Source organism: Equus przewalskii, chromosome 6 (genome assembly GCF_037783145.1).
Source record: "Equus przewalskii isolate Varuska chromosome 6, EquPr2, whole genome shotgun sequence".
NCBI classification, from domain to species: domain Eukaryota; kingdom Metazoa; phylum Chordata; class Mammalia; order Perissodactyla; family Equidae; genus Equus; species Equus przewalskii.
Genome location: NC_091836.1, coordinates 95,574,609 through 95,718,787, shown reverse-complemented (window position 1 = coordinate 95,718,787; position 144,179 = coordinate 95,574,609). Strand labels below are relative to the sequence as shown.

At 39.8% G+C, this 144,179-nt stretch overlaps 2 long non-coding RNA genes across 5 annotated transcripts; one reads left to right on the top strand and one right to left on the bottom strand.

Moving 5' to 3' along the window:
* Positions 1-42,591: 42,591 nt before the first annotated feature.
* Positions 42,592-55,146, bottom strand: LOC139084027 (uncharacterized). The gene is made up of 3 exons (XR_011541313.1): positions 55,083-55,146; positions 43,606-43,693; positions 42,592-42,759 (listed from the first exon to the last, which is right to left on the bottom strand). It is a non-coding gene; the product is annotated as an uncharacterized lncRNA (long non-coding RNA).
* Positions 55,147-59,089: 3,943 nt separating this feature from the next.
* On the top strand, positions 59,090-129,996 carry LOC139084028 (uncharacterized). 4 transcript variants are annotated; one of them, XR_011541315.1, is made up of 3 exons: positions 59,090-59,319; positions 59,504-59,688; positions 111,690-112,879. It is a non-coding gene; the product is annotated as an uncharacterized lncRNA (long non-coding RNA). The 4 variants fall into 4 exon arrangements; XR_011541314.1 differs by lacking the exon at positions 111,690-112,879 and adding an exon at positions 128,654-129,996 and having other exon boundaries at positions 59,112-59,319; XR_011541317.1 differs by lacking the exon at positions 111,690-112,879 and adding an exon at positions 65,341-65,453 and having other exon boundaries at positions 59,112-59,319.
* Positions 129,997-144,179: the final 14,183 nt, after the last annotated feature.

The following is a 144,179-nucleotide window of genomic DNA, read 5'->3' as shown; positions in this document are numbered from 1 at the left end:
GGATTGGGTAAGTGCATGCACCTGTCTAAGGGCAGACACTTGGGAAAAGCCAGGATTTGAATCCAGATCTGTTTGGCTCTGAAGCTGAGCTCTTTACAGCAGAACTTAAGAAATGCTTTAGGAAAAAGTTAGCATTTCAGTTCCATATTAGCTTTCTCTCATCCACATACAGAGATGAACATATGGAGAAATCAGAATCTGAGACTAGGCTGCACCCATGACTGGCATTCACACACATCTGAGCATGGCTGTTGCATTCATGGGTTTGGATCAATTTGTTTCTTCAAATTTGATTTTGAGCACTCATCATATACTCCAACACTGTGCTAGATCCTAGAAAAGAAGTATTGAGCAAAACATGAGTTGTACCGTTCATTTTGCATAGCAAGAAAGGGTTTGAGGCGGTAGAAGTTTGCTGGAGTCTGAGGGGAGGGGAGGGACGGACCAGACAGCAAGGCATCTGATTTTTAACCAGAGCCCTCTACTCATGCTTTAGCTCTAAACAGAGTTGGAGTTTTCCCTGGGGACTGTGGGATTCTGAATTAAAGCAAAGCTTCCTCAACACCTCTAGTGACAGATTTCAACACAGAACGTGAGTGAAGAGCATTTTCCCTCTTCATCATGGAACACAGCGAGCTTCTATCTAGTAATAATTTGGGGGAGACTTTTGAAAGTATATCACTTTGGGTATATTAGTAGTTGTCTCCTTGACATGGCCTCTTCCCCTGTCTGATCATGGCCACCAGAGAGACCACAGAGAGGGCCCCCGAAGCTCCATTTGTCCTCACTGATACCACTAGGATGGATGATCTCTGTGCAGACATCCACTTGGCCTCCCCCTCACCTCACACAGCTCTCAGCACAAATAGGTTTTCCCTTACTCTCTCATTTAAAAGCTTGTCCTTACCTCCGTCACACTGCATTCCTGTCCTCTGCCTTATTTTTCTCCGTTGCATTCCTCATCACCTTGTATGTTGTGTATCTATTTGCCTACCTATCTATTACGTATCTCCTGCCCTGTGAGTTCCACGAGAGCAGGAATTCATCTTGTTTTATTTACTGCTAGTCAGTGACTTGAACAGAAAACATCATTGAGGTGGTGTTTAACAAATATTTGTTGAATGAATTAATGATCCCAGAGTCATGGGGGAACAGACACTGGCAGAAATGTAAGAATCAAGGTACTTTAAGAATCATGGTATAGTGGTTAGTGGACCATGAGTGTCTCTTCTGACGCCTTTAGAAATGATGATGGGAGGCTTGAAAAGGTGTCGGAGGTCCCCCACCCAGTAGGTGAGGAATGGCCTGGCGAGATTTCAGCTATCAGCGTTAACGTGACTGCGTTTGTGTTATATCTTGGTGAGGCCTGGAGAAGCTTCAGTGTTATTTTAAGCGGTCCCTAGGACTACTCTGCACCAGGGACCAATGATACCTCTTAAACTAGGGTCAATTGATGAGTGTTTGGGAACAGGGCAGTGCCACATGACATGGGGCTGAGTCTGAGTTCTCCAGGTGTCATTGACTACATGAAGACCTTGAATATTCAAAGTACTATGATTTAACTCTCGATTTGTATTTTGCATTAATTAAATGCAAAATACCAGTTTAACTGCATAGAAAAATCTATTTTAGAATCCCAGAGATGCTTTCATGCTCCACAAATTTGTCCTGGGTGTTGCTTGTCACCCTGACTGAGAATCTGGCCCGTCATCATCCACCTTTCCTTCCATCTAGTGGACACCGTCCCCTCCGCCTCAGGTCACCTCTGCAATCCTGATACTGCACATAGATCCTTATCTTAATGCCCCACGGCACAGATAAGGCAAAGCTGTAGTTTAATAAGGTTCTGTATTAACAGAAGGAAAATTCCTTATTTTTTCACTGTTCTATCATAAATCAGGTTTCCTTAATATTGACGAGAACATTATGAAATAAATAGATATACTTATTTTTCACAGAGGAAAACTGAAGTTACCAGAATTTGTGTGAATGATCACTTACAATTGCTGCAAGATGTGGTTATTCCCAGGAGCTACAGAACAAGACTTTCCCACGTCACAGAAGCAGCTATCTGCCTTGAATAGCCGTGAAAATGTTCCATTAATGCACAGGGTTACTCTCCATCATGATTTCATGCCCACTCGTGATACCTCTTCTCAGGGTGATTTACACTGGAAAAGTCAAATTCCTTCCAGGCAAATTCTGCCCTTGTGATGCCCTTGTATAAAGGCCACTAATAATACAACTCATTATAATACTATAGTCCAAATCAGTCTAGAGCTCAAGATGCACATTAATTAGCCTTGAATACTATGTTTTGGACATCAGACAAGGTCTCATTTAGCCTAACCTGACCCAGTTCCTTTCTAGAGTTTCTCCTCTTCCACTGTCTCTTCTTCCATATTTTCACCCCATGCACAGATCCTGAAGAACTACTTCTCACTAACACTGAACAATATTTCCTCATTTGCTTCTGTGTCTTTAACTTTTAATTTCTTTTGTATATCTCATTAAACAGGGGAATGTGTTCACTGCAGAAAATTCAGAAGATACAAATGAATAAACTAAACATACAAACAACCTCACAGCCAATGACCACTGCCAAAGACACAGTTGCTCTTTCTGTTTGTGTCTATTTATATACATGTTTTAAAGTGTTTGTGTCGCAATATTGTTGTACATTCCATGGTGTGGCATCACTCATACACGTATAACAGAATGTTTAATAACTTCACAGAATTTCCATGAATACGTAGGACACAAATTATTTAATCAATCAACCACAGTAAGGTATTTAGATTGTTTCCAACAATTCACTATTATTTGAGAGCTATCATGAAAATTCTTTTAGCCATATATTTTTGTGCTACCATGACTATTTTTTTAATGAATTTCTTGGAAATTGTTGGACTAACTTATATAGAAAATTCAAAAAATTATAATAAATAATACCAAATTGACTTCCAGAAAGAGAGCCAGTGCATGCCAACCAGCAATGTACATGATTAGCTGGCTATTAACCCCACACCTGCGCCAACACCAGCTATTGCTCGTCCTTCTTCTCTGCCTCTTCCTCTCCCTCCTTGTTCTGTGATATTTGAGTTGAAAGATTTAACACGATTTTTCATTTTTCAGCTTGCATTTCTTTTCTAGTAAGTTTTAACATTTAAAAAAATACATGTTAGTCATTTGCGCTTCTTTTGTTACTTATTTGGCTACATCTTTCATCTAGTTTTTAATTGAGGTGTTTCTCTTTTTTTTTTATTACTGAACTCTCCTCTCCATCAGGTCCAAGATGGAAAAGTTTTTGTTTCAGTTCTGGAACATGAAATATAATAAAAGATCAATTTTATGAAAAAGGATTTTCTCCAATTTAATGTTCTGAAATGTGTTTTTCTGCCTTCATATTTGCTGAAATCCTCTGCCCACCCGGGGTGCTCTCTTCTGGTGCTCCCCACCTGAATCTTACCGATCCCTGGACAGCTAGATGCAGTGCTGATCAAGGTGACTCCCTGGGCCCTGGAGCACTTGCTGCTTACTCTGCGCTGGCAAACTCATCAAGAAGCAGCTCGCTTTCCTGAATGGGCCTCATGACAAATTGCTTAGTCTATTTTTCTTTTCATTTGGTTTCTTTAGCTAGATTACAACCTCTTTGAGAACAGGAATCATAGCCCTGTACTCAAAGAACTTGGGTCCAATTTGACCATAGAGTAAAATAAAGCTATTGGGTGAGATGAGATAACTAATAGCTGTTGAGTCCCTTCCCTCTGACAGACACTGATTTTCACTTTTAAAATACTTCATAGCAATCATATAAGATGTTTTATGATTATTTTCCCCATTTTTCTAAAATGGAAATCATGGTTTAGAAAGGTCAAATACCTTGCCCAGGATCACACAGCTGGTCTGTGGTGGGGAGAGGTATCACGCCATTTCACTTGAGTGCCTGTAGTTTCAGGTCGCTGCCTTCTCATGCTCAGCACTGGGCTGCCATCAACTGGGCAGCTAAGTGCACGCTTGGCAATTGGATTTGTTGTTTATCTAGAACAGCAAACTACTGTGAGATCAAGTGTTCTGTCCATTTCTGGCTCATTCTGACTCTAAGATAACATTCTGTCTCTTATTTCAATGAATAATGCTGGTGTGCACACAGAGGACTTCAAAGTTGTAATTCAGAGGAGCCTTATCTCCTCTTTAGAGGCCGCAGAAAATTGCTGGCCATGTCAGCTTACTTCTGAGACTAGAAATTACGTTACCATTTTCTATAAAAATATTGAGACAAGCACAGATACCAAACCAAAAGAGGTTGTTAAGTCCCATTTTCTAAAATTGCAGAAAAGAGAGTGAATTTTCTCCCCTTGCATGCCACATTGTCTATTTTTTTTTAATTTTTTGCTGTGTTCTCTTTTACTTTTTTAGTGTCATTTTAGCTCAGAGAAACTGGTTATCTTTCACAATAGATTTTCTCTGGTGGCAGAATGCTCTGCTCACCAGGTGTCGATGAGTCGGTCGTTATCATCATTACAGAAATAAAAAAGGAACAGTGCAATGAAATAGTGTGTAATAGGCTGGGTGGTTTGGAAGCAGAATTTTGAATGCTGCCTCAGCACCAGGTCGTGAGTTCTGGAAAGTGGGATAATATCAATCATCCTCTGCATCTCAGGATTGATCTTATTTCTTTATAGCACTTGAGTAGTTCATTATTTATACACATGTATAATACACATACACATGTAATAGAGGTTTCCTTACAGAGACGGAACATTTTATTTATATACACACATCTAATATAAAATTATTTTCATGAATGTGATTTATGTACATAAAATATATATGAATTTTATGCATAATAATTTTATATGTTTATGTATGAAGCATATTTTTTATGTATTTTTGAATATTTTATTTATATATACATCCAATATAAAATTATTTTATGTATGTGTATGTACATAAAATACACTATATATGTATTTTTATGCATAATTATTTTATGTATTTATGTTCTAAGTATATATTTATGTATTATTTACATTTTTATGTACAATAAATTATTATTTAAGTATGCATTTTACGTATTTAATTTTCTTTATTTTAAAACTTTCTATCCCTTTAGATAGACATAGATGGATAGAGACAGCTGCAGGAAGTGTTCTGAGCATCCTCCTGGACCACCGGACTAAGGGTTGTTCGAGTTCTGGGCTGCGGCAGATGTAGTTGGCATTTGCAGCTGCAGGTCCTGGCACTGCAGAGGTTTGCTGCACGTGTGGATAAATGAGCGAGTACACACGAGTGCACTGACTCCTTCTCTGCTTCAGCCTCTCCATTAATCAGCTACAAAGCTTTGGTCTTTCCGTCTCCTTTTTGAGTTTTCTCTGTCCACCTTCAGCACCAGGCAGCATCTCTCTTCTCAGTGGAGAAGTTCTTTCAACTTCACCATGCTTCAGGCCCTTCCTCACATAACACGAAAAGTTGTCTATCTAAACAAGCAAATATCTATCAAGTACTCCCCTTCTAAACTCCTCGAATCAGTCTCAAAGCTCCACAGAACATCTGCACCGCCCGTCCTCCGCTCCGGGGCAGGAAGCCTTGTCAGGGTCTGGCTTTTCCCTACCTCACCACTGGGAGCCCCTCTGCTTGGTCCAGAATTTGCCATACTCATATCTCACTAGATTTTCTACCACAAAAGGTCCAACAGTCAAATAAGTGTGAGAAAGACTGGATTAAACTGGTCTCTATGTTGGAGGACCTCTCAGAGCATTTACCATTCAAATTCACATCGTAAATCTGGTCCGCGGCATGCCCCGTTTTCCGAATTAGTCAGATGTTTGAATACCCTTCCCCCACCCTCTCTCTTTCATTTTGAGCAGGACCCGGCGAAGGCCCTGGGATGCTCGGAGAAAGGCTACTTTAGCCGTATTCACGTCCCTGCCTCGATCTTTGCTCTTCCATTCAGCCTTGAATATTCTCTCTACATTCTGCCTTTCCATCTACGTAGATAAATTTTATGCTCATTTGAGAGGTTAAAAAAATGTTATATTTTAAGTTTATGTTGCCATCAAAATACTCAAGCTACGTATTCAGCCAGGCCTAGCAAAAGTGGACTCTGTTATCCATTTGAGAATTTCCATTGGGAAGGAATAGGTTCTGGTGAAAGAGGAGGGGGTTAGTAAAAGACAAAACCGGAAAGTGCAACATCATAAGGACGAAAGGATAAACGTCTCAGTGAGTGGAATCTGGTGACGAAGTTTGATGACTCTAAATTATACAGAGAAGCGGGTCATACAGAGATCGAGAAAGGTGAGAGGTCATCAGCTACCGCATTAGAATGAAGAAGGTAGGACCCTAATTGGAGGGAACCAACAGAGTAGGGGTACAGGGCAGTGTGCAAGAGGACACTCACCACATGGTTTCAGAAACTGAGAAGGGACTGGCAGAGAAACAGGGTGCAGCTCACGGAGCACAGCGTCAGATAAGGCATTCTTGCCTCTGAGTGAGGATAGAGAAGTATGGCGCATATTTGAAAACAGAGCAGGGGAGCCTAGGATGGAGAGGCTGACAATTCTGGAAAGAAGGGATATAATTGCGGGTGAAATAAGCCACAAGAGGCAGGAGAAGAGGCTCAAAAGCAAAGGAGTAAATGAATCTGAAAATCTCATGCAGTGCTGGAGGAAATGAAAACTGATACAATGTTTCTGGAAGTAAATTTGGTGGTAGGTATTGACTTAAATGTGCTCAGATATTATGATCCAGCAATTCCATTTACAAACAATATGCCTATAGAAAGAAGTGGGGATGTGTGCTCAGATTTATGGCCATCTGTCATTGCAACAAAACTCAGAGTAGTGAAAATTGGAACTAATCCAGATTCTAAAACATGTGTATAATTAATTAAGTTATGTCATGCATTTCATGGAATGTGGTACTTTCAACATAGTTTAACGGCCTGGGAAAATTCTTGAATATTAAGTGAAACAAATGCTATTCAAAAACTATATATACAGCAGGATTGGAGCTATGATAAACACATACACACACAGAGAAGTAGAAGGGAAAAAGTTTATAGCAGTTATCTCTGGATTGTGTGATTATAGATGAGAAGCACATTGCTTTGGTCAGTGTCCTGTATGTAAAATTTCTCCATGAAAAAAAAGTTCCTTTTATACTCGGAAAAAAAATATGAGAAACATAGCCTTTAGTTTCAGTTCTGTCACTTTTTACATCTGAAGTTATTCAATCTTTCTTATACACAGGGAGCGCATTCAGTTGTTCACAGTCTTTGATATTATCTTTCCAGAGTTCAAATTCCAATGTCCCAGCTTAGCAATTTGTGATTTTAAAGTCACACCTTGGCTCCCTCACCTGTAAAAGAGGGTTAATAAGAGTGCCCATTTTGTAGGAGAATTAAGGGAGTTCAATAGGGTAATGAATATATAGTACAGTGGTGGGCACAAAATAAATCCTCAACATTCAATATTAATATGAGTGACTTTAACCAGGGGCATCTACCTCAATATGTTGTGAGAATTAAATGAACTAATGTATTTTAAACCATCTCTATCAGGGTTTGGCACACTGAGGACCCTCGAGAAGTACTCATTTCCCTCGACTCCCCTTTCCTTCCATTTTCCCCCGTTCCAGAGGGGCAAGCTCTGTGGACGGCGCGCAGGACGCAGGTGCACAGGGGGCTGCCACCATTGGACCACTGTTTGTTCACTGAGGCATCCCCCGCTCCTTTTTCCCCAAGGCCTCAGGAAACCACATGACCCTGTTTGTCACAGACACAGGCTTTCTGCTGTCCCTGCCCTCTGCAGGGTGACCGGCTGCTTCTTCCGAATGCTGTTCCGTGGACAGTTTTCACTTGTGAGGCTGCTGGCCCAGAACTGCCTACATTCGGTTGGAGAGGACGTGGAGCAGAAGCCACACCAGCATTCCCTACTCCACTCCTGGCCAACCCGGTGAGAAGTGGCTCAGCCCTGGGAGGGGAGGCCGAGGGGGCACCGGGGCCCTCATGGGCACGTGGACTCCCGAGAGCACAGCTGCTCTTCTCCTGCCTTTGCCTCTTGCATCTGGGCCTCCCAGGTGACAGGAAAGGAATGGCTTTACCTCCTCCAAGGAGAGGAGAGAGAGACCAGAGTAGTGCAGACCACTGTGCAGAGCGGCTTCTCTACCCCCTTCCTCTGGGATCTAAGGACATGTTCGGGGTGGGCTAGACACTGTGTGGGTTAATGGGAACCTCGTGCATCTAACGGACCCATTTCTCAGTGTTCCCCAGAGTAAAGCACGGTCCAGAGAAGCATTGTGGACCTCCTGTGCCATTTAGTCACTCCTCAACAACGTGATGCCCAGGGAGTTGTTTCATCTCTCTGGGCCTTGGTTTTTCCAATTTTAAGTTGAGAATAACAATGATCATGACATAAACTTGCAGGACGACGTGAGATAATGTGCAAACGCCATCGTGTTCAATACCTAGAGGGTTATCAGAAAAAAAAAAGCAGCCTCTCTCTTTTTCTTTCTGGGCTGTGCTCTGGGCTGGGGTGGGGACGGTGGTGGGGCTGGAGGTGGGGACGGGGTATTCCAGGGCTCTTGGGCTTTGCATTTGAAGCTGAAAAGTTCTGAGATCATCAATCCTGGAAAAGAATCCAGTCTCCAGACTGTTGGGAGGCAAACCAGGCAGCACCAGCATCCCGTGGGGTCTGCTGGGGGCTATTCCTTGGTTCATACTGTTGGTTGGGAATCAATGGGCCTGGGCTCCCAACCCAGTTCTTTCTCTCCCTCTCAGTGTGCCTTTGGGTAAGCACACACCTCAGTCATTTATTCCTGTCTCCAGAGAGGCGAACGCTCATTCCATTTTACTTGTCTGATCAGGGCTAGATTTCAAACCCTTTGTCTGATTTTAAATCCCAATACAGTCCAATTACACTTTTTTTTTTTCTTTTTGCTGAGGAAGATTCACCCTGAGCTAACATCCACTACCAATTCTCCTCTTTTTGTACGTGAGCCACTGCCACAGCATGGCCACTGACAGGTGAGTGGTGTAGGTCCACGCCTGGGAACCAAACCCAAGCTGCAGAAGTGGAGCACACTGAACTTGACCACTAGGCCACCAGGGCTGACCCCACTACAGATATTCTGAAGCACAGCATCCTTTTAAATCATTTTGAGGTTGAATATTTATCTGCTCAAGTCTATCGTTGAACTAGCTCTGCCAACACTAATATCCTCCTCACCATTGCTTAAAAATGGAGCCAGTTTCTACAGAATTTGTTTAAAATAAGATGATGCTACAAGTTTGGAAATCACGTAGAATCTCTGAGATTGAGTTACTCGCTGTTCGAGACCTTCTCTTTAGCCTGCACGTGTTTTACGGCACAGCCTGGAGAAGAGGTTGGATTCAGGGAAACAACGTGGGCCGCACAAGGAGGGGAAAGGGCTCGTTGGGGTCAGTCTGCTTTAGGGCCAGGTGAAAATGGGAATGCTCACCTTCTCCACCCTCTTGCATCCTCTCCTTCTACTCCCCTCCCCTTCTCGTTCATATAGAAGGGCTCATTCTTCTACAGAGTCTTTTCCCTTTTTCTGTAAAGTCATGGAAGAGAAATTTGGAGTCACAGGACCTGGCCTTAAAGCCCATATCTGCCACTTACTGAATATTCGTCAAATCAGGAAAGGCGCTTTGTCTTTGGTCTTCAGTATTTTCATCTACAAAATGAGGATAGTGTCATCCACCCCTGAGTGGCACGGTACAGCTTACGTCAGACCCAGAGTGTACATGCCAGACCATGAGAAACGTCTGCATCTTCAGTTAGCGTAGCTCTTCCTTGTCCTAAGTGATCCCAGCAATCTGGACCTCATCCTCAGGACCTGTGCCCTTGATCTCCTGGAGAATCGCAAACAGCCTTGGGGCGAGAGATAATTTATTGCATGTCTTTGGTTTTTAGCAAAGTTGAAGCTTCCAGCTTTTCCTGCTTTATTGCGGGTCTCCGGAAAGCAGGTGTACCCATCACCGTACCACGCAGGAGGCGCACTGACTCGGGAAGGCTGCCTTGTGCACGACGCCTCACTGCTCGTCCACCGAGCTCATTTAGTCTGAGGAAATTAATGTGGTCGTTGGGTGTGAGAAAAGCAAACCATGATGGATTGGGATTTTCTTTTTCATCGATGACAGCTTAAAAATTTTGAGGGGCAAAGAGCAGGAATGTGTAATATAGGAAAAAAGGCAGCTGTGATACCGTAACGTGGAGATGCAGCCACACGAACACATGGGAGATATTAAAGTCCTCATAAAAATAAATAGGATTTTAATTTTATACCATTTTTAGGTTAAAAAATAGTATACACTTAATAAAAAACGTAATAAAAGCAAAAAAGAAAGAATTCCATGGATACGTCATCCATAATCCCACAACCCAAGGACAGCTTCTGTTTACATTGTAGAGCATTTTCTTCAAATAATAAAGGATTTTTATAAACACGCAAGGGTAATTTGAGCTCAGCATTTAAACACACAGAACAAGCTCCTTGCAGTAACTCATTTTCGTATGTTTTGCTCTCAATGTCTTTTATGAGTTCCCACACAGCCCATTTGGTCTCAGAACAAAGCGGGTGCATCGAGGAAAGAAGCTCTCTGGCAGGCTCCCCGTGCTGGCTCAGAGTGGAGCAAAGGATGCCCGACACACAGCACAGCACTCAGGCCACCCTTGAAAGGTCTTTATGACTTATTTCTGCTTCCATGTTTCCCCTGTCTTTTGAAGTAGCAGCTCAAAGACTCCCCTAATGGGAAAAGCCTGAGAAAACAAGCCTGGGCAGCCGCACCACATTCTAGAAGCCGCCCAGCTATTGCCAGATGGAGGACAGCACGGGCAACCAGCGTCTCTTGCTTCGAGTCATAGAATCCACTCATGTGTATCTGTTGCCTTCATTCAAACTGATTCATCTCAAATGGCTGGAGAACTGGGGGTGAGAGCAGGATGAAGGGAAGGGGCTAGAAGAAGTCTACGCATTGCTTTGGTCGCCTCCACGCTTGTATAGTTCAGGAAAGGCAAACAATTGCTGCTTACTTTCCTACTGCGGTATCAGAACAAATTCAGTGAGAGACAGAAACTGTTTGGCGTGCTGACTTTTAAGATGTTTTATTGCCCCTATAACATTAGAATCTGAAAAGTCTTCCCATCCAAACCTAATTCCAAAAGAGAGGCATTTATAATGAGTTTAAAACCTCGAAGTCAGTAACTTCTTCTGTCTCCTCTCCCAAGTTCAAATTCACTCCCACACATAAGGGGATTACCCATCTGCGGGGTAGGAGAGCTGGAGGAACGAGGGTGAGGAAAGACAGTCTATGGTGGGAACCAGTGCCCAGGAAGGGCTAACCTCATGCTTTAATTTTCCAAAGATTCCCTGCTAGACTTGGCATCCCCTTGCTAACTCTTAAAAATTTTGAAATTGTAAACTTTGTCTCTAGTACACTTACTGCCTTATTCTTCCTTAGATGTAGACTGAAGTGCCGCTATCTGGAGTGTGGCGGCATGTTTGTTCAGCAGACACGTTCTAAACGGTGGGGAGGGTAAAGGAAAGCCTCCACTTGTGTGTCTGACCAATAAATCCATTTTCCTTCTAGAGTCTGGCAGAGACGGAAAAGTTATTTCCAAGTCCACTTCAGTAATTAGACCCACGTGTACTTACTACTCTGCTTCAACAAATTCAAGGAGGCTATCCAAGGACAGTTGTAAGAAAACAGTAACGAGCATCGTGTCTAAAGTGTGGGATGTGCTAAAGCTTAGGTTGAGGATGTCAGTAAAAGGTCAGCACTCGGAGATTAAAGGACAGTCCGCGATGCTATGGGGAGCAGGGTGAGTTGAGCCAGTGCTTCAGGATTCCGTCTGGGTACAGCAGAGGGCTGTTGGAGTCCTGCCTTATGGGGTTTCACCAGGGAAGCTGCCATGAACAGAAAGATCTGAACAAGGACGGATAAAGACAAGGACTTCCTCCTTTCCACAATTGTGGAAGAGGGGGTTTCCTGGAGATTCACCGCACACAAGCCCAGCTGGTAACAGTCTGGTCATTATGAAAGTCTCGTCAAGGTCTCTTGTCTCCAAGGCAGCGTAGAGCCAGGATCGGAGCTGTCCTCCATCTGGATGCTTTGGCAGGATTCTAACGGGCAGCTCAGGTGCCCCGCACCCAGTCAACATTGCCTTCCAGACCTCCTGTGCCTTGTCTGGCTCCTGGGAACGAGACGCTCTTTTGTACCCCACATCTAAATTGAGGCCTAATTTCAATTCTCAGCACCAAATAATAACTGGACAAGACTAAAGCCCGGCGTTGCCAATCCCACTCGTTTCTAAAGTGGGGGGTCTTCCTCACTAGGGGACTGTCTGACAGCTAGCTGCTTTTCTCCCTCAGAGCAACCTGCAACGTCGATTATCACCTGCTTTCCCTGGAAGACAGATGCTGGAGGAGAATTCCCAGTTTAATTTGCCTCACATCTTATGTCCAGGTGGCTTTGTGTCCTGTTTCAGGATTGTGTTTAGAAGCAGAACACCTTCTGTATTAGTCTAGGCTCTCCAGAGAAAGAGAATCAATGAGGCTTTATGTAAATATTCATTATAGGGAACTGGCTGTTGTGGTTATGGAGGCTGAGAAGTCCTAAGATGTGCAGCAAGCTGGAGACCCAGAGTTGTGATGGTGTAGCTCCAGTCCGAGTCCAAAACCTCAGGACCCGGAGAGCCTGTGGTGTAAGGTCCAGGCTGAGTCTGAGTCCAAGGAGGAGAGAACAAATGCCCCTGCTCTAAGGCAGTCAGGTAAGGAGGGTGAATTCTCCCCTAGGCCTTTTCTTCCATTCAGGCTTTCAGCAGATTGGATGAGGCCTGTCCACGCTGGGGAGGGCGGTGTGCTTTACTCAGTCTACCAACTTCAGTCTTAATCTCCTCCAGAAACTCCCTCACACACACGCCCAGAGTGACTGCTAATCAAGTGTCCCAGCACCCCAGGGGCCAGTCACGTTGATACATGCAATTACCCATCACGCACTTCCTCTTTTATCCCAGAGGCGGAAAAGCATCCTTTCCACTACCATAATCACTAACTCCAGGACCATTAGCATGAATATGATGCTCCAGGAGCAAACTTTCAATGCTCAGCCTTGGAGAACAAGTAGTTTAAGGAGAAGGGGTGCTTTTGTTACTGTTTTACTGTTTCTGGTCTCCATTTCTTCCAGACCCACCTGCCTGTCTTATCAGACTCTTTCCTCACACATCCTACAGCCTCCACCCCTGCCTCGTCCACCACACAGGTTTGTCATCCTGTCTCCAGGTTCCACTCCTGTTGGAGCAGTCTGGGTTCCCACCTCATTGTTTGCTGAAGACAAATTCCCTAATACATTATAATAGCTACAGCAACAGCTGTCTTCTCTTGTGTACCTCCTGTGGGCTGTGTTTTAGAGATATTCGCCCTCTGGATCCTCACAAGGACCCCGTGAGTGATGACTCCTGTTTTGCGGATATTGTTACTGAGATGCAAAAGGATGACAAACTTGCTCAAGCTCTTAAATGGTAATGCCCCAATTTAAGCACACATGTGTCTGACGCCAATGTCTGTGCACATCATTGTTACGCACAGTGTTTCCTGCCCCCTACCCCTCCAAAATGTTTCACAAAAGTCTGAGTAGCTGGCTCAAATGGAAATTTTCATTACTGATTCAGTCTGGTGGCTCCACATAGATCCAGACTCAGTGATCTTTTCCAAGCACTGGCGTCAACAGAAGGATTGAAAATCCTTGGTGACTTCTCTGTGAGCGGCTAAGGGGCTGCATTCTGCGGCATCCACTCACCAGGCAATACTCATCATCAGAAACGGTCAGACACACTGAAGGTCACGATTGAAAACACAGTTATTTTAAGAGACGGCATTGTTCTCAAAAGCCACAGTAGGACCATTGCAGAATGATTTTCACTCAGATCTATATTCAGAGATGAATTCTTCTTTCAGCTCAAATGACGCAGGTTTGTTAGTTGGGGTGTGAGTAGGAGGTGAAGAGATAAAAGGGGGGGGCAACTCCTCATTCTTACCGGGATATCTCTGGCTCACCTTTTGATGGCTGCTTATTTCCTCTGCACTTGGCAAACTCTTTCAAATTCCTTGCTTCAGCCTGGCATCTTGATTTCATTGAATTTGTCCTAGGAATATTTCTCATTAAGAGCAAACCTTTAAGGAAAATTGAAAAATGTAAGACATCTGCATGGTGAAATGTTTTGGCAAAGAGATGCAAGATTGGTCTGGGTCCTGTTTTCCTCTAGATGTGTGGTGGGGAACATGTTCAAATCACCTCCTTTCTCCTCGGATGTTGCTTTGCGCTCACTTTCTCCACTCCCTTAACTAACCACACTGAAGAGCTGAAGATGTGGGGCACCAAGGTATGGGGGAAGCCACAAGCTACAGGAATGATGGAGGATACACTGTGGGAGGCAGCGTCACTGGTCTTAATCCTCTACTTCTCCGTAAGAACACTGTTTATTCACCTTCCTGCCCTCTGGGCAGCTTACCTGCCCAGCCCCTGCCTTGAGGCTTGCTCATGAGACGTCTTCAGTCAACTGGTTTTCAGCAGATATGCCATGAGCACCTGTGCCACCACCATGAGAAGAACGCACCGTGATAGTTCATGGTCCCAAAAGAAAGAGAGGAACGTAGAGCAGACCTGACATGAACCCTCCACCTGGATTCAGGTCCAGCCTGATCCAGCCTTAGGCAAGCTCCTTGCGCAAAGCAGTGTGAGACCCATAGCACCTTTCCACACCTTCTTTCAGGAAACAAATCCTCACTTTTGTAAGACACTGAGTTTGGGGGTGGTTTGTTAACATCACATTTTTGTGAACATAGCTGACGGGTGCATGAATCAGATTGGAAATGAGAAAATCCTATTAGAAATGAGCTCATGACAGAGTTAGACTCCACACTGCCAAGGTTCCACCAGTGTCATTGAGTCCCCATAGTGTACGGCAGCTTCACACACTCTCTCGATTTTCCACCCTCACGTGAGCTGGGTATTGCTCCACTCGGTTTACGATGGTTCAGGGAGAGTAAATGACTTTCTTACGCCTCCGTGGTTAGTCAGTTAGAGAGCCACACCTGAATCTGAGATTTTCTTTTTTAAAGATTGGCACCTGAGCTAACAATTGTTGCCGATCTTCTAGTTTTCTTCTGCTTTTTCTCCCCGAATCCCCCCAGTACATAGTTGTATATTTTAGTTGTGGGTCCTTCTAGTTGTGGCCTGACGAGCAGTGCCATGTCCGCCTCCAGGATCCGAACCAGTGAAACTCTGGGCCACCGAAGCGGAGGCACGAACTTAACCACTCGGCCACGGGGCTGGCCCCCTGAGATTTTCTATTAGATTTGCTTTTGCTTTGTATAAATTTATTCCTTTTTCACCTTAGTCCTTCTAAAGGTGCATATTTCTAAACTAGGATTGAGAAAAATAGTAACAGTACTTTAACGCTGACTGAATTTAGTGGTTTGCAGCATATTAACATACTTCTGTATTTTTTTTTCCCAGTGCCCACATTCACACTTGTGGATAAGGATGGTCGGGTTACTCCGGCCACTTTACGGATTGGGAGGCTGACTCACCAAGATGGCCTTAATGTTCCCCTTTGACCTGACTAAGCTTCAGACAGGTTTCTTCCTGACTTTAGGCCCCTGACCTCCCCTTTTTAAGATCATTTACTTTGGAAAACTTGGAATTTGTTAAGTTCTCTCTCTGCTCCTTTGAGATGTAAATTTTCTCCTCTCCATCATGGGAGAGGCTCAGCCTCAGGCCCTAGAGACTGTTAGTGGTCTCAGAGGATTGCTTTCTTTAATACTATAGAAAATGCCCGCAAGCCTGTCATTTGAAGCAGTAACGTGAACTCTAAGATATTTTTAACTAAAAGTGTGTTGTTTGAAGCCAGCCTGTGGCTTCCTCTTTCTCATTAAGTTCCCTGCAGCTCCCGCAGCTCAGTCACAGGGTGAGAAATCCTCCCTTTCTCCACGGGATGGCAGTATAGGTTAATGGTAAACCTCTCCACACACGGCCCTTCAAAACCCCACAGTGGGTTGGTTCAGAACTGGCGCTCAGCTCTCCTTTCCTCCACGTGCCCACAGCCTCCTGCACCCCAGCTCCAAACGTTTCTCACTCCCCTTTTCTGTATCTAACAAAGGCGGCCCCTTCAGTCCAGAAAGGCCATTTATGAATGAAGATCCATACAACACACCAGCTTCCTTACAAAAGACCCCCAGACACAGGAGGTCACAGTCCAGCTGCCCACAAAGCCACATGTTACTGAGCCTTAGTTTGGGCCACTGAATAGTTGTTCATAAATAGTAGCGGTCAGTTACACATTGTCAGCAACCTGACCTAATCGTTGTTGATCAATGAAGTCATTGAAGTGTAATAGCCTCATTGGCAGGAGACGGGCTCAGGTCCAGGCTGGAAGGAAATAGCCTTCGTGAGCAGTCAGACAGTAATTATTTCATCAGAGCAGCGCAGCCGCCAACAGATCCAGTATTGAGAAGTGACTACGAAACCATGTTTGAGACATCTTTGCTCTTCCCCAGAAAGAAGGAAGAAAGGAGGCAAATCAGCTCTTTCGGAAATCGGGAAAATTGGGTACTGCTTGCAGACTTTAGAGAAGAGGCAGGGAACAAGGACATTCCTCGAACAAAGACTTAGAATAGCATTCCCGCTTCAGAAAGGGAGAAGTTTTCAAAAGGCTACCTTTTCTTCTTATCTCTTTAAATGGTAAGAAGATCTAGGGTACACGCAGGTCACGTATTGCATCCTCCTGGGGAAAACAGCTGCCCCATGCACCGGAAGTTTCTTCAATTCTTACAGCAATAACTCATTCAAAGTTGGCCATTAACCAAGAAAAAGGTATGATAGAACTAGAAATTGGTCCTTCTTAAATCTTTTTTGTACTGTTCCCTGTGGTAGAGGCATCTGTTCTAGTATTCTCTTTCGTTTAGTCTTTTTTTTAAAAAATGATATTATAAATTATTTCAAAGCCAATGCAATCTCTCGCTCTTCTTCATCTTGCACAGCGCTCAGCTCAGGTTTATGACAGGCCATCATCTCTGAAGATGCATTGGTTCACTCTTTGCTTAACGAACATAGCGTGAAAACAAATCACTGGGGATCTTCACCTAAGTAAGAAATAGGGAGCTAACACTTGCAGGTCTAAGACTTTGTCAAGGCCCCGGTACACACCAATGCCACACAATGACTGCCCAGACTTCTTCAAAATCTTAAAACAAAATTCTCTGAAAGAATCTCCTAAGATTTCCAACGAAGGACCTAGAGATGGATAAAAACCAGGGTAATGTTTAATGTTAACTTTAGCCTTTCTTTCAGGAAATGTAGGACAATTATTATGACATTATATGACAGAAGCAATTTTCCTAATATTGCTTTCCAAATCTCAGATGTGTGTGTTTGTAGGCCTGAGGAAAATGATGTATTTTTGAATGCAACTGGAGAGGTTTAACAAAGAAAGCCTTTCCTGGTCCCTATGGGGGAAAATCAGCGTTAGACTGTTAGCACACATCTAAAAGTTCAATGAACTTCAGGTTGTTGCTATGCCAACCAGCAGAAGACCTGTCCAGATATGAATTGATCACACAAATAAAATCTCCCCAAAGATGACGCTTGTTTGGCTTAAGGGCATGGTCTTTGTAACAACCCTTGAAAAATCATGGCTGTGTCGGTTTGGAGGATTTATTTGGACCACTATCCAAATTTCCTCAGTGTATTATAAAATATTTTATTTTTTTATAGGAAATTGAGCTGTTGCTTCCAGGGGGGGAAATACTTTTCTTTTTCCTTTTCCTTTTCCTTTCCCAAGTGTAAAAGTAGCGAACACAGAGGAGTTACATTGAGTTTCTGATTATGAGAAAGAAAGCGTGGCTAGAAGGAGAGCAGTAAATCTGGGGAGATGTTTTGGATTCCATTCTCACCTGGTAACGTGAAGTCGGCAATTTCTCTTCATTTCTTAATGCTTCACCTGCCACACCTGCCTCAGGAAGCATCCGTGAGCATCCGTGAGAACTTGGTGTAAAAAGCCCCCAATCAGTGTCTTTTGAAGGATTTCTTTGTAGGGTTTGCTTTGAGGTTTTGTGTGCTCCATATCCACAGGGCAAACTAATTTGAGATTGAATGAGTAGGTGACTTGGGTAACATGGTCGTTGACACTAACTTCTAAGGGGTTGGAGGAGAAAACACAAAGATGCTATCATATTTTTTTCCATGTAGATCCCATTATAGTCCCCTTGGAAACTTAATTAGGTTTTTTGGTGTCGTTTTCTTTTGTTAGACCCCTCTTCAGGCATCTAAGGGACGTCTTATGTAAAGAATGCAAAAGAGAGGACAAAACATTTTGGGAATTGTAATAACCATATTATATGCGTATTCTGAATACATACTTTAATATATATGCCTATTAACACAAACCCATGAAAGAGCCACTAAGCATTCATTTTGTCTATTTTGTATAATACGACCTTGATCCACTCATATTATTTTTACCTCAGTTCTGCATCCCTACATTCGTTCAGAAATTGACTTTTTAACTTTTATCTCCCATTGCTAACCCTATATTTAGGGTTGAATCCACACACACAAATTTGGATTCTCCAATGTTGATCCTTGGTGATATCTGCAATACTCGCTTTGGTAAGAAGTGTTAGTTTTTACCTCTGGATCATCCCACTTATTCCTAACTTCTGGATTTACGCTTTACATTAGCTAGTTTCACCTTTGGCTTCTTTGAGACAGCCTTGGATTCCCCACTCATGGGACCCAACAAAGTATGGAGTGGGTATTATTAATAGTAATGACTTTACATTAGGGTTTCCCTACAGTTCAGATTTTAAAGAACAGATCCTTGACAATGGTAGAGGGGCTGTAATGTAAATTCCTGGAGAAAGAATACTGGCTATCTGAAACACACTTCAATGAAATTCACATTCAGTATATGAAAATAAGAAAATGGCAATCCAAAATGGAACATGTACTTCTTCGTGGGTTTCTTTATTCTGAAAATATCCTTTACTTTGCTGGTATGTTGGTAGCAAAGGAACACCTGCCTTCAATATGACTGGTTTGTTGATCCTTGGTCATCAAAGTGGGTCATATCTCCAACAATGAAACCATGGGACTACTCCTTTTTGGTTCCTATCCCAAGAGAAGTAAAACAATTCTCCACAGTCCAAAGTGGATTGATTCTAGATTTACACCCCTAAGTAAGCCCAGAACTCAGAGATATAGAACTTTCCACCTTCCTCATAATGGTTTAGACTCAAGAACTCATTTGGAAAGAGAAAAAGAAGTATATGCATTATATAAACATTCACATGCTTACATATTCCCATAGGCAGCTGGATAAAAGCTGTGACTTACAAAATCTGCAAGTTGATGACAGTTCTTAAATTGCTCTCTCTCTCTCTCTGCTCTATGGTAAACCAGCATTGGGCTACTGAAGAAGAGAAATCTTGAGTTCAAAGATATGGTTTAAAAGTGTTCCCAAATAAATATTTGTAATTGTTTGGGATGCGTTTTCTATTGTATATCAATATGATCTATTTCCTAGTTGTGGAAGGGGTTGGTGGGAAGCGCAGTGGCAGCATCCAGGCAGTGGTGATCTTGGGGCAGTACTCCTGGAAGTGCTGAAGAACTGGGCTGTGCAGAAGACGCTCCTCATGCAGGATTGATGTTTTATACCATTTGCCAAGTCTCATAGGCGAGTACTGTGAAATAAAAGTTGCAGTCAAGTGTTATCCTCAAAAGAAAAATGCTCACTCTTCTATTCATAGTTCTACCCACTTCCACCCAATGGAAAATAGCAGTGAGGTGCAAAAGAGGCACTTTGTAGGAAATAGTATTTGAGGCTGGGATGAAACAACTGGAGAGAGAAGTCTGAATGATGAGCAGAAACTTCTGAGAAGTTGTATAGCTGGTGACCATTAGTGGGGAGCAAAAGGGACCATAGTCATATTCATGACTGCTTTGATTTTCCAACTGCTCTGTGATGGCTTAGGGGTTCTGCCGAGCTGGTTCCAGTATCTTCTGTGGAAATTTGTAGGGAGCGAAGAGAAAGGTGAGCTGTCATTCCCCAATGTTTATTTTAATCAGAGCAGCTTTATTTTTGTTTGTTTATATATTGGGATTCTGTGAAGGATCTCACTTGAAGAATTAGGTCTACTTAAAAAGACAGGAGAATTATCAACAATAAAAACCCGTTACCAATTGGGGAGCTCTGAAAGAATATTTACGTCTTGGTTTTAAGTCAGTGAAAGAATGAAAGGCGAGCCTCCATGCCTTTACCCCGATATCAGTCATTCACAAAGTATAGCCCCTCACTCAACAGTAGCAGTATCTCTTGGGAACTTGTTATAAGTTCAGATTCTTAGACTCTACACAGACCTACCTGAAGAAGAAACTCTGAGCTTGGGACCCAGAAATCTGCATTTTAACAGGCTCGAAGTAGCTTGGGATGCACAGTCAAGTTTGAGAACAATTGTCATAGAGCCTGATTAAGTTTATCAAGTAAAAGAAATGAGGTAAAATGAATAGCAAGAAGCTATCAGCGCAGTTTCTAAGGAAAACCTCTTCCATGAATGCAAATCAGTGCCGTCCAGCCCCAACCTTCATGGAGAGGGTTGGTCTTCAGTTTCAGGGAAAGGAAAATGCCTCCAGTGCTTCTATTTCTGAAGCCCCATAAATATCAGTCAGAATAAAGCATTACCCTTCCAACTTAAAACCATTGAATATCCTCTTGACAACCCAACCTTAGCCCAAGAGTGTTTATTTAAAAATAAGTAGAGTTGTGTAGTAGTCAATAAAAAATCACCAAGAGATTCTAATTTCTACTGAACGGATGAAGTCTTGTATTTTACGGATTCACTTTTTAAAAAACCTGTTGTTTATAAATTCCATCTCATCACACCTTAGAACAGTGCTGGAGGAAGCTGCAGTCAGAGGGAATGAATGAGTGCGAGGATGTCCACCGCCCTCCCGGAACCAGCACGTCTGCAGCGGGAGTTGCTCTTGATGAAATGATGACGCCTCCATGTGAGATTGTGCCAAGAGATAGTCAGACTCCACTGGAGTTGCATTTGGACTTTTCCTCAATCCTGAACCCGGCCCTTCTCAATATTCGAGTCAATGATGTCACACCACTAGATGGCTCCAGAGTGTCTATCCTGCATATGAAAGGCCAGGGATTTGAAAATCGGAGTGTTCTCTGTGCGCCATCCCGCCATCTTCCTCCGCTCCTGACGCCCACTCGACCAAAAGTGATGTCTCATTTTCTCTCCTCCGTCTTCCAAGAGTAGCCTGGTGATGGTGTCTCCACGGGAAAAAATAAATGTCTCAGACCAGGAAGGCACTTATCTTCTCCACATTCCAAACTTTAAAACCCAGGCAGATGAAATGTGTATACTCAGAGTATGAAGCAACATTCTGTCTTTAAATTTTATAGCATTTCATAACTTAAGTGGCTGGGTATTAGGGAATGTAACAGCACAAAAATAGATCAAAGCTTGAAAATATTATCAAAGCTTGACTGGGGAAGCTGAAAGGTAAGTTGGTGAGCACGATCTTTACCTGATTTACCTTTTATATCCTTTCTAGGGGTGTTGGTTAGTGCAGAAACTCAAGTTGTGTGTTTTTTCTGAGTTTTAAAAGCTATTGTAGTTATTTTCTTTTTGGTTTGTGATATGAACTCAGTTTCTTAGGCTCAGCTTTCTCTTCAAAATTGATCCGACTTGATGGCAGACTCTAAAGTGGGCAGTCATGTTTACCAAATTCTCCTAGTGTGATAATGAATTGTTGCTGGGGTGCACATTTGAACCAAGAGAAAAGCGACCACAAACAGAAATTACCCATCCAGAGGCCTCAGAGAGAATTTGAACCTAGAGACAGAGGGCCCGAGTTCAGAAGGAAGAGGCTGGAGGGCTGAAAATCACTCTATATCAGAGTGGGAGGTCCTTAGGCAAACCAAAGCCGTGAGTAATTTGAAGTCATGGGGGTGCTGAATCCATGAATAAGCAGAGGAAGTCAGTCGACAGAGGAGAATGGAACAGGCATGAAGAAAACATCAGACAAGAGAGAAAATGCAGACTCAGAAAGATATACAGTGTAGCTCTCTGAAACATTTCCAGTTCCCATGAACACTGCTTATATGTATTTGCTTCTATCAAATTCCACATGTGGTTCTGAGTATGTTCAACCACTCTTTTCCTTGCCTTTTTACATTTTCCTTGATCTAACTGGCAAAGATCCCTGAGCAGGTCCTTTGTTCTCTAAAAACAAAAATCTAGAAGACATCTTTTATCATAAGTCAACTCAACAAACTAAATTCCTGATAGTTGTGTTTATAAAGTAAAGGGAATTTCTGGTTTAAAAAAAGCCCTACAACTTGCTGAGAAGTATATTTGTCAAGTTTTCCTCGCCCCTTGATGTTAAATTGGTACAACTAACTTGGTAAGCAGAAGTCAGAGACCACGCTAAGTCAGTCCCCAGGCTTGTAGCCAGAAAACACGCCCCCTTCCCAATGGCTGTCCACAGTTATGGTACAAAAGAACAGACTGGAAAGAAGACCCTGTCTCTGAGTCCTTGTCCCCAGTGGATTTTTGGTTCTTTGTCACCACCATCTCTTGAAGGGATGACAGTGTTGGTCTCTGACCTGGATTCTTTCTTTGTTATTCTCTATCCTCCCATAAGAGTAAAGTTTTTAAAGTGTAAATCTGATTTTTTTCACCCCTTGACTTAAGTCACCTTGCCCACAAGAGAAAATAAAACAAAACAAAACAAATAAATAACCAGGCTTCACCTGGCCTTCAGGGTCCTCGGCGTAGACCCTGCTCACCTCTCTGACCTCGTCTTAGGCCCTCCCCTCATTTCTGGGCTCCAGACACTCTGGCCTTTCAGATTCCAGGACAAACCACTTTCTTTCCAGCCACAGGGCCTTTGGATATTTTTCTCCTTCTTCCCGAAACTTTCCATTCACTTTTCCACTTTTCCGTGTTAACTCTTTCCCCCTTCATCTTTCGCCTCAAATGCTACTTCCTTAGGGAAGGAATTCATGAGCCCACACAAGAGAAAGCTCTCTTTTCTAGTGCATTGTTTGTCTCCTGCATAAGTTACCTCAGTTTGAAGCATTTATTTATTCACCTGAGTGCTGTCACCTATTCCCCGTCCAGACAGCAAATTTTATGATAACAGCAACTTTTTAATGTTTTTGCTCACAATTGTATGCCTAGTTGCGGGAAGTTCAGTATATCCCAGTTGAAGGGAGGAAGGAATCTGTGAATGCCTGAAAACAAGTCCTGAGTCCTGGAGCCTATTCCATAGAGAGTTTTTTATTGTTCTGCTTGATGCTTCCGTTTCCTTTATCTCTGATACATATTTATTCTTTTTTTGTGAATGCAAGCCTATTTAGCATTGTATGGTTCTTGGAAAACTTATATTTTGGAAGCAAATGTAAAAAACATTGACTTTGCAGAGTGTTTTATTATAATCAACAATCTCAGAGACACATCCATTTGTGTGAATTTAAATGCATGTCTACTTGAAGGATGGAATGAGCAGAAATGCATGACAAGAATAGAATTGAAGGGTGTAGTCAGAAGTGTTGGGAATTCTAGGCTGTTCTAAGGTTTTAGGGGCCCCTTGGTCCTCATTAAGGTGAATTTAAACACTCATTTCTGCTATACTGGGGATATCTTTGGTATTTTCCCAATAACTACCCCAATAACATTGGACTGCTAGAAGGACTTCAAAAAGTTCGAGAAGCAGGAGGGGCATTACCTGCAATTTATAAGAATTGTAAAAATGTTTTCACGACTTTTCCTTCTGGATGTGAAAAAATTCCAATAAACATGTTCAAAGATAGCTTTTTTAAAATTTTAGGAAAAGAGTATGAACAGAGAGAGGAATCCTCTTTGTTGTCATTGAACTGTTTATCCTGAATTGAATTCATAGAAAATTCACCCAAGAAAGTACTCCAAATTTGCTGTTTTCCATGTCGTTTTCCCTTTATTCCATTTTGATCTATTAAGACTCTTTTATAAAAATCATCAGTTAAAAATATAGGCCTGTAGATAGTTACTTCCCCACCGTCCTCAATATTCAAATTTTTTCAAAGAATTCTCCCTCTATTCCATTCTCGAATGTGCGCCTCGGCATGTCCTCTCCTGAAAACTCAGTACCTTTTCTGAGCTTATCAGCATTGCTGTGTGTCTACAGGTGTTCGTGGATGTCTCCTTGTCTTTTGAGAAATTCTTCTCCTTTAGTCAGTTGGGCAAGTCAGGCCTTCACTATCCGCTCTCCCTTCGGCACTTTTGGAATTTGTAATACTCGATTAGACTAGATGAATTCATGTGAAGCTGCCAGTGTTTGACCATTTATCATACAAAACTGGCAATTTCATGTGGCTCAGCATAAAACAATACTAGCTAACATTTATTGAGTAATTACTATATTTCAAGTATTATATAAATTCTGTGTATCCATTATTTTATTTAAATTTCTCATTTTACTAGCTAAGAAATTAAATCTCAGAGAAGCTGGAATGAATTCACTGTAGTCAAATCACTATTACACAGCAAAGTTGGGGTTTAAGCCCAGATCCACCCGACTCCAACGTCCAAGCGGGGAAGCGAGACACTGGCTTTTAGGGCTGATTTCTGATTTCTTTATGTTTTTCTAACAATTTTTAGAATATCATTGTGGGATACTCCTTTTCAAGGGAAGCTATTATTAATTCTGATAAAAGTGATAATTGCGGACAAACATCCCCATGATTCATTTAGATAAAGCCAAATACAATGTGCTTTCAAGGAGATACACTTGACAAATATCCAGATGTTTCCAAACAGCTGACCAGTAAATTGCATTTTTCACTTTTCTTTGTAAATGGCTTGTCATTTTGTATGTGCACCTAAAGCAATTTATTTTTCTTAGAAACACGGTGACCTTCAGCCTCTGGAAACAGGGTTTAACCCCTAATCACTGAAAACGCTTTGGCTTCCCCCAGTTGGCACTGAAGGAGAACATAAATGTCCGAGAAAAACAACCATTCATGCCTATCCCTGTCCTTCACTAACCATCCTAGAAATAAATCTAGGCTTTCTGTCTGCTGGAAGGTTTTTAGAAGTCTTTAAAAGTCATTTTTAATTACTGAGAATGGGTCTATAGGTGACTTCAATATTTTTTAACGAGGAACCTGTAAGTTCAAAACCCAAATCAAATGTGCTCTGTGAGCTTTAGACTATGGGATTGTGCAGCCATCTGGCCCCCAGGCTATCTCTGCATAGAAGACATTAATAACATTTTTAATTAAGTAATAGATAAGTCTGTTTCAAGTGCCTCAGCATCCATTCTCAGCATTGCCTGCAGATCTGTTGATCCTAAATAATATTTTCAAGCTGTGGTAAGGTTATTGGTGTTCTGAAGCAATCTGGAAATACTAAGTTCTTATGCCAGGAAATGGGTCAAACTGTAATCTCTTCATGTTACTGTTTTGATTTCAGAAATAGCTCTGCCCTTCAGACACCGGGAGCCAGGATCCTTTACCCAGCTCACGGGTTTGATTACAGCTGCCATTCTTCGTTTCAATGAAAACTTTATTAAATATCTACTTTTAATTAACCTCTCTGGCACTGGAAATTCTCCCCAATCTCAATCTATTTTTAGTCTCTCAGAACAGTTTCACTTTTCTCCTTAAATAGTCATCCTATAATATTGCATCCTCTAGTAATTATTACAAACAGCACCATACTTGCTCAGCCAAGACAGACTAGACAGCACGCGCTTGAGAGACAGAAAGAGTTATGTCTGCACCTTAGCTCTGCGGCACGGGGCTATGTGAGGCTGGGCAAGTTGGGCTCTGTTTCCTGATGTCCCTCTTGGTGATACAGAGACCTCATGGGCTTGTTAGGGGGATCTCACTGCACAGGACACATCACTCTGTCTCCTGATGTCCCTCTTGGTGACATGGAGAAGTCATGGGCCTGTTAGGGGGATCTCACTGCACAGGACACATCACTCTGTCTCCTGATGTCCTCCTTGGTGACATGGAGAAGCCATGGGCTTGTTAGGATGACCTCATTTCATAGGCAACATTAAGTACCCTCAGTGCCCGGAACACAGTTGTTGGCTTTCCTTTCAGTTCAGTGCACACATACATCTCATAAAGAAATAGTTGAGCAAATTCTTTTGTTCCATTCCGTTATTCTCTTGTTTATTTTCTTCCCATTGGAAGAAGCTGGTATTTTTTATGTCGCTGATAAATTGCTTCATTTTAGAATTGTGCAAGGTCCAGTTGGCCCTTTTCCATTTTTTTTTTATGATGCAGACATGCTTCTTTCTCAGATCATTCTTATAAGAGTGGGCCAAGCATGTGCATTTACTCAATAAGTATCTCTATCATTTGGCTATCTGACAGCATTTCTGGCTTTCTCTTTGTCTTCTCTTCATGATGCTGGTGGGGACAAAGGGCCCAGAATCCAGAGATGTGCTAGGACCACAGACATCTGAAAAAGGAGAATTAACTCTCTTGACAAAGCAGAAAAATTAACCAACAATCCTTTACTCACCTGTTTTGTTCTTTTAATCAATGGCACAATAAAGTCTCTAGCCTATTCCAGTCTTGATATACTCATGTCCACACCCATGGTTTTCACTGAAAATAGAATGTTGGGACACAAGAGAGAAACCCAAACAGCTTTTGATGCTTTGGAGGAAAAGGTCACTCTCAGTTGCAGAAAGAAGACCGGTACATGTAGGAAATGTCCCACATTGTTGATATTTCAGCTTGGCCTTGAAACCTTATCTTAAAACAGCTTACAAGCAGTTTAGAAGTAGTGATCAGGTTGAAGGATTAGCTGGGAGGATACCCCAGCTAGATGAGTTATCTTGGAGTTATGTTTCAGAGCAAGCCCATCCTATTTTATTTATATGATGGGCCACTGCCCAACTAGCTATAGGCTACTTGCTGCAGTTAGAAAGAGAATGCGAGAGTAGGTAAATCTGGCATAATACAAAATTCATATATGTTAATTAGTGCACCCTTAACTCTTGACATGAGCTGTCCTCCAGCCACATATGGCAAATATTGTGAGTCTGCAACTGAGCTATTCTGATCAAGCAGACTTGTCATTATAGTGGGCTAATTAATGACCTAAATGTCAGTGTACATCTCTGTAAACAGGAAAGGCCTTAGAAAGTCTCGTCCCCTTGCTTGTAGTCTTGATCTTGTGTTCCCTTGGAACTGCTTATTTGCAGGTTGGGCAGTAGACGCTAGAAAACAACCTCGTAATGAGTCAGAGTGTTCCTCATCAGTCTCCCAGCCTGCACCGGTATTTGCAGTTTATCTCAATTTAGAAAGTGTGTTTATCTGGGCTCACTTGTGGGAATCTATGGATATTATGCGTGATCGAGTTTGGGCTTATTGAGCCATGATTTGGCGTTGTGTAGGTTTTGAAGAGCATCACATGTGGAAAGAGCAGAGTAAGCAAATAAAAATCTATCAAAACAGAGGCCATGTTTGAGGGGAGAGCAGAAGGTAACGCTGGAAGGAAGTTTAGTGAGATCCTAGACGCTCTTGAATGCCAACCCACACTTCATGACTGGTCAATAAGGAGTCCCGGGAAGTAAATGCATCTGGAGTACCGTGGTGTTACCGAGGAGACCGGAGCTGTGCTCTAGAAAAATAAGCTAGAACTGTGGCATGGAGGGGCAACCACAGCAGCAAGCAGCTCATGAGGGTACAAGCAAGTTCATAATCAAATGAGAGGTTCCCAGGTCGTCCTCTGGACTCGTTTTATATTGATAGCACACAATTAAATGAAATTTAAGGCTTTGTAACAAAATTTTATTCTACTAAATAGCTGTCAGATATCTGCATTTATTTACAACGTCAAACTATTTATACACATACTTTACAAGAGCCACTCATTAAGTCTACAAGCTGAGGCTTATTTTGATGGCTGTTTCCATGGTGTAGGGCTTCTTGTTTTTTTTTTTTTTTATCTTACAGCTTCAGTTCTCTTAGGCAGGTTTAAATTTGTTTTCGAAATAGATGATTTGTAGGTTCTTCTTCAAATGATTTAATCAGTAAACTAAAATTGACAATTTTAAATGTGGTAATTGGTGATTTAATGATGGGTTTTCAAACAACCAACTCTTTTATTCAATAGCAGGAGTACATGAAAGGTGTTATGGTCACTCCCACTCCGTGAACCCATGATCTAGGATTTCCAACATAGAAACATTCAAGTACATTTCCGGGAGGGTCGATCAGGTTGTACGTTCGCCAGTGTATGCTGTGGGTCACAGATCTGATTCAAAACAGAGCGTAAGCCAGAAGGTTGATTGATGGATTAAACAGTGGTTTGAAATACCCGGGTTCCAAAGCTGCTTTTTAGATGGATTTGTTGATTAGAAGCTCATTAAAGAAGATTGTTGTGTTTCTCCCCCTCTTTCCCTTTTTCTATCTCTGTATTCATTAGGCCTAGAACAATGCTGGACAGGCAGCAGGCACTCATTAAATAAAGGCATGCTTGAAAAAGGACCCCTCGTATTTTGTGATTGTTAGGATGTGGAAGGGGTTCCTGCTTCAAGAAGGAGCTCTGTGCAGCAGGTCTTCAGTGTCCCTCAGATGCCATTACTCGATTCCAACCCTCCTGTTAATTTAGGAGAGAAGAGAGCGGGCTTGTATTAATGAATTTAAAATCCAGCTCTGGCATTTTAGCTGTGAGATCATGGGCAAGTTGTTTCCCTTCTCTGATCTTCATTTCCTTTCATCCTTAAAATGTGGATGGTAACATGTCAGGGCTGAGATTAGCATCAAATGAAAGGAACATCTATAAAGTACCTAGTTTAGTGTCCTGAATATAAAGGTACCCAACAGATAATTCTGTCTTAGTAAAACAACACTTAAGACTGAAATATAAGGGTCCCTGATTCTATATCTTTGTTCTATTTCTATCCATACATAAATTCACACCTGAAGCATGGGATCAATTAGTCTTCCTGAGGCAATGAATGCTGGAGATGTGCCACAGAGGTTTGACATTGTCATAGATGTCCAAGTCTATCAACACCTTAAAAATGACAAAAAGCACAATGTACCAGATCTCCTCACATACACTGTATTTTAGTTATTTTGTTATACCTAAAACTATATAAATAGCTTGGTATCTCTAATAGCTTATCAAATGTTTATTTGTCTCTCTGAATGTTTAACGAATTGTCTTCAGCATCCTTCTAGGTAGCCTTAGATCAGAAGCATCTTGAGCAGCACAGTTGGAAGAGAGCAGTTCCCCTCAGATTACATCACCGTTTGAAGGGCGCTGCCTGACTAATTATGCCTGGGGGGTTGAAGTAGTACTGTTGCCACATGTAGATAAAAATATTAATAGGACCTCAGAGCACATCCTCATCCTTGACGAGCTTTAGGGTGAGGGCTGCCGTAAACTGGGGCAGCCTGGTAACGGTCCACACTGCAGCCCTTTTGTAAGCTGGGGAACCACTGCAAGATTGCTTCCAGTCACAACTGGAGGCATTTTTCTAATCTGATCTCTGTACCATTTGTCCATGGACATAATGCCATGCACTGTCTTTCACAGATTATAAACCATATTAAAGCAATGCCATAAACCATTCTCAGAAATAAATATCCAATGTCAGATGGCTCTGTAGAAGCAGGGGTGAGCACGCTCATATTTTTGACGCTGTTAGCACATTTGTCGAATACTCAAAAGCAGACCTTTGGAAGATATAGCCTGGAATTTCGGGTTGCGTGTTTTACCACATCGAATTGAGTGAGTCAATAGGAATCACACTTACAACTGAGACTTTATATAAGAATAATGGAAGAAACACTCACTGTGCCAATATTAGATACCAAACATAGCATTAAGCACCCTTATGAATTAGCTTGGTTAATTTTCATAAAAATCCTATGAAGTGCATTCAATTTTTCTCCTGGTTTTCGATGTGAAGGCAGGGGTTCAAAAACGTTAATTGGGTAACTTGTAAAAGACACATCTCAACCGAGGTCATTTGAATTCCAAAGCCCACCGCATAATCCAACAGTATAACTTCTGATTTCCACGAAGGCTTGACAGAGTACACCTAGGCATCATGTAAACTTCCCAACTCTGGGTCCCTCTCCCACAGAGAAGGCTGTGATGGTCACGGATTTCTGTATGAAGTCCTGTTATACCTCCCCAGCCTGTGGTTCCAATTGTCTCTGAGCAGTCACTCACTGGCTGGGGTGGCTGAGACCATTCCCAGAGCATCCTGCAGCCCCAGAGAGCTGTAGCGGAAGGACTCCTCCCCAGCTGCCAAAAGGCAGTTAATTATCTCTAAACCAGCCCACTCAAGTTCAACTCTGGTGTGAAAGCAATGAATGACAAAGGAGTTTATCTACAGCTCCTCTGTGGAACTTGAGGAGACTTTGCCATTAGACAGAACAGAGAAAGCCCACTGGCATCCCTGATTAAAAGTGATTTCTGCTTTAATTGAAATGCTGGCTAGGAACAGCTGCCAGGTGAGTTGGGTGACTGTGGGTGGGCGGAGACTAGGAAAGTCTCCACAGCTGAGACCAGGTCCATTTCTGTTTATTTCTTTCTTTATTTCTCCTTGGGGGAAGGGGGAAGGGCAAGTGCACATTGCAGAGAAGTTTAGTGAACCAATGAAAATGTCACAAAAACACTGCAGAATTGGACTGTGTGGGAGACAAACATGAGTTCAGACTCTGGGAGAGGCTTAGGATTCAGTTTGCAGGTAGGCAAACGGAAATTCTTCACAAACTTCAAAGAAGCAGATGAAGGATATCAGGTAGAAAAATCTTTAAAAAAAATCTCTGGGATCATTAATCAAAAGGGAAGTTGAGTTACACACTTTCTTTTCATTATTTTGTTTTGGTTAGAAAATGACATATATTAATTCTTGTCCGGTGGGACTGGACACCTGCAAGTCGTTAGTTCCACTTTCTTTAGCTCAAACAGGTAATAGAAAGTTAGACCTACAAATGCTCGCAGAAGTCATCTCATCTGACCCTCCCATTTTACAGAAGAGGAAACCGAGGCTCCCAGAGGAAGTCAGAGATGTGTCCATTTGTATCAGTCCTCCGTGAAACAAGGAGGAACAGATATTAAATAGACTGAGCCAATTGAGACGACTTGTTCTAGTCGCCATGGTGACTGGTGTGCGCCCTGGTCTTCCTGCTCTCCTTCAATTAATTCATCATGTGGGAATTACGCCATCTCATTTTCCCATAATTTCATCGTTTCTCCAGTCAAAGAGAGGAAAAGTGACCACTCTGGATAAGTTGTGTTTGTTTTTTGTTTTCTCTCATACATATTTGGATTTTGTAACCCTTCTTTTACTGCCTAATTTTCCCAGACTTGTGACCCATTATTTCATTGCTTTTGATGAAGTAGAAACAGTGGAAGAATAAGCATTAAGTTGGAATCTGAATTATAACTATAGTTAATAGCTGGCATTTGTTGAGGGTTTACCATGTGCTTGGCATTGTACCAAGTATATTATATAAATTAAATTTTTAAATCCTCATAGCAACTCTATAATGTATGTGCAATTGTTCTTTCCATTTTTTAGTTAAGGAACCCAAGGCACAGAGAGGTTTGGTAACTTGGCCGTGCACACAAAGCCATTTATTTGTTAATGGTAGTTCAATTTGTGCAGTCTGGCTGCAAAGATTGCATTTTTAACAAGTCTGCTCTACTGTTTCTCCAGTGTGAACTCATTTTGCCGAAGGGGAAACTGATGTAAGAAATTAAGTCACTTGGCAAGGCCACAGAGGCAGGAAGTAGTGGGGCAGAGATATGAAGGTGGGTCTGCCTCTTACCGAGATGTGGATCGTCATCAGCTACTAAGAGCCTGGGCTGTCTCAGAGCAGACACCCCAGCAGCCATGAGGTGGGGCCTCACAGGCAGGTTGTTCTGTGGAGGGAGCTTCTTCAGGTGAAGGTGTAGCTCTCGCTTTGGAGGGCCAGTCCCAGGCCTGGTCAGTGTGCCACCACAGCATCGTGACAGGCTTGGAAAGGCAACCAATCTCATGAGACACAAACAGGCTCCAATTGAGTCCTGGTTTACTTAGTGTAGGAAATAAGGTTGGGCATTTGCACCACCTTCACCTCAAGGGAAGACCTGCAGCTCCCTGAGTTCACAGCCTTGTTAGTCCCCTTGTCCATACAGGGGGAGCATGGCTGCCACCGTTAAGATCCAAGAAGCAGCGGGTCCTTTGACTCAGAGAAACTGCTCCTTAATTTCCCAGCAATCTTTTAGATCTCCATTTCCGTGGGCCCAAGGCCTGCATGCCCGAGGCAGCTGCCCAATCCAGATGTGGCTCCACACAGCACACAAGGCAGACCCAACAGTCCGCATTTATCTTAACTGTAGTTTCCAAGGAAACAGGACGGTGAGAAGACACGCTGAGTTCCCCATTCTGGATCTGCCAAGGCCCAGTGCTGAGCCTCTACACACAGTTCGGCACGCCAAAGTCCTGCTCAGCACAGCACTGACACCCGGCAGGCATTCAGGACACGACGTGAAGAATGAAGGGATGTGTGAATGAATGGATGTGCCAATGAATATCACCAACCTCTTGATTATCATCTCACAGTAACTAAACTCAAGGAACTGATTTACAAATCAATCAATATATAGTAGTGGATGTTGCCGGCAGATGACTCAGCTCTCGGTAACTGCGCAGGATATTCTTGTTTGTTATGTATTTTAATCAAGAAGACCAAATTCCAGATCAGAAGGTCTCTGGGTGACCAGGAAACTAGAGCAAACATTAACAAAAGAATATACTCGTAATGGATCCTTCCTACCGCTTTGCCTTTTCAAAGTCTAGTGAATTTCCTTTTACATTTCTATCTATGTGGCCATTACTGGTCAGTAAAATATATCCTTTCCATGAACAGTATTGGAGTGTTGTTGGCAATTTCTTACTCTTTAAATCTCTTATTTTATTTATAAAAAGTTAGTTGCTATTCATTAGCTCAGACAATCATTACTGAATTTCTTTGGTATGCCAGACACTCCGCTAGACCCTGGGAATACAGTGATTAACACGACCACTCAGGGCCCATGCCATCATGGCGCTTACTGTCTAATGGGGGCAGCACACATTAAGCAAATATTTATACAATGATATATAAAATTATGAAGGTTTAAGTGCTGTGAGAGAGGTTAGTGGATACACAAGAGCATGCAAGAGGAGAATTTGGATTTGTGAGTAGTCAAGAAAGGGTGCCTGAGGGGGTGCTACATTACCAGATGCTGGAATGGGAAGTAGCAGCCACTAACGAATTCAGTGGGGAAAGCATTCCAGGCTTAGGGAATAGGATATATAACAGTCTCGTGGCAGGAGAGAAAATACGGTGCAATTGCTAAAAGTCTGTCGTAATGTGACATCCTAATTTATGTGCACTGCTTCTAAGATAATAATACATGTTACGTGTAAAATTTCAATAATTCACTTCACAATTTTTTTTCACATTGAGAACATACCATGTATCCAGCCCTGTGCTAACTGCTAAGAACACAATGATCAAGACAGACAGGCTCATTTCTTAAAATTTAATGGAAAATCAAACAAACATGACAATGGTAACTACTGAGGACCACAGAAGCATAAAGAAAAGGCATGTGATCCGGACTGAGGGGAGTTGGGTAAGTCTTGGAGGAAGTGACATCTCAACTGAGATGTGAGGGTGACTCCAACCCTGGGCGTCAGGGAGGCTCCTCAGACGCTTTCTTAGACAGACCCCCACTCTTGGGAACAAGACTCTTGCAAATCATATTTTAGGTAGACTTTTGATTTATTTCCTCAGTGAATATTTTACAGACAGTTAATTTTATGAATGTAATACTGATATTTGATAGCTTTAGGCTTGACTAGGGATATTTTTCTGACTTTGTCCCTTAATTTGTAGCTCATAACTTTTCAACTTATTGATATATATATACACACACACATATATATACATCTATGCATATATATGATAGAGAAACAGATACAGATATACAGAGGGGGACATATTGTCAAAAAGACATTTCAATCCACATAATGTCTTTTTGAAATAGTCATACACTATTTCTCTCTGAAATGGTTAAAATGTCATCTTAGAAATGTTGAGTGACTGCTGGTTAATGGCAGAGTCAAGACTAGAACACTTGGTCTGGTGTTATAAATGCCTTGTCTTGAGAGGAGAAAGAGCAGCCCCCTTGAAAGAATTGCTATTGATTGGGTCTTTTCTTTGAATTGCTTAGAAACTGAAGTTGCTAGCAGAGATGTTATGAAGGATTTGCTGGAATCAACTTTGGTGCGATTTCCTTGGGAGAAATTTTGCAGCATATTTAATCAGGCAACCAAGAAACAACAGCTGCTTGTGTATGAAGCATCAGTAAAGCTGCTAAGATTTATATAATCTTTAGTGTTCAACAGATTGCTAGCATTTATAGGACAGTCAATGTATGCCTATGCTCATATGCAGTCGTATATGCTACCTTTCTCACTGCTTCTGAACAGAGCGGTTTGGAAGAGGGCATGCTTTGGAGAGGGATGGAAATAAGGGAGGACTGAGGACCTGGTGATCGAGTTCCTGGAAATTGGTGACAATAAACTTTGCCCAACAGAAGGTGATGATGGCAGAACCTACTTGAAATGGGAAAAAAATAGTTATTCAGTTTAGCCTATAGACGGGTTGACATCTATCCTTACAGCAGCAGAATCATTTCTCTGACATTGCCCCTTGTGGCAAAATCAGTGTAAAAATATTTGTATGTCCTGGTCTAAGTACAGGAACATCTCTAATTCTAGATCACTATCAGCCACTGCATTAAAAAGCTGATGATTATCAAATGTCATTGCTTCTAATATTCCTTCAAGAGACCCACTAATGAATCCACACAAAGGAACTGTGAGATTTAGACTTGAAGAAACGTGGAACTGGAAAGGATCTTGGCGATTATTCGGGATTTGCTCCACACTTTAAAAAGAAGGTGCTTATGGCCAACAGAGATGAAGCTACTGACAAGAGCATGAAAAATTCAGTGTTCTTGACTCTTGGTCCAGTGCTTTCTCCACCATTTCCCGCTGTCCTAAAGCCAAGTTCCTCAGTCTGGCATTGAGATTCTGAAGGAAATATCGGCTCCTCTTGCACTCTCATCTTGCATTCTGCAGTTTCCCAACGTATGTATCTCCTCCTCAAACGGGCCATTCTCGTACCACCTCGAAGGCCTGGTTTTATACAGCTTCCTTTTCTGTTTATTGATAGCTCCCTGCCTTCCTCACCTTTCATTTCAAGACCCCAATCAAAGCCCACCTACCCTACAATCACGAGGCTGAGTTAAAGATGCTATCTTTTCTATTCCGTGTTTGTAGGGCCGGTAGGGTCCCCGTCACCACGGATCATCGGCGGTTTTACATTGCTTATTAGAGGCAGTCCAGCAGATTGGAAAGAGCTGGGTCTTTGGAGTCAGGCAAGTATAGATTTCAAGAACCAGCTCTATCTTTTGCCCACTGTATATTCTATATATTAGCAAGGACAGGCTTTGCATTTCTGTAGTAGTAAATAAATCGTGAAATTTCAGTTATTTCATGCAAGAAATATTTCTTTTTTACTCACAGTATATCCACTGTGAATTGGGCGACTCTGGAGGGTCAGACAGCTCCTCTAAACAATGACTCGGGGATGCAGGTCGTTTCCATCCTGTAGCTCTGTCATCCTCATATGTGGCTTCCAAGTTTGTTCAGAAGAGAAAAGGAAGGTGTGGAGGTGTCATACAAGCTTGTCCAGAAAGTGGCTCTTTTCATTCCTGCTCACATTTCATTGGCTGGAACTGGTCATATGGCTCTGCCTGGCTTCAAGGCACCTGGGAGCTGCAGTCTTCCTGGGTGCTGGGAAGGAGATGGGAACCGGATGTGGGAGGGCACGCATGGTCTCTAGTACAATAGTCATTTAAATTTGCTCAGATGCCCCTGATTGTTTCTGTCAGAATAAAATGAGATAACACATTGAAAATGCCCTGCGTCTGGCACATAGAAGTTATTGAATAAATGACAATTGATCTAATCTCCTCTGAAAGAGCTTCTGGAGGCCAAGTACATCTCCCCCTTTTGCTTCTCTTTGTGCTGAACATATGCCTGGCTGAATATTACTAACTTTGCAAATTAAAATAGGATAGTCCTCTGGGAATGCCTCCCCTCATGCCATACCTTGACTCGGTCTCATCTTCTTTTCAAATTTCTGTTGCTTCTTCCCGAGACATGATGTATCTGATTTTGAGGTGCTTTACATAATGACTATCGACAACCTTACTTCCAGTGTAAAGTCTCTTCTTAAGATTGTGCACTTAATTATATGTTTTCAGTTTGTCTGTATTGATTCTTATCTGCCTACCTTGGAAACCGTGGTTATACATGAGTTACTCTTCATGTAAGCTTTTGATGATAAGTACCCTAGGGCTGTAATCTAAACAGCAGATCTAGTCTGACTCAGGCATAAAAGTTCAGTGAAATGAGGTTTGTTTCTTAAAGAATACACGAGTATTTCTTTTAATGTGTTATTCCAAATGTTAGGATTCTTAAATGCACCATATAGATAAGTGGTAAATCTATTGTAAACTCAGTGAGGTTCTATAATTATAACCTTGTGCTGCGTATATTTTACCTTATATGCACCTATGTTAAAATTCATTAACTTAACTGAACTAAATTTAAACTAAATACATTCAACAATAAGTTTTGTTCAGTCTGCATGTATCCCTCCATTTACTGACTTCTATTCAATTTAAAGCATATTAATAAAGAGATAGAAGGAAATTTATAATAAAAGGATTAACCAATAACCTTTCCACTCTGATATAACTGTTTTAAAATCATTATTAATATTTTTAGTTTTCTTGTTTTTCTTCTAGTCTCCATTTCTAAGAAGAAATAATTTTACGTTGTGGTCAGAAATGGGCAGTGGCCGACTCATGGAGAACTTGAGGTCAAAGGAAATCAGGAAAACACTGTGCTTATAACTTCTTTCCTCTCTTGCTGTCTTTACCTTTTCCACCTGTGGATCTCACCTCAGCCTTCTTTTGAGAAGCCTTTCAGTTGGGGAAGGACTCGGAAGTGCCCAGGCCCTTCATGGGTTTAGAAGACGGGGATTTGGGGGATGTCTAGCTGCATCCATAGTAAACAGAATCCCTCCCTCCCTTCATTTCCTCTTCTTTCCTCTCCATCCTTTCCTTCCTTTGCTCATGATCTCCTCATCTCTTTCTCCCTTTTCTAAATCACTGTGATCTTTTCATTCCTCCTCAGCATCTGTGCTTCAGACAAGATGAAGCAGCACCAGAGACTCCGACTTCAGGTGTTCTGCCGTTACAGTGTAGATGGACACAGCGGTCCATTTAGAGGTAGTTGCTCCTGGCCACAGAGGGGTATATGTCTCCATTTGGGCCAAAAGATAAGGACATTTTCATAGCTTAGAGAAATTGCTTTGAGACTTTCCAGGAAATAGACTATAAAAGAAGAGACATTAACACAGAAAGTGTAACGAGAGAAACCTTCAGTTATTTCTGCTGAAAACAGAGCTCTTGGGCTCAAATCATATCCGCGATCGCACGGGTGCCTTCAGTTTAGAGAGGCTGAGAGGTGACTGATGGAGCGTGGCTGTAGTCTGGGATCTCTTACCTATGTCAACAAAGTTGTAGTTTACTTCAACATTTTCCTCCATGGGAAGGCTCCAGATTCTTAACAAACAGAGCAGCCCTAAGCACTTACAAAAATTATTTCCAAATATATCCTTAGAAACACCGTTGAGGGCAGGCAAATCTTCTGCCCAGAATTTTCAGGCTCTGACCTTCATAATTGCTTGGACTGATAGGAAGGCTGCCCAACCTTTTGTGTTTCTCTGACTTGAGAGAAGACAGTAAGACTTCTCAAGAAAGGACATACCTACTTATTTCAATACAGCAAATAACTCAAATCACACAGGTCTCCTGATTATGTCCCTCCACAGGCTTCCATCCTGCTAACAAGTGCAGCCTCTTGACCAGATCCTCCAGGTTGCATGTGATCTGGCTCCTGCCGACCTCACTGGCTTTCTGCCACGACGTGGTCCCCTGTCTGTCCACTCTGCTCAGGGTGGTTTTCCAGGTAGGATGACCAAGTGATCCCCGTTTTCCCAGGATTTTCCATTTTAACATCGGAAGACGAACATTCCAGGAATCCTCTCAGTCCTTGGCACACTGGAACTGTTGGTCACTCCGCTCCTGAGAGTTCTGGAACATACCTAGATCCTTCTCTGGGTGTTTGCACTTGTGAATCTCTCTGCCTGGAATGGTGTTTCCCCATGTCTTCACATGGCGTGTGCTCTCACTTGATTTGAACTTTGCTTTCTTCCTACCAGTCTGTCTTGGAGTAGCCTCTCCTGCCATCACTGCTGTCCCCTACGCCTGCCCCTCTCCTGAACCTTTAACATCTGTCGCTCTCTCAGGTAGCACTGTTGATGTTTATTTGTTGCTGGTTTCCTCTATGAGAAAGCAAGTCTATGAGTTCAGGGACTTACTGTGCTTTATCCACCTCTGGCTCCTTGCATCTAGAGGAGCGCTTTGAACTTAGTAGGGGCTCAACAAATATTAGTTAAAAGAATAAAGGAATAAAAATTGAAGAGAAATTTCATTTGTAATTTGGTAACAAAAAAATTACTTTCTGGTACTCAGCTTACTTTCTAAATCCTTTGTTGTAAATTTGGATAAATTATATGATTTGCAACAAAAAGGAAACTAGAAATACTCAACAGAACAATGTCTCCTAAAGAGATGACTGATAGAAACTCTTCACAATTCTAGAGTATAAGGAATTCACAAATTTCCTATGCACAATTATTTTTTTTTCCTCCAAACGATTTGTCATTATGGTAGAATGGGTGACCTTTATTACATGGTATTTCTGAGATTACAAATGGCAAGAGTGAAGCCATATAAGGCATCGATACTGTATCCAAAGTCAGCCTCTCATTCTGAGTCATATTTTGACCAATGAGTAGGGGAAAAAAAAAAAAAAGAAAAGAGAAAAGAAAAAATCCCACGCTGATTGTGTGTAACCCACTGAGTGGAAGGGCCTGGAGGAGAGGGTTAGTGAAAGAAAATTATAAACAGATACTTTTGTTCTGAGTGACTTGGCAAATTTCCTTTAATTGCGAAGCTGGGATCCTGATAAATTGACTTTAAAAACGTGGTAATGGTAGCGATTAATGTCTTCCTCCCCATGGTCCCAGAGCACTTGGTGTGTGCCTTTATCAGAGCACTTAACAATCTGTCTTGAACAAGAGACGCTTATGCGAGGGTCTTCCTCATCCCGCAGACTGTGAGCCCAGAATTCTGATTCCCTGCCGTTGTTCTTCTATGTTTTACTTTGCTATTTTTTGCTATAGCATTTATAATCGGGAGGCAGTAAGGAGTCGATAAGTGTTGGTCAAATTGATATGAGTAACAGGAATCAAGGAGAGAGAACGACATCTGGATCAAAAAGAGAAGCGAGCTTCTTACATGCTCCCCTCATTTTCTTCCTTTCCTCATTTAGAAATAAAATTAAAACAACACAACACAGGAGCTCTTGAGTCTTCTGGGTTCACAGGCCATATTCCAGGGAGTAGCAGAGGAGTCGACTCATTACATAAATGGCTTCGAAAGTCTTCACCTGTTCCCTGGGGTGTGCAATATATTTCCATTTCCCTACATCTTTGTCGATACTCCATCTCAGCGATCTCTTATACTTTTTACTTGTTAGATGTGTACAAAAACTCTGTCTCTCTTTCAATTTAGATGTCTCTCATTATCAGTGAGATTAAGTTTGTTTGTTTTTGAGGAATATTAGCTCGGAGCTAACATCTGCTGCCAATCCTCTTCTATTTTTTATTTTTTTGCTGAGGAAGACTGGCCCTGAGCTAACATCTGTGCCCGTCTTCCTCTACTTTATACATGGGACACCTGCCACAGCATGGCTTGCCAAGCAGTGCCATGTCCGCACCTGGGATCGGAATCGGCGAATCCCGGGCTGCGGAAGCAGAATGTGTAAACTTGACCACTGTGCTACAGAGCCAGCCTTGAGATTAAGTTTTTTCGTATTTATTTCTTTGTCTTCCTTTTCCTATAAACCATATTTTCATATATTTTGCTCTCTGGGAGGCTTGTCTTTTTCCTACTGATTTGAAGGAGCTCTTCATGCTTCCTGGTTATTTATCCAGAATGTTAATGATGTCTATGCTAACCTACTTTTAAAAATCATCTCTGTTCATTTTTGTGAGGACAAACGGGGTAATTTATTTCTTAAACTTTCTGAATTTTGTATCTTTCTTAAGGGAGCCCTTCTGTACTGTAAAATTATAATATATTCTCCTACATTTTTCAAAATATTTATGTAGTTCAGTTTTAGCTCTTTGATCAGTCAGAAATTTAACTTGACACATGTCTGAGTTGCAGTCCTACTTTATTCATTCCCTAATAAATAGCCAATTATCTGCACATAATTTATTTAATAGTTCATCTTTCCTAAGAGATTTGAAATGCCACGGATCTGGCCTATTCCTGTGCTAATAATACTATCTCTCTCTCTCTCTTTTTTTAACTTTGGTAGAAACGTATTGGATATACTTAAATATTTTTCTTCCATTTGAAGTTGAAACAAATTGTCAAATATGAAATTTGCTTTTACATTTTGACTAAAATGCATTAAAATCATCAATTACTTTGGGAAAATTTTACGTCTGTAATAATACATTTTCTTGTTCATGAACTTAGTATGCTATTCAATTTATTTATGATGTTCTGTTTGATAGTTTTCCAAATGTAAGTTTTGAATTTTTTATATTAGGTATGTTCCTAGGGATTTTATTCTATTTTTTGATATTGCAAATAGGATCCCTTTCCGTCCATGACTATATTTTTTAAATTTGGTTAGTTTTGACACATAGAAATATTATTCATTTTTAAGAAACATATATTGTATGTGGATCTGTCCTCCTTACTGAATTCTCTCCTTAGTTCTTACAGATCTCTTTGGTGACTTTCCTGGTTTTATAGGTAGATAAGAATATTCTATGCACATAGCCACAATTTTGGCTCCCCTTTTTTATTATTTATAGCTCATTTCTTTTCCTTGTCCTCCTGCATTGCCTCAGACATCCAGTGCAATACTGAGCAGAAGCAGTGACAACAGCCCAGCTTAACCTGTTCCTGCCTTTAGTAAGAAAGTCTATCTATTCAATAAATATTTATTAAACTCCTGTGTGCCAGAAATTTATTTATTATTAAAGAAAACAATAAAAAATTCCCTGCATTATTGGAGCTTATATTCTCATGGGGGTGATGCACAATACATCACACATGTAAAAATACATAAATTAGGTAAAATGTTGGAAGGTGAAATTACTGTGTATAAAGAAAAGCAACACAGAATCAAGAAGTTGACGAGGACTGGAGGTGTCAGGTAGTAGTGGGGTGCACGGTAAACCTCACTGAGGAAGTCATATTTGAGTAGGGGCCAAGGTGGTAAGAGATCAGCCACGTGGATGTCTGGGGAAAGAGCCTTCCAGACACAGGCAGTGCTAGCATAAGGGCCCCCCCCCCAAGAGCGTGCCCGGTGCATCTGCAGGGCACTAAGCAGGCCAGAGTGGCCGAAGCAGAGTGAGCGACAGGGAGAGGAGAGGGAGATGAGGTTGGGCAGGTCATGGGGGCAGATCACACAAAGCCATGGAGAAAAGGACTCTGGCTGTAACTTTGTGTGAAATGGAGAGTCACTGCAGTGCTTGGAGAGGAAGGTGGTGGTATACGACTTACATGTTAAAAGAATCACTCTGGTTGCTGTTTGAAGATTCAGCGACAGGAATCAAAGATTTCGTGAGATGCGGGAGACCACAGAGGATGTTATTTCAATAATGCAGGCATGAGACAATGCCAGTTCAGGGAATTGTGACGGTGGAAGTATTGAGAAGTGGCCAAAATATGGATATACTTTGAAGGCAGAGGGCACGGATATCCTGCTGGATCAGCAGTGAAATGTGTGAGATGTCAAAGCTGACATCCTTATGTCACTGTTTTTTTTCTCACAACTGGAAGCTTGAGTTTTGATGAACTGAGATAACGCAAGTTTGGAGGTGGGCTAGAAGTTGAGTTTTGCTGTGGTGAATTTGCAATGACCGTGGACAGCCAAATGAAATTGTCAGGGAGGCTGATGGCCACATGGGTCTGGAGTACAGCTGGAGGTGCAAAATTGGGAGTCAGCAGCGTAGACGGTGTTCAGAACGGTGAGTGTGAGTGGGATCTTGACGGAGTGCAGGTAGGAAAGAGAAGTGACCCTGGGAATGAGTCATGGGGCATTCTAATGAGCAAAAGGCACCAAGAGGAAGTGACCAGTGAGGTAGGAAGAAAACCAGCAGAGTCTGGTGTCCTAGAAGCCACATGAAGAAAGTGTGTCAAAGGCCAGGAGGTTCTACCGTGTCAGATACTTTTGGCTTGAAATGTATTGGAAACTTAAAATCCATATTTCGAAAGAAACTTTATCAATTTTTTTTTTCACAGAAACTTCTCATGGCACAGAAACTGCCAGCAGCCAGATGAAGACACCTGCGCCTAACTGCATGTGGAGTCATAGGCAGGCATCTTCTAACTTGGCAGTGCTCCTTCCAGTGACATTTCCAGCACCACCTGGAGGGTCAGGAAAGTCAGTCAGGCTGGCGGCGCCAGAGGTGGGCCGGACCAAATCCCTGCTGGCAAATTCTCATTCGAGAGGTAAGAGAAAATGAAGACCCTGGGCACAAACCCCAGGAGAGCTTCGAGAATTTTTTTGAGGTAACTGCTAATTCACAAATAGGCAAAGTTTTCAAGTTTTGATTTATTTGGATCTGGAATAATTTTTTTTTTTTAAAAAAGGACAATCTCATCCCTTTCCTCCTGTAACCACCCACACAGAATGGAGAGGAGAATTGAGGAAATTAATCTTAAAGATTCAAACCCCTCCCCTCTATCGACATATTTTCCTCCATTATATTGGTATTTCAAATAATCAGATCCCAAAACGGCTTCTGGTTCTGCTCCTTTTCATGACTGGGTACCTTTCCTCATTCTCTCCCTTCCTCCCTTCCTCTCTCCCTCGCTGCCATTCTCTCTCCTTTCTTTCTTTCTTTCTTTCTTTCCTTCTTTCAACAAATAATGATTGAATACATAGACTATTCCAGACCGCTGGGATACATGAGCAAATTTTACAGATGCTTTCCCAGCCCTCATGGAACCTAGTCTGGCCAGGGGATGGGGCATTAAATTAAAACTTATACAAAGTATTATATAATTACAGTAATAATAATGTGTGCTATAAAATATGATACGATATTAGATTAATTTTTAACTAGTTCATAAGGTCAGGAAGAGCTTTCCCAGAGGAAACAATATTTAAATTGAGACCAAAAAGATGAATAGTACATGAGGTAATACCAAATATAGAAGTTTCCCAGAAAATGGAAGTAGCCTATGTGAAGACAAAGGAAATGAACAAACCTCCAATAGGGTCTAGATTTAGATCCACCGTCAACACTGTATCAGAGGGAATGATACTCTTTCTGCAATCTCCTTTTGGAATCCCATTCTAGAAGAAAAGGGCCTGGTATTAAACACCAAAAAAAATTGTCAATGATGTAAATAAATGAACTGAATGTATTTTTATCCCAAAGCTTAGATGACCTGCAAACTAAAAGAGCAAATGATGCTAGATAATGTCCAGAGGGGCATTAATGTGGCTGTATTAATTAACATACTGCTCCAATTTATATTATATAAAACGTGATTATATTCTTTCCAAACATAATTATTTGCATCCCCAGTGTAGAAGTACATTTGTTTGGGTATAAGTTTGCTGTGACAGACTCCAAGTGACAGAAGCTTAAACATGCAGAAGTTTGATTTTCTCTCATCTAACAGTCTAAGTGTACCAGAACTGGGATGGTGGCTACTGTTCCTACAGCAGGAAGAGAGGGCCCAGTCTCCTCATGGCAAGTTGCTCCATGCTCCCTAGAACGTGGCCCTCGTCTGCAGGTTTCAAGGTAACTCATAAGGAAGGAAAAAGAAATTAGAGAATGGTGCAACATTTCCTTTTAAGAGGCACAATCCAGAATTTTCTCATGTTATTGCTGCTATTAAATCAGTACCTAGATGGACCTTGTCACAAGGCCGCACCAAGGTTGGGAAAGGTCATTGTTCTGGGCAGTCATATGCCCAAGTGAAAAATACAAGAAAGAAGGTGATAACAGATGATTGGGGGGAAACTACCATTCCGTACCACAATGAGAGAGGATGAAAAGCACTATGATAGCCCAAAGGATGCAAGCATGAGTCAGACTAGGCTCCCGATTTCATGGATGCCAGGATCCGAGGCATGAGAGGGGCAAAATAACTGCTGCAGAAGAGATGCCGTGTTTGGGGAAAGAGGAGAGGCCATAAATTGATTCTGTTTGGGAAATTCTCATCATAGAAAAGGTAACAGCTGAGCTGGACTCTGAACTAGGGGTCAGATTACAGGAGGAAGAGAAGGAGAAGAATCTCTCAGAAAGAGGAAACCACGTTACAGCAACTTCCCTGATGGATCCAAATGTGTTAATGTGCTTAATACTGTAGCCACACTTAATTTATAGTCAGGTGATTTAAAGAATAATCTTAGCTACATGTCTTAGTCAAAGTAATTGACCTTATTTATCTTAATGTAGAAGTGAATTCTGGAAGTTTTTGAATCATAACTAGCGCGTTCCTGAGTGGTGAGATCCCACGTGACAGACTTAACAAAAAGATAAAGCCGAGATTCTTCCTAGAACCATTAATCCACAAAGTATGTAGCCATAAACATAACCTTTCCTTTTATATTCTAAAGACATCCCCAAAGTAAGGTAAACAGTGAAGTGGGATCTGTAACATAATCCATCCCCAGGACATCAGAACTCATCAAATTGGATTAACTAAACTCCGACATGACGAGAAAATCTTACTCATAATTTCCATTAGTATATCAATTTATAGTTTTTAAAATGTATATTTTGCATATATTATCAACTGACTCGTAATATACGTCTATGACGTAGGTACAGCTAGTATTGTTATTTCAATTTTAAGGGTGAGGAAACCAAAACTGAAAGACATTAAGAAATCACTCAATATCAAATATGACAAGTTTCAGAGATGAGACTCAAACTCGAGACATAACACGAGCATAATTCACTGTGTAGGATAATAAAATTGCCCGCTTGTGCATTCTCAGGCAGAGGGCAACGTCAGAACTAAACATAAGGTCCAATGCTAATCATCTGAATATATCCCCATTAACTTTTTGCTAATCTTCCCATCGCAAAAGGTATCCAAACTGCAAAGGTAATTTAAACAAAAATGACGTAGTTCCTGAGAATTCCGGAAAAGTTGGGACCACCTCTCTCATTGTCTTATGTGTAGGTTTTCCTAAGAATTTCATGCTAGAATATCCTGGTGTTCAATTTATTTTATTTGAATTATTTTATAATGAGATAGTTTAATAATCCATTCAATTTAGTCATGATATTTCAAAAATTGTGTTGTTACAAAAGGCTATTGATAGAAATGTAGTAATAATTCATCAAAACACTATTAAGTCAAATTAATTGGGGATGGCCATTCTGGTCAATTAGTTAAAAGTCTGAATTTAGAATATTTAAACAGAATATTGCTTCTCTAATAGTTTAGTAAATAATAATGTACAGTCTAATTAGAAATTCTTCTGGGTATATTTTAACAAATGTTTACAATTTGCACTGTATAAAATGGAAAATGCCTAAAGTTTTATTAAATAAGTTCTCTATATTCTGATGTAAAAAAAATACCCATTTGCTTAAGAAATCATTATTCTTCAGACTCATAATCATTGCAAAGACAAATTTTAACCAGAGCAAATATCTGCAATTTAAATTACTGAAATGAGTTAAGTTGTCATGTACTGAAGCTGGTATATATCAGGATACCTTTGAAATATGCATGATTCCTAATGGTAACACTTACCGTTCGTTGAACATCTGTATGTTCTCCCCTATATGCACATATATGTTTGTGTAGGTATAACAACTTCCCAGCCACGCTGAAATGCTGGTTTTATCATTCCCATTTTACAGACATGGGTGCTGACGGTCAAAGATATTAGGTGACTTGGCGAAAATCCCAGAGTTTATACATGAGGGATACATAATTAATTCCAGGTCCTGTGATCCTATAATCTATGTCTTTTCCATGATATCACGATTTCTTTCTAAGTATGCATGCGACTGTCTCTAAGAAAAGTTGCACCCTCGCAAGAACATCTGGGTTGATAGCAGTGTTCTATTTCTTGATTCACATGTTAATTACACAATTGTTTGCATTGAAACTATTATTCTGTACTTTATTTTGCTTTTGCACTTCTCTGTATGTGAAATATAATTTCACAATAAAGAGGTAAAATAAATATTGTGTCTTCTAGAGCAAGATCATTGTGACAAAACAATGTATATATTGGTTGGGTTTTGGCAATAGTTTGTTCCTAAGAGGAGGACGGGGCCTCAATTTACAGCAAATCATTGGCTATTGGAGTAAGGTAGAGTATTGCGGGAGGATCTCGTTTCTGTTAATTTGGGAGATGTTGGTCTGGGGTAGGGAGTGAGAGAAAAAGGAAAACAGTTATTGATTGTCGACGATCTGCGTCTAGGTGCGTTAGCAGTCAGTCAATCTGCAAAACGACCATTAACAGTAGTGATCCTGATGCTCATGGTAGAGGAATTCACTGCACTTCCCACAATTAAGTGGCTAAACGTTGATTTACGTATAGATCTGTCTGACAACCAAGTCTGAGTAGTTATTGAGGGGAGCAAGGACTCACGAGTTAAGAGTAGTTACATAAACAGACAGCGGTGGGCACCAGTCGTTGGCCCCCAAGCCATCGTACTGCACTGCTTTCTGAGAGTTCAGCTACCAGGGGTCTGAAATACAGTCCCTGTTATCTGGAGTGGCAAAGTGGGGCCAACACCACCAATGGCAGAAAGGCTGGCTGCAAAATGATGCCAAAGGAAAGCAGCCATCTGTATGGGGGCTGCCGTGAACACAAGCGGGAGTATGCTGGTTGTTTGGGTAAACCGTGTTCTGTGACCAGTGCTGTGTCCAAACTATTGTGTCTTGGTCCCTTCAATGAAGTTCCCTGGCAGTTTTTTCTTTATGCAAAAACAGGGGAGGGGGGATGGCATGTGAACATATTTTGGACAATGTAAAGACCTTTACAGATACCAGACGTTCTTATTTTAGGGGAACAGCTCCCAGTTTTCCACAGGGCCAGCCATTTAACTACACTACTGGTTTTCTAATTGAGATTCATGTCACTCGTGACTTCTGCCTCAGTCACTTCGAAGGCAATAAAAGAAAAATGGGATTCACTGTATCTAAATTAACTTTGGAGCAATCTTGCTGAAATGCACACACTAGCTAAAATGAAGGGGAGAAACATAAAGCTTGAAAGCTAAGCCTCTGACCATGTATCCTCCCATTTGCCTTCTGCAGGAGGCCAATTTGATCTGAGAGAGACTTTCTGGATCAGAATCCAACGTACTCGGCATTAAGTGATCTGCTTCTCTGATCTATTCTTGTTCATAATTTGTAGTGTTTCTTACGAAATAGGATCATTTCTCATTATTTATATACATCCCAGCTTGTTCCAGACGGGGTATAAACAGACTTCCAAGAATATCAACTGGGGGGAAAAGAAATATGGAGTGACAACCTTAAACACGTCTCCTATTGAACTAAAGCTCTCACCAAAGGAAAGTGGTTGCAAAAATGGTTGCCATTGCCACTTCCCTTTGACTCACCGCATATGGAGAATAACCTTGCAATGTGACCAAGACGTCACGAAATAAAGTGTAGAAAGTTATTTGTTCAAAACACTGACAACTGGACAGTGGCCTGGGGGACATAAATATAGATACCCCTTGAATTTGCTTTCTGAGTCAGCAGCCAGCATCCAAATACACTGGGCCCATTGAAGTATCTCTAATATTTACACAAGAATCTGACTTGGGAGGCTCCTTCTTTTCTCTTTTGCACTGATTTGGTCACCCACTGGCAACTTCACGTTCTCTAGCAGGGGTCAGAAACCTCCTAAAGCAATTTGTGCTGCAACCAGTGCATGCCCAGGCGATTGGGGGAACAGACTGTTCCCCATGCTGTACGTTCTCTTCCTTTGTACAACCTGGGTTCATATGCCTCCTGGGAGGCTGGCTGAATCACCTTCTTGGAAAGAGTCATCATTTTGATAGACTTTCCTGCCAGGAAGTTTTATTTTCAACCAACACTTTGTGTTCTTCATTTTCTTGTTAAGTCTCCTTGGATTATTTTTGGGGGCCTGGGAAAGAGGCTAATATTCGTAATGGTTATTTCTTCTAGAAGGATCAGAATTCAGATTTGGCATCATTTTGGCTCTTCCTATGCTCCAAACTACTTGCATGCATTTTCTACGTTGAAAGTTTTCCCTCTAGCTTGGGGTTCGAGTACTGTTCTCTGGGTAATAAATTTGATTAGTCTTTCAAATGGCATCCAAGCTTTCTTGAACCTGGTACTGCCAACGCTATATGAAGATACATATGGTTATTTCCTTAAGGAGATGGCCTTTGCAACAACAGACCCTGTGATTGTTTGACTGCCCTGTCACGTGTTAACTGTCCTTCTTAACTCCTGGATATCTCCACTATTGTTTATAATAATAATAAATTATTAATAATGAAATATTAATAATTATAATTGAAAATAATAATGAAGGGCTTCAGATTTCTCTTCATTTAGGATTTTATTTTCCTTAGGCACACCATCATAGTAAGTTGATTAGTCTTTTCAATTATCCACACATTCCCAAGGTGATGGATCTGAATAAACTCAGAAGACCCATTACTTTTGGGCAAAAAAGAAATTTGGATAGAGCAGAGGGGAACAACTAACCTATGGAGAGCTCCCACTACATGCCAAACCCAGGGAATTGGGGGAGCAATTGTTTGACAGCACCAAGAAATCGGGGATACAGTGGTGAATAAGACAAACAGGGCCCCATGTCATCTAATCCTCATAATAACTCAAGCTATTTATTGCCAACTTGTCCCTCATTCTTTCCATTTTACAGTTGAGGAAATTGAGTCATTTGTGCAGAACCATTCGCTTACAGACATTAGATTGGATGCTGGATCTGCCTTCTTTCAAAGACAGAGTTATTTCTATTATACCACATGGATCTCTGTCTCCTTTCACTTCCAGGTCAGCAAAGCTGGAACGGGATAAGTCTCCAGCCTTTCATGAGTACCGTGAATTCATCTCTACTAAACTTTCCTTCATCTCCCGCCCACTCCCGTACCATTAGAGGAGTCCCTAAGCAATTGTGACACCCAGTTGCTACCTGCTGGTCTTAGGTCCCTGGGCATTTTGTCCTTCTTCCTACATTTTAGACCTAATCACAAAAGTAACACAAAAAGTTTTCAGGGGAAACCACATTAGGATTTGAGGTTTATATATTAAGGAAAAACTGTGGCTTATACTCTTTGCTGGGATGATTCAGAGGACTCAGCTCTACCTGCTCAAACAGACAGGTAGAATAGATGGTCTGGCGTAACTTAATAAGCCGTGGTCAGTGAATCAGGATCTCTGGGTTCTGCACCTGGGGCATGTGACCAGGGAAAGTCCCTTCATGTCACTTGGTTTCAGATGAGGTGTTTTGATTATATTACTAACAATCACAGACCTTCTTCTGAGTAACTAGCTGTCTCTATGGTCTTAGACCTGTGTCCATAATACAGGAAGCGCAGTCGGAAAATTTCATTGAGGCCAATAGATTTGCCAAGTAACAGGGAAGGAGAAACAAAAAATAAAACAGAAATGGGCATGGAGGAATAGTCCTTAACATTTTGGCACAAAGCTAGAAAGAATACCTCCTTTCCCTTTTCCTGAACTCTGCAGGTCCAGCTCCCATCCATGGTCCTTGACGAGACAACCTCCAGTGCTCAGCCACGGTGGCTTGGTAACCAAGAGGAAACAGAAGAAAAAGGTCTTGTTTTTCCTCTTTTGTCCCTGGTAAGAATAGCTTTTGAGATACGAACACTTTGCTTTTTCGCTACCTTTGTCAATTCTGTCATTTTCTTATCCAGTTATTGTGTGCATCTTATCATAAAAGCCTATGGGGAGAGTTTTGTGGGTTTTGTTAAATCATGAAACCAGTTTTGATGTGAACTCAGTCAAAGTGAAATTTCTCAAAATAGAGATGTGTTTCTGCCAACCTATCTTTCTAACTTGAATTCTTTATTGTGAGTAATCAGAATAAAAAGAAGATTAGGCAAATCCAATAAAATGGTTATTCCCGATCTCAGGTAGATATGAGAGAGGGATCAGCTTCGCTTTCTCGCTTGAACACTTGTCTTCTTTCACGCGAATTTAGAGAGGATGAACTGTACGCACCGAGGGAGGGTTAGTGGGAACTGGTTAGTGGGCACGTGGGCCTCTTTTAAGCTGTGCTGTTTTTAGCTATCCTACTTCACAGAAAGCCACTGGAAGGCTGGCCACAGGTATACAGAAATATAAACAAATACAAGTATATGTCTGTCTGTCTCTTTATATCAACACACATTTATAGTCAAAACAGTAAAAGAAAATCTACTCCTGTAAGAAAGGGCTTAAGCCAAACCTGCACACAGTTGAGAGCTTACTTTGTTCTTTGAATCATCCCTGAATGACCTGTGTACAAATTACAAAACCCTAAAGAGTTAAAAGTGTTTGTTTCACAGGAAATTGGAAGAAATTTATGTGCGCAAGTGAAGCTGAAAGGTCGAATGTGTGACTCACATCTATTGACAGATGGAATGAGCATAACATAAGCAGACAGTGACTAGAAAACAAGCCGGTTGTGTGAAAGTATTTTTAGAGACTCATTTCTACCCAGCTGTGTCATCTATGAATGGGAGAAGTTTGAGAAAGTTCCCCAGGAGTGTCTGAGCTCCAGCAAGGGAAAGTTAATGATAGTGATTTGGCTTAAACATTCACCTGGAACTTTGATGTGCAAATGAAGCTAGTATTTGAGCTAATTTCCAGGGAAGTTGGATGGTTCTTTTATCAAAATGACATAGTCCTCTGTATTAGGATCTCATTTTAGTATGAAAACCTGAAGTTGAGAGCCCCTAAGGTAATAATTTCAGAATGCTACCAAATGGCGGATATAGCATAAAAACAAGGTTTTCTGGCAACTAGTATTGCTACTAAGTGTGTCATCTCTCGAGTCCAACCTCGTGGTGTGAATTCCAGTTCAGGTACTTAATAGATATATGATTTTGGACACATTTTATATTTCTCTGCCTGATTTCCCTTCTTAATCTATAAAAGGTGAATAACAATATATGTTTATCACAGGGTCATTCATGAAGAAGCCCATCCTAAATGTCAGGCTCTTTGCTAGGTCAAGGGGTAAAATTTCCTGTTCTCATGCAGCTTACATTCTAGTTGAAGAGGAATAGCAATATAGAAAAAAATACGTAAAAATAAGTATGTCAGGGAGTGACAGGTGCTGTGGAGAAAAATAAAGTAGTAAAGTGCTTTGTTTATGATGAGTGCTATGCAGGGGCTGTCGGAACTTTAAGTCAATTTGAGGGAGTGATACATGCTGGAGAAGTCACTGTCAAGTCCCTGGGGACTAATTCTTGCCTCTTTAGTGGATCTGGCCCATTAGGGTATTTCATGCTCCAGGCAAGAATGGTTGATAAAAGAATAAGAGCAGAAAGCCAAAATGCTCCAGTCTCTATGTATTCTGGGAGTTGCATCGGAGATACTGGAAAGATTCTGCAAAATCTGAATCTGGAATAGCTCATGCCTGAAGATTTTGGTAGCCATGTTAACACCTTGTGGAACCTGAAAATAAATGCAGTATGGAGACAAGCAGAGTCAACAATAGAGACTATGTCCTTACGACACCTTTTGAATTTCCACCTCAAGTCTTATCTACCTTTGGCTGCTTGACCGTATAAGCCAATAGGTTCCCTTTATAGACTACTTTGGTTTGAGCTATGTTTTCTGTCATTTGCCACCGACAGAGTCCTGACAAAGTGTAAGTGCAATGAGGGGTGGGCAGAATTTCCTGACAGAATGTGCAGCTCCATCTTGCCATGGAGATAACTGATACTACCTGCAAGAAAATGGTTTCATTTTTTCCAAATAGGTGGCTCCAGAGTAGGGGTGAGAATTCTAGGCTTTTCCTCTGGATCTCCCAAGTTATGTCAATAGTCACAGCAACTTAACTTAAAGGGGACCCTAAAATGAGAAAATATTTGTGCTAAAAGAGAACTGAAAATTAAGTCCAACAGTCTCTTATTTTGGAAAAGGAAATTGAGACTTAGAAAAATGGAGAAATGTTTTCCCCAAATTATAAGGCTACTTTGTGGCAACATACCAAGGCTTTCCGTCCTCCAGTACATGGCTCTTTCCACTTCACTGTTAATTCTTCCTTCATTTGCTCCCATTTTCACCACCCCCCATAGGATTATAGGATAGTATTCCCTTTGCTGAATTCTATTTCCACAGAAGCAGGAGCTTTTTGAAGGGGTAAGATGAGTAACCACTGTCATCACTACTGTTAATTGTCATGTTATCTTTTGTAATATAATTTGAATACTGACTTCCTTAGTAATGTACTTCTCAATATGAAATTTCTGTCTACTGGATTAGCAATCAATTACATCTTCTTCCTTATGTTAAGTTTTTTGGAAGAGAAAATTTAAGTCCCATGATTTTTTTTTTCTTTGTTGTTGATGTTATGGTTTAGGAAAGCCATCCTGTTTCTAAAAAATAAGATATTTAACCCCACATAAACAAAGTCCATAAATAAAACAATCATGCTCATTTTTTCCTCCTTTTGAATATGAGAAGAAGTGTGCTTGATAGAGAAGCAATATGAATTGCATTTGTCTCTGAATAGTTGTCTGTCTTTGCACGAGCTTCTTAATGTCGTTGAGGCTGTTTCCTCATCTGTGAAGTAGAAATAATCATATTTTTCCTGTCAACCATGTACAGTTGCTGTGAGTTGCAAAGAAGAAACATTATATAAGACGGACCTTCCAGTGCTATGTAAACGCAATCTCTCGTTATTATTAATCACAGAAGAATTGTGAATTTCTCACCACTGTTTTGAAATGATGAGCAGCAATTGAGGTCTTAATGAGCATCTGAATACCAGTGGAACATCTCTATTGCCAGCATTAAGCGAAATCTCTGTGCCTATGAATTTTTGATGAAGAGAGCACCTTAGTAACGATCTTTGCCAGCATTTTTTTAATCTGTGTTCCTAAGAGCTCTCACAAGTTGCTACAGGAGGTAAGAGGTCCCTCTATTTCCCTTTCATCCCAAGTAGTTCGCTTGTATCATTTTTTCCTTTGGGATTTCCTGTGAGATAGAGTTACAAGAAAGAGCTTCTGGATATTCTGACCGACCCCTCCATTCTCCCCTCAACCACACGACAAAGTTTGAACCCTCTGGATGGAGTTGAACTTCTTCAGTTAACAGATGATGAAACTGAGACCCTAAGACATGAGTGATTTCCCAAGATTAGCCACCCCACTTCCAGTCAGGGGCAAAGTAAAGATCAAAACCTGAGACCTGATTCCTCAACCTTCTCTATCTCATTATTCAGTCTCATCCCGTGACTGAGAAGATTTTCCAATTTGGCAGTGTCACTTTGGTTTTGTTTTATTTTGTTTGAGGGCACACGGTTTATAAGCAGTATTATAGGATTGACCCACGTGGGGTAGCAATCCCCAAAGTCTGCCCTCGTGATTCTCCTCTCACCGTTATTGGCTTTCACCAAAATAAATGTGACTAGTTATTATACAGATCGAGACATCAATCTAGAGTTTCTATTTAGGAAACATTTTTCAAGATTAAAACTCAAATACTATCTATTATTTTGTGGAATATCAGTAACTTCTCTTTTATACAAAAGCTCAAATAGAATAGAGTTTAATTTTTTACATTAAACACTTTTGTTTTTAATTTCCCCAGTTCCTCACTAGTAAGGTGGACATAGAATTTATTGCCCAAATGAAGACTGTTTTGTATGTTAAAAGAAACATAATTAATAATCACTCTGGGAACACTGCTGTATACACTGAGGCTTTTCTAGGCGAACTGGGATGTGTGATCCCCCTGTTCTTTCATCATCCTACAGAAGTGTTTGAGGTCAGGGAGGGTGAAATATCAGGAGGTGGAGAAAAGGGAACTTTCATACACTGCTGGTGGGATTGTAAACTGGTGCAGCCACTGTGGAAAACAGTGTGGAGATTCTCCCCAATATTAAGAATACAACTACCATTTGATCTAGTTATTCTACTTCTAAGTATTTATCCAAAGAACAGGAAAACACTAATTTGAAAACATATATGCACCCCTATGTTCATTGCAGCAGTATTCACAATACTTGATTTCAAGTATTTGGAATTCCAAGACTTGGAAACAACCTAAGTGTCCACCAATGGAGGAATGGATAAAGAAGATGGGGTACATATACACAGTGGAATCCTACTTGACCATAAAAAAAAGATGAAATCTTGCCATTTGGAACAACATGGATGGACCTTGAGGGCATTATGCTAAGTGAAATAAGGCAGATTGAGAAAGACAAACACTGTAGGATTTCACTCATAAGATAAGAACAACATCAACAAATAAACACATAGCTACAGAGATTAAATTGTTGTTCACCAGAGGGGAAGGGGGTAGGAGGAAAGGGACACATGTATGGTGACAGATGGCGATTAGACTTTGGGTGGCAAACATGATATAGTCTATATAGAAATAAAAATATAATGATGTACACCTTAAATTTAAAAAAAAATGAAATAAGAAAAATAAGAAAATCCCCATTCAGACTGGGCACTATTGGAATGTCCAATGAAGCCATGTATATTTTTTTAAAAATTGATTTAACTTACGGGCTGCTGGAATGCTGCTGGCACCACTCTTTCTGTCCCCATGGGTGTTGGACTTTAAAATGTGGAAGATCAAACATACTGTGGCTGGCATTGAACATCACTTTGCAAGTGTGCCCACGGTAGTTAATAAGTTGTCAAAAACAAGAAGATTGCTGCCAAGGACAGAAGCTATAAAGAGCAAAAACTAACTAAATAAATAAAAATGAAAAAATCAGGGGAAAAAAGGCTCATAAAGATTATGTCCTATAATATCCCAGAAAATGGGAGATCCGATAGGAATGGGCTTTCAGAAAAATAAAACAAGAGTTACATTCTCCATCCTTTTAACCTTGTTTTTTGATGATCTTTAGCTCCTTTGAAAGAACTGCCTTTGCCCTTCCCCGACTTCCTTCCCTTTTAGAGAGATGAAGAAGTGATGCAAAGACTTATATGTAAGAAAATTTGGTTTTATCATTTAAACTTAAGGCATCGTGAACAGACAATGGACATCTTTAGTGGTCTCTGAGAAGGATCTGATCTATTTTAAAGTAAAATAATTTTCACTGACAAAGAGTAGACTAATTTTAACCAGTTTATAAACAAAAATCTTATGCAATTAATCTTGTTTATTTTTCTTTGTTCACAATTTGTCTTATTTATCTAGAAGTCCCTTACTATAGTTTAGAGAAGTGGATTTCAATTTTTTTTGACTGAAAATCAGGAAGATACACATTTAACTCATTGCCAAGTACACACACACACACACACACAATTAAAACAAAAGTTTCTTGAAGAAATACTTGTCTTATTATGTGCCAAGCATTCTCATAGTCCTATTTTAACATATGACATTTCAATTGTTTAAAAATGATAGTCCTTAAATTCTATCTTGTAAATTGATTTATGATCCGCTAATGAGTCATAAAAAGCACATTTAGTGAAATTTTCATAGTTATGATATAAAAAAATTAAGCATTATTTTTATTTTAACTTACTATATTTATATATTATATTAATATATATGACATATACTGTTATTAATTTATTATTACTATTATCATTATTAGAGTCCTTCAGTCCTAGACTACATAATACTCATAAACAAAATATGTGATGAGAAATATGTCTTTAATTTTTAGTTGTTCTGTGGTAGATTGAGTTTTCCAATATGACCACAACAAGATGCCTCAGGCTCCATGTTCTTCTTACATTATAAGACTGACACCCCTCCTGTTCTGATGTGGGTCTCCGGGCCCCTTGCTGCTGTGCAGGCCATGTCTATGGTGAGAGCGACACCACATGACTGAGTCATATAAAGTGATACGATGTCTGCCTGGACGCTGGCTCTTAGAACCCGGTCATCAGGCTCTGAAGAGGAGGAAAGATCACAGGGAGAGGCCACATGTAAGTGTTCTGGCTGACAGCCCCCAGTGAGGTCCAGCCAACAGCTGACATCAATGTCTAGACCTGTGAGTGGGTGAGCTCTCAGAAGATTCCAGTCCAGCCTTGGAGTCACCTCCAGTCCCTGAGTCTTCTCAGCTGAGACCTCAGACATTGTCAGCAGAGATAAGCCACCTGCACTGCACCTTTCCCAATTCCTGACATACAGAACATACGACCATCATAAACTGATTTTTGCTTTATATAATTAGGTTTGGTTTTGTTTGTTATGCAGCAATAACTTACAGTAACAACTTCCAATTCTACTCTATTTTCAAAATATTACAAATTGACAGCCTTCCTGAAATAAGAGCATTGGACTGTGTAGAGAATTACCATTTTGAAGCAAAATTTAGCAGTAGATCACAAATAAACTGACTAAGGCTCAACATTAATTGTAAAACATTCCTTGTCAAATGTTGTTGAATTTTCTCCTTGAATTATCCAGTTATCTTTGGAAGGAACTTCTGGCTTTCTTGGAATAATGGAACCATAGAGAGAACAGGGCACAGGTAGTGTGTAGTGAAAGAGTTAACGTATAGCCAAGTTTATGGCTAGAAATAAAATGTCTGTGTTCCCAGCACGTACATCTAGGAAGAGCAATCAGCTAACTCAAAATCAGGAAACTGTGTCTATACACACAGTGAAGCATAATCGTTATCAATTTAATAATGGCTTGGGTTTGATTGTATGAGGGCTTAAACTGTGTCTGTCTTATTCGCAGCTTATTGCTTAGTAACTAACACAATAATATTTATCGAATGAATCAGGGAAATGTTGCCTGAAGCCATCCACAAACCACAGTCTTGTTCCTGTGAGTAAGTGTAACACGGATGAAATGCAAGCTTAATTAAAAAAATTAAAATGCCTAATCATTTTTATAAGCGATTTTAAAGAAAGCAAAATATCTTTTTAAAAAGTGAGTAGGTTTCTTTATCTATAGATGTATAAGCAAGGCCTTGATTAACTTTTCAGTGATTACTAGAGTTGCTTTCTATTACCTTTGCTTAGTCTTTTCTCTCACTATAAAGAATAACCCACAAGCGCATGTGTCACTTAGGCACCTACATGTCCTCAAGAAAATTATCACAGCTTAATCCTTGTGACTCCAGCATTTAAACAAAACACTGCTACTTTATTTTTAAAAACATCATGAGTTTGATAGTGACTTCGTATATAATGATTTATAAGTATAAACACTCACCTTTAGAATATACAGAAATCAGAAAGTATTATATTTTATTATTCCAGTTTCTTTACAGACTCTGTTGTCAACTCTTCATTCCTACTATGCAAATATATTGTACGTTTTCTTTATGTTGAAGAATATTTTTGAATATGATGGGAAATATGAAAACACAAGATGCTGCATTACAGAAATACTCTATTTAAAGAATCTTTATGGATTTAAACACTGTACTCACTGTACAGTTTGTGTTAAAAAGTCTGTTTATAGCTACTGTACAAGGCTATTTTAACAACTATGTTTCCTTTTCTCTACTGTAAATCTTTGAGACGCCTAGCATCCAATATCAAATGACCTTTGCAAAGGGATATGTCTACCTGAAACCAAGCAGTTTGATTTTTTAATTAATTATCCAGACAATTCAACGGCAAAGCAGTCATTTCAAGAAGAACATATCACTCCAGCTTGCTCAGCTCCTCATCCCTTTGGCCAGGGCGTGGAGAGAAGGGAAAAGATGAGAGGAAAGCTCAAAAAGATCCGAGTCAACTAAATCGTGGCTTTCGATTAAATAGTTGTTTTCAATGACTGGATTCGAAATGATCTGCTAGTTAAACACAGCGTACAGTAAACCGGGGAGCAGCCACAGCACTGAGAGCTCCCATGCCCGCTGGCCTGGGTGGACTCACAGCGCCTACGGCTTTGCTGAATGCCGTACACTGCCCCAAGGACTTTTCAGAACAGGGTTAGTGAGAAAGAAACTTTAGAATTCTACAGGCTGAAAGTTCATGCATAACAGAGGAAGTTAATAATGAAAATGCAGTTATTTTTCTCAAGGCCAAGGAGGGGGACGATGAGGGGGACAGATGGGAGGAAGCACTTTGAATAGGGGAAATGGAAGCTTCCACCCCAGAGGGAAGGTTTTAACCTCTCCCGAGACTGCGGAGAACAGATCATGGCATGGCAGAGACTGGTGGCATGGCCACCACTCTAGATAAGGGACAGCAGTGGGATATCAGGTCAGTAGGGAAGTTTCTATGAGGGTCATCTCAGAGCCAGCTTAGAGCAGCAGCTTTAAAGAGCCAGATGGCTAGGACTGGCAGGTGACAACAACATCATATGGTTATAGAAGCAATTTTTAAAATGACAGCCTCCATAGTTTGAGACTTCAGCCTCCTTCATATTTAAATCTTTGTATGTAGACAGAGAGCTCCAAAATAACTCATAGAAATTCCTGTATTTCCTGGTGAGAACTCTGAGGCAATTAAACATCATCTAGAGAAAAGGGAACCACGATATCTCTTGCATCTTCCGTTTGTGAACTAAACTTCATCCCTCCTACATATATTTATACATATACAGTTTCCCCGTTATCTAAAAGCAGAGCGTTCCTATGAAACCTTTCGTAAACCGAGATGGCGTCACGCGAAGAAGCAGTTACCGTTAATTTACAGAGGAAACATTTTTGAGCATTCCAGGACCCAAAAAATAATCTACCACATCACACCAAATAACACGTAAACCTAAACTCCCACTAGCACAGTGAAAACAGGAACCATATGATGACTACACAGCCTACATAAAGCAGAAACTACGTACTCTGCGGTTCACTTCCCAGAACCCGGAGGACAGCGAGTACGCTCCAACTCGAAAGGGTGGTGGCGGTGGAGACGAGGGTTAGGCTGAGTCGGAGGTTGGGGTGGTGGGAGGTACAAGAGAGTGGGGTGTAGGAAAGAGAGGAAGAGGGTCAGCTATTAACATCTCTGTCGTCTGAAGCCATCAGGGCAGGCAGGTCGCTAACGTCTCCACCTTCTTCTAGGTCTGCCTGCCTCCATGTCGAGGGTCGGGATTCACTGGCTGCTCTGGCTGCTGTGGTTGATGTGGAAGGCTTGAGAGAGGACATGATGCTTGACTGCTTAGCCTCCATAATGGCTTGCTGCCAAACACTCAACGTACTTTCAAAAAGCAAATCATCTTTGGATTTATTTCGGTTATGGAAAACAGGTACTAATGTAGATCTTTTCTAAAAGCAAAGTGGTGTAAAGTGAACTTTCGGATAGTGGGGGAAACCCGTATATACATCTCTATCCCTCTGGAACTACGATAAAGAGATAGATAGGTGGATAGCTAGATATCCTTCACCTTAAGTGATTAAAATATAGGTCATTATTAGTAATGAAGGTTCTTTAGAATATAAATGCAAAAAATATTCCAGCTCATAAATTTGGTCGTTTTTCCTATTGTGAACTCTAGTTTGCTTTTGTCACAACAAAACTACAAGTACGTATTTCTTTAGACTCATTTCGATATAGGGTAAGGAATTCTACTTGTCTCCAACTCCACTATCCCAAGGCAACTTGCTCCTATAATGTTATTGCTCCACGGTAGCCCTAAGTCCCATACAGGCTACCAAGAAATCAGAATTTAAATATCATACCAATTCTACAAAAACATGATAATTCTCTTGATTGATATATGCATCATATATCATATGTCAAATTGCATATTGATAAATATGTTTTTCAATCTCTGGTTTAGAGGAATACCTAAAGGCTTTTTTTGTTTTGCTTATGATTATATGCTCAGCAGAATAACATGTATATAGATGAGTGTATTAATACGAAATTATTGTACTCTCAAGGAGAATAAATTATTCTCCACATTTACAAATTGCTAAAAAGCAGAGGCCCATTTTGTCATAACCAACACTGGCATTCGGAATTTCCATAGGTCAATGCCCAAACAAATATTTGATACTGTTACATGCAGGTGCTGTTTTTCTGGCCAAGAAAGCAATTTGATCAGCATCACCATCTTTGACAATGGTGCTTGTCATTATTTGAACACTTTATTTACATTTTGCTGTGAAATAAAAAAAAAATTAAGAAGGAGGATGAAGGTTGAGGCTAGTGATAAAAGAGTAGATTTCCTTAGCTTAATAAAATAGAGACAAAGGTGAGAATCATTAGGCTTCGGGGAAAAAGATGATCCTTTAGTCTTGAATTCTCATTGAACTCAAGCTGGTCGATGTTGGAGGTGTTCAATTTTGCAATCAAAGTAACAAATGAAAGCATATATGTGAAAAATTAAAAGTTGAAGTCAAAGAGAGATTCTATATTTCAATGTGTACATAAAAATTATCTAATAACATGCAAATCTTTTGCCTGTTGGATTTTCCTTCATGCTCTTGAGACACGGGAACAGTGGAAGCTGCCAGCTTCTCAACATATCTGCTTTAACCTGGTACATGCAGCATAGACAGCATGAACTTTGAAGTCAGGAAGAATTTGGTTGCAAGTCCCAACTCCTCTATACTCAAGTGTAACCTTGGCCGTGCTGGAGAGAGTCTCTGTACCAAGTTTTCAGGGGTTGTGGGGATTAAACAAACATTTTAGAGCAGCTCACATGGTGCTTGTGGGTAAAAAACAGCATTCACTTTGCTCTTCAGGCAACCCTCTGTTCCACTGTTTATGGAGTATCTTCCTTCTTCCTTTCCGCCTGTCTCAATATCACCCATTTCGACAGGCTTCAGGATCATCCCACCTCAATTTTAAAATCTGTCTCACACAGCACACATACATGCACACGTGCACATCTTATGTATGTATATATATTTATAAATAAATATTTTTTTATTTATTTTTCCAGCTTATATTGATATCACTGACATACAACATTGTGCAAGTTGAAGGTGTACACCTGTTGATTTGCTCCACTCATATATTGTGAAATGATTACCACCATAGTGTCAGCTAACACCTGCATGTCACATAATTACCATTTCTTTTTTGTGGTGAGAACATTTAAAATCTACTCTCTCAGCAACTTTCAAGCATATAATACAGTATCATCAATTATGATTGCTATGCTATAGATTAGATCTCCAAAACTTATTCATCTTGTAAATGGAGGTTGTGCTCTCTGACCAATAATATACATAAATATTATTTCTTTAAATTTTATACTTGAGACTTCTATAACTTTTATCTATATACTCACTTTGATCCTCTATTATAAATTCTTTTATTTTCTTGTTGTGTTATCTTTGAAAGTTATTAGTTTACATAATTTATCTTACCAAAAAGACTATTGGCTGTTTGACGGCAATGACTATGTTTTAGCCGAGGACTTGTCTTAGGCACACTGGCCGACTGAGCCAGCATGAAATATGGTGGTCAGAGATTGAAGAGAGCTCTGGGAGACCCAAGTTCTTGCCTCAGGAGGCAGAGGAAAGGTGTTCTGTGTACGCAGATTGCTATTCACCCAATGGTGATGAGGTGGCCAGACGGGCACATGGGTCATTTCATGGATCACTTATGGAGGACTCCTCAGAGTCTGCTATCATCTTGGGTGCAGTTTCTCCCCAGTCTGTACACCAGTCTGGATAGCCCTGGAGATAGAAAGGAGGGCTGAGAGTCTGAGTGGGCTAATTCAGTGAGGAAAATTACAGTTAAGAAAATCCTTTACAAAAGTCCTGACTCTTCTGGCTTATTTAGCCCCACAGCCAATGTTCACAGGAGGCAAAGCTAGGAGTCCATTTCACCTGCGCCATCTGGGGAGCTGGACGAGGAGGCAGGGATGTGAGTTTAGATCTGATTCTCAGATGACTCAGCCCCAACTTCAGCTGTGGCTTTCATGGCGATGCTTGAGTGACTCATTTTCCTGGCACTGTCTTTGTTAACTCCTGGGATCAGAAGAAGTGTCCTGTTTACATAGCCTCGTGTACGGCTGCTCCCTCAGGTCTTTGTTTGGAAGGAGAGAGGAGATGTTTCCTTCCACCGTTGTGACTATTTGTTGGAGTTCATTGACAAGAAAAATGACTTGGCCATGCTACCCCTCCCACACAATGTCCAACCCTCTCTTGCCAACCAGCTGACCCCTCCCCACAGCTTTTCCCATAATCTCTGTAGGTAAATTTTTTTTTTTCTCTTCAAAGAAAGTGTTGAAGGCCTGGACTGTTTACATTGGCTCCTGTAGCCTGTTTTTAGTATGTAATCCTTTCCTAAGCTATAGGATTGGATTTTAATACAATTTACCATCCTTGTGGTCCGAACAACGTCATTATTTTTTTGGAAATGATTCATAGGCTTCAATTCAGATGCCATATAAACTTTGGACCTCTACTAAAGCCTAGTCGGAAAATAATTAGATCCCTCCCCCGCCCCACCCCCCACAACCCACTCTCCCTAAAGCATTGTGGATTTGCAGTCCCTTGCCCCCACGCTCGCCCTTAAGGGGATGACAATGACAAGCAGAAAAGTACTCAGAGGCCCACACACCTGTCGCTGACTGCCTCTGATCCAGTTCAGCCTCATTCGACACTGGTCTTTGGGGACCTGCTCCCTATTGCAATGTCATTATTCAGGCCCCTGTCACAGCATTTCCAAGGTAAAGGAAAGCTTCCTTTCTGATGCTTTGGACAAGCTGTCCTGATTCAGCAGGAGAAAACTGAAGATCGTGATGTTTGTGCACTTCCTAATCCATTATTCAAATCCATAGACACTCCCAGCATTTAGAGAGCAGCCTGGTCCTGCACCCTCCGGAGAGAACCACTCATTCAAGTGACGGATGGAAAAATCAATCCCTGAGCTCTTTCTAAAAGGCGACTTGTTCCCCCTTCTGGCTTCCTCTGCATTCTGACGGTTGCCAACTGCAATGGGTTAAAGATAGCACTTAAGCAGCTTGATGTGTTTGTGGCTCCGGGATACCTTGACATTCTAAAATCCGCTCCCCACCTGCCCCCACCTCAGGGCCACCAATGGCCCTCTCATTGCAATGCAAACTGCTATGCTCTGTCAGAAGAGAGTGCAAGTGTTAATGACAGCCTGGTTCCAGCGTTACAATCCCAGGAATCCAGCTACAAATGTGTGATCAGGCAGCAATTCTAAACAACCCCTGCATGGTTAAAAGGAAAAATAGATTACTTGTAAAAATCACGTTTCTGCTCAATTAGTCTTCTCTGTGAATACAGCTCATGGAAGATAGTAATGTCAAGTATGATGTCACTGTCAGAGTATTCACACGCAGGTAAATCACACACATGTGCAGACGCGCACACACATGCATGCGCACACACAGATTTGGCAATTGCTAGGATGCTGGCTGGTGTACTTTCAAAGGGTTAAACAATAAAGAAAGAGGGGGAAATGCACAGTTACACCCTTAGCTGGCTGTGGAAATACCACCTGCTAATTCAGGGGAAAGCAGGTGGGGTCATCAGTGTGCATCCCGACCACTGGTCCCTCTCTGTGTCTGCAGCCTGCTCCCACGGTGGGCGGACCTGGGGGAACTGGTGTCAGTGCACACACAGAAGAGACCTCCTGTCTAAGAACCCAAAACTCTGTCTTGACTCAGTTTCTCTTCCCATTAATGCCAGTCCCTTTACCCTGACCACTCGTTTTACTGGGAAGGATTAGACATGTCTACATAAATGATGGAGAGTCGCATGACAGTGCCTTCCAGGCCTGCTGGTGTTCCTTACTGCCTCATTTGTTTTTATTAGGGTGACCAGCTTTTGCTGGAGGAGGAGTGTCTCCTTCTCGACTAACGATAATGTTTCCTTTTGATCCTTTGCTGCTACAGTCTCCTGTTGAAGTAGTTGCATGTCTGTCTTGCTTTGGCTCCACTGGCGAGCACTGCTCCGAGTTGCTCGGGCAGGCTACAAGCTCTCCCAGCTCCAGGAGATTCCCAAGGGGACGGAAAAGCTTATATGTAATATTTATTTCCTGAGTACAGAGAATTCAGTAGTTTGCTCTTCATTTCACAAGCAAGCCTTTCCTGAAATGAAACAATCATATTCTCTCAAGAGAAAAATGAAGACACTGATAAGATTTGAATGTCATAATTATATTCATTTGATAAAAGCCTCCTTTGCAGTGACCCAGAGAAAACTGAGATGGAAATGAAAAGGTTGTCTGATAGAATTAACGTGGGTATAGTGAGAATGTGTAAAGTAAGGGTGTATAAGTGTGGAAACAGACACACACGTGGTCTTGTGCTTCATGACCTCTGTGCATCATGGTCGGGATTCTGTCGCTGTTGGTTTCTTTCTCCCATATCAGCTAAACAGGCCTTGCTTATCAGCCTCTGTGGATGTATCATTATTTTTTACAATCAGATAATTCAATGTATTCCTTTTTCTTTCTTTTTTCTTAAGCATTTCATACACTTGTCTGGTAGTCCAAGCTCAATGTACTGCAGAATTTTCTCATTTTCTGTCCTAAGATCTCCCACAGTATTTTCTTTAGTGTCTGATTGTCAACCTAATTCTGATCTAACAGAGGTAACTTATGCTAACCAAAATTGAAAAAACATGTACGCCACAAACACGCACATACACACATACAGAATTCCTTGATTTTGCCATACTATCTAACGGACTAAAACAAAAAAGACACGGACATTTTAAAATCACTTCACTAAGTTCTAGCATCTTTTGGTGACTATTTTCTTCCTGGAAATTTTGCAGGGGTGCTTTCCTCCCCATTGCTCCAGTCTTCTGGGCTTATTGGGGGTGAGCTATGTTTCTTGCTAATCGTGCTTTCCATATCTAAGTTTCTTTTATTTAGAGAAAAGAAAATCAGGGTAACAAAGACAAAGATTTAGGGAAATTGGCTACAAACAAAAGTTGAAATGAAAATGTGAACATCCCTTTAGAAATGGTGAAACAGCTAATCTGGAAATGGCATAGAATTGGGCCGTCTCCTGCCTCGCTGATGGAAATTGTTCCAGTGTTTTTGAAGAAAATTGTGGCACCACGTTGGTTCCAGGTATGGTTGAACTGCATACTCCTTGACTCAGCAATTCCTCCTCCAGGAATTAATCGGAAAGGGGAAAGGAGCCTTTTGGTATACAACAATGTGGCTATAAGAATGGTATTGTAGATCATTTCTTGTAATAATGAAACATTGAAAGAAACTTAGTGTCCAGACATAGGAAATGAATTGTTTAAATTTTGGCAGATCCATACCATGCAACATTATACAAGCTTTGAAAAAGATTCCATGAAAAATATGCATGATATGGAAAGATAAACTATATCTCATTTGGGAAAAACAGTTTATAACATGATATTACTGTCTAATCCAGTTTTGCTAATACAAAAGGTTACACTTGCATAAAAAAATGTGATAGAATGATATAAAACAAAATACAATGTTACTAATGGCTATTTTTCAATAATACATGTATGGACAACATTAAAAAAAATTTTTCTTGTTCTGTTGTTGTTAGTGCCATGGAGTGGCTTCTGACTCCTAGCAACCCTGTGGACAGCGGAGGGAGCCCTGCCTGGTCTTTCTCCTCTGTCCTGTCATCTTCCAGCACTGTCACAGACAGTGCTCGACTGCTATTCACAGGGTTTTCGGGGCCAATTTTTTCAGAACTGGGTGGCCGGATCCTTCCTCTTAGTCTGTCTTAGTCTGGAAGTTCCACTGAAACCTGTCCACCATGGGTGACCCTGCTGGTATTTGAAATCCCAGTGACATAGCTTTCAGCATCACAGCCACAGGCAGCCACCACAGTATGACAACCGACAGAGGGGTGGTGTGGTTCCCTGACTGGGAAATGAATCCAGCTGTAGCAGTGTGAGCGCTGAATCATAATCACTAGACCACCAGGGCTGGCTTTCTTGTTTAGGTGGGTCTATATTTTTAAATTTCTAAATAGAAAATTCAATTACAATTATAATAAGAAAATGTATTAGCTTTTAAAAAAGAACTAGTTGGGTAGCAGAAAGGTTTATAGGTTTAGCTTTTTAAGACATAATTATTTGTTAGTATAACACGTTTCTCACTTTTTTGGTAAGAAGTATACATATAATTATTTCAACTGCAGTAATTGTACACTATGCCATCTAGCTTTAAAAATATTAACATATGTTTTAAAATGTAATGTTAATAAAGGAGAAAATTGAGATTCCATGTCACTTATTAGCACTTGACCTAACTAATTGAGCATGCAGATACTCCACAAGTATTATATATATTTATGTATGTTTTTAATTGGAAATAAATTTCTAAGTCCCCTGTCCACTAAACAAAATGACTGCACAGATTTCCAGTTTCCTAGATCCATTTTCTTTTACTCATATAACTGTGAGAATATCTTTTAGGCGTGGCCCTTGCTTTGCCTCTCAATGGCCTGGTGGTTAGCATCCTAAGCAATGAGGAAATTATATACAAGATGTGAAGTACAATGGAGCCAATTGAGTTAGGAAGCCACATCTCATTTGACGTGTTTGGATTTGTGGTTAACGCGGGGACATGGAGAGGGAGGAGGCTGAGGGGGGGCCAAGAAGGGCAACATCACGTAGCTATTAGTAATCCTTGACACTTTTGAGTTTGGATCTTATCATAAAAGTAATAAGTTTTAAGCCTCAGAGTAACAAGATCATATTTATGTTCCAGGAATATCATTTTGGCTACAGCAGAGAGAATTCTTTGGTGACTGAACTGAGGGAACCCTATAAAGCTATTAAATAAATATAGCTTAGAAATGATGGGGCACATTTGAGGCACTATGGATTGAGGGAAGGATGCGTATTTAAGAGAAATCAAGAGGTATGATGAGCTGCCTTTGCGTCCTTCTGACATGAGGGATGCAGAAGAAGTTTAGTAATGATCGCCAGCTTCCCGACTCAGGTAAACAGGTAGATGGGAAATTTTTCCATAGTCTGCCTCAACATATAATTTAAAAATGATTTAGGGTTACATACTCTCTTGATTTCCTACTGCACCTTTTGCTACTACATAGAGAGCTGCATAAATTCCACTACGTACCTTATCCACTGAGAAAGTCATCAACTAGTCATATGTCGATTGCACAACATTTGTGCTCCATAAAATATCTGGGATATCAGTGCTTCTCGAAAGCATCTGACGTACCTCATTCACCTTCCCACGGTAGCCACTCCGACTTCCCCCGCCTTCCTCAAGTTGCTAACCCAGAATTCCTCAAAATGGTTTCCACAGAACACAAGTTTCCCAGAATGCTTTACAGCAAAAACGTTCCATGGTAAAATATGTTTGAGAAACACTGTAAACACGGCGAAATATAGTGACACACAGAGTCACTTTGGAAGACATGCAACGTTTATCCCAGAGTTTCTCACTAATTTAAGTTCTCTGCTTATCCATGAATGTACATGTGTATATGCGTGTGTAAATCTGCATGTGTACATTTAAGTGTGTGCATCAGTCAGGGTTCTCTAGAGAAACAGAACCAATAGAATGTGCTGTGTGTATACATATAAATATACACAGAAAGAGACAGAAATTTTAAGGAATTGGTTCCCTCGAGTGTGGGGACTGGCAAGTCCAAAATCTCCAGGGCAGGCTGGCAGGCAGGAACCACAGACCAGATTCCTATGGTTAAGCCTTGAGGCAGAATTACTTCTAATCTGAGAAACTTGTTTTTGTTCTTGAGGCCTTCCACTCATTACATGAGACCCCCTCACATTATTGCTGGTGAACTTCTTTACTCACAGTCAACTGATTGTCGATGTCAATCACACTGAACTCTACCTTCACAACACCAGACGGACACGTAATCGTCACAGTACGTGTAAGTGTATATGGAATTTATGTCTACCTTGTGGGAATTATTATTTTGTATAGCATAATTTGAAAAATACAATTCAAATACAACTATCCCTTGATTTCAAAAGTCAAGACTTGCAGTAGGAAGTTTTTTAGTTACCTTGTTAACTTCAAAACATTTCTCTATATTTATATTCTCACTTGGCCTTTATCCATATCTCTTAGGACTTGTTTTCCCATTTCCTCCTACCTCTCTGGAAATTTCTATAGGGATGACTAGATCTACTTTAAAAAATGGCCTGACATGAATTCTCTTATGACCAAGTAATTTTCTAAATGGTCAGCTTGAAATCTTTAGCAACTAGGCCATTTTCTAGAAAAGATTTCTCATATTTTAACTGGGTTAACACTGATGAGACTTCCCCAATGATCCCAAACATTTTCCATCATTAACTGTTAGAGAGCAGGACCTCAGGAGAATGGACCAGGACATGTGCAATGTCCCAGGTTTCTATTGCTAATAACAAACGACTCAAAAACTTAGTGGCATAAAATGATACTGTTTTATTGTACTCATGGATTCCAGGGTCCAAAACTCTGATTAAGCACAGTAGGAATGTTTTGTCTCTGCTCCACAGTATCAGGGACACACGTTATAAAGACTAAGAGCTGGGGGTAACCAATATGGCTATGGATTGAAATGTCTGGCGCTGGAAGATACTGATCTGAGTAATCTGTTGATCAGAGCAACCAGACATGACCTCTTTCTGTGGATTGGGCTCCTCAGGACATGGACACTGGCTTCTCAGATGGGGTGCTCAGCAATGAGCATTCCAAGAGGCCAAAGCAGAAGCTGCATGGCCCATGACTTAGCCTCAGAAGTTACGTGGCATTATCTCTGCCAAATCTGTCAGTCAAACAGTCACAAGCACCCCCTGATTCAAGGGGAGAGGACATAGACCCCAATCTTGATGGGAGGACAATCAAAGTATTCAGATCCATGATTTAAAACGTCCATATATATTTCCTTTGGCATTAAGTTCAAGGTCAGAGTTTGGATTAATTAAGCTGAGCCAATTTGCAAGGGAAGGAGTCCCCTGTTGAGGGACTCTGAAAAGTACGAGAATTCTGGATCCTTTCAGAAAAATGATTAGAGGGATCCCTTTTTATCATTTCTAACATATTCCCATAAATGTCTTGGCTATTGAATTTTCAGATATTATGAATGGGAAAATAATACAGTATCCCCAACCCATCCAAAAACTTTGAACAAGTTCCCCAAATAGTACGGAAACCCCTAAGCGGGAATTTGGCATATATAAGGCATATATGTAAGCATTTATAAGGCCAATGACCAAATTATTTAACATTTAATGTGCTTATGTATCTGTGCAGCAAGTTAAATACTGTAGAGTACCAGATATGCATTAGTTGTTTTTTTCTTAGTTCTTAAACTTCAAGGATCTTTAAAGAATTAAGGAATGTTTAAGTAAACAAACAAGGAGATAATATTAAAGATATTAAAGGTATTATATAAATTGGAACTGGTTATTAGTGTCCCCAGAAGGAAACACTTGGGGCCCATGAAGAGTGAAATCCTAAGAGAAAAGGCAGGGAAGATGATAGCAATAATGAAAACACGTTAAACAGCAGAGTAGGAGATGATACCCAGTGGGAACGCAGTAACTGTGTTATGTTAGGACTCAATATCCTCTTGCTTGAACTTGAGGGCAACTGAAATATTTTTTCTTCTGTGACCATGTGAATCCATTGAGCTGATTTTCATTTCAGATAGTAAATATTCAATAAAAACTTTTTCAAGTCTTTGTAGTGATTTTTTTTTTAAAGTATGGAGATATCTGTATTGGATTAAAAGTTGGATTTCCCACACATGAGTCTTAGTAAGACAACTTAGTCATTGTGAGTTTTGGGGCAAGATCTTGTCCTCAGTTCTTCATTCATAAAACAAAAAGATGGAGGATTTTCGCATGAAGATTCCCTTCGTATAACTTCACCAAATATTGTCCATTTGAACAGCTCATTTCTTCTTCTTGGTCCTCTGTTTCCTTATCAGTGAAAAGGGAGAATGTGATCTCTAAGACCTGTGCTGATTCCAGAAGTCCAGGAGAATAGTAGAGAGAGGTAAATCTGGTGAGGCTAGACCAGTCCTTCTCAGTAGGGTGTTTTGCTCCCCAGGGAGACATTCGACAATGTCTGGAGACATTTCGGGCAACTATCTCTACAGGGGGTGGGAGATGATGGGGGATGCTACTGACGTCTAGTGGATAGAGGACAAGGATGCTCCCAGACAGCCCACAGTGCACAGGACAGTTCTCACAACAAAGAACTCCCCAGCCCCAAATGCCAACAGCGCTGAGGTTGGGAAACTCCAGACCAGAGGTCTCTTTTCAGGGAATGTTAATAATGTCTAAAGCAAATTTGATTTTACAAATCTATGATTCATTCTAATTGGCACAGTTTCCAAGTCCAAAAAGATGAATGAATTCAGTTTCTTTCCAGACTTTCTCTTTTAACATCAAAGCTTCACTATCTGCCACCAAGAAGGCTGGTGATGGTGTGCAAAGAGGTATTCACTGAGTCCTCTTTATGTTCCTATTAATTTTTGAATGAAGTAGATGGAAACCAACAAGGCAGAAAATGGTTGTAAACGTAAATACCAATGTGCTTAATGATCCAGGGGAACAAGTTCAATTGGAGCTTGTCGGATGAAAATTACTCTGCTGGTGGACCTGTCCATAAACACAAAGAGGCTGAGGGACTATGGAAGGCTGGCCGAATACCAACAGTAGCTGAGGAATGACTTAGTTAAATGAATGAAAATCCTGAGTAATAATATTTACAGCGATGAGAATTCTCTGCTCATTGTCTTGTCTGGGAAGCAACCGTGGAGTTACTCTAAGTACAACTCGCACGGAAGAACTAGCAGCTCTGCATGTGGCTTCCAGCCTCGGGGTGGAGAAAGCATAGGTCTGAGGACAAAGGACCCGGGTTCAAATTCCAGCTTCACTACTGACCAACTTCACTTTTCTCACCGTAAAATGAGGTTAACAATTGTCATTGTAAACATAAAGGATGTAATGAACACAGAATGCTTAGCATTTCTCATGTTCCCTTCCCATAAAAAGAGAGTTAGATAAATGATATCATCTCACACAGATGAGGCGCTTGATCAACACTATTTCTATTCCTCTCTCTTAGAAACCTTGTTCCCTCAGGTCTCAAATTATTAATTTATGATTTTTCAGATCTGAGTAAAGCCTTCTAAATTATGCTGGAAGAAGTGGTGCATTGAAATATTGTCATTCAATAGTCTTTTCTCATGCCATCTATTGAGAAGTATGTGCACCTTGCTCACCTACTGTGTATTGAAAAGATCCTTATTAAATAATCGAAAAATAAATGTTTACTAACTCTCGTTCTGTGTAGGCTCAGGAATGTGATCTCACAGCGCTGTATCGGTCTTGTGGAAAAAGCATAGGTTTTGAAGTTCCAGAGACGAAATTTCAAATCCAGCTCCCCATTTACTTAACCGTGACTATAGATCAACTTCCTTTTGTTTTCTAAACTTTGCGTTTGCAAATTGTGGTTAACATCTACTTCATAGCGCAATTTATTTACTTATTTATTTTTGAGGACGATTAGCCCTGAGCTAACATCTGGCACCAATCCTCCTCTTTTTGTTGAAGAAGATTGGCCCTGCGCTAACATCTCTGCCAATGTTCCTCCATTTTATATATGAGATGTCTCCACAGAATGGTTTGATGAGTGGTGTGTAGGTCCACACCCAGATCCGAACTGGCAAACTCCGGGCTGCCGAAGCAGAGCACTCGAACTTAACCATCATGCCACCAGTCTGGCCCCAGTGTAATTTCAAATATCGTATTAGATAATACAATAGATACTATTGTATTGTATTTAGAGTGTTTCGCACAGTGGTAAGCACAAAAGAGATGCTTAATGAACTTGCTTTCTCTCACTGATTGTCGTGGGAACTGCAATGAGATAATATATACGTCGAACTTCTAAAATAACACCTGATATAAGCTAAGTGTTCCAGAACTATCAGTTCCTTTCCTCTCTTCCTCTCCGGATTATTTGAAAGCACACTCGAGCTGCTCTGTATATTGCAAATACTCTGCAAGATGGAAATCAATCTACAGCTGGTTTCTATGGTGCCAACGTGACCAAACCACAGATTTGGTGAATCCAGAGATAAAACGAAGCAAATCCAAAAACAACGACACAATGTCTTTAGTGAAGATCCCTCAACTAACCACACTTCTCACACTGCAGCCAGATGTTGCAGCATCCTATTGACCCAACTGAGCATGTTCAATTTTGCTCAAAATTGTTTTGTTCTTAGCCTTTCGTTCACTTTGTAACATCAGAATGATTGTGATTTTTTTCTCTTTTTGAGGCTTTTAGAAACAAACATGGAGCCAAATAAAGCAAGGGAGAAGTAAATAAGTAAGTAAAGCCTCATATAAACCAGCAGAGATCCCACTAGAGGACGTGGAAGAAGAATTCAAAATGCCTCACGAACAAGGAAGTTAAAATATGAGGGGAAGCTTTTAAATGTTTACATTGTATTTCCTGAGCATCTTAACAAGCCCCGTTTACTCTGAAACAGAGGAAAGTATGAGATTTGTTTTAGACAATTGCAACCAAACATTGAAATATTGAACCATTAGAAACTTGAGACAGTCGGCAAGGAGCCAGCTGTCCTTCTCTGGCCAACAGAAGGGGTGTACAGCAGATGAGGGGACATTTGCAAGGAATTTTTAGGGGGAAAGGCATCAACTGTGCCAGGGGAGACCTAAAATGCTCCATGTGTAAGGGGATCAGCTTCTGTTCTCTCTCTCTCTCTTTTTCTTTCTCCCTTCCCCTTTTTTTCCTAGTCTGAGGCTGAGTGGAAGGCCCACAATCTGTCCCGGCATCTGTCACTCCGCCTCTCCTTTGTTCATTGTTTCTCTGTTTTCCTTTAACCTTGTGAGGCGCAAAGCAGTTTTAGGATCCTTTCTCAATCTGGGAGAGAATTTATTAACCCACCCCACTTACGTTAAAGAACAGAGGCTTAGCAAGACGCCTTTCCTTCCCTTCTCCCTCTCGTGAAGGCACGTTGGAAATGAGCTGGAGTAAGGACGGCTGTGCTCGGAATCACCAAATGGAATTACACGAGTTGAGAGTCAAACAGGTCTGGTTGGAAATCCTGCCTTTATCACTTAAGAGCCGTGTGACTTAAGTAACTTTCTTAACCAACCTAAGATTTGGTTTCCTCTTCAGTCATCCTGTGGCAATCGCTCCTCTCTCTCAGTTTCGTTAGTAAGAATAAAAAGAATGAATATAGATAGTTTTGCTTTGTACTTATGATGAAGGAGATTCTTCATAGAAAATTCCTTATCTCTTTATCTTTTATCAGTGGCCAAAATAAGTTGGCCACTTATTACCAGTTTTAGTGCTTTTATCTTTAAATACTTCCCAAACCAAATGATAGTGGAGCTGGTCCCTGAGGAGTTGAGAAAGACAATGGCAGTTGTCATCTAGGTGTGGAAAAGTTGAGGAATTAGCAACCCAGGTGCATTTATTTCAGGTTGTGTTATGTGTCGTAAGGTTTTATTGTCTATCTGTGTTAGTTTAGTTATGTGCCCTACCTGGTTATCCAAATATTGCTCTCACTTTCAGTTCTGTACACCACCCCTCCCAAAAACATGACAGAAATTTCTAGGTATGTATAACAGATGTTTTTAAAAAGTTAATTATTTTATCAATTGTCACAAGATTACATTTTGGGGAGGGAAATGTCTTTGGCGGAAGAGTGCCTGGCTAAGTGAGTTTGGATGTGGAATTGAAGTTCTAGAGGCATAATTTAAGAAACTAGTTTAAATAGTATACTTAAAGTACTCTATAATAAATATACATAAAATTCAGAGAGGAGAAGGTAAAAGAGGAAAAGGGATAGGGATGGGAGAAGTCACAGTGGAAACCAACAAGACTGGTGGGTGAGTCTGCAGGGCAAGATGGTCAATAAGAAATTTCTGGTGGTGGGCTGATGGAAGGATTTTTAGTAAAAAGAATCTATTATTTAATTTCACTTTCTCTCCATTCCTTAATGAAAACCTTCTCAATCATTCCAAAATCTCAGCAAAATCTTCTATGCAGCAAGTGCCTTTTGTCAGACATTTGCATGAATATCAAAGGGGCCGATTTCTATATATGAGTTGCTGTTAACCAGAAAGAAGTACAAGATAACTCATGGAAGTGAGAGAATCCACCAGAGTTAGTAAGGCAAGACAACATCACGAGAAGTCTTAGAGAAGGCATTTGACTTCTCAGAGGAAGGGAAGTAGGGGTTCAAGCCATTTTAATTTAAAAACTGAAAAGACAGAGAAACCTTAACTGGCATCCAAAATACAGACACAATTCTCAGGAACACAGAAACCCAGGGCAGCAGAGCACCCCACTCCATACTCAGAGGAAGACAAAAGTTTAGACAATTTTCATTGTAGAAGGCGTGATTATTTTTAGTTTTATCTTAACAAATGATATCCAAATCCATCTTAAAGAAGAACCTGTAGATGTTTAGGAAAATATCTTGATAAATTCTAGAAGTTGAACGTGAGATCTTCAGGACATGGGAATCTTAAATAACAACTACGAATACAGGCTGTCAGGGCAGAGCTGGTTAATCCGGGAGCTCTGTAAAGTCACTGAAGACCCAGGTTCTTTCCATTTTTCTTCAGGGCAACCTCAAGATGTTGGCCATTCCCTTAAGCTTGCATAATGGCTGTTAATTATTATCAAAGATCAAAATGTCCTCTAACCTCCCCACACCCTGAAAAAAGATCTGCACCCGTTGTGTTTTCTTTTAAGTAATATTTCATTTAAATTGAAACAGTGTAATTATGAATGTGTAATAATTGAGGAGTTTAATTTGCTTGTCAAAATGATTGCTCTTGGTGTCATTTATCCCAATTTGAAAACATGAGATTAAAATGTTTCCCTGTATGTATGAAATCTCCAAAATGTGACATTTGCTTTCCCAAAGCTGAAGGTCAAAATCAAGGGAAAATATGTGTCTAATACTCCAGAAATTACTAAATTTGGTTGTAACCAACTTTTAATTCGAGTCTTCTGGAGAAAGAAAACAACAAAACAGAAACACAAAACCAAAAGCAACCTCACAACGCATTGCTATTCACAGCAATAAGGCCAAAGGAACACCATAGGAAACACCCCTGCAGCTTAATCAATGACCAGCCCTTGCACATAAGTCAGAGATGCGCTCAATTGCTCCAAATTAGGAATAACTGACGTCAAGAACTGGCTTGATTTCTTACTGGTTTCACACCCTGTTGCCTGCAGTGACAAAGTAATAACAAATTCTGTTCCTCCCAAGGCACAAGCTTCATTTTGTGGTGTCTTTTTTCTACTTGTATGCTTCCTTAATTTATGCCAAAGGCAAACAAATACGTCCAGAGAGAGTTTAACAGCAGGGTTGAGCTCTATGTTGTTATTAGCTGGAGATGACAATAGTGTAGTAATTAATCATGCATCACTCAGTTCCTGATCTCTACGCAACTTGGAGTACATGATGTTAAATATCCTACCACAAAGGAAAAATAAGAAAATTTATATACAATTGAGCCAAGAACTTTCCACTTTTAAGTCTTATTTTCTTGACCTGTGGATTCCTTTGTAACAGCCCTGTCCATATCTTTGGATATATCAGCTATAAAAATGACATGATTTCTTTCTAGAATTGGAACTTTTGGAATCTTTTAGCGACAGACCAAATGATGAGAGTTGGGAAAGGTGGGTGAGGTTCACCGATTTTGCATTAAAAGAGAAAGAATGGTAGTTTTTTACCCAGAATATTTGTCCAAAATTGCATGTGTAAATATATGCCCTCCCTTCTCCTGCATGTCAAACCTGAGCAAGAAATGAATTAAAAAAATGGGCATGTAGCCAGGGAAATTGTATGTTAGGGAAGAGAGGCAGAATAATACTGTACTTATTTTTATAGATACTTTAATAGTCTCTCAACTTGCTGAACAGTATTGACCAGAGCAGAGGAACACAGTGTGTACCTTGTTCTTCAGGATAGAGAGGAAGGTTGCTTTAGCAAAGAAGCTGTTGACGTGAATTGAATGGGAATAGAGTATCTCCCATAAACCCTCCACAGTCATTCCTCATTCAATTTCCTACTTCTCACCTATGAAACTTAATTCGCAAGCCCAAAATTATTAGAATAGAGGGTTTTCTTTGGAAGGCAGATCCTGTTCCATAATTTTTGAGAGAAATCTCTTAAGAAAAAGTATCTTGAGAAAAGACAGGAGTTAACACAGAATCAGGCTTGAGAATCTGATGCTGTGTTTCTGAGGAATTGTCAAGTATTGAAAGCTGAAGTTCTACAACAGAATTTTTGAAATATCTATCAGTTGGAAAATGTTACCAACTTCCATTCTCCATGTTTTCTGTATGTTGATCATCGATGCTTTTGAAATGCTATACGATTCTGAGTTGTCAAACTGATTTGTGTTGTCACTATCTGTGACTTCTGTTTATACTCTCACCAAATTACAAACTCCTTGAAAACGGGTCTATCTTATTCGTATTTCTGTATCTCCAAGTAACTATCATCGTGTATGAAAGTAATAAATATTTCTTGAAGGAATATATGTTTGAATCAATAGGGAAAAGTTCAGTAATTTCAAGGACACTTTCATATTTAGCGTAGCTTTAGTGTAGCTGATGCATTCCTACTCTTGGAAGGTTGAGAAGCCTTATATAACATATGTGGCAACTCAGTCAGAGTGTTGACTAACCAGAATGCTCCATACCTTGCCAGATAACAGAGTTAGACAGATTTCACAAACTGGTGACCCACATGCCACGTTTGGCCTACGGACATGTTTTGTTTGGCCTAAAGAGGATTTTCAAAATTTCCAAAGCAGTTGCCAGTATGTAAAAATTGGTAGTTTTCACATTTTAAAGATCCAGGTTTCCTACTTCTCTTGGAAAAATCAGAACAGCTGGCAGTTCTGGGCCACACTTCTGCACAGCAATATTTGCTGGGGGCACCCTGGCTACCATACACTTAAGACAGGTCATGAAACCCCGAGTCCTCCACAGCCTCGTTCTGGCAAGCACTCACTATTTTTCTAGGTTGCTTGCCTGTTTCACATAGGCAACTGAGTTTGCAAACCCCTTAGGTAGAGGCTGTATAACTTTCATTAAAAGGGAAAGTGGTTTGGAGAAAGGAAGAAAAGAATGGAATGGCATTTTTGATTTTGCAATAGCCATTAAAAAATCCCATCCCACACTTATTTGAACTTTTTTGTTTAGGAGTTCATTTTGACGTATCTGTTCATTTCATCTCCCATTGCATCTAAGCTAGTGAACGTCTCTTATACATTTAGCTTGAGTTATACAGAAATCTCCTAGCTAGTGTTTCTATTCCTGTTTCTTCCCTCTACAACCTCTTCTACAAGATACATCTTCCCACAGGCCCTGAGAGATTTCTCACTGCCGATTTAATAAAGTTCATAGTCTATGCTTGCTATTCGAGTTTTTTCATGATCTGCTTTAACCTATATTTGTAACACTCTATATGCTCACTGCGTCTTCCCGTATACCAATGGGGGAACTACTCACCGTTTATGCTTAATTTTGCTCACATTCTTTCATCTGCCCATAGGTCTTTTCTTTATCTCTCAACTTGGCCCGTCTTAATATATCCTACTTCCTTGAAACCTTTAATCAACTGTCATTACTAAATCCTATAGTAATTTATCTTTAAATATCTAATAGAGCTCACCATTTTCTCTGTTGTAGTATAGTCATTGTCAAGATCACATTCAATAACAATAATGAAAATGATAATTGTTCTCATTTATAAAAATGACAGAAACATGTAGGTAGCACTAATTGTGGGCAAGGCACTATTTTAAGTCCTTTGCACATATTATCTCATTTAGCACTCACAACTTCCCTGTGAACTGGCACTATTATTATCCTCATTTTACAGAGGAGGAAACTGAAACACAAAGAGGACAAACGTATTTTCATCCCAGCTTTATTGAAATATAATTGACGTATAACATTGTGTAAGTTTAAGGTGTGCAATATGATGATTTGATATATGTATATATTGTGAAATGATTACCACAATAGGGTTAGTTAACACATCCATCACCTCCCATAGTTATCCTTTGTGTGTGTGTGTGGTGAGAACAGTTAAGATCTACTCACCAAGCTCCTTTCAAGTATACGGTGCAGGCTGGTTAACTCTAGTTGCCATGCTGGACATTACGTTCCAAGAATTTATTCGTCTATTAACTGAAAGTTTGTACCGTTTGACCAACATCTCCCCACTTCCCCCATTCCCCAAGCCCCCGGCAATAACCAATATACTCTTTGTTTCTTAAGTTTTACCTTTTTAGATTCCACATATAAGTGAGATAATACAGTATTTATCTTTCTCTATCTTATTTCACTTAGCATAATGCCCTTAAGTTTCAACATGTTGTCACAAATGGTAAGAGTTCCTTCTTTTTTATGGCTGAATAATATTCCATTATATAACATATATATAATTTATATATATACGCACGCACACAGACACACAGACACACACACATACAGTATTTTCTTTGTCCATTCATCTATTGATGACCACTTAGATTGTTTCCCTGTCTTGGCTATTGTGAATAATGCTACAATGAACTCGGGCATGCAGATATCTCTTCAAGATACTGATTTCATTCCTTTGCATCTATACCCAGAAGGGGGAATGATGGATCTTATGGTAGTTCTATTTTTAAACTTTGAAGAGTCTCCATACTGTTTATCACAATGGCTATGCTGATTTACATTACCACTAACAGTGCACAAGGGTTCATTGTTCTCCGTATCCTACATAATGCTTGTTATCTCTTGTCTTTTTGATAATAGCCATTCTAACAGGTGTGAGATGATCTCATTGTGGTTTTGATTTGCATTTTCCTGATGGTTAATGATGTTGAGCACATTTCTATATACCTGTTGACCATTTGTATGTGTTTTTTAGAAAAAATGTCTATTCACGTCCTTTGCCCATTTTTAAACTGGATTGTTTGTTTTTTATGATTGAGTTGCATGAATTCCTTATATATTTTGGATAGTAACCCTTTAACAGATATATGGTGTGCAAATATTTCCTACCATTCTATAGGTTGCCTTTTTAATTTTGTCATTCGTTTTGCTGTGCAGAAGCTATTTAGATTGATGCAGTCCCCCATGGTGATTTTTGCTTGTGCTTTTGGTGTCATATCTAAAAAATCATTTTCAAGACAATTCAAGGAGCTTTTTACCTGTTTTCTTCTAGGAGCTTTATAGTTTCAGGTCTTACATTTAAATCTTTAATCCATTTCGAGCTAACTTTTGTGAGAGGATAATTATCTTGTCCAAGCAAGAGGTGGAGGGCAGATTCAGACCCAGGCCTCAGATCCTCTGCTCTTTCCCACTAAAACATAATTCCTATTCACAAAGCCCAATATGTGCCACATACCACTGTTTTGTATAGGTCACTGAATGTGATCTTCCCCAAAGACACCATCTCAGAGAAGCCATTATTTGCTTCAATGCTCATAACCTTAAGTGATAGAGTGTAGATTTGAACTTGAGTCTGGAATCATGAGTCTAAACTACAATACGTCTCTGCAGGGAATTTTGTCCATTGCCTCTGTGTATTCAAATATCTAGCAGAGTTCAACAAATATTTTTTTTTAATAATAAATGAATGAATAAATAAATAGATAAACGCCTAAAACATTCTTAGGGTATCCCTTGCTATTAGCTGGCTGGGTGGGCTGGAATAGCAGATTAGTCTAAGTAATTTGACAAAAAGTTGCCCCTCGCGTTTCGCGCTTGGTCTCCTAGTTTTCAGCGCTGTGGAAAGATTGTAATAGAGCGGTTCCTCTCCCTTGGTTTCCAATCTGCGGTTTAGTTTTGATGCCTATTGCTTTTCTGTGCCAATTCTGAAAGGGTCTCTTGTCTCTACGGTATCAGCTTAATTCTTCACAGCTATGTGAGGGACAGAAGTACCCCACATAATTTTTGAAAAGAAATATCTAGTTAATAAATAAAAATAGATGAGTATCCAATACATTTCAAATTTGCTGGCAAAAGTTCAGCATAAAAAAGAAAATCTCAGAAGTTTACTATCCTTGTTGATATTTATTATACTTGTTGATTGGCCCATGACTTAAGGCCAGCTCAGCAAAAGAAATATCGAAAATAGTACCATGAAAAGGCATAGTTGTCTGATGCGTACATAATATAGGTCCCTCTAATAGTAAGTTACTCCTGGCTACTTAGAGTGACACCTTTAGAAATGTATTCCTTGTGATTTTAGACTTTAGAGGACCTTTGAACAATGGAAATATCTTAAGAGACATTTGAGCCCTTTTAAACGATGGGCAGAGTATAAACTAATGGACCATGAGAAGCGAGATTGATGCAGCTCAGAGCAGGACTTCAGCATGTTGGTCTTGAGTGAAGTAATCTTCAAGTAAGGCGGGTGAGCCTCATGAAGATACTGAATATTTTAGTTGAGGAGTGCTTTTATAAAGTAGGGAAGATGAGTGAAAGGCACAAGAAAGGATGCCAAGGGCAAGCCTGGTTGATTTTCCAGCTTTGTACAACTGAAGACTCTGTAGGGAAGAGAGCGTACTCAAGGCCAGGTCCGTGGCAGTTTGCTTGGGAGCAACCTGACTTCTACCTTTCCTACTATCTTGGCCCCTCAGAGTCTTCAGTTACACACAAAAGCATATTTTCTTTCAGCGCATGGCAAGAGTTAATATTTAAAACAGGAATTTATTATTCCTATTTTTCCTAGGTTTATGTATGAGCTCAAGACTCACATATCTTGTTTTGCCCTGACTTCCAACCCATTCCTAATCATCCAGGTGGGAGCCTGTTATCACATGCATTTCACAAAATGTGCATATAGTTCACTCATGGTTCTCTCTGTTATTTTTGCTGGGAATTTTCCGAAGGACTAACAGAGATCTTGGGGGATTTATCATGTGGGATAAACCTGTTGCCTCTTAGTCACAGGTTCAAATGCAGCCCAGCCTCTGGGGGAGGGCAAATCAGCGGCAGCAGATGCTGTTTTCATCCCACTCGTTCTAGTTTTGATACAACGATTCAGAATACGTGCCAAACATTAACCATTAGCTCACCTCCTTTCCAAATCCATGGTAAGAACATCAGAATTCTACTCTTTATTTAGCAATCGCTTTTGTAAAGTAAGTTCCCACTCTCTCCATTTGGAGGAGAGGAAAAGAGAGCCGGTAAGTCTTCTTGCTTTCCTTTTCTACTTTGCAATGGTCTCTCCTTAGAATTCTATTAGGTTCCACTCTGTGCAAATCTATATCTTTAAGTTTCTTTATTTTTCAATATTAAAGAAACTGACATGTGGAAACATAGTTGTACTAAAATAGGTATCAAATCCAATGTGACAATCAAAAGACATAAATGCATTTGTGTAAGAAAATAAGACAATCCCACAACTACAGAGGCTCTAGTATGGGAGTTGGACATATTCCATTTTGATCCTCCATACTTCCTCACCTTGCTTTATGCACCAGGAAGGGCTGCCCCAGGACGCTAACTCTTATGGGCTGCTTCAGTGGACTCATTTGTCCCCTGGCTTCTGATGGAGATTAGCCAATTGGAAGCATGAGCATGGGATTAGAGGGTTAGAGGACATGTGGCTGGGGTAATTATTTCCACTGGAATTCCCTCAGCTTGTTTTCTATGGGATGGCTACATCCCTCTCCCAAAATAGCATCTATAAAATAATGGCTAGATTTATGTAGAAAAGACTTTTACTTCCCCTGTTAAAATATATGCACTCTCAAAACATTGCCTTCATCTAGTTATTTCATTGGAAAGCAGTCTAATAAACTAAATAAATGTGAGAATCCTTTCTCTGTCTCTGTTTAGTGTGGCCTTGAGAATACAGCACGACCAGTTAACTTTGGGGGGAGTCTCATTTTCTCCAGCTCTCTAGACCATCTAGCATTAAGATTGTACGGCTCTTGGTCAATCCCTATGAATTCATCTAATCTGTGTCCATGTGCCATGCTAAATAAAACTGTCAGGAAAAAGGGACACAAGGCTGGGTGTTACCATAGGACCCTCTTGTTACATGCAGAATCTGAGGGTGGAGAATGCCTGAGAACATTTGCTTTTTTTATATTATTCAGGGGAAAATGGTTAGTTGAGGACATTCGTTGGTGAGAGGTATATCTGGGTTTAACTTCACAGGTATTCTTTAAATATACCAGATGAAATCCATTTGACTGTATAATAATCCAATTTGATTATTACGTGAAAGAGCCAGTGGCAAGACATTTGGTAATATCAGAAAAAGAATGGAAAAGATAGTCCAGGTTTTCTGGGAACTGATAGAAATCCTCACTATAAAATTGGCTCATTAAGTTAGATTTTGCATAGGTTACACAAATTTAATTCTATAATCAAGCCTGATACTAATCCTCTGCCTTAAATAGATGTACTACAAGATCTGTTGGAAAACACCCAAACTGATTTTATTGATTTATGTAAAGATTTTGGCAAATGACTTTCAATTTTTAAAAAAACCACCATACATGACACAGAATATAAGTCTTTCCTTTTTAACTGAAAGGTTTACTTACCTCTTTCAAAAGATTGGATAATAGCTGATTCAGGAAAGTAGAGATGATTATTGATAATAGTATATTACGATTAAAAGCTCTTATCATAGTAATCTAGGGCAATAATCATTCTAGTATTTGAGCCTCTTCCACATGATCTCTGCTCAAGGGTTATATACTGCAAGTTTGAAGAAAGCGCAAAACTAAATGTGCAGTTATGAATTCTTTTAGGTAGAATAGAGATGCACATCTGGAAAATCTTATATCAGTGCCGTATACAATTAATAAATTAAAATTTGATACGAGTCAATTTGCTCTTATTTCTTCATGGGAAGTATTCATTGGGAAACATGATGGAAGTACATACCTGCTACTGTGGAAAAGTGTCTGTCAATGCTATTCAACTGAGCAAAGGTCTATGACTAAGAGAAAAGTCATGTATTCTTATAAACTAAATAAGAATACATTTGTCATTTTCTCAGCATCAATTTCTTTTGTACATTTCAAACTGGACTGATTGATCATGTTTTAAAATCGAAGTATAAACCCAATCCATTTTTTGGAGGGTATATCTTATCCAAGTCAGCAATATTGGGTCTAGATTTAGACATATTTTTAGACATAATACCTTAGATTCCTTCTTTCATATTCTGGCCCAGTCACCTCGGTCAGATTTCTCAACCTCACTAAGCTTCAGTTTGTCTTCTGTGAAATAGCCACATCAAATAATACCTACTTGACAGAATATTCTGAAGATTGATTGGTAAAATGCACAGAAGGCAGAAAAGAGCACAGCACCTGGCACATAATGAACACTAAAATATTAATTGTTGTTGCTGTTGTTGTTAATCTTATCCTAGTACTATAAGCAGATTTTTAGAAATTGAAAATGGCTCCATTTCCTTACCAGTCTAGAAACCCAAGATTATTAAAAATTCTTGGTGTATCAGCTCACACATTTGATACTGAATAGAGTGTGGCTTTCTGCTGGCCAGGAAAAATGTAACATATTCTGTAATATATCTTAGGGCAAAATTAGTTCCAAGGGAAAGATCTGTCTTTTATGCATAAGGAAGGTCTGGCCAGCATTTGGGCTCTATGTAAAACGTGTTCATATCTCTTCAGCTAGGACAAAGACTACACAAATTTTTAAAGCAAACTGCAAGGTCATGGAAACTTTAGGACTTTCACATAAATATGCAAAATGTTCCCCAAAGGACATAGTATGTGGTGGGTTCATTTTCTTGAAAACAAGATGGAAAAATGTAAATACTTTCATACCTTGCATGTGTAGGTGGGCCCTGGGAATTTGATTTCTGCTACTAGACCAAAGGGTAGTGATAGGATTAGATTGTCCACCATTGATCACTTCTGTTTAATTAGGCTGATCAAAGATTCCTTCTCTACAAGACATTAGAACTCTTTTGGAGTCACTGGGGTTTCCTCAGAAAAATAAGCTTGAGAGATGGTGTTAAGAGATTTACCTTAAGTTCAGAAAGAATTAAAGGGCTCTATTGTATAAAACAAAAGAAAATCATTATAGAAATAAAATATTGGACCTTCTAATTTTGGAAGGATCATAGGCATTGTGTTTTGATTAATCTAACAAAAAGTTGAGAAGTAGATTTGATGTTAGAAGAGACTTAATCAAGTGGCTTTGCCTTTATTTCCTGTAAATTCCTTGGCTTTGTTTTCCTCTGTGTGTTGACTTCATCCTCAGAAGGGGGAGAGATGTCTCCACAATTCATGTCTACTCCTCAGGATAGGCAGAAGAAAGGCTGTCTTCCTGTGTCTTTCTTAAGAATGTTTCTCCCAAAAGCTCCCAGTAAACTCTAGGCTCTGGTTGACCCCAGCTGGGTTAAGTCATTTTCTGGACCTGTGGCTATAACCAGGAGAAGGAAACGTTAAGCGTGTAAATTAAACGAGATTACCCTGGAACAAAATTAGGATTCTTTTAGGAAGGTGGACGGGATTAGATGATCAACATTTTTCCATTGCATCTGCTAGTCTGACGCTCAGAACACTGCATATATCCCAGAATGATTTGAAAAGAGAGCTTAAATTCAGTGAAGTTAGAAGGATATTCTGATCAAGTTCTGCATGTAAAATTCACGTTAGAATACATGAATAAAAGAACAGTAATTTATTGGTGGAGAAAATAGAAAAATATCGCATTTTTAAAAGTGTTTTGAAGTATTATCTTTCAATTTAGAAATTATTGGCCATTGTTTAAATTTAACTGTTGTAGTAACTGATTGCCATATTATTACTATTCTGAGAGTAAGAGAAATCACACAACTCTACAGGGTTTTGAGAAGAGAGCCCACTTTCTGAAACTTAGGTGCCTTTCAGTGGCAACACACCTAAACTTTAGGGCAGCACTTTGAGAGCAAACAAAATATAGGAAGGAAGAACTTACGAACTCAGAAATGAAATCTTTATCACAGAATAATAGCCTAGCAAATAAAATTTACAATCCTGAAATCCTCCCCAAATTTGGAAGACTCGTTTGTTGGAATTCTTTCTTTAAAATATGATAGATCCACTAAATCATATTTGTTACTAATCTTTTAATTTTGTTATAGATTTGTTTTTAATTTTAGAAAATTCACAAATATTCAGGCAAGCTAAATGAAAAAATCATGATCATTTTTTATCTTACCATCTCAGTGATAAGCATTGGTAATCTTTTAGTGTATTTTTTAATCAACTTTTGAGTATATTTTTTCTTTCCAAAAGGTTACAGTAAGATAACTCTTTAGAGTGACAGAAGATTCTATATCTTGATTATGGTTGTATGTCTATAAATATTTGCTTGAGTGTTGTATTATATACATAAAATTAATGAATATTGTTGTGTACAACTTATACTTTAATGAAGTTATCTTAAAAACATCAAAGAGAATGATAAAGAAAATATCATCAACCACCTTGCTTAATACAGTTACCATGATTGAACATAAAATTTATCTCTGAGCTTCCTAGCAATCAAGATAAAATGGAAAGCAATTTATATTACCTAATGTCTGTTATGAAACTATCTTACCCATGAAACTAAGTTATGAAAGGAATGTATCACGTGAGTTTGTAAGAACTTTCCCAATGACTTTCCAAAAACATTCTTCATGTCACATATCAACCCTTGATAAAAGCAAAGAGCTTATCATTATCACATAAGCTCCCGTTTCCTCAAATTCCTTAGAGAACTAGAATAGCTGTGAGTTATTTAAGCTGCTGCCTTTTCCAGAAGGAAAGTTTTGTCTCAGAATATGTACATAGACGGATCAGCAGGAAATTATCCCTCAGAGTCCACCCTGGATGAGTATGTAATGCAGCTATTGGGTGCGATGCCATCTGCAGTGAAGTGGCTTTAGTTTTCCTACAATCAGGGGTGGCTCTGGAGTTTTCAGCCCCAACTGTCTGGCCTTATTCATCTTGTGAATGGCAGAGACTGAGCAAGGAAATCCCAACACGCACATTCACACTCACACCTGCAGTCTATTAAAAGGGGCTCTTTCCGAGATCAATCACATCAGAGTTTTGTCTGCCTTGGCAAGAGTTTCGAGCTTGGTTAGAGTCCCTGAGTAAGACTCATAAAAGTTATTGTTACAGTTTCCAAGACAAAGGGGAAAAGTTTGTGCTGCACTTGGAAAATTGCTTTCACCTATGACCCTGAGCTCATTAGTAGCACTGTATAAGCATCTTCTAATAGCCGTCTCTCCTGCCTTGTTCTAACCAGACAATAGCCTTATTGCCAAGAAAAGGAAGGACACAAATCTGACCCTGATTTGCCTTTTCAAATTCCACTAGTTGGTTTTCATTTTAATTTCCATTTCCTATCATTTCATATGAATAAAATTCACAAAAGAAACACTTTCCACTCATGGGAAGAAATTTCACCTGTATTCTTTCTTGGACTTCTTGTTATTCTCGCCTTCTGGTCCCAGTCAGCATTCCTAGAAAGTCACAGATGGATACATAGATTTGAACTGTTGAATTATTGATTCCTGTGTTTGGCAAATATGTATTGACATTCCATGCTCTATGCTGCATATTCAAAGACAAATAAGACCTAGTTCTTATCTCTAAGAATTTTGTATTATAGTAAGGAAGACAGACATGGAAATAAATAATCATGAGACCAGGTTGCAGTGTTCTAACAGATACTTCTATAACAGAATGCAAATAAACGAAAAGGTCTTGAAACACCACAGCTGATCTAATCGACAACTGCCTCGGGGAGCATGAGGTTTCACGAGGTGTATAACAGCAGGGGTCTTAGAGCCCCAGATGGTGGGGATGTCTCTCCAAGCAGAAGAAACAACTTGTGTGCAAATAACTAATTATAAAAGTGCCCAGTATGTTCAGATGATAATGAAAGCTTATGTGGCTAGAGCTCAGGGAAATATATTCATTCATTTATTGAACTAATATTTATTGAGCAACTACTGTATATCAGGCAGCATTCTAGTCACTGAGGGTACAATAGTGAACAAAACAAAGCAAATCTCTGCTCCCATGGAACTTACATTCCACCTAGAGGGGAAACAGAAACCAGAGAATGCAGAGTCTGTCAGATGGAGGAAAGCTCTACGGAGAAAATTAAACCAGGGAAGGCATACAGCCAAGAATGTTGGGTATAGTGAAGAGGCTGGACTGGGAAGGCCATATTGATGAAGTGACATGATCAGAGATCTAGAGGAAATGAGAGACAGCCATTTGGATATTTGGGGAAAAATATGCCAGGCAGAGGAGACAGTCCAAAGACCTTGGGGCTGAAACATGTTCACTGCTTTTGATGACTAGTGAGGGGGTCTGTATGGCAGGAGGAGTGTGAGAGTGGGAGGGCATGTAGGAGTGAGGCCAGAGTGGCCCTGAGGCCAGATAAGGAGGGCCTCGGGTGCAGTTGGAGGGACTTACTCTTTTACTATGAAAGAGATGGGCAGTTACTGGAGGCTTTTAGGCAGAGGTGTCTACTGCATTGACTAATGAGCCCAGTGTCCCATGAAGAACAGACTTTAGGGGCAAGGAGAGCTTGCTAAGCAGGAGACCATGGTGGTTTAGACCAGGATGGGAGGAATGAAGGTGGCAAAAAACAGTGGGACTCTAGGCTTTGTTTTCTTTTTCTTCTCTTTTTTTTAGGTAGAAAGCTGTTAAGATTTGTGAATGGATTATAAAAAAGGACTCAGTGATGACTCGATAGTCCTGAAGCCTAAGCAATTAGAAAATGGAATTACCGTTCTCTAAGTTGGGAGTACTTTAGGAGAAACAAATTTGGAATAGGGACCGTCAAGAGCTTTGCTTTGGACTATTGAGGTTTTCGTTATCTACTAGAGACCCAAGTAAAGATCCTGAGCACGCAACTGGATGTAAGATACTGAAATTCGAAGAGAGTTCTGGGCTTGAGATATGAATTTGTGGGTTTTCATGATTTGGATGGCATTTTAAGTCAGAAGGGTTGATGAGATCGTTATGTGCAATGAGAGTGGCAGGAATGAATCTAGAGGATAAGGTAGAAAATGAATATGAACAATTGTTGCACCAAGGCTTGGAGTTTGACCATAATCCCATTAGAAGTGTGAAATCAACTAGAGCTTTAAAGCTACAGTGATTTGACACGATCGACTTCCTTTTTATTTTTTTTAAAGATTGGCACCTGAGCTAACAACTATTGCTGATCTTTTTTTTTTTTTTCTTTCTTGCTTTATCTCCCCAAATCCCCCCTGGTACATAGCTGTATATCTTAGTTACAGGTCCTTCTAGTTGTGGCACGTGGGATGCCGCCTCAACGTGGCCTGACAGTGGGTGCTGTGTCCGTGCCAAGGATCCAAACCAGCGAAACCCTGGGCTGCCGCAGCGGAGCACGGGAACTTAACCACTCAGCCACGGGGCGGTCCCTCGACTTCCTTTTTAAAAGAAAACTATTGGCGGTGGGCCTCAGACAGGAAAAATTTGGAGAGAAGGAGATAATTCTATCACAGAGGTCCAGATGAGAGATGGGCAGGGTTAGAGGAGATGGAGAAGAATTGCTGGGTTCAGGTGTTCATTCTAAGGTAAAATCAGAGGCTTTGGTGCCTGACTGGATGTGGGAAGACGTTGCAGAGAAGTAATCTCCAAATCACTTAGTGTTCCATGGTGATATCATAAGGGCAGTGTGATGATTAATTTTATGTCAACTTGACGGGGCTAAGAGATGCCCAGATAGTTGGTAAAACCTTCTGTATCTCTGGATGTGTTTGTGAGGGTGTCTCTGGAAGAGGTCAGCATTTGAATCAGCAGACTGAGTAAAGCCTACCCTCACCAATGTGAGTGTGCATCATCCAATCCACTGAGGGATTGAACAGAAGAAAAATGTGGAGGGAGGCAGAATTCACTCTCTTTGCTTGAGCTGGGACATCCATCTTCTCTTGCCCTTGGACATCAGAGCTCCTGGTTCTCAGGCTTTTGGACACAGACCAGGACTTATGTTATCAGCCACCCAATTCTCAGGCCTTCAGATTTGGACTGGACTACACCACCAGCTTCCTGAGTTCTCCATCTTTCAGAGGATAGATCATGGGGCTTCTCATCTTCTGTAACTGCATGAGCCAATTCCTATAATAAATCTTTTATAGATATATCTACATGTATATCCTATTGGTTCTATTTCACTGGAGAACGCTGACTAATACTGACAGTAACCGGGGAGAAAATGGGAGGCTAAAATGATGAGACTTTGATCCCCAACACCCTAAAGAAAAGCTTTATTTTTATCTATTTACTATGTTGGTAAATACTATTTTGTTTGAGAAAAATCTCCTTTAGAAAATGTTTGAAAACCACTTGAGCAGACGATAACTCCAACGAGTTCTAGTTTTGGAGCTCTGCATGAGGTGACATCCTTGACTAGGAGCATGCTTGGAGGCAGAGCTGACATTTGGTTTTGCACAGTGTGAAATCCAATAGGGTATTACTATAGAGCTATCTGGGATGAAGAATATTGACAGAAGTCCTAACACAATATGGTCCAGGTGGTTCTTCAAGAGGTTCCCGTGCCTTACTGTTGGGGATGAGAAAAAAAAAAAAAAAAAAAAACAAGTAACAGAAGATGACTATATAACATTCAGTGGAGGGAATACTTTTACCACGGCTCTCCTTTTCTAATCACTGATACGGTGCCCTCAAATCCCTCAAAGTAATTTAAACGCATCCACCCAAGTTAATCAATGTTTTAATCTTATTTGCTGGAATAAACAAGTTGACAAATAGAAAGGTAGAGAAAGAAAAAGTGAAAAACAAATAGGTGGAGGAAATATTTTAGAATTTGTCAAGATCTGCATATCATAATACCAAAGTATGAAAACACAGCCCTAGAGAGTTTTGCAAGGGGCCAGGATTATTCAGAAGATATTCTCACAGTAAGGGAACAACGTTTCTCGCTCCCTCAGAGAAGACAAGGAGTGGATTTGGGAAGGAAAGGGTGGAGTGATGGATAGGTCAAGAGATGCTTCAAACATTTCCAGTGATATTCATAAATTTAGCACTTACCAAGAATGGCTTCTTAGAGAAACCATTTGGAAATTGGAGCTTTAATAGGTTTCAATCTTTGGGAATATTTATTTATTTTGTATGATGTTGTTAAAGACAAAATAAAATCTGAGTCCTCCTATACCATCTAGTAGTCATAGCTCGATAGCAATAGTGGTGGTTTTCAATCATGACTGCACAGTAGAACCACCCGGAGAGCTAAAAGAAAAAGAAAAAAAATCCATGCCCAACTGCAGCACTTCCAGGTGGGCAGAGCTCCCCAGGTACTGCTAACCCGCAAGCAGGTTTGGTAACAACCGCCCACTACAGCAGCTCCTCACGTGACTTAACAGAGTTCGCTGGGTGTTTAGCTGGTTTGGTTGCCATTATTCTCTGGATATTGCTTCCAATGTTAATGATGACAAGGCAAAGGATTCTCCCAATATTATCAGGGAGTTGAGGAGTAGGGAAATGTACAGAAGGACAATCAAACCAACCTTGAGAATCTTCGGTGAATCCTCTTCATGATTGCAAACCTGCACATCAAAATGCCAACCTGTTATTATCTCTGCCGTTCAGGTCAGTGAATACGTTGACGTTTTATGTGCACAGATGTGGCATGAAGCAGGCAGAGAGAATAGATGCAGACAGAAGGCATGTCTCACAGCCTTCTGAGACCTGAATTTTCATCTCCAAGGTTAGAGGCAATTTCTATCGGTTGGCCAACTTCCCACCGACCCAGATGACAGCTGATGCCCACTCACTTATCACATGAAGGCTGTTCTTTGCTATTCAGTGCTTGTGGAGCTGATGTGGTTGAAACAAAGACAATGCAGCTAAAAAGAATTATGTTATTAGTGGTACGTCCCCTTTGGGATTTTTTTCTTCTGTTTTTGCAACAGGAAGAACAGTATCATCTTCCTCCTATTTCAACATCATCTGGCACCCATAACCTCTATGATTCCATTTCCTACCTTCTCCCTCTCATACTCCAGGCATTCTGGCCTCCTTGCTGTTTCTCAAACGACCAACCATGGTTAGAACCTCAAGGCCTTTACTCATGTCTCCACATCAAACTACTCCTTCCTGCCTTTATCCTCTAGAGTTACTCTCTCCTCCTCTTTCGGGTTTCTGCTCAAAAGTCTCCTTATTGGAGATTATTTCCCAGACCATTCTATATAAAATAGCAACTCTCCATCCTCACCATTCCTTTTCCCCATTACATTGCTTTATTTTTCTCCCTAATACTTATTATCATCCAATATGACAGATATTTGTTTTGCTCCTGATTCCTTGGACTGGAATAGAAGCCCAAAGTACAAGGACTTTGTGTATTTTCCTTATTGTTTAATTCCCGGTGCTGGCACACAACACACATTCAACAAATATTTGATGCACGAATGAATGAATGAATTGATGTATTGTTCAAACTGTTTGGAGATCACAACCTGTGACTGTGGCAGACTGTCCTTTCTAGAAATGACCAGACTAGTCTCTCCCATCCCACATGCTCTTCTTGCTGTGAGGCTTGGATGCTCCACCCATCAAGAGCTTGGGTCTGTGCTTCCTCTATTGTATCTGATGGGCCAAAGTGACACTATGTGACTTCCAGAGTTAGGTCACGAAAAGCAATACAGTTTCCACCAGGTTCTCTTGAGATGCTTGCATTTAGGACACAGCCACCATATAGTAAGGAAGTCCAGTTAGTTCATGGAGAGGCCCACATGGAGAGTAACTGAAGCTGATGCCCCACAGCCATGATGGATCCTCGGATGACAGTCAGCACCAATTTACCAGCCATGTGAGTGAACCATCCTGAGAGCAGGTCCTCCGGCTCCAATCAAGCCACCCCAGCTTATGCTTCTTGGAACAAGGAAGAGGTGTCCTTGCCAAGCACTGGCAAAGTTTCAGGTTTATGAACAAAATAATTTATTGGGATTATTTTAAGCTACTATGTTTTGGGGTTGGTTTTTATTCAGCAAAAGATCACGAATACAGAATTTGATTGTTAATAAGGGAACAGATATAAATATAAATATAACTGAATATAGATCATCACTATTATACACATACGAACGCACACTTATCTCATGGTAAATATTCAGCAATCTGGCTTCAGTGTTATATATGCACTCATAAATCCGGAGCTTTACATTTATATTCTACAACTGTAGTTCTTTAAATAAAAATATAAATGCATAGTCCTATGTGTTCCCTATGCAGTGAACACACACATACATAAAAATATTGTATACAAAATGGTGCAACCATGATAGAAAATAGCATGGCAGTCCCTCAAAAAATTAGAAGTAGAATTACTGTATGATCCAGCAATTGCACTTCTGGGTATCCAAAAGGATCAAAAGCAGGGACATGAATAGGTGTTTTTACATGCATGTTCATAACAGCATTATTCACAATAGTCAAAAGGTTGAAGAAACCCAAGTGTCCATCAACAGATGAATGGGCAAACAAAATATGGTCTATACATGCAATAATGTAATGTTATTCAGCTCTAAAAAGGAAGGAATTCTCACACATGCTACAACATGGATGAAACTTGTAGATGTTTTGCTAAGTGAAATAAGCTGGTCAACAAAGGACAAATACTGTATGAGTCTACTGAAATGAGGTAGAGTAGTCATAGAGACAGAAAGTAGAATTGTGGATTCCCAAGGCTGAGAGCAAGAGGGAATGCGGGCATTGTTGGATTGGTCTAGTGTTTCATTTAGCAAAATTAAAAAGTTCTGGAGATGGATGGTGGTGATCATTGCACAATAATGTGAATGTACTTAATGCCACTGAACTGCACACTTAAAAATGATTATAATGGTAAATTTTATGTGTTTTATATTTCACACAGTTAAAAAATATTACATGCAAACACAATGCATCTGTAGTGGCATGCACGTCTCCTGTGTGGTAAATATTTATACGTGTATCTCTATTACGAATGTGGCCATACATATCTTCAGTACTATACATATCATAGACTTCCAATGTTGAAAATAAATTCACACGGATAACACTTTACAGGGTTAACATGTTGGACTTATAAATACATCTCAAATGTTTTATGCATATACCTGTATACCAGTTGTATATGCATACCTACATTTTAATATATATTATATAATCTATTTTCATTGTATATGTATAATATTATTGTATATTGAGTTTATACATAGTATATATAAATTATGTATAAAATACACAGATACCATTTGTACACATCCGTATAAAATTTGTATGTACACAAAACACAAAAACATCCCCAGGATCGGCAGAGTCTTTCTTCAAAAGTGGATACACACACACACACATCTCAACTTTCACATACATAAAATGCAGTTTGTACACACACAGCTGCATTTCCAGAGTTTATATACACATACAACTACAGTGTTGTCCACACAAACCTTCATATTTCTTCAGTGCTGGATAGACACATATGAATCTTCAGAGTTGTTCACACATACAAACATAAACATGCACATAAATAGTCATGTATACGTGGATCCCTATATGACTATACATCTCTTAATGCACATTCACACCACTGTCTGCTATTACATATATACACAGGCATCTTCAGGGTTTTACACACATGCACGTGACTAATGTCATATACACACAGAGAGGTTGGGTCATGAGACTCTTTTCCTCTTGTAATTTGTGCTATCAGCCTCATTGTTTTATTATCTTAATTTGCGTATTACAAAATTTTTGTCCTGTGGTAAAGGGTTTTAATTTAATCAAAACCTTGGAGATTAAATAATTAAACCCGTCACCATCCGCAGTTTTTATTGTTAATTAGTCATGGTGAGGTGCCATTGTCATAGGATGCAGGGTCCCTAAATTTAGCAGTGAAATATCACATTGATCACATACAAAACAGCCTGGAGTCTCTGGGGATCTGGCTGCACGTCAGCAAGTGCACTGTGGCTGAGTCCACCCTTCACCTATTAAAGGGGGTGCTCCTGGAGTCGTCGGCAACAATCTGCTTGTTCTCTGGATGCACATAGCAACCAAAAAACCTGCCATCCTTAACCCCTTGAGGGTCCCACGATAGCAACCAGAGGAGGATGATAGTCTCAATCAGTTCTGGGCTGAGTGCCTGCCCGCCTGGCTGAACCAGAGCTCATTTCCCCCAGAGAGACAGCTGCTTCCCCACCCAGAGCTGCGGGCTCTCCCCCAACCCCTTCCTTACAGATTGGAGAAAGGAACCCAACCAGGCATCTTTCCCTCTCAGCGCACCAGCTCAGGTGCTTCTTTCTGCTCCTTTTTGAGAAAAGACAAGTAAAATGCATAGCATGATGCTTTCCAGCATCCCAGCTGCCATATTCCTGTGTATGCATATTCTGGGCCTGAAAACAGATCTGCTAAATATCAGTATTAATTAACACAGCCCCAAAATTCCTCCTAATGCTCTTTCTTCCATTTGAGCCCACCTTTCAAGTGGTTTCCTGCTGTACCTGAAATAGGAAAGCTTTGGGGACTAGCAGGCAGATTCAGAACTCAGCTTTGTCACTTAACAGGAGTTATGATTTCCTCATATTTTTTATTTTAGCTAAAGTCTCAGTTTCCTCTTTTGTAAAACAGGATGTTGTGAGCATGAAATAGATTTCTACTGGTTATCCATTCCATGCCTTTTCCCATTGCAGTGAGGTGGAAAAATGTCCTTCTTCTCTTACCCGTGTCGTCCTCCTTGAGATGGAGAAACTTGATTCCATCCCCCAACCACTATCGGTACCATTTAGTAGTTGAAAGAACACTTGGGTGCAGAGAATCAATGGGAACACTGACTATGTTTGAGCCAGAAATAACAGTTTAGAATCATATTACTAAGAGTTGCAGGTGCCTTGCTGTATCTTGTAGGGAATAAATAGTTACTGAGTGTTTAAAAACTAAATATTTCTGGTTTTTTTTTTTTTTTTGAGGAAGATTAGCCCTGAGCTAACTACTGCCAATCCTCATCTTTTTGCTGAGGAAAACTGGCCCTGAGCTAACATCCATGCCCATCTTCCTCTACTTTATACGTGGGACGCCTACCACAGCATGGCTTTTGCCAAGCGGTGCCATATCCGCACGTGGGATCTGAACCTGCAAACCCCGGGCTGCCGAGAAGCGGAACACGCAAAGTTAACTGCTGCGCCACCCAGCCGGCCCCAGAAAACTAAATATTTCTGAGTGCCAACGAGGTATTAACATTGGAGAAAGAACAAGACTATCCACGTTATTTTCTTCTGTTTCTGGATACTCGAAGCATCGTGGGATGGTGGCCGGGAGCGGATTGGAAGGGCACTGAAGTGAGGTAGGCTGGAAGGGCGAAAGTGACATGAGTTTGTGTTTTCTCCTCTAGTTTTCCTTTTCAGGCTCACCCGCTTCCAGGAGTCTGGTGTCCTACCACACTCCCTGCCATTCACAGTTCCATCCTGCTTTGCTTTACTCGAGGCAGTGAAGCCTTGTGTAAACTTTCCCCACCCCTCCTATAGAAGTTACTACTACTCTCTCACCTTCTGATAAAGCCTGTCAATGCTTCCATGTGAATGACTGACAGTTGACAGATAATAAATACCATGTATCTGGAACTATTCTAAGCACTGGGGCTAAATCAGTGAGCAAAGTAACCGAGGTCCCTGACGTCAGGGAGCTTTCATTCTAGTCAGAGGGAAGTAGAATGTAGACAAATAAACAAACAAGAGGATGCTAGAGAGTTGTAAGTTGCTAGTAAGAAATAAAAGATTAAGATGAGTAGGTAAGACTGAGAGACAGTCAGAGGCTAGATTATGTAGGATTTATGGTCTTGTGTCCATAGCAAGAATATTAATTTCATTCTAAATGACCTAGGGATCCACTATAGGGTATAAGCAGAATAGTGATGCAAACTTATTTGCACTTTTAAAAGATTAGCTAAGGAGAGACTATATGGAACACTGAGAGCAAAGGGGTAGCATTATGTCTAATAAGAAGAAGAACAATTTAAAAAAAAAAGCGCATTAATTCAGAGAAATAAACTCCTAATGGTCATACATATGACCAGAGTGAGCTATCTATGCAGTAAACATTTGGAAGCAAGGAAGCCTTCTTAGAGACACGGGAACTGCGTGACCATCGGCTCTCTCCTGAGCACACTTATTGGAGATGCCCCACACAAGGAAGAGGCAGACACCTTTCTTCTCCTGGGACCTCACTGCTTACCTTTGGTGAAGGTGCTCTTCCCAATCCTCCATTGCAGGATCCCATCACACGAGTGTCCTAAGGGAGTTTGTCCATCTGTGACGCAGGGGAGAAGGCAGCAAACTGGTTTATTACTTTCACTGTTGTGCTTCCCGTCATTGTTAACACTGCACACTTCATTTACGTATTGAGAGAGAAGAGAAAGACAGAAATTGGATGACTACTGAGATATAAGTAAAGGGACATATTTAGTTTTAGTAACTTCAGTTTAAGTCTTATAAGGTGGTGGTGAGTAAATTAGTGGAAGATTTGAAGAGCTTAAAATAAAGGTTTCATTCCTTTTTATATTAATTGACTCATTCATTCATCCTTCAGCTGTATGCTGTGCTCTCCTTCTGGGTTGAGCATGTATAGACATGAGGATTCAGAGATGAACATGACACGGTTCTTACTCTTATGGGATCATACTTTAGTGGAAAGATGTGCAGTAAAGAGTAACTTTGCCCAAAGAAAGGTTTGGGACTTTGTGCCTGGCTCCTGGGAGTTAATCTCTAAGCTCTTCGAAAATTCTGCCTGACAAGAATATCTTTGTTTACATGGATGCCTTTGGCCATGACAGATAGTCCATACTAACAATGTGATTTGTAGGTATCAGTTCCACCTTCGGAGGGCCCAAAGGCTAATGTTAGCCATCCAGGTGCTCATCTGTGTCCATGTGGCTGACCTCCAACAAACACTCTGCATGCCAAGGCTTAGAGAAGCTTTTCTGTCTGGCGATATTCTGTTGGGAGAAGTCAGGGCTATCTACAGGACTTCACTGGGAAAGGACACCTGGGGGTTCATGCCTGGAGGTCTTCTGTGCACTGCTCATGTGCTTTTCCCGTTGCTTATTTTAATCAGTATCCTTTAGTTGCAATAAACCATAACTCTGAGTATAATAGCTTTTCTGAGTTCTTTTAGCAAATCATTGAACCTGAGGGTGTTTTGGAGACCTACTGAACTCTCAGAAGAAGAGACATAAGTAGCTGACTATCGGGCAGTTATTAATAGAGCAACAGATACATGCTGTGGGGGCCAGAGGAAGGGCGCATAACCTCGTTTGGATAGTCCAGGGGAAATCTGTAAGAAAAGGAAAGTATAAAGTGCTCTTAAATATGACTAAAAAAAGAGAAAAAGTTATTCCAAGCAGAAGAAAAAACAAAACAGGGTGGATGAGGAGCATAGAAAATTAGGGAATTGAAAGTGGTTCTAGATAATTAGATAAGTTCATATGGGATATAGCAAGAGATGATTCAAGAATGAGATGAGGCGATAGTAGTGATCTTTCATGTCTTTTTCCCCATAGGTGACAGGAAGCTATTTTATGATATTAAGAATGGAAGCGGCATAGTCAGATTACATTTCAGATAGATTACCCCAAGCAGAAGTGGGGATAAATGCTTGAGACAAGGAGATCACTCAAGAAGACATTACAATATTTTAGGCTAGAGTGATGAAGGCTTGGTTAATGGCCAGGGATATAGAAAGGAGGCAATGGATTCAAGAAAGGAGGCAAGGATTCAAGAAACATTTAAGACAAGGAAGTAACAATCTGAAATTCTAATTAATTTGCGTTGGAGATTTTAAAAAAGGCTAAGTCGAGGATGAAATCCAGATGTTGTGCTTAGGTGATTGGGGATGGCGATACCATTTTCTAAGAAAGAAATCAGGAGGAAAAGCAAGCTTAAGAGAAAAAGGAAGTTCTGCTTTGGAAGTGTTTAGTTTTAAGCACCAGTGGGATCACAAACGGAAATGAGCAGTGGCCCTAAACATAAGGATGAGGAACCCAGACAAGTGGTCTGGCCTGCAGAAGATGCCAAATGAATGTTGACCTCAAAAACTGTGAATTTTAACATTTCAAAGACATAATGAAATAATAGGTCTTCAGTATTACAAATCCAACATGTCTATTAAAAATGGCTGTAGAGTGAGTAGAATGTGGTTATTTGAAATGTGTGGTATATTGTAATTGTTGGTGATAAGGCAGATCTCAACTACATACTAAAAAGAAACTAGCAGGTTTTTTTTTTTTTTTTTGAATTCCGTTCAGATGATAGAACAAGGATGACTCAGGAAAGATTTATCCCCTTAACTAGCAAAGCAGAATTCACACCACAGCTCCTGCTGTTGCTGGGCGAAAGCTGTCATCTTATATCCTGTCCTATCTCCCCAAGAACCAATGAATTTTTTCCCTAAAATTCTAGCAAATTCCCCTTTAGTGAGAGAGTGTGGTATAGTGGAGAATGCTGTACCGGAGCCAGGATACCTAGGTTTTAGTCCTGGCTGTCAGAAGTGGTTCTTTTCAAAGAACCGCAAGCACTCTCCCTCTGAGTACTGTGATTTAGACCTTGTAGGAATTGGGCTTTGGGTCTTCAACGAATAACTCCTACTGATTTAATGATTTAATCTGAAGTCTCTAGAACTTATGTTCCCATGCTATGAATTCTACTTGTTTAATCTATGATTTGACCATGGACATTACTGCTTACCTTTAGCCAACTTCATTTTGTGTATTTGGTCAACTGAACTCAATATATGACTCCGTTTGATCCTTGGGGGCAACGCCCAAAATCTGCCTCTTTCTTCTCTGCTTTACAACTCCTAACCAAGTCCTGATGGCTCATAGAAGGCTTATCCTTTATGTGGTCCAATCAAGATGCCAGTTCTAGCACACCCTTCCTATGTGACCCAGGGTAAGTTATATCACCTCTATTCAATATTTCTCATCTGAAAGATACTTGAACAAGAATAATTACTAAGATTTCTTCCAATCTGTCATCCTATGAGTCAAAGACAGAGGCAATTTCATTTGAATTGACCCTTAAAAGAGAAATTGAATTTCATCAAAAAGAAAAGGGATACAATGATTTTGAGTGGAGAAGTATTAGGTTGATAGGATCTAAGTAACAATACATAAATTATGATACATAGGTGAGAGTCAGTGGGACTGGATGATTAAACCTAGATAAAGAGTGTGAGATGAATGGAGACATGAGGGATTTGGGACGTGGAACACGAAAATGGACAGAGATCCACATAGGTACCAAAATTCGCATCCCAATCCATTGTCAGGAGTCTGAGAGATCAAGGCTGGGACCTGCACTAAAGAGAGGTCTCCTAAAGATATTTCAGACCAAATTAAGAGTTCTGTGGTCAAATAAACCTGGGAAACAGGCATTCATTATTTCCGTCCAGAAAATGCAGAATGCACTTTAACATTTTAAAGACAGAGAATTTCTTCAGGGAAAAAAACAACAACTTTGTTTAGCCCAGAATTGCCCAAATTATTCAGTCTTGGAATACTCTCTCTCTATTTATTTGCTTTCCATCAAGTGACACACCAGGGCACGTGCTCTCTTAGTGCAGTGAAGAGTATATTGGAGGTTTAGGAGCCAGGGCATCAGAAATGTTGAGGCAGCATCAGGTCTCAGGTGTAAGGGCGAGGAAGGGTCATTGTCTAGCTCTTCAGGGCTTTCTCTCAAAGGCAAACCCTTAAAGATGGGAACCCACCCAAATGAGTTTCTGCCAAAAAAAAAAAAAAAAGATTTGGTTCTATATTCTCATTCCTTCTATCTTTCCAGTTAGGGACATAATGGCGGTTCAGGGGCCTGGAGATAAATAAAAAGTGGCATCAGCTGTCTAAAGAAAGGGCTTATTGAGTCTAAAGGGGCAGATGGAGTCCAGATAAACACATCTCAAGCCAACTTAGGTAGACCAAGAAGAGAAGCTGCTTTTTCAAAGTTTTCAAGTTTGCTGGCCTTTCTCTGTGCGATGTACTAAGATAACAGGTTTGACTCACCAGGGGATGACGCACACAGCACGGGGAGTTTGAAAAGGCACTGCTTAACCTTGCTAAGAAATGCTGGTTTTAAGAACAGCTGGAATATTGCTTTCTGATCCTCAACCATCAGCCCAGCAAGGACGAGAGATGTTCTGATGATGAACAAAAAAATAAAAAGTACTTCATTGGGCAAATAAATCTAATGAATATTGACAGCACTGGGAAAAACAACTTGACTTAAAATAATCATTTTGTACGTAAGGGAAGGTGGCACCATAACTGCAGGAATCTGAAGATGCATATTGTATGAAGAGACCATTTCAAAGAGTCTTTTTCCATTGACATTTTAAAGAAATATTTTTAATCTGCTCTTGTAAAATCTAGTATTCATGCTTTATCACCGACAACTGAAACCACAGGTTGAAGTTGCACATTATCAATCTGATGACTCAAACATGAATAGGGAATACTTTTGTTTCTTGTGTGAAGTGCATGCAGTAAGAAACAAACAGATAATAATGACTTTTGTGGACAAACACTGAGCTAATTGTTGGGGAAGGGGAAGTATAGATCGAAAGAAGAGAAACACACTGCCATAGATTTTTGAATCCCCACTACGTGCGAAGTACCTGGACAGATTGGAAGGAAACAAGTTTGTAGAAAATTTAGTGTCTATGGTTTCAGGTGAAGCTGATTTCTACAAGCAGCAGAAACCCGTGAGTTAATTCAAACAAGGAGGGTTCATTGAAGGGAACACAGAAGAATTCCACATAACCCAAGGGCAGAAAACAAAGCACAAATCAGCCTCTGAGAACTGGAAAACCATTAGAAACAATGACCACCTCTCTATGGAGCCCCAGTTTCTCTATATCCACCTATTCCACAGTCTTGCTCTCCTATAACGTTGGGTAGCATCTGACTTTGCCTTTAATGGTAGTGATCCCAGCCTTGGCTTCACAGGAATGTTAGGTCAGAGAAGAATGCATCATAGTCGCTCAGTTGAAATTCTCTCTTCAGAGACAATTTGATGGTTGCTTGACAAAAAGTAGACTGAAGGACTTTGGGCCCAGTGTGTCTCTCTCCCGAGAGCAAGGACTGCGTTGTGAACGTGCCTGCATGAGATGTGTACGCCTGGTCCTCCTCTGTGTCATGGAAAGGCAATGTTGTTAACAAGAGATGTGGATGGGATAGATCATTGAATATGTCTCTTATACTTATCCTTAGAAAGACTATATTTAGATGAGAAAAGAAGGCAAAAGGTAGAAAGGAAATATATACTAATTGCTAAAAACATAACATCATCTGGGGTGCAAATATGAATTTAACCTTGGATTTGGAGAGGAAAATTCAAACAGAGAAGGAAAAGTAGTAGGGAGAGTGCCTTGGACAGAAGAAGTGACATGAGCCTCGTCACGTAGATGGTGATGCGTAAAGAGGCTTAAGGGGAGGTACTGGTCATTTAGTTAAACAACATTTTTGGAGAACTTTCTCTACTCTGGACAATGCAATATATGGATATTACATCTATTAAAAATATTGATTGAACATCTACTGTATGCTAGTCACCATTCTAGCTGCCAGAAACACATGAGCAAAATGAAATTTTTGTCTCCAGGAGCTTACATCTTAGTAAAGGGAGACAGGAAATTAAAATTATAATTTTTCAGGTGTTTTTGAGTGGCACACAATGATTAGTTAAATGAATAATTAACCTAAACATAAATAAACAGCTCTTTTCTTCAAACCAGCTTCCTCCACGGAGCTAGAACCTTGATTATATCTGGAAACCTGGGTTTAAATTGTCACATTTTTACAGACTAGAGAGGATAATATTTTCTGAAAATTCCAGTAAGAAAAAATCTTAGAAAAACCCTTAGCAATCTTGCTAGGATAATGTCTATTCCTCATCTTTCTCTTAAACCAAGCACTGTAGCAGAGAAAGGTTTGTGTGTCTATCTCTCTGTAGTGTCTAGAGTCATGTGTGCATCTCTCTATGCCTTATTGTGTCCTGGGAGGTTTAGCTGGCTCATCCTATTTCACTACACCCTCTCAACATTAGAGTACTCCATGGCTCAGTCCTGTGACCCATCTCATCTCCAGTTACACTTTCTTCATATGTAATTTCATTTAGTTGTAGGGTTTTAAATAATGTCTTGATGCTCTGACTACAAAATCTTTACCTGTCCTTTTATGTCAGGCTTGTATCTCCTTTAACCCCACTAGCTATATTATGGACATCCTAAACATGAGTCCAAAATTGTGCTCTTAAGATACCTCTTACCACACCTGTCTCATCCTTTTGTCCTCCCTGTATAAATAAATGGCCACACTCTCCACCCAAATGGGTAGGCAAAATGAAGGATATATCCTTGATTTCTATTTCACATGATCTTTCTTCCCACAATCAATCCATCAGCAAGTCTTGTTCACTGTACCTTCAAAATATGTCTGGAATTCATCCATTTCTATTCATGTCTAATGCCCCATCCTATTCAAAACCACAGTCCTCTCTCATGGAATACTGCTACGACCCTGTAATTTCCCTCTGTTTCTACTCTTATTCACTCTAGCCCATTTTTCTCGCCATAGTCAGAGTAATCGTCAGGTCATATCACCTCTCTGTTTTCAACTTCCCGTGATCTCCCGAGGACACTCAGAATGAAATCCAAATCCTTCACCCTGATTTATAAAGCCTGATGGTATTTCTATTAGGCACACAGCATTTATCAGAAAGAAACATCACTGTATTGGAGAAGGAAAACACACCAATACGAGATAGTAGAAATAAAATAAATCAAATAAGTAAATTCATAGGAAAACACATTCTTTTGCAATGTATTGTAAAGAAGCTGAAAAATAAGCAGGAATTGCAGAATGTTTACATTCTTCTCACCACAGAGTGGAGACTGGCCAATTAAATCTGGGTTATCTGCAAAGGTTGAACTGCTCATGCTCCACGTCTTGTTGCCTTGGTGATGGAGCGCCTGCATGATGATATTTATGCAATAAGTAGAAAAGCTGCATGCAAATTCAAGGTGGATCAAAGCACGGTCTATACAGCTACACTTTAGAGGAAGGTACATGGAAGAGCTTACAGAGGCGCTGCACCAGAAAAAAAATACGAAGAGGAAAACTGTAATTTACAGCTTAACTGGGGCTTTAACAGCACTCCACTGACCTTAGTCTTAGATACTGTAAATAAACTAAATTTTTTGAGCATCTCTGTTGCAATTCCACTCCTCTCTGATCTATTGCTGAATGAAATTAAACCTTGGAAGGATTAAGTAGGGAGTTAACAATTCTGTCTATGAGCTTGTATGCCTTTCAGATTTCATTTCACATCCTTTTGAGGGCATCTATATCATTCTTGTCCAAATTAGATCACTATTGAATATAACAAGGGGCGCTATCAAAATTCAGTTAAGACAACAGGTATAAACTTAGACCATCCTGCGGAACTGGGACATATGCACGGTCCCCTAGTTACTCTCCTCCTTGGTCACTATGTTTCAGCCACACCTGCTTTCTTCTGATTCTGCAAACATCACATCCCTTCCTGCCTTGGGTCTTTGCAGCGAGTATTTCCTTTTCCTTTGGATACTCTTCCTTCAGACTGTTACACAGAAAGCAGCTTTTTGACATTTATGCCTCAGCTTAAAGTCACCTTTTAAGGTAGCCTTCACTGGCAGCCCAACCTAAAGTACACTCAAATCATTCTTCATCACATCGATTTTTCCATTACATGCTTTTCATTTCTTGATTTTTTTCATACTTCTTTTATGTTTTGTTGAATACAGCTCCAAATTATGAAATAAATTCCTTAAGGCTGTGCCTCAGCTACCAGAATAGTAGGCGCTTAATTAGTATTTGTGGAATAAATGAAGGAATAAATGAAATCAAGTCGTTATCATATTGGATCATATTTAAAATCATAATTTATACTTATTCTGTGATTTTTAGATTTACTACTCACGCTTCTCCATTTTTACCACAAATCTCTATTCCTTTTTTGTTTTTGGTGATTACCATATTTTTATAGTTCTTGTTATTTCTGTTTTGCCTGAAATTTGTCTTGAGTATTTTTTTTTTTCAAGGAAGAACATGTTTGTCACCTTCTTTGGTCCTTGTATGTTTTTTAATTTCCTTCCCAGATGAAATAAAGCTTAGTTGGGTATAAAAACTCACTAGGGGTTTCTCCATTGTCTTCTTTAGTTTAAAGAAGGAGACAAAGGTTTTGTTCTTTGGCAAACCCAGTTTTTCTCCACAGTACATAATCTTCCCCACTCTCACTTCCGTTCCCTGGCCGAGTGATTGCAGGTGAATTTCGTTACTCTCAATCTTCAAAATTTACTTGTTCAGGCTATCTCTAGGTGTTTGTCTTAGTCATTTTGGGCTGCTATAGCAGAATACCACATAAAACTAGGTGACTTATAAGCAACACATTTAATTTCTCATAGTTCCAGAGGCTGGGAAGTCCAAGATCAATGTGCTAGCGGATTCAGTGTCTTCCTGTTTCACAGATGGCCACCTTCTTGCTGTGTCCTCAAATGGCAGAAGGGACAAGGGAGCTCTTTGGCATCTCTTTTATAAGGGCTCCAGTTTCATTCATGAGGGCTCCATCCTCATGACCTAATCACCTTCCAAAGGCCCTGCCTCCTAATACCATCACACTGATGGGTGGGATTTCAACAAATCAACTGGGGGACGGAGCACAGACATTCCCTCTAGAGCAGTGTTGCCTTTTATGCATTTATCTCTCAAATGGGTACCCATGATTTAGAGACAGCCTTTTTCCACTCAAAAAAGTCATTCTATTATACTCTAATTCTCACTTTCAAAATTTTTGTGAATATCTTATATTCTCCTCTTTTGAAACAGATTTTTCATCTATTGAAGTTCTGCTCTCTGTTATCCCATTGAGACCTCTCTGTTATCTCAATGCCACTTTTCTTACCATTTAGTATTTTCCCTCCTTATTTTGTGGAAGCTTCATAGATTCGTTTCACATCATTTTTTTTTCTGTACGTTTGATTCTGGACCTACATTTTCTAATGCTCATTTTAATCCTATGGGTGGATTTTTATCTTCTTCCAATTTCTTTCATATGTCTCTTCTGTTTTACTACCTCCTGGGTTTAAGCTAGCTCCTCTCATTTCAATCATATCATGTTATCCAATTCTTCATTCTTTTATTCAAATTTTGTTGGTTTTTTATTCATCACACGCAGCAGAAACATTTAGAAATATATGTGTTTTCTGCAGTAAATATTTTTCAAAACAGGTGCTTCCTCTGCAGCCCAGTGCCCCCATCATTTCTTCTAACACAATACATTCAAACCTGGGACATAAACCTAACAAAGCAAAATGATAGTAACAGAAACTGGAGTCAAGATACAAAGAAACTGAAGGAAAGGTGGAGAAAGAAACAAGACCAGTGACCTGGAAATCGCCGAATCTACAGATTGACTTTGAAGAGCTCAGAGGCAGTGTGGAGATTTTCAAAACCTTTTTTCAATGAAGTTGCTCCACTTGTTTAAGTATGAGTGAAAATAGTGAAGTAAAAGAAATGAAAATGGAACAGAGGTGCCGTCATCACTGGAATAGTGGAGGACCATGAAAGGTGAAAGAGGCTGTGGATTCTACCAAGAGTTTTTGAAAATCAAGTTTCCAGAGTCAGAGCAGAGCTCTTCGCTCCTAATGGCCTCAGCTTTGTCAGGAAAGCAGAAGATGAAGTCACATTCAAGAGAGGATGGTAAGGGATTGACATCTGGGGATCTAGAGCATCTCACATGGGCTGCTGTTTCCAGGAAGTTCAGGTAAGGCAGTGCTTCCATTTTCGTTTCAAGGAAACTTTCATTAATTGACAATTGATGCAGTTTGCCCTGAATATTTTTTCTTCAGCTTAAAGTGCTTCACAACAGACATCATACCTTAATATCTAGGGACAGGATTTAAAATTAATTTTATATATCTTCCCAATAGCTATAGGTAAGTTAAATATCTACTATTTAAGTTGTTATAACCCTTAGTGTTCATAATTTAGGTTGTACAAACCCTTTTGTTGGTTTTGTTAAATAATTCATCCAAAGAGTATTCATTCAACAAAAAACACAAGCTGTTACTGTCAGAGAACTGCTGTACTAAGTGCCTTAGAGATACAGTGATTCCTGCCCTGCAGGAGATCACAGCCTCTTCCAGAAGGTAGTTCAAGTATAACAGTATAGAACAGTATATGACTCCTAAATTGCGAGTAACATATCCCATACGACAATCATATTCATCCGCATATCCCATACAACAATTTATGCAGCGCCTGGAACATAACTGGTGCTTTATAAATAGTGGCAGAATTTTGTCTATTTGTTTTTGTCTAAGGGACTCATGTCAGCTCTTTGAGGCTAGTGGATTGATTTTATGTTCATACCTTTAGTTTTTCCCAAGTAGCAAAGGATTGGGCACATAGAAATTGCTTATTAAGTATCTTCTTATGGAATTGATGACCTCATATCATATGGCCACTTTCCGTAGGAGATCACTCCTATAGTATTAGAGGTCCTCTAAGAAAATCTGTCAGGTAAACATAGCAGCTAACATGAGCTAAAAAATCTTGAAAAAAATGATTAGATACCTTGCCTTTGTTATTTTAAAATGTTAAGCTTAATGTGCAGGTTTTAATCATTAAAGAGCTATGGTGGGCAAAGTAGAAAATATATGAAACAATTATCTTTGATGTGTGAGATCTAAACATCACATTTAGATAAAAAGGCTGAATGCTTCTGCCATTGCTAATTATGAAGATGGTTATTGGGATGGTGTTGATGGTGCTGATGATGAAGCAGTGATGGCAACAATGATGATGTGATGGCAGTGTGGTGCTAGTGCTGGAATTAACAATGACAGATGTGGAGCAATGCAGACAGTGATGAAGTGCTGCTGATGGATGACATCAGTGATGTGGCAAGGATGATGGTGATGATAACGTTCCTGGGGAGGTGATTAAGTAATGATAGAGATGCTGTGAAGGTGACATCAATGGATACGGATGGCATGACAATGAGAACGAGGAAAGTGATGAATACAGTGACTGCAAAGCTCCAGGAATTGGAGGGACAAAGTGGGCTGGACAATGTAGGTCTTCTTTTTAGCTAATAGAAACTAATAAGTAATGGATGGAGAAACATCATCAATGCTTTGGCATTAAATAAATCCTTGGGATTCTTGTATAGTCTTTGAAGTAAAAAGTGAATAAAACTGAATTGCTTGCTAAACAAGCAGTTTATGCGCTAAGATTTGAAATTAACTGGCAATGATAGTAAAAATAAGCCATTTCTTGCATGTTTGCAACTTTGAGCAACGATTCTCTGCACAAAAGAATTTCAGAAATTTAGAAAAACCTATAGTTAATTTAACTAACCCTTCAAGTTTTTAGCTGGATTAATTGAGAAACTGAAAGGAAATGGCGTGTGTTTAAAAGTAAATCATTCAACAGATATTCATAACCTTAAGTCATTATTTTGGGCAACTAAAGAAACTTGCAGGTATTTACCTTAAAAGTCAACTCAATGAATTAAAAAAAAAATACAAATTCTTCAACATTTAACTGTGCTTGGAATTGTTCAAGAGCTATAAGAAGTAAAAATGCATAGTTGAGAGAGACCAACAACGTTAACATAAGATCAACCTCTACACTATACTTGCTTCCATGAGAAACTACTGGCATCATTGAACGAATCTTATTGAATGACTACTCTGCATCCAGCACTTCCTTAGGCACTTAAAAAATATAGGCATGAATAAAAAAGAATTCCTTTTAAGAGAGACGAGATAAATTTGGGGAAAAAACCAAGACATATATTGTAGATCAATGAAAGTGCTTTGGAGTAGGATAAAATAGAATTAGATAAAATGGATTTTTGTTTTGGCTCTTACCAATCATGAGACTGTTCATAAAAATTCCTGTTTTCTTATTTAGATAATGCATATAAAAATACCTGCCCTGCCTATTCATGAAGGTATATCACATATGAGCAAGTTTTTTATACATTTTAAAACACTCAATTCTTAGGAACTCCTGATAGAAAGTAATTCTTTTTCCAAAAACTTCAACCTTATGCGGAAGAATGTTCTTTAAATTTAGTCTTTGCCTCTTTTTACTGCTTTACTTTTGCCTCCCCTGGGAAGTTAAAGTGGCTTATTTGATTTGATTCATAAATTTGGGAGGAATAAATTAGTCTGTTCAGATCAGCTCTCTCCTTCTTGGGAGCAAATGTTCACAAACAGCATGAGTTCTTCACATTTTCATGCTGTGAATTCTACCTGGGCAGATTGGACAAGCCAGCCTACTGGACTCTGTACAGTGCTGACTGAGGCTGCCCACCGGAGCGTCTCATTCTCAGACTGAGTATTAACAAGCCTATTTGCCATCAGATTAAAGCCACATACTCATGCACCACTCTCTCTTGTAAAGGTGATACTTTGGTATCCAAATTTAATTTTTGATGTTATCCTGATTTGGGGGCATGGAAAAATCCCAAAGTTCATCAAGTCACACTGTAATTAATATTACATATTAAATTATCATTTTAATCCAGACAATTATATTTTTTTATCTAAAATATACTTAATTTTATAATTATAATTGCACAGTGTAGGTAGCATGGCGTAAATTAATCTATTCATCCAAATGTCTAAGGAATAAATCACCTGTCCAAGGAATAAATCAAGCTTTCCCTCCCAAAGAAGAAATTATCCAATAAATTCAGATGGTCATAGTTCTGTAGGACATGAGAGATGACATTTGTGTCATGTATTTGCCTTCATTGACACAGATAGCAGGTACATTGAGTTAAGGTACTAAAAAAGAAATTGCTCTGAAATATATTTCCTTGACTCTGTCTATGTAAATCAACACACCATGTAAGACATCAGATGGCCCAAATTAAAAACAGGCTCTGCTTGGAGATGTTTGAGCTTAACAGGAAGGTCATTATCCTTCTGAAAAGACCCTCTTTCCCCACGAGTCAGGGAAAAGATTCACTAACCCAAAGCGGTTCCCTGACCTCCCCGTGTGTGTCCCAACAACTCTGATGGTCTGCAAAGTGGGCTAGAATCGATGGGAAGAATTTATTTGGGACACAATTAAATTCAATGCAATATAACCACCTCAACTGTATTTCTTCCATGTTTCAAGAATGGCTCTGGAGAAACAGAGATAAGTAAGACATGGAATTAACTCTAAAGAACCCATCAGTCTAAGAAATGGTTCCAAAAGGGCAGGAAATGATTATAGTTGGCATAATAAATGCAATAATAAGTATGAGGCATAAAAAGAACAATTTGCTCTAACGAGGTTCATATATTGAGCGAGAGAAAAGAAAGGCAGGAGAGACCACAGGAATAACAAGTGCAAATCCTTGCAGTGGTTCAAGCAAAATGAGGCTTTCATAGAGGCACTAATATTTTGATATTGCTAAAATATGAAGAGAAAGACTATGGATTTGGAGAGAAAATCAGGGTCTTGGTTTTCAAAGGTTTTGTCTTAAATACTGAAAGACTTGTAATTTATTCCATAATGGTGTAATGGTCACTGGATGGTTTTGAAGCATAGCATTGATGTCATATTTCCATTTTAGAAAGATCATAGTTAAAGCAGAGTAGAGTAGAGAATGGTTTGAACAGGGTAGAGACTGGGAGGAGGAATACTAGTTATATGGCTGTTAAAATATTCCAGGTGAGAACAGTCATGGTTCTTCATGGAGGAGATTAAACTAGGAGCCAGCTTTTAAGGCAAAGTATGAACTGGGAAAAAAGGTGATGAATTTTTGCCCAAATGGCATCTCCATATGTCCTTATTTGTACTTAGTTTTAAATAAATAATTACCCTTTGTTTTTCCTCCTTTGTAATTTTAAAATGGGGTGAGAAGGGAAAAGGAGAAGTCACCTTACGATTCTCTGTAAAAGTGTTGAGGCTGGGCTTAGAAACCAAAATGGACCAGAAAAAAAGTAGCCGACTGAGTACGCTGGAGCTCCACTGCAAGGACTCTGCCAGCAAATTAGCCAAACTATTGCAGTTCCCAAGTTGATTTGTCATCATCTGACCCATGGCTTGTGATCATCCGAACTGTGCCTGGTTCATCCTGATGTGGGGCCCCTAAACGAGGAGCGCACCACAACATCAGGTTCCAGAATGTACCTAAAAATGATACCCCTCTGCAGACTTTAGTTTCTGAAAGACCTCATGCTACTTTCTGTCCTGAATCAGCTTTCTGGGCAGGCCACTCTGCTCCATTTCTTGCCTCACCCTTGGAATTTACTGCTATCTGTTGAAGCATTTGTCATCCTCTGTTATTTGCTCAGTCATCCTCACAGTGCCTGGAGTTGGCCTCCTACCAGTTAGACTTGACTCTCTGACCATTCTCCCACCTAGTCATGACCCTCCTTAGGGTCATTATATTGACGCTGTAATTATCATATCAAGTTGTTATGATGTTATATAATATTATATGAGATTACTATAATAATTGTTATAATGATATATAATATTTTAATCATATAATGTTTTGATTAGGCAGCTCCGGTACAGATAAAAAAGCTCAAGGTTTAGAATCAGACTTATCTGAGGTGTAGTACACACTGATTTCTTTTTAGCTTCATGATTTTGAGCAGCCAATGCCACTGAGTCTATTTTCATGTGTGAAATGAGAACAGGAATACTTATCTCAGGAGAATGATGTGCGTGTGTGCGGGAGGCTGAGGAGCTTAGCATAGTGTCTGGCACATTTTAGTTATTCATATGGTCATTTTACCTGAAGTCTTTCTCTAGTGGGATCAGAAAAAATATTAGAAGCACTATGTCAAATGGTATGAAAATAAAGTATCTGAATTATTATAGTGTTTTATGCTATGCTGGATATTACTTTGTATTTGAATAATTCACTCCTGGATATTTCCAAGATTTAAACAAAAACAAGAGACTCTATTCCATAAACACCGTCTTATTTATCGCCATTTTTCTCAAGGCTTTACAAATACTTCATATATTTAGAAAAGAAATTGTTGACTGAAAACAGGTGGTGTCGTTAGCTATAGGATTATGCCCTTCACATCATTTTTCCTTTTCGAGACAACAGGCGCTCGTTAAGGAGGTCACATCAACAAATTATATTTCAATGGTGGGATAGGATTTTGAAAATATTCACTTTTTTCCCCAATTGCAGAGAAAACTTGGAAAATACTAAGCATGTCTATTTGTTTACAGAGAAATACTCAACTCTGCTCTGAGATTTGCAACCAGTAATAAGGAAATGTGCATTTTAACTGAAAGAGCCCTGGGAGACTTCCAGAAAGATGAATCTGACAGGGAAAGGCCACAGCAGATTGCCAGCTAGCCACAGCTCTGTTAAACCATTTCAGGAGTGTGACATATTTCCCTCTTCAAACTGGGATGTTTTGCAAACGTTAGGGGTCTCTCTCTCTCTTTCTCTCTCCTTTGTCTGAGCTCATCGCACACTCTCCTCTTTGATGTCAAGTCTGTGTCGACTTCCTGCTATGGGAAATTGGGAATTGAGAGCCAATGTATGGAAAATTATGGCTATCAAAAAGAGAAGCTACAAATGGCCCCAGAGCCTTCCCAACCCGTAACGCTCAGGATGAGCATAAACAGGAAAGCGGCTTGGATGACAGCGACTGACTCACCGTGTTCGCTGGGGACTTGTTTTCCAGTTCACCTGGCAGGTGCAATTATGTCGGCAAAGAACGGGATGAAGAAATGACCTTTGAAGGCAGCTCTGGGGTGTGGGAGTTATATGTGGAAACCTTATTAGACATCGGAAGCAGAGCTTCTGAAATAATAGTCTAAGTGTAAAATAGCACCTCTGGATAATTGTAGCATAATACAATAGTTTTGGCAGGAAAATTTGAAAAAAGATACCAGATAAAATGTGAACTGAAACTCCACATTCTTACAGGAAGTTCATTTAACTTCTTGAGACTTTTCCTATTTGAAAATCCAAGAAGTTTGGTTGAATTTTAATTAATTTCATTTATGCTGATTTGTATTTTATTTGTATTATATCAGGAAACCCAAATATGAGGTTGATTTAATCATACAAAATATGTGTTGTATGTGTGCTGCACAAATTACGCTAGGCAGCACGGTGGTATAAAAGGAGATCAGTTATTTATTCATAAATTTTATTTCACCTACTTCCAAAACATATTTTGCAGTGAATACAAGCATACCATTTCCTTAACAAAATAGAAGCATATTATCTAAATTATATTGAAAGAAAGGAAATTATTTGTCCCGACATCCTGGCAAACGTGACTATTGCTTTTGAAGATTAAATTCTACCCTGATCTTTCTGACGTCTAAGGTAAAGAGTGAAACAAAAAAGATAATATCATTTCCTTGACATGATGAAAAGAAAATAAAAGTTTTTCAGTAGATATCAGCTTTTCTGTGATAATTAGTTCTTGAAAGATTTTACTATATGTGGCTCCTTAAATAAGAACAAGAGCAAAAAGAATTCTCCGCCCTCCAAGCACAGATAATATAGTAGCTGAACCGCGAGTAGCGCAGGGCACAGGCTTTACTCCAGCCCCTGCATCAGGTTCAAATTCTTGCTCTACAGCTTATAGCTAAGTGATCTGTGGTACATTAATGTCTTTAAACCCCAGTTTTCTCCTCTGTAAAATGGGGTGATGCTACTAGTATTAACATTTAAAATTTGTAAAGTGCTTATAATGTGCTAGGTCCTCCTCTAAGTGTTTCCCATATGTTAACTCATTTAATCCTCACAACAGACTATGCAGTTGGAATTATTATTATCCTCATTTTAAAATTAAGCAGTTGTGGGGCCGGCCCGGTGGCGCAGCGGTTAAGTTTGCACGTTCTGCTTCTCGGAAGGCCCGGGGTTGGCTGGCTCGGATCCCGGGTGCAGACATGGCACCGCTTGGCAAAAGCCATGCTGTGATAGGCGTCCCACGTATAAAATAGAGGAAGATGGGCACAGATGTTAGCTCAGGGCCAGTCTTCCTCAGCAAAAAGAGGAGGATTGGCAGTAGTTAGCTCAGCGCTAATCTTCCTCAAAAATAAATAAATAAATAAATAAATAAATAAATAAATAAATAAATAAATAAATAAAATCAAGAAGTTGAGTGCTGGGGTCCAAGGCAGGCTGCCTGAAAATATCCCACAGTGGCATGTTAATTATTTGAATTACAGTTAAACTAAAGTTGAATAAAAGAGAAGCAGTCAATGCAAAAATGGGCATTTTGACCAGCTCTGATATCTCCCACATGACAGGTATGTACCTCTCTAAATCAGGAGGTAGGGAGGCATCTGGGAATTCAGGGCTAGGAAACCTGTATAAACAAACCTTACGTTTTTTAGTCATTTACTACCCCAAGCGCACACTCTGCTTAGATTCCTTACTAATTAAGCACTCAAACCTCTGTTTCTTTGTGCTGTCATGTCCTTAGGAATTTATTTTTTTTGTGTGTAAAAAGTATAAAACCGCTTGCTTTGGTCACTTCTCCAAGATTCTTTTCTTTTTTAAATTTTTAGTAGATTTATTACAAATATTAAGTCAAATTTTTAACCCCTACAAATCTTAATTTTTAGTGAAAACTAAAAATTAAGCAATTATGAACTGTATTTTACATCAACATTCTGTGGTTTGGCAAATTTATAAACAGTTTTCATAATTTCTAGAAGCATGCTAGTTCATAATACAATTTTGTCGTTGTTTAGTGATTATACTTCTTTTATTTTTACTCTTTTTTCTTATTGCGGTCATAATAGTTTATAACATTGCGAAATTTCAGTTGTACCTTATTATTTGTCAGTCACCCCTCGTGCCCACCTCCCCAACCCCCTTCCCCTCTGGTAACCACTAAACTGTTCTCTTTGTCTGTAGGTTTATCTTCCACAAAGGAGTGAAATCATACGGTGTTTGTCTTTCTCTGTCTGGCCTATTTCACTTAACATAATATCCTCAAGGTCCATCCATGTGGTTGCAAATGGACGATTTTAGCTTTTTTATGGCTGAGTAGCATTCCATTTTGTCTATATACCACATCTTCTTTATCCAATCATCAGTCTATGGGCACTTGGGTTGCTTCCACGTCTTGACTATCGTGAATAGTGCTGCAATGAAGGTAAGGGTTCATAAGTGTCTTTGAATTGTTGATTTCAAGTTCTGTGGATAAATACCCAGTAGTAGGATAGCTGGGTCGTATGGTATTTCTATGTTTAATTTTTTGAGAAATCTCTATACTCTTTTCCATAGTGGCTGCACCAGTTTGCATTCCCACCAGCAGTGTATAAGGGTTCCCTCTTCTTCACATCCTCCCCAACATTCATTGTTTTTTGTCTTGGTGACTATAGCCATTCTATTGGGCTTACAGTGATATCTAAGTGTAGTTTTGATTTGCATTTCCCTGGTGATTAGTGATGTTGAGCATCTTTTCATGTGCCTATTGGCCATCTGTATATCTTCTTTGAAAAAATCTCTGTTCATATCCTCTTCCCACTTTTTAATTGAGTTTGTTTTTTTGTAGTTCAGTTGTATGAGTTCTTTATATATTATGGAGATTGACCCCTTGTCAGATATATGATTTGCAAATATTTTCTCCCAGTTGGTGGGTTGTTTTTCATTTTGATCCTGGTTTCCTTTGCCTTCCAGAAGCTCTTTAGTCTGGTGAAGTCCCACTTGCTTATTTTGTCTTTTGTTTCCCTTGTCCAAGTAGACACAGTATTCAAAAAGATCCTTTTAAGACTGATGTCAAAGAGTGTACTGCCTATGTTTTCTTCCAGAAGTTTTATGGTTTCAGGTTTTACCTTCAAGTCTTTGGTCCATTTTGAGTCTATTTTTGTGTATGGAGAACGATAGAGATCTACTTTCATTCTTTTGCATGCTGCTGTCCATAAGGCTCATTTTTATGATCTCCTGTACACATGTATTAAATTTATTATTTCCTGTTAATTTTATTATTAGTCCAGTCACAAGAACTCATGTGGGTTAAGGGGGAAAATTTCCCACTCTCTGACAAGAGATATAGATTGATTAACTAACACATATCACACAGCCAGCAAGAGATGGAGCCAGGATTTTAGTAACTACTTCATAGTGTTATTGTGACATTTAAATGTGATAAAGAAAAATGTTCAATATGTAGTAAACATTCAATCAGTGTTAACTATAATTTTCATTATCATTGAAGAGACAAGTAAAAATAAATCAACTTAAATTATAATGCAATACAATACAATAGTACAAATGCACTATACATTCTGGTTTCAAATATACTGAAACAAGTTAAGAAAGAGATTACACTACTCATAATAGTACACAAAAAAGTGATGAAACTTGAGCTTCTTTGTGAATTGGGATAAATTTTGAAAGGTAAAGCAAGGTGGTCATTGTAGGGAAGGAAAATAGAGTAAGCAAGGCTCAATGGTGAAAAACCACAGCAGGTTCTTTCTCCAGTGAAACAATCGCATAAAACGAAAGGATAAGAATAATTTCAGGGAAAAATAGATGACCTGGAACACCAATTTAAGAGATTTAGATGATTCTGAGGAGATAGTGAGCCATGAAGTTTGGACCGGACTTGACAGAGCCCAGGGAGAATCTGAGATCAATTCATTACAGCAAGTAGTGAGTGAGAGCAGGAATTTGATAGGTGGGTATGTGGATAGAAGGTATGGTACGTAGATAATGCAGACAGACTGAAGAACATGAATTTTCCAAGGCTTAGTTTGAAGCCCTCTGAGATTTTTTCTTTCTTTCTCTTTTTTGTTTTGTTTTGCTTTCTGTCCATGGTATTCATTGTAGAGGAGAAAAAATAATTTTCCCTCTACCCTTCTAGTCCTTGGCTGAAACCCCCCTGTAATAAAAGACAGATTAACAGGAGAAAAGCAAACAGAGGTTTAATAACATGTATGCCCCCTGTATACATGAGAGATACCCAGGAAAACAGAGCAACTCCCGGAATACCATCCCCAGTTTCAGTAACACCTATCATACCAAACGAAGATGGCGGGGAAAGGGGAGCCAGTTATAGGCAGTTACAAGGAAAAGCACAGTAAACAAGGGTAAGGTTTTTCTGTAGATTTAAGTCTCTGCCTTCTCCATTGATAAGCGTTTCTAGAGATTTAGAGCCATCCTTCCCTTCCTGGTACAGAGAGGGAGACACCCTTACAAATGGAGATTTCTTTTATAAATGTAAATGTCTCTTACAAGAAGGAAACTTCTACTTGGTTTTTAGAGCTTACCTATGTCTTGTTTTTCTTAAAAATAGTCAGCTTAAAATAGTCCTTATGCCAAAGAGGCATATTTTGGGGTGACAAATTCTACTTGCCTCATAATTTACTTTCTCCCTTGTGTTAGTTAGAGTTCCATAGGACATAAATGGCCTGCTAAAGTGGGAAGTTGAGGAGAATTTAATAAAAGTACTATCTATTAAGGTGTGGGCAGGGTTGAGGGAAATCAACAAGGAATTGTGCAGTACCCTAGCTACAACAGGAAGTGTATGCTTTGTCTAGGTCTAAATAATCAAGAGGAACCAATAGTTACCAGAACCTGGTGCAAATAGCTATGGTTGAGGGGAGGACTACCTATAGGAACTGTGGCCCTCAACAGAGGAACACCTTCAACCTAAGGCCACCTGCAAGGGAGGGGGCTGAGGGAACAAATGCCCCAACCTCACTCCTTTCCCTCTTGCCAATCTTGCCAGTGCCTTTATTGGCTGAGCCCAACCAGAAGAGAGACAATAGGGAGCTTGTGGAGAGAGTCCATAAAGATGAGCCTCTTGGGACAAAAGCAAGGTCAAAAAAAGGTGAGGAATCAATCTGGCGGGGAAAATATCTAGCACATCAAATAAATCTCAAATTCAAATTGACGTCTATCTTTGGGGATGACAATGGCCACCAAGTTCGTAGCAGTTTTAAAGCTGGAATACACTCTAAAAATTATCTAGTTGACCTCTTTCCTGCTCTTACTCCCATCTAAGAAATAAGAAATTCAGGGCTCAGTCCTCTGAAGGTTAAATGTCTATTCATCAAAACACAATTCAAGAAACAGAAAGAACTCTAGGTATTTCCTGCAAAAAGAGATTTTGCACAAAGAATTGGGTGTTTACAAAATTGTTGGAAATACTGGAAGGGAAGGATTTCAAGAGTAGCTACTGGACTATTGCCTTCTAATGTACGCAGCCATGACTGGGATCCAGAGCCACCACTACCATCAACTCTCCACACTCATGAAACAAACTGTAGTCACTAAGACTGTAGCAGCTGATGCTAGAACTGCCTCTCCAGATCCAAGTCTCTGTGATTTAGCTTCTAGCATTGTAACTAGAGAAAGATGGCCTCTGTCTCACTACCATTTTCCAAATTTCAGGCAAGCAGATCTAACCAGTAGAATATAATTCCCATCCAGAACCACAAGAGAAGCTTAGAAAGATAGCTTTTACTTCTCCAGACTTGGAAACATGAGAAGACATCCTTGTATCTTCTCAACAGAAGGAGAATGGATGCTGAGTCTCAGTCCACCAGCTCCGGAAGTCACAGCTTATAACATGTATAGCTGAACTACCTACTACATCTCTACAAATGGAATTCCAAAATTCCAGAGAAAAGTGAACTAAACTAACACAACTATTATTAAATGATATTTCAAAGGGCTCCTCCTTCAAGAGTATTTTAATTTATTAATAAAATACTGACTATTTTATCAAATACTGGAATGTAATTGTTACAGAGAGAGCTAATAGGAGATACTATATCACACATTACAGAACTCTAGTTTTTCTGCCAGAAAACCCAATGCAAAGACAAAAGAATTGCCACACGCTGTGTGAATATGGACCACGTCTATTGTTAGACACCCCAAGCCAAAATTTTAACACAATGGTAAGTGCTTAACTTATGTTATCTAAATTAATTCTTACAAAAATTCCACAAAGTTTGTATTATTACCCTTATTTTATCTATTAGGAAAGTGAAGCTCAGAGAAATAAAGCAATTTACCTTAACTTTCACAGACGATAAGAGAAAGACTTAGGACTTCAGCCTCATTTTGTCTCATGCCACACATGGCGCTGTCTTCTTCTTTCTTGTTCCTGAGGACACTGAGCGATCAGAATACCTGTGAAGTGTCACATCAAAGATGTCCCGAGAATTGGGCCAGTGTTGACATCATTAAAGCACTTCTCTTTTAAAGCTGAAAAGAGAATTCTTAGTAGACTCTATCGTAGTTTCCACTCCCCGCCACCTACCCCCACCAGCCAGGCTCTTTCATTTTTAATGAGAAAGGATTCCCCTCCTTTATTTGTTCTTTTCTGTAAGTTGATAATTTGATGTTGGTTTCAACATTTGAATGAGAAGATTGTGAAACCCACCCACATGTTTCACTTTTAATTCTATCGTGAGGGATTGTAGAGTTGGAAAGGGAAAGGAATGATGTCGAGAAGTGTATGCATGAGAGCCCCAAGCAGTCAGGCTGTCCCCTTCTGGGCAGAGTAGCAGGTGAGTGGGGGTTTTGGTAGAATAGGTAAAATTGAATTCAATAGAATTTTTTTCATGTTATAGAATTCAATCTCCAATGCCAAGCCAAGTAAGCCACCCACACTATTTAATATTTTCCATCTGTTCAATTCTACAACTTTGAAAACAGTGACGACTGATATATAAAAAAGTATTTAGTATACTAATATGAGTTACAAATAATCTAGCAGTCAAGAGAAATTGTAAAGTAATATTAGCAATACTCATAAGTGATTGCATTGATTTTATTACTTCTAGTACTAAGGACAATAGCTTTCCCCTGCCTTCTAAATATTATGTTTCTCTTTTATTACTTTTATGTACAGTCTTGATATTTTCTTTTCATCTTTACTGTTTTATTATGTGTCTTTTATTGTAAATCTTCTCAAATTTTTTGGAAAGAATGTTAAGAAATTATGAATGATTTATAATGTATTGTAAATGAGGATGATCTGTAAATAAAATTTGGAACAATAAGTGTAGAGATGTGGTCAGAGAAACATTAATTCTACAAATTGTAAATAAAAATGCTAATGGTATACTGTCTCTTAAGTTGAAAAGAATGTTGATAGAATATACTGTACTTATAGAAGCTGAACTTATCATTTTTAGTACATTTATTTTTTTAAATAAGCTTTTAATTTTAGAACAGTTTTGGATTTACATACAAATTCGAAAGATAGTACAAAGAGTTTCCACATAATAACCTGTATCCAATTTCCTCTAATGTTAATATCTTACATTACCACAGTACTTTAGTTACAATTAATGAACCAATATGATACACTATAATTAATTAAAATCTTTATTCAGATCTCCTTGGTTTTTACCTGATGTCTTTTTCTGTTCCAGAATCCCACCTGGGATACCACATTACGTTTAAATGTCACATCTTTTTAGGCTCCTGTTGGCTGTGAGTTAATACAGTTAACATTTTTTCTTTTTTTTTTTTTTGGTGAGGAAGATTTGCCCTGAGCTAACATCTGTTGCCAATCTTCCTTTTTTCTTTTTTTTGCTTGAGGAAGATTAGCCCTGAGATAACATCTTTGCCAATCTTCCTCTATTTTTCATTTGTGGGAGACCACCACAGCATGGCTGAGGAGCAGAGTGTGTCCGCGCCTGGGGTCCAAACCTGCAAACCCGGGTCACCAAAGCAGAGCACGTGGAACTTGGATCATTCACTCACCGCCCTCACCCTACAGTTAACTTTTCACTACAGAGAAATGATGAGTTTCTTTTGAGACCACATGGGAATCAAATAGCAAAGTACTTTGAAGAGTTATATAGAGAAATACAACCTAGCTCTGTTGCTTCTCACTTTCCCTGTGGTTTCCTCTGCTGATTAAATCCAGATAAAGTGGCCCTCTACTTGTGAGACTCCCTTTGATTTACAGTTGAGGCTTTAGGGCACTGGTTCTCAGCTCTGCCTGCACACTAGTGTCACCTGGATAGCTCTGAAAAACAACGATACCCAGGTTCCACCCCAGACCAATTAAATCAGAGTCTTTGAAAGAACAACCCAGCGATGGCATCAGTGTGTTTTACAGCTCCCAGGTGATGCCAGTGGGCAGCCAGGGTCGAGAACCACCGCTTTAGGGGTTGAGCCATCTCTGCTCAGGTTATATAACTTCTCCGAGAATGAACACGGCTCAAGTTGGCAGCTACTGGTTTGATCTCTTACAGCATAGTATCTAAGCTGTGGCAGAACTTGAAATCAATTTCCCTGGCATGCACCAAGGGAGGCAACGTGTGCAGTAGAAAGGCATTGACCTAAGAGTCGGGAGATATGTTTCGCTCCATCTGGATGACTTGGAAGGCTTTCTGCATAACCTCTCATGGTTATGGCTAAACATTAGAGGATTGCGCTCGCTGACGTCTAAGGTTACGTGTCAGTTATAGTGTGAACGTTCTGGCTTCATCATCTTTACTGCTATTATTATTTCTCAAGGCAACAATAGCAGGGGTTCTAACACTCCAACAAAATATATGGAAAAGGAAGGAGAATAGTAAAGTACTGCTAATTAATTGTTTTCCTTAGGCTAAAGAAAAGTTCCATTATACCACTTGCAATGGCAATTAGAAGATCTGTTTTTCTAGATGAATACTTAAAATTCTGGGTGTGAAAGTCACATGTAATTTAATCCCAAAGAGTTTAGTTTGTAATCACTTCTTATTTATTTCAAAGATACTATCTAGAATGCAATCGAGTCAGTGGGCCTTTTGATGTGGAAGGATAAATTTGGGAATGGCGGAGATGTTGATGAAGAAGTGAGATGGAAGTTGGGGATGGAGGGGCACTGCCATGAGATTCAGCCGGGACGGAGATTCCTGCTGAGAGCAAGCCTGTTGTCTGGATGATTTGGGGTGAGGGGGACAAGAGAGTAACTGTTTAAGGGCTAGAGACATGTCGGAACAGAGCCATCAATGGCAATCCAGTTTTTGTGAGAGCTGGAATGTTTAACCATCTTTGTACTCGGGACCTGTCCTAGCCCAGCCTTATACGAATAAAATTCCACAGTCTCTATGCCCAATTTCCACTTTAGCTGACCATTCAGAAAAAGTGATGTCTAATTGTGCCATGAGTGTTTCTTTTGCCACTCTATAGCCAGCTCTGAGCGTGCTAAGCTGAAGGTTTCCTGACTATTATAGTACAACCAGAGGAAACCCCGGGACATCTCTTAAGGAGTGGCAACAAGTTTTAGCTGTTCTACTTTGTACTTAGAGGTTGAATTGAGAAAACTATTGAACTCTATGCAGAAATAATGACAATCGAGCCCTCCTACAGCACGTAAAAAGGAAAATATTACTTTCTTTTGATAATGTGAACTTATGCCATCATTAAATTTTCAGTAGTCTCTTTTGAAAATGGGTCTTTGATAGTAGTAAATAGGTATATTCACTAAATTTTCTCACAAATCTAAGATATAGGAACTTTAGACTTTTAGCTCCTTGAAGGAAAACGTTTAAATTAAATAAAATTTAAAATAACCATATAAAGAGATAAATTCAGGAGTAATTAAATGCACACAGTGCGTGGCCCCTGGACCACCCCCAGCCAGGTGAAAGCACTGGAGACCCTGTGCTCACCCTTCTCCTTCACCTGCCTGCTTTCTGGCTGACTGCTGCCACTGGACTCCCTCCTATGGATCTCTCCTCCCTCCAGACAAGTGGTTTCAATTCCCAGCTTCTCTCTCAACTAGACACAGACATGCTTAAGGTATTTTATATTGTTTTAAATGCCTGTGAACTTTGAGAAACAGCAGCTGTTATCTGACCCATAAGTGGGTGCACTAAATACTAATTTTTCTTTTCTCTGCCTAGGAGCTAGAAAGCTCAGTGCTGAATCTCCCAGTCTCCCACATCCCACAGTGCATGCGATAGTGCAGGCAAGAGCAGGTGTGATGAGGCCCTCTGGGGAAGCTATCACTTTCCTAATAGAAAGTGGGCAGATAGGTACTGACCCTGGTATTTATCCTGTTTTTCTTCTTCTTCCAACTCAGAATATAGATGTGATGCTTGGAGTTGTAGGGCCATCATAGAAAATTAGATAATGTGCTGAGGATGGGCCGTTTATGATATAACTGAAAATTTGCAACATCTCTGTATGCTTACTTTCAAACTTTCTACTTTGTGAAAAAATATGGCTCTATTTAACCTACAAAATAATGTTTTTTTAAAATTACTTGCAGCTTGACACATTCCTACCTGATATACTGGCTAACAACAGTACTGCAAAATGTTAAAAGTGATGAGGTACCTAAAATGGCTCTAATGGCCTTTCAAGACAAAATGGCAGACTTTGTAAATATGCTTGCTTCCTTACCTCCCACATCCCATTGAGCCACAGTTAAAATACTCAAAAGGGAATAAATACATAAAAGCTCCAATGATAGGAAGGAGAGGTAAAATAACACAAGACAAGTCAATTTGAATAATGTCTGCAAGAGGGAAAGCAATTGGTATCTCACTGAAAAATAAATCAGAGTGGAGGAAGCTGCTTCACCAACACCCAGCAGGTCAGAAGAATCCCAGAGATGGAAGCTTTCTTCCAGCAGAACCTGCTGGGGACTCCAGGCTTGGGGAAGGCAAGCACAGACATCAGGAACTGACACTGAGGGGCTGGCCCAGTGGCATAGTGGTTAAGTTCATGCACTCTGCTTCTGTGGCCCAGGGTTCACAGATTCAGATCCCAGACATGGAGCTACACACCACTCATCAAGCTATGCTGTGGCAGCATCCCACATAAAAAAATAGAGGAAGATTGGCACAGATGTTAGCCCAGTGACAATCTTCCTCAAACAAAAAGAGGAAGATTGGCAGTAGATGTTAGCTCAAGGTCAATCTTCCTCACCAAAAACAAAAAAAATTTTAATTAAAAATTTTAAAAAAAGAATTGACACTGAAATGGCATTCACTGTAACAAATTGAGAACTATATAGCATAGTTGAGTCAGATTGGCAACTACAGCCACTCTACGCACATAGAAGAAAACTGCCAGTGAAGGAATGGGCTCTTCAAACACCTAAGATTTGTTTTCTAATTAACCATAGCAAGTGGTCTGGAATGGAGACCAAAGATTAGTGTTTCTTAAAAACTCCCCAAACTGTATAGCTTAAGGTTGAGAATCACTTGTCCAGTGGGAAGGGGATATGTACTTTATCATATAGCATAACACATTATTGACAGGGACAATGACCGGTACTGTAGGATGCTCTGAGGAAACAGAGTGAAGGGAGGGATTCTCAAGAGACATGACATCTCAGCAGTCTCTGACGATACCTAAGCCACCGTCTCCTACTCTTTGTAACTTCATGTTGAAAAAGGGTTGAGGGTTGGGAGAAAAATGCCTCTGGGAAAATAGCATATTTAAACTTATGCAAAGCAAAACAGAATATGGTATAGATAGAAAACTATCAAGCACTGGGTGTGGCTGGGCACATGGTATAGAAATACAATGACGGTAGGAGTAACTAGAGAAGTCAGTAGGCATTGATCATAAGAGATCTCTGGAGAACTATGGAAGGATTTGATTTCTGGGAGTGGCATGACTGCGTCTGAGTTTCAGGAAGATCACAATGAGTACGGCATGAAAGATGATGAGATCTGAGGCAATAAAGTGTGGGGGGTTCTGCAAATCGCCTTTAAGAGAAAGAAAATGGCCTGCAGAACAACAACTAGAGTTGCAGGAGGGGATGAGTGCCAGATGATTCAAGATGCAGAATCAGCCAGTCTTGATCACACAATGAAATGAGGATGCTGTGAAATGATCATAAGGAACAGGGAAACCTACCGGAGAATGTGAGAAGAAAACTATTTCAGTGAAATAGATTTTGAGTTGTTTTAAAAATACTGAATTTGAGATGCTTATAGAAAATTCTCCTCTTTCTCCTGTAGAAAGGAAAAAGGGCTGCCATCTTCAGTCTCTACTTGCTATCAAGAAGGGAGATTGTCTTTTGTTAACAATAGTTCAAGGAAATTAATAGATATCTTAGGGAACCTCCCAATCGCTCCTTTTTTCTCTAGTCTTAGGTCATTATTTGACACATGACTCCACCTGTTGACACAAAATAGTGAGATTCACTTTCATAAATCACACAGTCAATTTCCTCTCTTATCTAAGCTGACCTCAAACATGGGTCAGCAAAGGTATGTTTTGAGAGGTAAGCAGTTTACTTTTTGGTCCCAAACATCTTCCTCACTGGTCCAACTATTCCTTTATTATCATATCCCCCATTTTTATTAAGAATTTGAAGCCAAGTGTTAAAATATAAATGCCTCCTGAGATAATATAACTCAGTAAACCACCATTAACCATTGATGCGTTGTGCACAAAAGAATTTGCTACTTTAGTCAGAGAGTAGGTTCTGAGGCTTTGGGACTAAGGAAATAAGTAAAGTATCAGTTAGTATGAGGACAAGTTGTGTCTATCTGGTAGGAATGCATTTCAGCCAAAGGTAATGAAATATCCTACTAATGATAGCTTAAACAACTGAGGGTTTATTGATTTCACCTAACAAGAAATCTGGAGGTAGGCGGCTGCCGACATTGCCTCAGCTGCTTAACAATTTCATCAAGAACCCAGGCTCATTTCTACATTTTCTTTGCCATCTTTGTGGGTTGGCTTTTCATCCTTAAGTTGTTGCTTCATAGTTAGGAGGTGGCTGCCCAAGCTCTAGGAAGCATGACCACGGTCAAAGGCAGGAAGTGAGGGAAGGGGAGAGACTCAGGATAAACGGAATGAGATGCAACCATGCTCTTTTTAGGGAAGGAAACATTTCCCAGAGATGTCTTTGAAAATTTCCTCAGACATTTTCATTGCCCAGAAGTTGAGTCTGGGCCTATCTTCCCAAATATCAATGATTTTGGCCTAATATCTGGGTCTGTTAACAGTTAAATGGGGTAGGTGGAATTCCTGTTGGGTAAAAACAGGTGTCATTTAGGTATCCAGGTGTTCTGGAGGCTGTGTAAGAAAAACATTTCCATCTTCATAGGCTTTTGCTTCATTTCATTTAACACAAGGAAAGGGATGTGCTTAGGTGGTGGGGCCCCAGAATGCAGTGATTTTTGTACCTCGTAGGTGTAGGATTTGAGAGCATAGAGGGTCAGCTTTCTAGTTTTCTTAGTGGCATCAGTTTATAACATGTATATTCTAGATGCATTCTGAAATGTGTATTCCTGATGTACATCATGACAAAATTCTCCTCTTGTTTCTTTGAAGTAATGGAAGATTGCTGGGCTGATCAAAATATGATTCTTAATGGGTACATGGAGGAGACTGTGATTTGAAAAGTAAGAGGATTTACTTTAGATGGGTAGGAAGTAATGGTGGCTGATGAATCCAAAGGGGAGGTGCACGTAGGAGCTCACATGCATAGTCTGGCTCCTATTGAGAGGCCATTTGGTTTAGAGGAGCATCAAAGTCCTCCTTCTTCCTAACCCTAGAAAGAAGAGGTGATAGGGTGCATACAGTGTGAGCATTGCTTGAACAGAGGCCTATTTCACTATAATTAAGGTGAGAAACCAGGAGCGTCAGTACAGAGTGGAAACTGCTATCCAGACTCTGAAAGAAACCTGGCAGCTAAGAGCGGTATTCTCAACCACAAAGCCGCGTAAAGGCATCTCACGTCAGACACTGCTACTCTGACTCCTCACCTGCATTATTTTATTTTGTCTGTGTCATTGGTCAGCTACAGCTATGCTTAGGGGAAAATATATAGCCTCGTATGCATGTATTAATTTAAAAAAGCTGAAAATCAGTGACCTAACCAACTATCTTAAGAACTTAGAAGGATAACTGCAAATTAAGCCCAAGGAAATTAGAACAAGGAAATAACATGGATAAAAGCATAAATGAATTAAATAGAAAATAAATGCATGATAAAGAAAACACAAACAGCCTATAGCTGGTTCTTTGGAAACATTTTAATGTTGACCAACCACTCTTTATCTGGACAACGAAGCTGTTTCTGTATTGGAGGCAGCAGATGAGGCATTCACAATCTGTCTGTTGTTTTCACTGTCAAATCTTTTGGAGACATAATGAATTTCTTGGCCTAATGAGACTGTTACCTTTTGAAAGTCTACTCTTTACTTTACATGGTCAGAGCAGTGCAGAAATACTAGACAGAAATGAACATGTTATTTCACTGGAAAACAATGGAATCTGGGCAGAAGGTATACCTACTTTATTAAGACTCAGTTCTCCCTCATAGCTGTGGTATTTGGATTGTTAATATTTTACTGCAAACAAAGAGAAGTGTTTAGGCTCTTAGAAGAAGCCAGAGTGATAATGCCCTTAACAAAAGGGTGGGAGTTTAGGGAAAGGAAGAAGAAAACAGTCTTGATGGAAGCTTTGGAGTCAGCCTCACGTGGACCGACACCAGAGGAGGAAACTGGAATGCACTTTGCTCATAAGGAGCAAGGCCAGCTACTGTCATATTCATTATTGCCTTGAAAAATGCCCTGGACTCACAGACCTTTATTAAATTCTTGACGTAGTTGAAGATTGGCCATTCTTTTGAAGAATTCCTTGTGAGTGCATTTTGCACATAATGAATGAATTTTCAGAGACAGCCATTCCTGCCCCTTTCGGGTCAGCTAGCCGTCTTCAAATTTCTAACTTGCTGGGGCTTGTTAGAGGTAAGATGGTGGCATGATAAAGACTGAGCCAGAACTCCAATTATAAATGGAGATTACCAACAGCATGACCGGAGGAAGTGCAAGGAAAGGCTGTAAGGAACATGATGCAGGATCTTGCCTTAATCACCCTGCATCTTGTTGTAGAAGCCACATGATTTGTTTTTCTTTTAACTAAAGTGAATTGAATTAAATTGGATTGAACTGAATGAGGCTCTGGATCATGAGAGACAGCCTGAGAGTAAAGTCAGACCTTTGAAAATAACACCAAGTGTGAAATGAGCCCCAGGAAAAAGGGTTGTTTAGAAGGGTAGTGACACAAACTGGCCCATGACCAAACTGCCCTGCTCCAAAGGCACAACAATCAACGTAGGAAGAATGGATGGAACAAGAGAGAAAGATAACATGCAGAAATCACACACACAGAGACAAATAGCACAATGACTAGCCTGTTCTCTAAACACAGGGACCCTGTATACAGTTAGGGCTCAATTAATATTACCTGCTTGGTTTTCCCATTCATTTTTAATCATTACTAAAAATCATTACTTCAAATGAATAGTAACTGAACTATACTACGGGCTAGACTGTGTTTATTATTTACACGCCATATCTCAATTAAATCTCACAAGAAGCTTATATTTACTTTTATTATCTCCATTTGACAAAGGATTAGGGAGTCTTAGAGACATTGGAGGAAGCTTCCCACAGTGGCACATGTAGATGCCACGTTCTGAATGAAGGAGTGAATGAATAACCAGTAGACACATGAATGTACGAGTTCATGATCCAGTTAGTTTAATAGCTATTGCTCACATATTTAACTTTTAGGAGAGATAAAAGAAGTGATGCACTGAAAAGCTCTTGTTTTCCTCAGTCCTAAGTTCTTACTAGAATGTGACGAACCTCTCCTCTCTTTTGCTCATTTTTTCTTAGTATTATTTGCATCCTTAGCCTATTTTTAATTTCATAATAGTAAACATCCGCCTTGTGTCTACAAAAAAGACTATTAAAAAAGAGACGGATTTTTCTTTGCTACTTAAGTAACGATCACCTACTCTAAGGACAGTGCTTAAGTGCTTTAGAGAATAATACTTATCTATATGATAAATATATGTGACAAATACATCCCTTCTTTCAGCTCCCATTAGCTTCCTATCTGCCTCCCTCCATTAGCTGACTACATTCATTAGCACAAAAGTCTTTAGTAGCATTAATCTAATACTCTGAGAAATATGCCAACTAACAAGAGCACCTCTGCACAGAAGCCACTTAGCATACACTCTGGAGCCAGACTATCTGTTTGAATACTAGCTACATCACTTCATACTTTTGTGAACCTGGGCAAGTTTCTTAGCCTCTCCAAGCCTCAGTTTCCTTACCTGTAAAATGAGGATGCAAAAATCTTGACCTCAGGGTTGTTTTTATGCTGACTGAATGAATTATTCTAAGTAATTACTTAGAAAAATGCACAGGGACTGCATTATATAAATGTCAACTGTTTTTATGATTTTCCCAACTTTACTGCCCTACAGAGTGAGGCTGTCCCAACTTTCTCCAGATGACACTCAGAAAATGTGCCTTTGAAGAGGAAGATGGGGAATGGAAGAGGAGAAACAAGAATATGAAACCAATAACAGAAGTTAAGTTCTCCTTATTTCGATGACAGACAACATGTGTGCCATGTTTCAGCTGAGAAAGCCTTGACACTTGGAATTGGATTTTTCAGGGAATTAAATGTCCGAGTTTCTCTCTGAAAGTACAAATGAGAGGGCAGTTTTAAGGAACTTTGGTGACACAGGCTCATTCCCTTTGGCAGTAGCATAAGCAACAGCAGTTTATGGGGAGAATAGAAATTCATTCCGACCCATGACTTTACATTACGTTGTGCTTTCTCTCTTGGGGAGGAAGTTTGGACTGCACAGCAACTCTGTGATCCAAAGCAGCTTGCTTGCCCCATAGTGTGATACAAAGCGGTAATAGTCAGGAGTCCTGATAACTGAGTCAGAAGGAGATATTGCTCTTTTGGTTCCGAGTTGCGGAAGCTTTGCTGGCATCCACTGCCTGAAAAGCTGATTCCGTCCCAGATAGAGGTGAGATACATGAACACAGGGAGGACACAGAACACGGCAAGGCATTGGTAGTAATATGATCAATTAATTTAGTAAAGGGTGCCATCTGACTATGGAGCCATCCGACAGGAAATGTGTGCAAGCCCCACAGTGAAAACATGATTTCTGTTAATTGCCTGCTTTCATCATGCAGATCCCATGAGGCAGCCAAGCTGGCATATGAAAGGACCAGTTACTGGCTAAACTGCTGCCTAATGTCCTTTGTGGGAGAGATCTGGGCCTCAGATTGACCTGAAGTATAAAACACCATTGAGTGCTCTATCTTCTTCTTAATCTAGGGCATGACCATTGGCCCGGATTTCCCAACATTCCCCCTCTGTTGTCGGTCAGTCCTTGGCTACTCAACATTTGTCTCTGCCAGATCCTTGCTTTACTGACCACGGTTAAAAGCCAGAAAAAGACTGAGGTGACCTTGGGTATGGGCCACATTACTGTTCATTACTTGCTTGAAAAGGAAAAAAAATGCAAACAAGAATTATTCTTCATAAAGTTGGTTTAATTCTTGCGAGCAAGTTTATGAGTCATTTTATGAATGGCTCCCGCTTCAAATTAGGGCTCCTGTTTCCGCTTCCAATGAGCCTCTAGTATTACATCTAATATTGTTTCCTCTCAGCAATTGAAATGTACATCCCTGCTGGGTGGTAAGAATAGAATTTCTTTCCGGAATTCTTTCTTCTTTCTGAATTGCTTCATTTTACTTCCCCCAAAACTAAAATAAAGTAATTTGTACCTAAAACTAGACAAAATTAACCTCACGGCTCGTTCTGCTTTCAGTCTGCGACCTGGCTCCTTGGCACAGGAGGCTGCTTTCACTCATGGCCCCGCCTCACCCCCTCCTTTGGGCAGGAGGAAGATGTCTTCCATGGGAGTAAATGGGCTCAGAGGGTTTTTGAACTGCTTTTTAAACTTTTAAAACTGCTCAAAGGGTTTTTGAGCACAGTAATGTGAAGGTCAATTAGAATGAAGGTTCTGGAATCAGGGCCTATGCCCCCCAGGGCACAGGTGTCACCCTGTTACTTCGTTCCTGGCAGAGTGTTCGCTGTCCTCTGGCCGCTGCACAGACTGGCTCCGGAGGCTCCAGAGAATAAGCTTATTTTGTTTCCATGTTCTTGAACCTATAAGCCGTGTCTGGCATGCTCTCCTCGCCGTCCTTTCTGCAAAGCGAATAGTTCCATCGTGATGATAAGAAATAATGGTTGCAAGTCTTCCCTGCTGTGTACATGGATGACATTACATATTAAGACAATACTCTTTCCTGTTGACACAGAATCCTTCTCAACATAGTGTTTGGGAATGCTAGCACCAATTGATTAGCATTGTTGTGCATGAAAAAAGGACTAAAAATGAAAAACCCTATATTTACCCTGCTCTCGGTTTGAGGAACCCAAGTCCTCCAACTTTGTTATTTGGGTAGTGGATAGGAGACAGAAAACATAGACATTCAGTAGGGTGAACCATGCCATGCATGAGGGCCTTTCATACCTCTGTTGAGCTATTGAGAGAGGGGCAGGGAGAGAGGGAGGAACAAACACAAGTCCCATAAAAGTAACAGTCGATAATGATTATCATGTATTAAATTTCAAAATTCAAAACTTGCCATACCAACATAAATATTGACATTGTCATTAATTCAACCATTATCACATGTACTAGACAGAAAGAAGAACGAATGCAGTGAGAGACTACAGTCAGGCAAGCGAAACCTTCCTACAAATATCCAGCATCCTTCCACTTATACATTCCCAGCCAGAACTGTGTCTCAGGACCACCCCTAACTGCTAGGGAAGCTGGGAAATATTGTTTTTTGAAAACTAACACATAAGTGCCCCAAACACAATGGGGGTTTCTGTCAGTAAGAAAGGCAGAATCAATTCTGGGTGAGTAATTAACCATGTCTGACACAGGCCCTTCTAGTACACACTTTCATAACGATAACTACCTTGTTTGCTTAGAATTTATCACAGACAAAATTATGTACTTGCTGTCTTGCCACCACCTTGTGAGCTCTGAGAGGGCTGAGTACGAGTCTGTTTTTTACTGACCTTTTATTTCCAGGAACCAGTTCAGTGTCTGTAGCGCAACAGGCACTCAAAGCATATTTGTTAAAAAATGAATAATTTCCCACCACGTTTTCCTAGTTCAGGCAAGTACCGTCTCCTCTGTGGGTTACCACATTTCTGATGAGCATCCCAATTAGTCTCCTTGCTCTCCCTCTACTGGCTGAGTGATCCCTCTGAAGTGATTTGTAACCAAGTCAAACCACTCAATAGTTCACCATTATCTAAAGGATAAAGTCTGATTCCTGAAGATGATTTACAAAGACCTTAATGACTTGATACCCAGATATCTTTCCTGCTCATCATTTACCTTTCCCTGCTTTTTACTCTATTTCTATACTAACTATTTTTCAATTCCTCAAAGAAGCCGTAATCTCTTTTTTCACTTGAGATATAACTTACATACAATAAAATTCATTTTGTATACAGTTTTATAAGCTTCTACAAAAGAGCAGAATCTTGTGACTAACACCATAGTCTATTTATAGAATATTGCCATCACCCTCCACGATTCCCTCGTGACTCTTTGTAGTCAACCTCTATCCCTGCCTCCAGTCCCTGATAACCAATGATCAGTTTTCTGTCCTTATAAATTTTATTTTTTCCAGAAAAATATATAACTAGAATCATAGAGCAAGGAGCCTTTTAAGTCTGGATATTTTACTTAACATAATGCTTTTGAGATTCATTCCTGTTGGGTATGTATTAGTAATGTGTTCCTATTTGTTGCTGACTAGTCTTCCATTGTACGGATATACCACAGTCTATCCATTTACTCATTACAGAGCATTTGCATTGTTTCCAGTTTGGGGTAATTATGAATGAAACCACTATAAACACTCACATATAGGTTTTCATATGAATACAAGTTACCTTTTCACCTTGGAGTGGGATTACTAGATTGTAATGATAAGTGTATGTTAAACTTTTTAAGAAACTGCTTTCCAAACTGTTTTCCAGAGAGGCCACTGTATTGAGCTTTCCCCCAATATTCTCTTTTAATGCTGGCCCTTTTGCTTGTCTTGCAGTTACTCCATTCATCTCCTTCCCTCTACTGCTTTATGCTTAGACTTCAGCTTTTAGTTTGGCAATTGCTTTCTCTGGGAAAGTCGTCCCTGATCCCGGCTCTGGATTGATGCGTCTCCTCTGTTCTCTCACACTATTGTATGTCTCCTCAATTAATGTTGCATAATCTAAAAGAATGGAAAAATAATGCTATTTCAGTCTCAATTTGAACTGAGCTTGCAACATTAGGGATGTCAACTACTCCGACATTCAAAGGGATGTACTACACTACCTTAGGAGAATTTACAAAGGAATAGCTCACATCTATTTTTTCAACTGTGGCTTATCACTCATTCAAGGATATCTCAAACAATGGAGGTTAAAAGTCTGGGAGAAAAAAATTTCCTTGGAAAAACAATTTGGAGTGAGGCCACATATTCTGTTCTTCATGGACCAAGGAGAGGGTGCTTCTACTTCCCTTCAAGACAAGTGAGAGAGAATTCCAGAGGACCACTTGGACAGCTTGGTCTTTGTTTCCTAGTATCTGTGGGAGCACAGCAACTGGTGCCAAGTCCTTTTCTGAAAAGGCCTTAAAATTGTGAGATTTTAACTAGATAGCTACTGTGATGGTGGGATAAGAAGAGGTAACTCCGCGGGGAAAGTCATGGGAACCTAGAATTTTCAGAGCACGGGATTGTGAGTTTTTCTCATGAACCAACTGGGGGCTATATAACAGGTAGCCTTCCTGCACCTATCTGAAAAAGAATTGACAAAAAAATGTACTGCCTGGAAGGGTAATGAGATCTCCAACAGACTCTGTGTCAAGTGGAGGGTCTCTAGGGTAGAGATCATCCACAGTAAAGGAAGGAAAGGTGCAAGATCCCCAATGATGATGATGACCACCCACAGTGCACTCCAAGGGGGATCGAATGCAGATCACAGCTGCCCCAGCAGGGCATGACTTTTCCTCCCATTTGCCTCATTTTCTTCAGATCACATCAAGCTGGAAGAGGTAGCGATATCTAGTGAGTGAGAGGGGAGAGGTATAAATGCTGGGGGGGAGTTAGAGGAGAGGAAATAAAAAATAATAAGTAATTTGTTCATCCCCTACATTTTGACATTCAGCTTGTGGTCAATTACTTACTACTGTAATTGGTGCTGCAAACAAACATTTTGGCATATAGATTTTTGTCCATATTTCCTCTCATTTTCTTAGACAACTTTCCTAGATGTGGAATAATTGGAACTCCAAGTCCTAACAGTTTTGAGACTCTTGAAACATAATTTTAAAATTATAGTCCAGAAAGGTTTATGGTTTACATTCTCACTAGTAATTTATAAGGGTGTATACCTTGCTATACCCTCACCAATGAAATTAGTTTTAGGAAAAATCTATTAAATTGATAAATGCAAAGAGAAATATCATTGTTGTTTTAATTTCAATTATCCCTGGGATTAAATTGTGTTGTGTGTTTATTTTCCACTTCCATTTTCTCTGGAAGACTAGTTTGTTAATATCTGTTAAAGTAATTTTTATTCACAAGGCTGTATTTTAACCTAGAGGAGATGAATTAAGGCGAGGAATGCACTTCTTGATCTTTCTAGGCCTCTTGCTATCCTGTGTATTTATTTCTGGAAAAAACTGCATTTTCAAACACAAACCATTGTGTTATTCGATCAATTTTTTTAGTGCATATTCCCCATCCTTGCTGGTCGAGAAAATCAATCCAGCCAATTAATGCGTTGGAGAATGGGGAAAAAAAGTGATACTTCTGTGTGGCAGTCCTTCCTGTCACTTGGAAATGCATCTTAAACACTTCAAGGAACACTAGCGTGAGTGTGTGAATGGACATCCCCATAGAGAGAGAGGAGGAGGAAGGAAGGAGAGTGTGCGGATGTTCATGCAAGTGGCATTGGGGGAGGGGATGAGCAGACAGGTGTTAGGTCAATGCTTCTCCTGTTCTACTTCAATTATGGCATTCAGGGGCAGAAAGGGGAGAAAGCAAAGCTGGACTTTTCTTTTCAGACGCAATCTACTTTCTGAGATGCCTGAAGAGAGTGCACTATAGGAAATTACAATTCTCTTGAATTTGATCAAAGAGGAAATATTTATTTGTGGGACCTAGAAAGTGGGGTGAAAAATACAAAGGGGTAGACTTCTCAGAAATCTTTTCTTCTTTATAGGGTCCTGGATGAATACTTCATTGCAACAAACTTGGCTTCAAACCAGAAAGACATTGAGTCAAGAAGATAATAAAAATAGTTAGTAATAATCACATTTACCCTGTGTTACTATGTCTCAGACACTGGTGAACAACTGATCCACACACATTGTCTGTCTTATTTAATCTTATAGGAAGCTCATGAGTTAGTATAATTATTATGTCAAGCTTATAGTAGAGGAAACTGAGGCTTAGAGATGGTGAGTTACTTATCCAATATCACACAGTAATAAATGTCAGAACTGGGGATTCATATTGACAACATTTACAACTCTAGAGTCCATGGTTCTAAACCGTGGGCACACTGCCTCAGCCTGGGTCCCACAGGCTATGGTGACCTCACATTGCCTTAGTCCTTTCCAAACACACCAAACCAGACCCCAATCTCACCTTTGAAGGACTTTTGTTTATTTTGTTATTGATTTTTATCAGGGCCGGCTACATAATTTGAGAGGCCAATTTGTAAAATGAAAATGCAGAGCCCCAGCTGGGGTCAGAGAGGTCTACCTTTCCTTCCCAAGGGGGTGCCATTTCAAATCAAAGCAATGAGTGACTCCCAAGAAATTACAACTTCTGCATGAGGAGGTACTAAGTATCTAGATATAGGATGGGAAGCAGTCCCTGCCGAGTCACCTGGAGAATGAATCACAGCACTGCCGGGTAAAGTTGGGGATGACTGCTTCCTTGCTTTGCCCAGAGATGTTGCAGGACGTGCGCCCAAACCTGACCCTCCTGCAACCAAATCTAGCTCCTGGCAAGAGTGATGGTGAAATACAGACCTCCACAACCCCAAACAAAGTGACCAAGTCACTAACTGGGGAGGTGAGAAGGAGTCCTAATGGGTTGGGGACATAGAGGGGAAGGCTGTGTTGAGCTCAAGGCATCAGGAGGCAGGGAACAATGGGGAATTGAGAACTCATCCTAGAAAGGAAGTGGGAAGCAGGACTGCATCCTCCCTTGTTCTATTAGCTTCCACTTACAAAGCATAAATTTAAAGATAAAATTATTAAGTATTTCAAGATGGCAATTGCAAAGAGTTAAATCCTAAGCATAGAGTCATTCTGAGCACAGGGCTCTTCTGAGCATGCGGCCCTGTGCAAGTGCACTGCATGAAGGTCGCATGCTTATGAAGCTGCCCTGGTTTTCATTCTCTGGGTGTAGTCAAGGTGGGAGTGAGAAAAGTGCTTTGTTTAAAGAGACTGTATATTGATCTTATACACGTTTGTGGTTGTAGTGGCAGTCTAGTATAATGGTTAAAAGTCTGAGTTTAGATATATTCAGACATGAATTTGAGTCCCAACTCTTCATACCAGATGATTTAGGAAAAGATTTCAATCTCTCAAAATCCGTATCTTCCCTTTTAAAAATGGGATAAAGCACATCTCAAAATTTTGAGCAGGTTGAAAATATAACTTGTATAGAAGATTCAACACAGAGGCTGGCACCTGCTGATGTAGTTAATAAGTGTTTGCAATTGTTATTAGTGATATTTGTGATACATTCAAATTTAGAAATTTAAGTAAAATATTAGTCAGTAAAAAATGCTTGTCTCCTGGCTAGTGTATTAGCATAGAGGCACATCTAAAATTCCTAAGAAGTTTAATCCTCACACTAAAAATATGCACTGAGCAATGACTAAGTACCAGGCACTCCCTGAGTATGTTATGTTCGTTATCTTATTCCATTCCCATAACAACGTTTTAAGTTAGTATTGTCAAGCCATTTTATAGATGAAGAATCTAAAGGTGAGGAAAGTTACACAAATACCCAATACTTAATAGCTGGTGAGAGAGCTAAGATCCAAACTTCAGTCCGTCTGACTACAAAGTCTATGTTCTTAACCCCTGTGTCATAGTGTATAGATTAGTGTTTCTCAACCCTGCCTGCACATTTGAAATATTTAAAAAGATACTGATGCTGAGGACCCAACCTAGATTATTTTAATCAGAATATTGAGGAGTGAGGATATAAGTAATAAAAAAAATATATCAATGTGTTTCAGGTGATTCTCATGTGCAGACAAGGTCAAGAACCAACTGGTCTAGATGTTATAATGCACCTAGAAAGCTCTTGCTTTTAATATATTGTGTGTTAAATCATATCAGCAGGCCATTTTGAATTCATGAGGGGCAATGGAAATTTATTTTTTTTACTCCAAGAGTATTTTAAGGCAAACACCAAAGAATATCCATTGTAAGAAAGCAAAGTTATTCTTTTTTGCACAGGAAGAAAGAGTCGTTATTGTCATGACCTTGAATAATCTTTTATAGATGGGTGTGGGAGTAGGATTTATTTTTTCAAACTCAGAGAAGTAAAAGCATCTGTGTATTGACCTGAAAGAATATGCGGAAAACACAGGATGAGGAGAAGAGTTGCTACACAATTTGGATGGGGAAATGTCAGGGTGGGCGGATGTGGGATGATGGAAAAGGAGTGTGTCATGAATACTTCATAAGTGGGCCCCCGCCTCCTTCACATTTGTAAGTGCCATTTATAATGGGATGAATAATAGAGTTAAGATGTGTGCTCTGTGATGTGTCCCTTTATCCAAACAAATACAAGGCAGCACAGATAAAATTATCACCCAAGGCCAGCACATGCAAAACAGAGATGCGGTGCTGATGATTTAGGCCCCACTCCTAACTGGAGGGTAATCTTCCAGATAATTGCCTCAATTCCCCCACTTTATTTAGAAGAAGGAAGTTTCTAAACAAAGTCATGATGCTTTCAAATTTTCTACCCATTAATTTCATTTTTCAGTATATCTTTCCAGAATGACATAAAATAAGTGATTGATGCTGTGTGCAAAGAGATACAGGTCATGGCTACAGAGGGATGCTTCCATCAATTTAAAACATGTAAAAACCTGGCCAAATTATGCCAAAAGCCACCACACCAATGAAACCCTCTGTAAAACTGCCACTATTATATAATCTGTACATCCCCAAGTTAAGAAAAAAGCTCAAATGGTGAATGTGTTAGGGAATTAAGGACAAGTCTCCATGGATGTTGATAATAGATATTAGGATAAATTGACTACTTTGTATCTGGAAAAGGGTATCTCCATTATGTTAAACAAAACTGTCAAGTACACTGGAATTTTGTCCTAACAGAATTAAAAATGGGGCCTAATTCATGACGATATAGAAGCCATTGGTAAAAAGAGCATGGGTTTTTGAGTGCGGATTGGTTGAATTCAATTTTGATTTTTCCACAACTAACAAATATTCTGGGACAAGTGACGTAGTTTATTTGGACCTAATTTTCTTTATCTGTAAAATGGGAATAATAAGCAGCATTCAAGATTATTCTGAAGCTTATAGACAATATCTGTGGAGCAGCAAGTATAACTTACCCAAGAATTCTTCCATAAATGATGATTATCGTTCTGTTATATTCTTATTGTTAGAAATTAATCCACTCTCTTACTATCTTGCCAAGGGCCTGTGCTTTCATATCCTGGGACTCAGTCATGCATTGTCCAATTTCTTCCAGAAGAAGACAATGTTACTGGCATAGACAGTAGTCCTGAGGTTAAACCCACCCACTAGGTGAGACATGTGCTGGGGAAATTGGCCAGACTACAGAAGTCAAGAAAAAGTTCCCATCGGCAGGCAAAGTCCAGTTCCCAAAGAATATGGTAATAACTAGGCACAATCCTCAGAAGTTACCAGCAACAATCTTAGAGCAGTGAGGTAGGTCAGCAGGTGGGAAGGAGCTCACCAGGGCTGTTAGCTTACTGTCTTCTGGCTTATGTAAGAGCTCCAAATCCAGGTCCTAGGTGGGTGAACAAAATAGGGTCATAGGATAAAACCCAAGAGAAGAGCCCATTTATGAGGCCTGAGGTATGACTTAAAATTCAAGAAGACGACATCCCAGCTTTCATCTTCAGGTAGAAGACTCTCTCTCGATAACCTGAGGCAGAATTGCTGTTATTATTACGATTCCGGCGTGATATTTACTCTGCCCAATGAGTCCAAGGAAAGAGTTGGCCTCTTTCGATGACAGATGAAGAAACTTTAATTCAGTAAGGACAAGTAAATTTCCCAGTGCCAGATCAGCAGATAAGTGAGTTCCATATCTGGTATTCAAATCCAGGTTTATCTGGCTTTCAAAGAATGCACTGAACCAAGGTATAGTGAGAAAAGAAAAAAAAAAAAGGAAAAAAAAAAAACCCACAGAAAGCAAAAACCAAAAACTCCTACTTCAACTCAGAATGGTTATGGCATCAGGCGGCAAGTTTGAACATGCATCTGATGACCAAATGGCTCTTGCTGTGGGAAACCAGATCCTGAGAGCCTAACGTGGTATGACAGTTTGGTCTCTAACCCACAGCACTTCAAAGTCGTGCAGCTGCAGCTTCTCGATCAGATCAACAGTAGTAGTTTCCATGAGTTCCTGTCTCTCACCATTGTTAGGGACCTCTGGAACCTCATGAAATCTGATAGAGTTCCTATTCATATATTGTGTAACATTACAGTATAATCTCATGGCCACTATGTTTCTCACGGCAGTATTTACGACAGATTGTCCTTGACTCAGTGATAGCGAAGATTCAAATATCAGTATATCCACTAGATTACTTCCTTTTCAGTATAAGTTGTTTGCTGACATCCATAGAGCCAAGGGTTTGTTTTATTTAGTCTTACTGGGATTTCTGAGCTTTATTTGGAGAATCACTAGAAACACTCCCCTCCCTACCTCACTGCAATTAATATTCCGTGACATCTCTGGTTCTTCTGTGTGAGCCTTCAGAGGCATGTGCAAATGACCAGAGGGAGAAGGCTGGACTCTTATTGTTCTACCCAGGAAAAGTCAGGAGGGCACTGAATTCCCTTGCAGACTGGAAGAAAAGCAAGTAAGAGGAGCTTAAGCATTCATCAATCCTTTGAAGTTTGGGGTGGGAGGTTTTGAAGAGAGAGGGAAATAGCCTTTCTTACCTCCTCTCTGTAATTCTTCTCTTTCAAAATTCTTAAGGACATTTTGGAAGAGGTGATGGGGTAGGAAGACAAAACCTCTCACCTATTAAGCAGAAAATCTGTTCAGTAAATGCTAATGATAAATTCTCTTTAAATATTTTGTAACCATGTTTTATGCCATGAGAATATCCACCTACTATATTTACCATTCTCTTGTCCATCTTCATTTGTTTAGATCTATAATTCCGATCTTATCTGAGATGTTCTTGAAGGAATCATAATAAAATGCAATTATTCTAATCTAATTGGATACCTCCATCCCGAACCTTTTCCTAGACAGCCCCCCCAAACTCTTCCTATCCTTCTAGTGGCCTGAAAGACTTAAACCAACACATCTGCCAAAATACTTAACTTTCAATCTCAGAAAAATATCTGAATGATGGCGAATCTATTTCAACAGAAAAACTAAAGAGCAATACAGAATCTACTTTCCATGGTATGCTAAGGGAGGTAAGATGACACTTCACACCAAACAAATAATTTTACAGAGTAATTGAGTCATAGTTTATTTCTTTTAGGAAAATATGTTTTCTCCATTTAAAAACATATTGAAGATAGCTATTCTCCATGATATCCAGCATTAAGCAGGTAGAAGATTTACAGGAGGTGAATTTCCCACTTTGGATGATGTAGAGTGGTAAATTGGTGAAGGCCTCTTGAAATTAATGAGATCATCACATGTACAAATGCACTGAATGCTATTTATGTGTCTTCGTAGCTTGAAAATTTAATGAGGCTAAGATCTGAAGAATAAAAATATTTCCACTACAAAAATGAAAAGAATGTTGGAATGAAATCTAGGTTCATTGCATGTCTAAGATCCCAAGACCCAAACAAAATTTTTCTTCCATAAGATCACATGGAGTGAAAATGAGTCAGTGTTCATTAGGATCTTTGTTTAAAAGACATCAAAGGGATGCTGACAATCTCACCATTTAACTTCTCTTGCTATCGTCTGTGTAGACATAATATGCTCCACTTTCAGGAAATCTGGAGCATCTTATAAATTGTTGGTACTCCTCATGGAATGTGGATTGTGTAGTTATTGGCCCTGAATGTATAAACTATGAATTAAGTGTCACTTGAATGGAAAATTATTTGAAGAAAGTACACCATGATTCACCTCTAATGAATGCTTTCATACGTCTCTGCAAATGTATTCACCCAAAGAAGTTCTCATAGAAGCAGGCCAGGAAACTATTCTTTCCTGTGCTATTTTATCCAGCAATTTTTAATGTCAAATAATTCACTAAAGCTAAGAAGTTTCCTTTTATTTTTAAGTAGCACACATAAAAATTTCCTGTTCCCAGTTACAGTCTTACTGGATAGACAATTAAAATTAAAGTATTTTCAAACCCACAAAAGCATATATTCCACAGAAGACAATGAGAATACTTGATAGAGATATAAGAGCATAAACTAAATGCTTTGTTATTTAACCTTTCTCAAACTGCTAATGTGCACCTTACCTCCTTTTAGAAAGTGAGTGCCACCCAATAGTTACTCAAGTAAACTACAGAATTCAAAGCCTCTGATTCATTGTTTTCATGGTTCAAGGTTATAGTATTTTCTCATTAAAGGAAAACTATGGATCTTGGATATAATAAAGACTGAAAAACAGTCAAACAAAAGTAATCTGTATATCTGGGTTCCTAGTATTTGGGAGTCAGCTCAGTGTGGTTGGCTGATGGTTGTGTAACATTACCAAGGACAGATTTTCGTGCTGTGCCAGATTGTAGAGGGCCTTCCCTGCTAATGAGAGAAGTGAGGACTAATCCAAAAGACAAAGGGCCAGTAGCAAATATGGACCAAAAGGTGTTGGGATCAGCCTTGTGTTAAGAAAGAAAAATGTATGACAAATTTTTGTCATTTGGAAAATGTAATAGCATCCATTAGCATTTGTTATAATTGCAGCTTTTCAAGTGCGAGATGGTGCGGGACTGGATTTCATATAGCGACACTTGAGATAGATAGGATAAAATGGACCTAACAAATCTCTAGATATAGTTGACACTGTATACATTGCTTAAATGGGGAGAAGGAGTGTAGAGGAGATGAGCATTAAGAATGATATCAAATGCCCTAGTTTGGCTGGCAGAATCAAAGATTTTCAGAGGACAAGGGAGGTAGAGAAGGATTAGATGAGAAGTTCTATTTTAGAGGTGACCAATTTCAGATGCCTGTAATTAAAGATGGCCGCATCAAACAGAGGATTTGGAACTGTGTCTTGTTTAAAACCAAGTCTGGAATACAGTGCGGGGCCCTATTTCCTTTCTCTTTTCCCTCCTTCCTCCCTCAGGAAGTTGACGACAGCCTCAGAGGTTGAATCTAATGCCCCTAAAGAAGGCGAACTTATGGGTGCGGTTGCACTATGCATGCCAAAGAGTCTCTATTCTGTTTCAGTTAGACTGGTTCAGGGCCCCATGTTCAGGTCCATCTTGCCCTGCCCTTCCTCTGGATCTTAAAAAGCAGGGGATGCTCTCTGACCATATTTCCTTAACCAATATTGCCTAACACGTACATTTTAACAGTAGAGCAGCCAGAGAAAGATTTGAATGTCTTGCTATGTTCCTAAAAGCTCAGCCACTTAATTTTATACCATTATTGTCATAGTCTGAGAATTTTAAATGCTTTAGTTCCAGTGTGGTTGAGTGGAAAGAGTACTGAATTAGAACTGAACTATTTTTGTTCTCAGCAATTTTGCTAATGAACTGTGCTATTAAAATTTTGTTTTAGTATTTTCTTTCACCCCTTAACATGTACTTGAACTGCTAGGCACATAACTTTCTTTATCTCACCTAATTCTTACAATGGTATTAGTATCTAGTCATTTTTTTTGTGTGTGTGCTTTCTCTGTTTAATTGTCTAGCTGCAGAATGCTGTTTTTTTTAACCAGATAAAATCCAAAGTAGCTTTAGCTCTAATATCATAAATCTACAACATACACTGCTGTAGAAGGAAAAATTTCATGGAAAGACGCAAATTAGTTATATCGACATTTTCATTAGGTAAAGTGTCTATGTTTGTAGTTCGTAGGAAGGAAAATGTGTAAGTTACTCATCAGCCTTGGGAAGAGGATTATCACGGGACTTCATTTCTGGAAGACTTGGCTGTTGGAGGTGAGATTTTAGAAAACCTTTGAAAAAGAGGAGAGAAGGTAGACTGAAAGTAAAAGGTTGTTCCAAGAATAACAAATGGCATGAGTGAGAATACAAGTGAGAAAGGCATCGTAGGGCTGGGGTAGGAGGTGAGAGCACGGAGGGAGCAGTGAGCTCTCTGCTCCCCCACACCTTCTGCATGACAATTAATCTAAAAAGGCAGAGTAGGGGATGTGAAGAAAGTGAGCAATTATATAGGCAAGTTAGGGAAGCCCTCGAATTGATCCTTAGAGTCTGGGCAAAGAAGCACCAATTTCATAGTCTTCACTAAAGTCAAGGGATTAGGTGGCTTCCAAAGGCAGAACTTGGACCATGACTTGGTTGGGTAGCCAGAAGGAAGAAGCAGTGATGGGAGATGTACAGAGTCCACGCGTTAGGGCACACTCGCAGACTCGCATACGGAGCACGGGAGCTAGGTTTCTCTCCCTTAGAGGGCGAGGTGGCCATCGACTTCTGGGGAAAACTGCTCAGCTGTAGGAAAGGAATACTCTTTTTACAATGAGACAAAACTGGGTTAAAAATTGGTAGATTGTAGGCAGCAGCTTCGAACTAGAAGAACAATTTTGGTCAAGTCCCTTAATCCCTAAGACCAAGTCTGGGAGTTTGTTAGGAATGTAAAATCTCAGGCCTCACTCCAGATCTACTGCTCTGAGCCTGCTTTGACAAACACGGTCCCAGACGCTCTTATTTTCAGTCTCCTCATCTGTAAAACAGGGTCAATAGCTTCCTTATAAGGCTGTTGTCAGGATTAAAAAAAATTAAAGTCTCATAGTGTTTAGTAGGGTACTTGGCATAGTGGGTATAAATAATTGGAGGTTAACGTATTAATACAGCTAATAGTAGTATATATTGTAGAATTATTTTTTAAAAGTAAAAGAAGCATTGCTGAAAAGACTAGCTAAATCCCGCTTCAGAGTTGGGCACTTTAATTTCTCATCCATAAAGAGAATTTGGCCTTGCAGGTTACTAATTGCGTGCAATTAGACCTACTTCTAGTAGAAACTGACTAGCTGAGTGCATTTATTTTGATGGTGCCTACATTGGCTGAATTTTGCTGAGAGATTATTATTACATGAAGTTTCTGAATCATTTTCAGTATCAGTGACTAAGAAAGGGAATTGTGAGCAGAGAAACCAATTGTCAGATTAACACAGTTCTAATATGCAATGCAAATATTATGCTACTGAAAGAAAAGTGCAGACCTGCCCTTAATTACTCAAACCATCTCTCCCTGGGACATGAAAGGGTTTGTTTTGTCACTTAGCTTTAATTTATTCCAACTATTCTTGATCAGGTTTGCAAATGGGTCCAACAGACCTTTAGGCCTGACAATATTTTAATCAACCCCAAAATCTTCTTTGCTCTTCCAGCAACATTTTATAGAATGGCTACACTCTCTATCCCCAGTCCGCTTTTATGTCTGCTTTTGCTTAATTGTCTAAATAGAGACAAAGCAATTTTTTAAACACGACAATCTCTATACTAGACCATATCTCCAAAGAGACCTG